At 36.6% G+C, this 118213-nt stretch overlaps 3 protein-coding genes across 4 annotated transcripts; all 3 read right to left on the reverse strand.

The window, feature by feature from the left end:
- Positions 1 to 4686: 4686 nt before the first annotated feature.
- On the reverse strand, positions 4687 to 71301 carry LOC306852456 (unconventional myosin-Id-like). Of its 2 annotated transcripts, XM_079389309.1 has the most exons (22): positions 70838 to 71301; positions 58587 to 58795; positions 56821 to 56914; positions 55321 to 55486; positions 54958 to 55011; positions 54554 to 54649; positions 53558 to 53674; positions 53257 to 53460; positions 52776 to 52921; positions 52550 to 52664; positions 52224 to 52394; positions 45217 to 45287; positions 44402 to 44476; positions 44163 to 44295; positions 43066 to 43232; positions 41887 to 42094; positions 34069 to 34292; positions 32918 to 33056; positions 32725 to 32829; positions 32489 to 32602; positions 25525 to 25679; positions 4687 to 7288 (listed from the first exon to the last, which is right to left on the reverse strand). In XM_079389309.1, exons 1-22 carry the CDS (start codon positions 70930 to 70932, stop codon positions 7132 to 7134), a joined length of 3015 nt encoding a protein of 1004 aa, XP_079245435.1. In that variant the 5' UTR covers positions 70933 to 71301; the 3' UTR covers positions 4687 to 7131. The 2 variants fall into 2 exon arrangements, with proteins under 2 accessions (XP_079245435.1, XP_079245436.1); XM_079389310.1 differs by lacking the exons at positions 4687 to 7288; positions 25525 to 25679; positions 32489 to 32602; ... (1 more) ...; positions 32918 to 33056; positions 34069 to 34292 and adding an exon at positions 35351 to 35387.
- A 1578-nt stretch (positions 71302 to 72879) lies between these two features.
- On the reverse strand, positions 72880 to 75821 carry LOC306852081 (uncharacterized protein). The gene is made up of 8 exons (XM_079388699.1): positions 75668 to 75821; positions 75260 to 75334; positions 75042 to 75107; positions 74892 to 74954; positions 74559 to 74628; positions 73843 to 74292; positions 73661 to 73756; positions 72880 to 73547 (listed from the first exon to the last, which is right to left on the reverse strand). The coding sequence occupies exons 2-8, from the start codon at positions 75332 to 75334 to the stop codon at positions 73144 to 73146; spliced, it is 1224 nt and encodes a 407-aa protein (XP_079244825.1). The 5' UTR covers positions 75668 to 75821; the 3' UTR covers positions 72880 to 73143.
- A 5279-nt stretch (positions 75822 to 81100) lies between these two features.
- Positions 81101 to 90458, reverse strand: LOC306852133 (pyruvate dehydrogenase (acetyl-transferring) kinase isozyme 2, mitochondrial-like). Its single transcript, XM_079388792.1, has 11 exons — positions 90207 to 90458; positions 88956 to 89097; positions 87808 to 87879; positions 87287 to 87471; positions 87117 to 87206; positions 86875 to 86952; positions 86598 to 86674; positions 86405 to 86503; positions 84101 to 84211; positions 83599 to 83712; positions 81101 to 82722 (listed from the first exon to the last, which is right to left on the reverse strand). The coding sequence occupies exons 1-11, from the start codon at positions 90322 to 90324 to the stop codon at positions 82579 to 82581; spliced, it is 1230 nt and encodes a 409-aa protein (XP_079244918.1). The 5' UTR covers positions 90325 to 90458; the 3' UTR covers positions 81101 to 82578.
- Between the last annotated feature and the right edge of the window lie 27755 nt (positions 90459 to 118213).

The following is a 118213-nucleotide window of genomic DNA, read 5'->3' on the forward strand; positions in this document are numbered from 1 at the left end:
TGAATAAACACACTAACGACACCAGTTGAAAAGATATTAGAAGCATAATAATACAGAAAGGGCAGCCTATACTTCCTAATTTATATAGCTGAAAAAAAATTTCATGTCCATGTTTCAAGAGGTAGCCGTTTGCATGGGGTTTCAAAGGGGGGTGGGGTGATTTGAGTTCAGGGCTCTCACAGCCTGGGGGAAAAAGCTGTTGAGCAGTCTGGTGGAGCGGGCTCTGATGCTCCGGTACCGTCTTCCTGATGGTAGGAGCTGGAAGAGACTGTGGGAAGGATGGGTGGAGTCCTTCACGATTCTGTTGGTTTTGCTAGAGCATCGTGTAAGGAAAATGTCCAGGATGGAGGGGAGAGGGGCATCGATGATCTTTGCAGCTGTGTTCACTGTCCGCTGGAGGGTCTTGTGGTCAGCAGCACTGCAGTTCCCGTACCAGACAGTGATGCAGCTGGTCAGCACACTCCCAATGGTGCCTCTGTAGAATGTGGTGAGGATGGGTGGAGGGAGACTTGATCTTTTCAGCCGGCGGAGAAAGTGTAGGCACTGTATGTTGTGCCTTTTTGGAGAGTGACATGGTGTTGGTGGTCCAGGTGAGATCCTCTGTGAGAGCCAGGTGGAGGGTGGAGGAAATTGCATCGTCCGTAGAGCGGTTTGGATGGTATGCAAACTGGAGCGGGTCGAGTGTGTTGGGGAGGGCTGGTTTTGATGTTGTGCATGACTAACCTCTCAAAGCACTTCATCATGATTGGAGTCAGTGCTATGGGACGGTAGTCATTGAGACAGGACACAGGTGATTTCTTTGGTACCGGTATGATTGTTGTGGATTTGAGACATGTGGGGACGACTGCCTGGCTCAGCGAGGTGTTGAAGATATCTGTTAGGACATCTGTCAGCTGTGCAGCACAGTCTCTTGGAACACGGCCAGGTATGTTGTCAGGTCCCGCAGCCTTGCGTGGGTTAATCCTAGATAGGGTCTTCCTTACGTCGGCTGGAGACAGACAGAGCGCCCGGTCGTTGGGAGGTGTGAGCAGTTTTTGTGCAGGTGTGTCATTCTGCATTTCAAACCGTGAATAAAAGTGGTTGAGTGCATCGGGGAGGGATGTGTCCTCATCACAGGCCTGTGGCGGGGGCTTATAGTCAGTGATGGTCTGAATGGCTTGCCACAGGCTCCGTGTGTCTCTGCTGTCTGTGAAGTGATTGTAGATTTTTTGAGCATATGACCGTTTTGCATTTTTGATGCCACAGGACAGATTGGCTCTTGCTGTTTTGAGGGCTGCTTTATCTCCTGATCTGAATGCTTCATCTCTGGTCTTTAGCAGCCCACGAACCTCTGCTGTCATCCATGGCTTCAGGTTTGCACGTGTGGTGATGGTTATGGTGACTGTCACATCATCAGTGCACTTTTTGATGTAAGCAGTCACAGCTTCAGTGTACTCATGCAGGTCTGTGTGGTTGTTGTAGGTGGCTGCCTCTTTAAACATGTTCCAGTCTGAGACCTGAAAGCAGTCCTGTAGTGCTGAGGTGGCATTGTCTGGCCATACTGTAATCTGCTTTTGAACCGGTTTGGCGAGTTTGAGAAGTGGTCTATATGCTGGGATTAGCATAACAGAGATGTGGTCTGAGTACCCGAGGTGGGGGCGGGGTACAGCCTTGCAAGCGTTCTTTACCGTTGTGTAAACAAAGTCCAGTGTGTTGTTTCCCCTTGTTGCAAAGTTCACATGTTGGTAGAACTTTGGCAAAACTGTCAAACTGTCAAAAAAAAAAAAGTTTGCGTGATTGAAGTCACCGGCTATGATGAAAAAGCCGTCTGGGTTATTTGTTTGTTGTTCGCTGATGGTGCTATACAGTTCACGAAGCGCATCTTTAGCGTTTGCACATGGGGGAATGTAAACCGCGACAATAACAATGGCCGTGATGGGGTGGATCTTTAATTATGTTTGTTTGTTTACTTGATCTAATATTTTATGGTTTTTAAAATGTTGTACATTTAAGTAGCAAACGAGAATCGCTAAAATAAATGCATATATTATGAGACAAATGTCTAATTAACAATTTTCAAGTTTTAAGATCATTAAAGCAACAGTTTTTAAATAACGAAAGAATATGTAAAATTATGGTATTTGGGGTAAAAAAGCGCCCCTGCTGTTCGGGCTAAACGCGCACAGTAATTAACAAGATAATTAATAGATGGCTTACTTATCCATTTGTTGACATGACATGGTTAGATTCAGATGGTAAATATCATATATTATGTTGTTATAAATATCATATATATTATGTATGTGTCCATATTAGAGATAATCACCATGTTTAGAATGAAACCATAATATTTAAAAAACATGATATTAATCATATCATATAATAAAATATATTTTGTTGTTACTAGTGTAAATATATTTTCAATTATTATTGGATCTTCAATACTTTCAGAATCTTTACTTAAAATCATTTTAATGTTTCTGTATTTTAAAATATATTTTTTATATTAATATATTTGAATGACAGTGTATTTATTGAACAAAAAATATTATTTTTTTAGAGCAGAAAACAGTACAAACTTTGCTAAAGTGATTGTTTTGAACAAGTATTAATTTAGACATTATTAAACAAAACATTATTTTAGCTGAAGTATTTGTATCACTACCGTGGGCCTTTTACCCCGTGTGTGGGGTAAAAGGCCCCTCTTTCCACTTCATACATTTATAAGATTTTTAAACAAAATGAACAACTTGAATGATTTATTTTCACACAAAATCTGTTGCTCCAGTAATGTTCAATACAACGTATATATGTTTTTCTGCAATTATACATTTTAGGCGCACTGAATAGCAATTTTTTTTCTTAAGGGGGGCCTTTAGCCCCGTTGTACCCTACACACTTTTCCCGTACTTATGATACGCATCTACCCCACAACCCTAATCCTACCCATCGCGTTGCATATACACGCCAAAGTCCATTTTTGCATATCAATACCACGAGTTATTCATTTTTATTTGGCGTACTATTTATACTCACTTTCATGAGATCGGGTTGGATATGGATTACATAATCAGATTCCAAAAATTAAGTACTTGTAATTAGAGTAAGTTACATTTTAAATACTCTTAATCAGACTAGAGTTACTTTTTTATTGATTTCATGATTATATTATTCACACAATATAAATAAATGAATAATTTATTGATTTCCTCTAATTCCTTTTTTTTATCTTTTAAATGTTCCTTTCTAAAATAGTCTACCGCTTATAGGCCTACACAGAAAGTCTTCCAGTTTTATGGACATTCACACAGAGATCAGTCATTATTCAGGTGATGACAGAGGATTTGACCAATGATTTACAAAAAAAAATCTGGTTTAAGAAGTTTCAACATTGCATCAACTATTGATGAACACATTCATTTTAATTTAAATTATCACCTCATTCACCTGGTATATTTACTTTAAAGGGGTGGTCAATCAGCAATTCTGTAAAAGACAATAGCCTATCTCCCTTTGCATTGAACTTTGAGCAACTTTGCAAATGTGTTTTATGCTCAAACAACACTAAAGTTAAAAAAAGTGAAATCATAATCGGTGACCCCTTTAAGTACCCCAGAGATTTTAAAATCAATATTTTAATAATTAGGTATCACATTTGCATGTTGATGGTTCTCTGACATTGGTTAATGGTCGTATGGCATACAGGTAAACATAAAATATTGAATCTTTTATGTGTGTGATTTATTTTAATTTTACATTTTTATGATTTAATTACTTGTTAGCCTTTCATTAAACTCATAAACCCCCTGCATTTCCTTTACGAACCCCAGTTTTGGAAACCTTGATGTAATGTTTAATGCACTTCATTTTGTTGACAATGAAAGGAATATATTTTCTCACTCTTTGTATTTTTACATCATTATGGTATACGATTATCCTGTTTAAATCAATGTGATAAACGAGTTGGTTCAAAAGTAATCTAAAAGTAGGCCTTATCAAAATGTAATCTGATTATATTAACTAAAATGTGTAATGCAGGCTAATAGTTTACGTTACTGATTACAAATTTTGCCACGTAATTTGGAATCAGCAACGGATTACAATTTGTAAGTAATCTACCCAGCTATGAATACAAATACACATCCAAAAAAAAAAAAGACAGACTAAGTGAGGAAAAACTGCACGATACATATGAATTATCTGAGGGAATCGACATGGCCGAATGCTGCATCCGCTGAAATAGCGAATATTGATTCTCGAGGGCCAAGCAGATTTATTACAGGCACGAAATGGTAGGCTATGTGAATGTCTTTATCTTATTTTGTAGTATCATTTTATTTTCCACACAATTAATAGCTTTGATGGGGTGCACCAGTGGCACCCGCCTGTAGCCTCGCCATTCATTCATGGTAATGTGTTCTGCATTTTAATCCAGTACAGTAATGAATTATAATTTTATAATTATAAATTAGGCTATAAAATCATACATAAGCTACATGTCTGCCATGAACTCAAGAACAAGCATTAAAATACCCATGTATGAGAATGAACATTGTGAACCATGATACCTCACCATTGCTGTAAGTGGATCTGCTGTAACCATGCCCACAACAGAAAAGATTGACAGGTTCAACTGACGTCATCAACTCACCCTGGAATAATAGAAGTGTGTGGCAAATCAATGAAATAATGACAGTATATCAGTGTGATGGAGCAAAAGCCTTGGAGCAGACACTTCAAGGGCATGTTTATTTTCAGGAGCAGATATTTGCTACAGCATTTATTTAATTAAAAAACAAAACAAAACAGTAAAAGGTTTCTAAGCAATATAACGGTTTAAAAGTATAGTTGTTTGGTTTCCATATAATAATTTTCATTACTAAATACACAGGTTATTGCATTAATATACATTTGAAAAAAGTTACTCTTAAAGAAAAACACTGTATAAACTGGATTTCCTTTTTGATTTGGTCCATCTTTTCAAAATTTAAAACATCATTTAAAATATATTAATTAAATAACAGAAGTATAAAAGTAGGCACATTATTTGATCGGATCAGACTAAATCTTTAATATTAACCAAGATGAATAGGTACAATTACAACAAAGAACGTAAAAGAATTTTACCTGGGAACTGGAATTATTCGGCACTTAAACAGAATCACTGGGGTTCACGACAAGAAAGAAAGAAATGACTTTATATTATATAATGATCACATATCATATGACGTTCTCTGCCAGAACAAAACAGACTGCTCTCTCCACAAAATGTGTTGGATCTTATGCAACTGAACAATCACATAACTCCTTTTATCAAGATAAAAGAGCATTCGCACACTGTCAGTATTTTTCTACTGAGGGCCAACAAATGTCTAATATACAATAGTGTTTGATTCAAGAAAAACAGACCTTGACAACTTTTAGAAATTGCTGTAAGTCCATTTATTGCAATTCCTTGTTTATAAGAACTGGTGAGCAGCAACTGGATCAGATCATCTGACTTTTATCCTCCTAAAGTACTATACACTATGTGCATTCTTTTACTGACACACTTTACAATCCAGGCTAATAGTCAAGAGAGAATACAGGGACTGGGAAAGAAGATGAGAGAGTGTGCACCTGTTTGAAGCAGACATGATCAGCGAAGAAAATTGGAGATTATGTGATCAGCGTTCAGTGATAGTCTGACTTGGACGGATCAGTAGCCGTGGCCCACAGCTCACTATAGAATGCACATTCCCATATTTTAATTCCACCCCGTGATGGGAGCTTAGTGATATTTTTGGCCACCAGAAGCGATCCTAATTAACTGATAAAAAATATCTCTTTCTAGAAGCCATGAACAAAACAATGAAACAATTATGGAAAAAAAGATTTATGAAAACACCTCAGGAACAAAGAACAGCAGTTTCAGCTTCAAACTGGGTCAGACATCTTGGGAGTTTCCTCTCAGAACTCTGTTGATTTTGTTCTATGAATCAATACTGCTCTCTTTCTCACTTATTTGAACACATTTACACACATAGATGTGCAAAGTTTGTAATATCAACCCTAGCTGTTTGCAGTGTTAATATTGACAAAATATTGAAATATGACTAGGTAGAACTAGCTGACAGAAGTAAAATTGGACCCTAATGGAACAATTGGTTGCCTGTCCTTTTTTGGTGACATGCATTTTTAGCTCATGTAAAATGGCGACTACTTTGAACTCAGTCATTGTAAACATGAGAGAGCGTCTTTTTAATGGCTTTATCATCACAGAAGTGGTTGAATCTTTTTTTTTTGGCTTTAAACCAGTGATGGTGAGTGAAGAACTAAAGGGACTACTATCGGCGACAAGGTCTATTATTTAAAAAATGGCAACAGAAAATAACATATCACCACCATCACCTCCTGCTCTGTGTCGCCCCGTCTGATTCTACTCTAAGATCAGGAAATATGTGAATAAATGACAGCTCTCATCCTACCTACATTATATATAGTGCATACAGTACATTATATAAGCTATATCCAATATGACGTTTTTGTATTCAAGATATGTGCTATAAATGACCAGCTATATGCAGAAAAAGAGAATGGTTTAAATTATGATAGTTTAACGCTCCTCTCGGAGCAGTTAATGAGTTTAAGGATATGATCAACACATCCCGCTCAAGAACATCCAAAACAATTCAGCAGCAACAGCAGGACTGCTTATGATCTGTGCAATACGTGGGGACACAAGCAGATCTATTCTTCATCCCACATGACGCAGTGATCAAAAACCAACTAAATCCCCTTTGAAGGAAAAACCTCAAAACACAAGTTAGATACTTTTAAAATCCTGCATATCCTGTTCCTAATAAATATTAAATTTATGATTGCTCTTCATTTGGTTTTAATGTTTAATAAATAAACAGCGCCGAGTTTGGTAAATCTTCTTTGAGGGTCTATATCACTACCTCCTTGTCATCTTGAGAATAATCTAAAGTGAAGTTTGGAATTTAGGAACAAACTTTTTTTTTTTTAATTAAATATTCTTTCTCGCCTGTATTCAGACAAATGTGGTATGGCTTCATTTCTGAGGTTCAACTCAAAGGTTTGGACTAGCACAAAATAGATACCCTGCTGTCAATGTCCTTTTAAAGGGGCCGTTTTGGGATCCCTGGTCTTCTAGTTGCCTGGCACTGAGAGAATGTATCCTGATCGGCTCTTGGTGAAGTCTGGCTGTGATTGGTTGATCTTGGTTTCCACAACGACAGTGCACTTCCTTCCATTCATACTGCAGTGAATGGGACTGATAATGTTCACCTGCAGCTTCCTCTTCTCACTAGAAACAGAAAGAGAGAGAGTCACTGAAATATTCCATATGCTCTTGTTTTTGTTTTGGTCGACAGAGCTCTGTGTGCTTGTTGCATCTGGTTGGTTTGTTCTGGGTGGATAGGCATTTTATGCCAGACTGTCTCGCTGAAGGGATCAATGAAGCACAAGAGTAATTGGCTGAGAGAGAGAGAGGTTGTGTTTTTAGAGGGGTAAATGGAAATATAAAAGTTCAGCTGTATCACACACACTTTGCAGTTGAAGTCAATAGATCCAACCGCTAAAAGCCTTGTTACACGCAGCAAACTTATTAGCTCCATTTATACATATATAGCCTCACATTATATCAGAAAGCTCTTTTGATGAAGCCATATTGAACATTAAATTATATTATAATATTCTGGGTTCAGTACACATTAGGCTCAATCGACACTTAAAGCATTGTGTTAAGCAAAGATGCGCTTCCACTTTTCACTTGTTTTCTTGAAAAAAAATAAATTAAAAAAAATCTGAGTTACAATGAGCCACTCAGAAGAGTGACCTTCACCAGGCAGCTTTCTAAATAAATCCTGCAGATGATAAACTCCCCGTTATAAAGCTCTGGCTCCATAAGTTACCGTACTAGCAGATTGCTGCGCCAGACGTTTCTATGGCAACCCAATGAACCCCGTCATGTGGTAGGGCTGCTCCAGTCAGTCAACAGATTGTCTCAACCAGCATCAATCTCTCCTATCATTCACAAAGGGTTGGAAAACCCTGGATTTACTCAGTGTATATAGTATACAACTCCCTCAGCTTCTTTTTGAGGCAGCAATGAAAGGTTAGTCGATGAATGGCTTGAGGTGTAGTTGAGTTTTGATTTTAGCAGCAGGGAAATGGAAAGGAATGAAAACTGTAGATTTCCCCATACTAAGTATCTCTCTGTGAGCCCGACTCTCTCACACAGTGCTGGGGAGCAGACAGCTCCGCATGGCCCACTGGAAAATCAATTCTTTCCAGCCCTCCTCTCCCCTGTGCCTGTGCCCTTCACGCCAACTGACTCGCCACCTTTGAGGCCTGCTGTGCTACCCAGAATAGAAGGAGTATCTAGTGCCAGACAGCATCATGACTGTGTCTGTATGTAGGCCTATCTGTATTCTCACACATAATTGTGCAATTCAACAGTTATGAACAGAAATTTTCTAGGATAAATAAAAATTACACTAACAGGCATTTTTGGCACTCCAATCACATTTAAAAGTATATATAATTGCATTATATAACAACATTTTAAACTATGTTTTTCATTATATAACAACATTTTAAACTAATGGCATTTCCAATGCATACGTTTCAAGAAAGTATTGCACAAAAATACGTTTGTTATATTTAAAAACGATATTTAAAGTGCATTATTTAAAACAAATGTTATGTATGTATATGTATCAAAAACATTTTATCTAAAATTAATATATACAGACATACAGTATATACATGCACACACAGTTAGAAAAAGACTATATATAATACCATAATATACAACACCTGTGGTTAATTGTTAGGGAGCTAATTTGTTCTGAAAACATCCAGCAACATGTATTTGTAGATGCCATCTGCTTTAATATTATATTTGAGGTATTCCCAAACTTTTTTTTTGTCATCCGAGCCCTATTACAATAAATATAATATATAATAAATATTATAATAAATGTTATTGTTTTCATTTAAACAATTATATTATAATCACAAATTCCCTAAGTTTTTATTTAATTAAATGAAATTCATAAATTGAAAGCATAATTTATGTGTCTAAATATATGGGACCACTTAAAAATAAAAAAGTCCATCAATATTGAGTTGGTTTATCTGGACTTTTAATGTTTTTCTTTTTGAGTATGTGTCATAAAAATAAACCCTATAGAGCAATTAAACTTAAATAAATATTTTCTCCTTCCCTCTTTCTCAGTGTGCACCTACATCAGAAAGTTACACCAGCAGGCCAAAAGCAGGATTTTCTTAACTGAGCCTCCATTGCCAGACCAGCAGATGCAGCTGAGGTTCAGAGAGCTAACAGTCTCTTATGATCACTATTCTGCATCTGTATTTATCTGCAAAGCAATTTGGCTGTAGTAGATTTAGTGGGTCAAGGAAAGAGGGAAAGTGGGAGGAGAGATGAATGAATGTGTGTCTGCAACACAGTCACACCCCACCTCCCAAAATAGAAGATATGCCCTTGGGCTAATGCGTCTTCACATCCTCAAAAAAAAAAAAAAAGCTAAAAAGTATTATGCTTGCTGTGCACTTCAGAGTAGAGAGGCAGCATCCCAGCATCCTTTGCTTTATATGCCCCACCCCGATAATCTGACTGCACTGCTTTCCTCACATGGTGTTATCACACATGGCGTTACCTCATGTGTGCAGGTCTCTCACCCTTACTCTCTCTCTTTCGCGCATACACACACACACGCACACGTGTACACACACACATGCACACGCGTACACACACACACACACTAACTTCCTCAGGCTGGAAGCACCTTTTTGAGGTTGCTATTATTAAATCTTGTCCTACAGTAAAGAGGGATAGGGAGCACAGCTTGTGATTGTGGAAATGATTTTTTAACCATGATCCCTAAATTCAAAATATGGACTACAACAAATCAAATTATACCACATTGATTAATGAACAATTAAGCTTTGCTACATTTGATTTTCATTGGCATTTAGTTCATTTTCAATGTGTGAAATCCATCCAAAAGGAGCATGACATTCATTGAAGCACCAGCACTGATGATGAAGAAGCCAAGTAGACAGATTACTGTATGAAATATAATTATTCAGCTTCCTCAAATCTGTCTTGCAGTAAAGCCCGCCTTCTAAAACTAATATTTATCAAACACAAGCAGAAGCTTTAGCTTCTAATATGTATCAGATCAGTGGCAGGGCTTCACTGTCTTTGCTCTTTTTCACAATTTTAAAGAGAGCTGTTAAGGAGGAGATTACAAAGTAGGTCATTTAGAAGCACAGGGAGAAAAGGCTTAACAAGAAGAAATATTGATCAAAGCTGGAGAACAGCGGGCATGAATACAAAAGAGGGAAGGAGGAGAAAGAGCGAGGAGGGGAAAAAGATAGAGGGATGAGCATGTAAGTGAAAATGAGAGTGCAAAAGAGGAAACAATGGCCGACAGAGAGACCAGGCCTGCAGGGGGGGGGGGGGGGGGGGGGGGGGGGGCAGTAATAATGCGTTTTTACGTGTTAACATCTAAATTAACTGGTTTCATTACAGTACGGAACAAATTATTACTGAATTCTTTTATGCATGAATTCTATAAATAGAAATAAATCTATGAATCATAAAAGTTAAAAAAATTTGAATAAAATGATCATTGACAACCTGTTTCTTAACAAAATATATTTTAAGAGTTTATTGTCAATAATAATAATATAGAAAGTAAAATGTATAATGTATATGTTATTATATTTAACATAATGTATATATTATATTTAAAACCTGTATATAATATACTGTAGCTAAGGGTCAAAGGTCAAAACAATCAAGATGATTTGAACATATTACACTCTGACAGGTTCAAATGTATTTTAACATGCATTAAAGGGTGATCGGATGCAAAATTCACTTTTCAAGTTTTTTGAACATAAATGTGTGTTGGAAGTGTGTGTACACATCCATCCTATAATGATAAAAATCCACCCAGTGTTTTTTTTTTAAATCGCTATTTTAAAATCCCCTTTCTCAAATCAGGCTGAGAGTCCTGTCTGAATGCCGTAGTTCTGTACAGACCGCTCTCACGATAGTTGATTGACAAGTCCGTCTTACCTTAGACCCACCCTGAGTGAGCTGAGCTGTCGACTCGGTGCAGGGGAAGACGAGATGTCTCTGATTAAGCGATCGAGGTGCTTTGTTGTTGGATGTAACAATGATTATTGCAGTCGTCATTTACTCCTGACATCTGATTAAAGGGGTCATATGATGCTTTTTTAAAGATCATTAATTTGTGTATTTGGTGTAACAGAATATGTTGACATGCTTTAATGTTCAAAAAACACATTATTTTTCAAATACTGTACATTATTGTAGGTCCTCTATTCCCCGGCTCTCTCAAAGGCGTCGTTTTCTACAAAGTCCCTCTTTCCGACAAGCGCAGTCTGCTCTGATTGGCCAACTGGCACACTGCATTGTGATTGGCCGAACACTGCAAGCACTCGACGGAAATGTAACGCCCCTTTCCATAATCGCGAGCTTCATCTTTCAAAATAAATGTAAAGACAGTTAATAATGTCCTTAGTTTTACCATCAGTTTAAGCCCGAAAGGGGAACAGTCGCGTGACAGGCACAGTGATGAAGCTTGTATGTGTTTGCACACAAGCCGCGGTTAAGAAAGCTGACTCCACTGTGATGTGACCCTGTCTCTCTCTTGGCGCCTTTCCACTGTGTGGTACTACTCGGCTTGACACGGTTCAGAATGGCACTACACGGCTCAGTTCAGCTCGGTTTGCGTTTCCACTGCAGTTTAGTACCGCTTTAGAGCGGCGGGATTCTTCACGTGTCATTATAGTTTTGCCCCCTCTACTGCCATGACTAATTCCACGTCGCTCCATCATGCTCTTGCTGGATCCGCTCCTCAGCTATCAATGAGAGGATCCCCTGTACTTCCTCAACAGACGAACGACACAGCCATTTTTTGGTTGTTTAAAAAAAGGTGTGCTCATTCAAAACAGTTGCGTTCGATCCTTCGCTGGGTGTGCCGATTTAAATCTAGCGGGAATATTGTGTCTCGCGCAGAAAGTTCAATGACGCAGGCAGTGACGACTTTCTCCAGTCAATCAGTGATCAGCAGAGTTTACATATCAGGTTTTGGTAACGGTACGGCTCGCTTGGAACCTCGGCCGAGGTGGTACTAAAAAAAAAGTGCCAGGTACCAAGTACTGTTCCCAGTGGAAAACCCCCCAAAAGTGAGCTGTACTGAACCGTACCGTGCTGTACCATGCAGTGGAAAAGCGCCATCTCTCTCTCTCTCTCTCTTTCTCTCTCTCTCACACACACACACACACGATACGCAAAACTCTGCATTTGAACAGTCAATAGCAAATACTTACACTAATAACAAAACATACTTACAGTCGTTGATTCAGAAGCGCCAGATTGTCATAGCAAAATCAGAATTACCTCCTCTCCTAGGTTCACGAAACGGTCGTCCATAAAATGCATTGCTGTTCTGTTGTAAGTAATCTTAATGATTCCTAAATGCATCTACTTTCGGAAAGGCCAAATAAAGTGCTTTTGCTTTCGCCTAGAAACACACAGTGTCGTCATGGCTTCATCAACACTACTGCGGTTACTGAAACTACGCCTTCTTTCTTTGCGTGAACATTTGGGCGGCATTACACAAATATTTCCACATCGTGACATAGACATGTGGGGGTGTGTTTGAATGAGCCATTTTAGGGGGGTGTGGCAGAGTCTTAACTCTGACATAGAATATCTCTGTGGTTTTGAGACTTCAGTCTTTGCAACTTCAGGGATCTTATCTATGCACAATCAGCTTGTAACACTCCAAAGAGAAAGGAAAACTTGACGTCGCATCATATGAACCCTTTAACATTACTTTCGCTTTGAAGTGAATGCACCGATCCCCAATCTGCCTAAATGCGTCTATGTTCGTGCGAATCATTCGTGATCCAGCCTCACATATATAAGAAGTTAGTATAAAGGTTTTTTATGAATCTTTGCAAATCACCTTTCCTAATAATGTACTAGTTAACCAGTTTCGCAGCTAAAGCAAACATTACTCCTTGTCACTCCGTGGAAGAGAGGGGTGGGGTGAGCAGAGCTCATTAGCATTTACAGCAACATGGGCTATAATGGCTTGTTAAAAACAGAGCTGATTTTGACAGATTTAAAAAGGTGTTTTTTACACTACCATTGAGAAATTTTAACCAAAGTACATTATAGACTTTTAATTAAGACCCTAAAGAATCATATCAACTTGTGCAAAATGGGCATCCGATGACCCCTTTAAAGAGTTATTATAAATTAATCAGCATTACTCTAATATGTAATGTAAGTAATTTTGAAGACTCACATCAGATCAAAGCAGGAAGCTGCTCGATATTTCCTATTGTACATCCCGATGATTTGAAGCTTAAATCATATTTTTAAACGCATCAAAGAGTTAATATAACTGAATCAGCATGACACTAATATGTAAGTAATTTTTTACTTACTTAAGTAAAGTAAAGTAAAAGTAAAGTAAAAGTAAAAAAAAAGTAAGTAATTTTGAAGACTCAGATCAGATCAAAGCAGGAAGTTGCTCCATACCTCCTGTGGTATATCTGCATGACATCTGCAGATCTACTCCTTGACTAAAGACAGACCTCAGTGTTCCCGTCAGGTTACCAGGAACTGAAATTACCGGCAGCACTAATATTAATAGCAGTATATTTGCAGACAGACAAACTTCCTCTTGAGAGTTCACAGGGATCAAAGTGGACCAGAGATTACCTGTGCTGAACGTTTAGAATGAATCGTATCTTTAATAGAATTGATTCTGATGAACAGCAGGTGTGGGTGCAGTATGGACCTAATAATTTGAACATCTTTCAGACTTTCTCTGCGAAGGGTGAGGTAAACCATTCACCGATTCACAGTACACAATCTGTTCTTCAGTGGTCACAATACAATGGGACAGATGCCCCATGAAAATCAGCACACTTTATACATCCGTCACCCATTGTTATCTGCCCTGTTGGCTACTGAGGAGACAATGTCACTTCCTGAAAGAAATCCCAAGAGAGCTGCAAAATCAAAATGACATTTTTTTGGGACAAGACTTTAAAACTCTTTTTAAAAATCCTGACTGGTATTGAGAGACACTTTATAAAAAATTGACATGTTGATATTACAGTGGGGAAAAAAAATATTTGAGCCCCTGCTGATTTTGTATGTTTGCTCACTGACAAAGAAATGATCAGTCTATAATTTTAATGGTAGGTTTATTTTAACAGTGAGAGACAGAATAGCAACAAAAAATGCAGGAAAACACATTTCAAAAAAGCTATCAATTGATTTGCATTTTAATGAGTCAAATAAGTATTTGACCCCTTCGCAAAACATGACTTAGTACTTGGTGGCAAAACCCTTGTTGGCAATCATAGAGGTCAGACGTTTCTTGTAGTTGGCCACCAGGTTTGCACACATCTCAGGAGGGATTTTTCCACACTCCTCTTTGCAGATCCTCTCCAAGTCATTAAGGTTTCGAGACTGACGTTTGGCAACTCGAACCTTCAGCTCCCTCCACAGATTTTCTATGGGATTAAGGTCTGGAGACTGGCTAGGCCACTCCAGGACCTTAATGTGCTTCTTCTTGAGCCACTTCTTTGTTGCCTTGGCCATGTGTTTTGGGTCATTGTCATGCTGGAATACCCATCCACGACCCATTTTCAATGCCCTGGTTGGCTTCAATGCCCAGTTGTCCTGTCCCCTTAGCAGAAAAACACCCCAAAGCATAATGTTTCCACCTCCGTGTTTGACAGTGGGGATGGTGTTCTTGGGGTCATAGGCAGCATTCCTCCTCCTCCAAATACGGCGAGTCGAGTTGATGCCAAAGAGCTGGATTTTGGTCTCATCTGACCACAACACTTTCACCCAGTTCTCCTCTGAATCATTCAGATGTTAATTGGCAAACTTCAGACGGGCCTGTACATGTGCTTTCTTGAGCAGGGGGACCTTGGGTGCTGCAGGATTTCAGTCCTTCACGGCGTAGTGTGTTACCAATTGTTTTCTTGGTGACTATGGTCCCAGCTGCCTTGAGATCATTGACAAGATCCTCCCATGTAGTTCTGGGCTGATTCCTCACCGTTCACATGATCATTGAAACTCCACAAGGCGAGGAGTTGCATGGAGCCCCAGACCGAGGGAGATTGACAGTTATTTTGTGTTTCTTCCATTTGCAAATAACTGCACCAACTGTTGTCACCTTCTCACCAAGCTGCGTTGCGATGGTCTTGTAGCCCATTCCAGCCTTGTGTAGGTCTACAATCTTGTCCTTGGACAGCTCTTTGGTCTTGGCCATGGTGGAGAGTTTGGAATCTGATTGATTGATTGATTGCTTCTGTGGACAGGTGTCTTTAATACAGATAAACTGATATTAGGCGCAATCCCTTTAACAGAGTGCTCCTAATCTCAGCTCCTTACCTGTATAAAAGACACCTGGGAGCCAGAAATCTTGCTGATTGATAGGGGGATCAAATACTTATTTCACTCTTTAAAATGCAAATCAATTTATAACTTTTTTGAAATGCGTTTTTCTGGATTTTTTGTTGTTGTTATTCTGTCTCTCACTGTTCAAATAAACCTTCCATTAAAATTATAGACTGATCATTTCTTTGTCAGTGGGCAAACGTACAAAATCAGCAGGGGATCAAATAATCCCCCCACTGTATATAATGGCCTAATAGTTGTAAATCAATAGTGTTAATGCAGATTTCTCAGAGCGTGGCAGGTAGCAAGGACAGCCTAGCATTTCATTTTCAGCAAGAGGCTGTTGCTGGAGTCAAGCATGACTTACCAAACCTCCAGATAATGCCATAAAGCTCCTTACTGTCATTCATCAGTGTCTGAACATCAAAGCACAGAGCAGAGCCTCAGCAGAGGATCACTGCAGGAGAGTCAATGTATGTAACAACTGAAAGAGTTTGGGTAATAAAAGACCAGAGATGTAAAGAAGAGCGGATAGACTGGGGGTATAAAAGAGTGGAATGGAGAGACTGAATAAGGATAGGCTATAAGTGATCTCAGATCTAACTCCAAACCCAAGTCAGAGAGTAACAAATGATTCACAAAGCTATTTCTCTGACTAGTGTATTCACATACACTACCATTCAAAAGTTTGGGGGTTCGGTAAGACAATGCTTTTGAAAAAAGCGCCTTATGCTGACCAAGGTTGCATCTATTTTATTAAAAATAATGAAAACAGTAATACGATGCATTACAACTAAAAACAGTAATATTATGAAACATTATTACAATTTAAAATAAATCTACATTTAAATTTATAATTTTTTTTATTGTATTATATTCCAAAATTTTGGTGTTACAAAACCCTTCGGAAATCATTGCAATATGCTGATTTTGTCCTCAATAAACATTTATTACTATTATTATTATTTTTTTATTAATGTGATAACAGTTGTGCTGTCTAATATTTTTGTGGAAACCAATATAACCACTTTTTAAGGATTCTCCAATAAACAAAGTTGGGAAAAACAGTTTTTTTTTTTAAATCAACTAGTTAATTAATTATTTCAACATGATTCAAGTTTGTAAATTATTGTAACTTTTGACCTAGCTGAATAAAAGTTTTTTTTTTTTTTTTTTTTTTTTTTTTTTTTTTTTTTTTAATAGCTTAGACAAAAATGACTATACATGACAAATATACACATTACTTGGAAAACATACAAATTTAAAATGCATTCTTCTCTGGAAAACTCAAGTATGGATGCTAAATCCTGCACTACATAGATTTTCAATCAAGCAAACTCTCTAGAAGGAAACTGTCCCTCCCTTAAACATCACCTCAAACAACTAATATGAGTAGACGCAACAAAAAACCTACTGTCTATTTAAACTGTCTATTAGTCTTGTCCAAAATTGTGCATGCTTTTAAATTCCAATTTAATACCAGAATTTGAAAATTCAGAAATTTTTAATTTGAATTGAATTAGAAATTCAACTTTATGTGTGTAATTAAAAAAAAAACTTTAAATACTATACAACATTATAACGTACAATATAATACTATATATTCAAGTGGCAAAAAATAACAATAATCACTGCATTATTGAGTGATACTGTAGCAGTAATAGAAATAGTAGTCATAATAGCAGCAGTAGAAATAGGAAGTGGAACTGTATTAGTAATAGTAACAATAATAGTAGCAATTACAAAGACAGAAACTGTAATTATGGTAGTGGTGGTAAAGACAGCAACATGCATAAATGTATAAGCACTGGATTATGTTCAGTTAGAAGAAATGAGAGGATTGTAAAGAAATTGAACGGGAGGTAAAATGGCTTGGAGACATTAGATACTGAGCAGGTGCCCAAGAGTCACACAGACGGAGAGAAGGGGGGTTGTACATGAGCCAGCGAAGCATCCTCCCATCATCACATCTCGGGCTGGTTGGAACGCAGAGAGTAAAAGAATGTAAGACACAAGGGCAGTGGGGGTGGAGCCGTGCGAGAGAGAGAGAGACGCGGCAATGCAGAGCTAGCACAGGAAAAAGTAGGTCAGATTCACTCCAATTCAAATGAACAAGCAAAATATCATACCATCCACCTACACTCCAACAGCCATATAAATCCCCCAACCTGTTCTTCAGCTAAGCCCTTCTCTACAGCAGTTCAGTTCAGGATGACTAAACACACCAAACACACCCAGCTCATAAATAAATAGCACTGAACAACAATGTACTGTACATATCGGATGTTTAAATTCTAATAACAAAGTAGCTGGTAGTACAAAAATAAAATGAGATAAATGTGAATACTGAATGAATTCTGTCACTAATAACTTATTTTGAAGAAACATTGTCCAACAGTGACCCCGGTGGTCAAGTTTCTTCCATGAGCTTGTGTTTTCGAATGCTGTGTTCATTCATGGAGCTGGTAATGCTGCATCGGTGCTAATTAATTGTTGTGATTGATTGCTATGTTGTGCCTGGCAGCATTTAGTGTTTAATTGCTTATGTCTGGAGTTGTTGTTGCACCACCTATTGGACTGGATGGTGAAATGCTGGACGAGGCACATGAGAATAATGGCGGTTGCTACAGCTTTACCATAATGACAATACCCAAACAAAATATAGTAATAATAAATTAAAGGTTACTGTACTATATAGGTATTTTATTATATATGTAGGTAATCTACTATATAGGTAATATACTATATATATATATTTTTTTTTTAAAACAATGTGAAAATGGTTAAAATAAACTTAATACATAGTATGTTAATATGCACAATCGTTCAAATGTTTGGAGTCAGTATGTTTTTTGTTTTTTTTTAGGAATTAAACTAATACTTAATTCAGGAAGGTCGCATTAAATTAATCAAAAGTGAGAGTAAAATCACATTTATAACGTGACAGAAGATTTCTATTTTAAATAAATGCATTATAAAGAGTTATTAAAGGTTTTAACGCATTATATAATTATTCATAATGTCTTGTTGTAAATAATTATAACCTCATTTTTATGATGCATAGTGTAACAATGAATTGATAGTGTTATAATGTATTAACTGTGGTTACAATTATTCATGAGATTGTACAATGCATTATAAGGTATATTACAAGGCATAATTAATGCATTAAAACTACTTTTATAATACAATATACATACAAGCCTTTAAGTAAAGTGTATCCTGTAAAAAGTAGCACAGTTTCCACAAAAATATTAAGCAGCAAAACTGTTTTCAACATTGATAATAATAATAATAATAATAATAAGAAGAAGAAATATTTCTTGTGTACCAAACAAGCTGATTTTTAAAGGATCATGTGACATTATTTAAAATATATTATAACAGAAAACAGCTATTTTTAATTGTAATAATAATATTTTCACCAAGCTACGGATTTTACTTTATTGTTGATTAAATGAATGCAGCCTCGGTGAACAAAAGAGTCTTCTTTCAAAACATTAAAAAATGTATCAACTCCTCACTTTTAAGCAGTAGAGTAAATACACAGAAATACTATAATAAATATTTATTTTCTATTGATAGTGTAGCATCAAGGTTCCATATTCCTTTAACCTGCAAACTGAGTAAAAATCAAAAGGAAAGTGGAACCTGAATTTATACTTAACTAATAAACAAATGCAGAGAGTAGACATGTGCATGTAAGCACATCAAAGATTTAGAATTACCGCTTTTTCGTTTCGCTCGGATAGGATGGAATGAGTTTTCCCTCTGCGGGCTACTGTAAGCGACTAATTTACATACGAATTTCAGTATAATCACTGCAACAGGCAATTCATAGCAGCCTTTACCTTGAAAGGGTAGGCAAATGGAGCTATTTAGAGAATCCTCGCTCTCTCTTTCACTCATTAGTATTCTAAACTGGCAGGCCAACAAATGGACTAAATATCAGACAGACATAGATCGTCTAGTTGCTATGGGAACTGCATCTGCAGCAGCGAGAGTGAGGTGAGGTGAGAAATACAGAGGAAAAAAGAAACAGATAGAATGAGAAAGAGAACTAGTGGAGCCTGAGAGAAATAATGGCGGACAAAACAGAATAAGTAAAAGAAAAATGAGAGAACTAGAGGGATAAATGAGAGGGGTCTAAACTTGACCATTTGGAGCCTGGAAAAGCGTTCAGCATGAAGGACGACCTTGCTGAAGGACACAATGATTGCAGCCAGCAACTCGACACAAAGTCGCTGGCAAACAGACTAATGAGGCCTGAAAAAACATTCACATTATTGTGTGCATTTGTAATCCAGCACATTAGGCACAGAGCAGCTTCTTGTCCCAGCTCTATGCTGTATCATGCCTGCTTCTCATTACACTGACGCTATAACACACACTTAAGCCAGCAAGCATCTTTGGAATTAGAAATTTGATCCCATCAATGGAGGAAATTCACTTATGCGTCTGCTCTAAACTCTACTCTTGATTTATAAAGAATGAACAGTGAAAAACAGTCTGGAAAAACACTATTATTATTGTTATATTTTGTGTTTTCTGTACTAACAATATGGTTAACCCTAAAAAGGTGTGAATACAAACATTTGAGACGCTGTGAGAAGAGGCAGTGAAAGTGGGAAAAAAATTATATATATATATATATATATATATATATATATATATATATTTATATAGCAAGCATGCATTTTAAAATGTAATTTATTCCTGTGATGACAGCTGGATTTTCAGCAGCCATTCCTCCAGTCTTCAGTGTCACGTGATCCTTCAGAAATCATTCTAAAATGCTGATCTAGAAAAAAACCAAGCCATTTTTCGGTATAGTTTAAATCAAAATATCTCTATTAATGAATTAAGTACATGTCTTCTGAAAACATTAAATAAAATCTAAATACACTACAGCATGTTAATATACATCATAGTTTAGATAAATAAGAAATAAAACTGGGGTGTGATTGTTACTTGCCACTAAAAGGGGTAGTATGAAAGTGGCCAGAACATCCCTATCCCATCATGCCCATAGCAATTAGGTATCAAACTCAGAAATAATGCTGGACCACTATGGGTATTGCTGTAAATTCCCTCTCTCTCACTCACACACACACAAACACGCACGTTCAGACTCTTTGTCTCCACTCGTTTGCAGCACTGCACATTAACAGCATTACAGAGAAGTGCAGTTTGGAATCTGGCCCAGTTTTGTTAGCGAGGGCATGAGGGTCATTCTGAAGCACTCTGGGTATTAAGCACACAGAAAGCTATCAAAGAGCAAGTTGGAATCAATAGAGATTAATGGCATGTGATTTTGCTTAGTTGAGAGAGTAAAAAAAGAGAGAAAAGATTGATCATCTGGATTTTTAGCAGCACAAGGAAGCAATAAAGCGAAGCCCTGAAGCCAAAAGAAAATCAAACCTGAAAGGTTGATTTAATATTAGTAAGTGATTACTGTCAACGAGTTTTTCAATGACCCATTGACCTTCTACATGCATGTCAATATATAATTACAGTCACAGGAAGATGCAAAGCCCCCCATTAGTTTGCCTGAAGCACAAGTCTTTGACCCCACATCCTTAACGCTATAATGATGTCAGAGGTTCAGAAATAACACTCACTCAGACTTCCAAACTCCTGCTTACTCTCCCAGGAGCTTTGAAACAGGATTTGAGTCAAAAAGGCACCATTCATTCCTTCAGAGAAGTGTTAAAAGGAGACAGACTTAATGAATTCCTGTAGAGAACTCTTTCATTTAATTTCACAGGGCCTTTTAGTTCAAGCCACAGTGATCAATAGAGACAAGGGTCCTCATTCAGATGAGACACTAGCTGAGCTGACACCAACACCTTTGTTTCGAGCCCAATTTAAACAGATTACACAAACACACTGGCGTTGGCATCTCACAGTGGAATTCCTCTTTTGAAAGCGTTACATAGGCTAATAATGGAGACTGGGGACTTTTCTTGCTGCAACAAAGTAGTCAACAGAACCTCAAGACTCGAAATAGTCTAGCTAATCCTGACCTGGGTCTTCACACGTTCTGTTTAGTGCATGAGTGAAGCGCTCCTTGATATCTGTGACAGCTTGAGTGACAGCTACAGTGATGCAGACAGATGTGTGTGAGTGTGTGCGCATGTTGGACTGGGTATGTGTGGGTGTGTATATGTCGGGCTGTAGTTTGAAATTCTTTGAATAATGCTTCAAGGCAGGAGGGGTGGCTGGAGCGCTGAGGTATTCCCTCTGTACAGAGAAAGAGGTGCAGTGCTTCCTGTGTGCTGTGCATGTCAACAAAGAAGAGCCCGGTTAAAAATAGAGCTGCAGTCACACAACCTTAAATATTTAATCTCCTACATCTCTACACTGGAAAAGAAAGAAGGGAAGTAGAGAAAAGTAGAGAAAGTAGGGAAGGATGAAAGAAATATTGAGCCTCCATAGACAGCATTTTAAAGGGATAGCTAAAAAATTGCAATTCTATTATTAATTACTTACCCTGATGTCATTCAAAATTTAGGCTGGGCTATATGGCCAAAATCATTAATAATCTAACATCAATAATGATCATTAATATTTTTTCCCCCATATTATAAAGACATCAATATTTATCATGATATTTATTTACCATTAATGCACAGCTCTATTCAAAATCTGCATGACGTTCTCTTTTTTTCTAAGGAATCCAACCAGAGTATTTATGAGAAATGTATTAGCTCTATTTTCCATGCAACTACTGTACAATGATTGGGGAAGCTTTTTCCCCCAAAATAATTCTCATTCATATGCATGAGGAATACATAAAAAATTCACAAATATTGAGAAATGCATACTGAATTTAGTTAAAAAATAAAACTATTAAAACATTTTTGTTATTTGAAATTAAGCTGAAATAAAAATAAAATATAATTATTAGATGGAAAACTTAGGACCAGTTTTACTAACACAAACCATCTTTTGGCATTAAAATAGTACTGTCAGGATTTACTAAAGATGCGCAGTGATGAATTAGCACTGAAAAGGTGTGGACACAGTTATTTTTGCAGCTGAACTTATTGAATATGCATTTTTAGGAGTTTCCCTTTCAAGACGCAAAATTTATGGGAGAAGAGTATTCAAATGAATCATTCAACACATTTTACTAACGTTGGTGCTGATCAAATTGCTGGCATTTGCACCATTATTTAACGGCCAAAAAAGCATGTCTTAAACTATTTTGCATTTGAAATGGCTGCAATTACTGTTGTGAGGTGAAGGCACCGCAGAGAACAGAAGGAAGAGGACTTTTCCACACATTATCAAACATATTATTTGCCAAGCCATGTTATTTTTAATTTGCTTCAGGAAATAAAAGATGACTTGGAACCCCCAACTAGGAGTCACACAATACCAACTCTATCAAAACCTCTTGCAACCTTAAATTTTTTAGCCTCCGGTTCTTTTCAACATACTGTGGCTTATTTACTTCTTTATTGTTTATTCGCATGTACACTAATTTGCGCTGCACTTGGTATATTGCGTTGGTCGATATGTAAATTAGATGTTCTGTCTGTGTTCTTTAATTTGTACATTGTTAGTAAATCACCCGCAGAAATTTCCACGCCCATCCCAGTTTTGGAATTGCACTCTTGCGCTAATTTGTCCAGTTTAGTAAAATTGTCCGTTAAACTGAAAAGTAGAAATGTTGCCAGTTTGAGCTAAAGCACTAAAATTACTGGAACAGGAAATAAACAGAAACTAAAACTGAACACTAAAACTAAAGCTGAAATATAAATAAATGTAATCTAAATAGTAATAAATAAAAATACTATTTTACTCAACATTTGTGGCTATCTACATTTATGATTATGATTTTCTATATTTATGCTGCCACAAACAGTGAGATATGATGAATGATGGTGTAGGATAAACACAAGGCAAGATTCAGAGAAAAATAAAAATGTTGAGAGAGAAAGTGGGCACTTAAGAGAAATAATCCTCTCTATTTATGTAGAGCCGAATGAGTTATCAAAGACTTTGTTGACAACATTCTTAATGCAGATAGGAGGGTTATGATTTTACTCGCATATGGCACAGACTGTGCCAGTCAGACTGATTTTCAATACATGGGATGTTCTTCCGATCTATTCATAGCACAGGAGAAACAGTTACGTCTGCAGTTTTCCCGTAAGGACACTCTGGCAGAAAAGTCAAACCAGTTCAGTGTCAAACCTCAGCAAAATGTGCCTAGAGATCCAAATTCACTTAACAGCAACATCATGCATAATTGTGATAGGGTCAGTTTAATTGAAAATGATTTAAACAGACTACAATTTAGTACTAACTCTCAAAAGCTGCTATGCAAGCTCTTTCCTAGGCGTCACTGTTGAAATCGCAATAGGACGTGAACTGAGAGAGGAAGGAACGGTCTTCTCTGCGGCAGCTAGTGCTCAGGCTGCTGTGCAGGACAGCAGAGGAGAGATAAAGGTTAAGTACAGATCTACAGGGAGAGGAAAGCAGCAGAATACAGCAGCCTCAGAGTCTGGCCTTTTGTTCGGCGAATGGATCATGCTGATGGATGGATCCAGAGAAAGCTTACGGCTGCAGGTCATTAGCAGCGAAATGTTAGTAAGGTGTTTTCTAAAAAACACTCTGCTCGGGGGATACAGGGGCTTTATTTACAGAAAAAGCAGAGAAGCATCCTTTTAAGGCAAGTAGTTTCCGTCACTGGCCTAGAACACAATACAATGCGTAATCGAATATTTGAAGGATTAAATACACATTGAGCATCGCCTCTGTATTTCGGAGCCACAAGTCTAATGCACATACATTTCGGACAAAGCTGACATAGTCACACTTCTAGATTGACAAAAAAAAACCAAAAAAACAATCAGACTAGAGGTTTGAAAAGTCAGCCATTTTAAAGGATAAAGTACTGTTTTAGTCTGACTAAAATCAAACTGCATGTAAATGGGGTCAGGTGTTTTTTTTTAAAGTAAGCCTTAATTGATTTTATTCAGCAGATTTGCATTAAATTGATCAAAAATTAGAGTAATAACATCTATAATATTACGAGGTATTTTCAGTTTTAAATGAATGCTGTTCTTTTGAAGATTCTGACATGCATCACAGTATCCATGAAATGCATCACAGTATCCACAAAAAAAAGCAGCACAACTGTTTTGATAATAAAAAGAAATATGTTTCTTGAGCTCTTCTGAATAATCATCTGACACTGAAGAGTGGAGTAAAGGCTGCTTAAAATTCAGCCTTTAAAATACAAATTCAAAAATAAAATTATATAATTACAGAAATTAATAAATGTAAAAAAATGGCTAAATAATGGCAAAATCAAAAAGATATGAAATTGAAAGTTCATTAACTGGATTACTGTGCATTTTTTTAAAGGTTGCAGCCCTCAAATGGTGTGTTTGAGTTTTAAATCATAATCGGCCATGTCAGCCAGGCTCATTTAGTTCTAAAAACAAACAGACACACAGACACACAAATTGGAAACTTTCATTCAGACTGCCCTCATCTTACCCGTATTTCTTGGCTTTCCTCTAATCTCAGTACACAGACAGACACACACTTTACATACCCTGAGATAACCTTCAGAGTCCATCTCATTTTTCTGATTCATAAGCCAAAATCACCAAACGGCCTGTTATAGTGTCTACCGCCCATCGATTTCAGGGAGTGTAACCTCTCAGCCATCACAGTATGACACACCAGGGCATAATTTAGCAAACATCAAGCAGAAAATATTGTATCTCCTCTCTGTTACCATGCTCAGCTCTAGTGCAATCATTTGGCTGATTCTAGTGAGCTTAAAGTAGCTCTCAAATCTAGAAGACTTAATTTCTCCCGCTTCATAAAAAGCCATAGGGGGTACCAATCCGACAGGGCTAAGCAGGCTGTTCTGTCCTTAAACGCCCTGAACTGGCACTGCAGACAAGAGAGTGGATGAATTATCATGGTTGGCACTCTTAGCCTTTTGTGCCCTGGCCCCGTCCCCAGAGTCCTGCTATCTCTCCCAAATTGCTCTCAGGAGCGCCCCCTGTCGGTGTCACCTTTTGAAGTGGCTGAGCAGGGTCCCAACCAGCTCTCCGATGCGGCTGTCCCCCGCTGGCACCATGCCCTGTAGGCACACGATTAGGTCCCGGTTGTCTTTGGTGTGGAAGACGACCAGCTGGTCTTTCCCAGGGGAAATGCTCACTCCGGTCACCTGAGACAGGAAGAAAGGGCGATGCGAGTTAAAACAGACACACAGCAGGCAAGCATGCACTAATAAGCTCTGCCATAATTTAGTTCTCATTATCATGAAGCTGCAAACAAGGGCCCTGGGTTTTGAAGGTGCACTCGCAGGAAACATTACACATCTGTTGGTACATTAAGGTGTGGGAACAAATCATAATTTACTGTGTTACAATAAACAAGGTGAGACACTACTTCCAGCGCAGATGAACTTCAGAACCAGTTGGTTTTAGTATAAATTTATATATTATTTATTAACATTTTAAATTACTGTAAATTTTTATATTTTCAGTTTTAATTTTACTTTAAGTTTTAGTAATTTTGTTTTGTACTTCTGTTTTTTTATTAATTAATATTAATAAAATATTAATATTATTAATATTCAGCTTTAATATATTTTTATTTCTGTTTAATTTTAGCAATTTTAGTATATCAACTGAAACTTTATTTTAGTTAGGAAATCTATTTTCCTATTTTTTTACATTTTTAATTTTTATTTGTTTAAATTTTTTATCTAATGTTTTATTTTATTTCAGCTTTATTTTAAATCAACAAAAACGTTTTAGTTTAGTTAACAATAAACAATAAATAAACATGGGGGTCATGATAACATGGATTATTAGATGTTTGATTGTGGTGGGTTGGTGTTTGGGACCTTGAGTTTTAATTCAACCAGGTGTCAAGAACAGACTGCATAGACCAATGAGGTTATATTATTTCTATTATATGCAAAAAATGCATTTAAAATGCCACGCAGACAAGCACTTCAATACACCTCAACTGTTTATATTTCTTTCAATATATAAATAAAATTTCATTTTCAAAATGGATGAATGAATAAGAATAATGAGAATAAAAAATAATAATAAATGTTGCAATTACACAAGAAAAACATAACACAGGCAAAGACAGAAAGGACCCCAACAAAGACTGGCTAGCAAGTCTCTTTAAAAAAAACACAGAAAAAAGAAAAGAAAAATCAATAAATAGTCAATGGAAATGGAAAAACAAATACAAGTAAACATTCATAATTCAAAAATGTATGATTTTTTATGTTTGAAAAGATTTCTGTAAAAAATTATTAGGCTGTTTGTTTAGTCTAAAGCATTCATTTTCATGGTCATCACTTGACAAATTCTTTCTTCAAAAATATCTGAAACTAACATAAATAAACATTACATTTCCAAGACCTCATTTTAAAACCAGACTTCCAGATATCTATATCTGACCCAAAAACAATAGCAAGCCTCCATACACAACTGCTCTTATCAAGATGAAACACTTGAAAATGTGATGCAGTTTCCTTGAGGTAAAATTTCTTTGTCTTTCATCCTCTTCATCTCTAGAGTTAGGGTTCAACAAACACAGTCTGGCTAGGGTAAAACAGCTAGGGGGAAATAAATCCCCCATGGATCAGTTTTCTTGGGCAAAAATCACTAACTGAATAGATTAAGAAACCAAGGACTCCACACCACACTGTCAATACCATTTATCTCATTTATCTTAAAATAAAGCTTGGCTGGATGGAAACCATCTCTATCATATCTAAGACCTTGGTGATGGTCTCACAGAATAAAAGATGCAGGATGCGACAGCTGGTGTGACCAAATTAGGACCAAATGATAATACAGTCATTACGAAAAGCACGATATGAGCAATTTGTCACTTATGAGTAAATATTTAAAGAACAGTTACGAAAGACAAATGTCAAACATGACACTGATGACCAGGCCAGAACAGGTTGTGATATCCTGATATGCACATAATGCTTGTGGAAATATGGATCAGGCACCCCTGGTCTCTCTAATCAGTAGGGAATGAGTCACATTACCACTGACTTCCTGTGTTTGGATGTGATTGAAAGAATTGTATTGCTCCTGCCCTTTAGTCAAAGATTCATTATGTAAGAATCATGTAGTGGGATTTTGTGAACTATTAGGCAGTGATTCCCAACCTGGGGTAGGGAGCATCAGAGTAAAGGGTGGGCATGTTGCACTGCCAAAGTTCAAATGGCAGTGCAACATGATTTTCCTAGAGCAGATGCGTTTACGCGCTGGTGAATCTCAGTCACGCGAGTACTAAACAACACTGTGAAATCCACTGTGAAGCGCTTGAATTCAGCAAAGAACACAAATGATATTTTCAAGCCAGATAAAACACTGTGCGCAACAATACAGTCAGAAGGCTCTTCAATCTACAAATCGCCATCATTGTCCATGGATTCACTGTAGTAACACTAATGGTACCATGGTATTATGTCAGAAATGTGGGATATTTATATAGAATTGTATTATATTATTAATGTATATGCATTAAACATATTAAAGGAGTAATGGAATATAATTACAGTATTTTTGTGATTAAGCTACAGCGTTTGTGCATACCAAATGTATTTAGAACACTGTTTTTCATACAAATACGTATAATGAGGTTGTTTCAATTTTTACAGATGTTATAGTTTTTGATAATGAGCACAAATTTCTGAATCCTAACTTAAGCCTCTACTACTGTTAACTAAAATGGGCATTTCTAAGAAAAAAAATCAATGCATATATATGGGGGGGGGGGGGGGGGGTTGTTGGGGTGCTCAGATTGGGAACCACTGCAATAAGGTACATATATTCTTCCCTTTCTATAGTAATACTGGGCAATTTTATTATCATTTCTTATTATCTTGCCAAGATAAATGAACCAAACAAACAGCATTCAGGAAAATAAAGCAAAAATAAAGAGATCTATGAAGAGAAAATAGAGACTTCAACAGAAGAGAAGGGATGAAAACAAAGAAAGCCTACAGAAGTGTGAAGACACACACAAGCCCAAGCAGAAGGAACACACAGAGGAGGCAAATTTGTGCACATGCCGGAACAATACTAGACATCAGCTGATCTCCCCTCCTGCTCCGTCACCATGACAACCCCATCCCCTGGGATGTTGGCATGACAACGGTGGAGAAGGAGAAGGAGGAGGAGCGTAGCTGAGTTGCAGAGTGGATTGTTTGGGGGGGGGAAGAGATTAACATGGTGTTTATTTATTTATTTTTGGGATAATATCTCAGTAATGTTTTTCTAGGACACGGTTTCTGCCCAACCATTTAATAATGCAATCAGTGTCCTTGATATCCTTTTGTCTTTGAGGTGTTAGCTGTCACATAAATCATTTTATCCATTTCCCTGACCTGTGCATTCTGTGACACTGGAGCAATAAATAAATGTGAGGGGCAGGAGAGGTTCAGCTGAGCATTGACCTTTCCCAAACAAGAGATGTTAACTGTTCTTTTCCAGCATTCAGAAAGCAATCAGAGATTTACTTACATAGGCTATATCATATTCAACCCACTGGACATAGCAATAAAACCCTTTAATGTTTCTGTTGGATTAAGAAATTAAACCATAAAACTGGTGATAAATTTCATTTTGAGTCACTTTCATAACTTACCTCTCCCTCTACTAGATTTAAATTAGAATAATCGTTAGGACGTTTTTTTTTTTTACTTGAATAAAATGAAAACTAAAAGACTTTCAAATCACATGAGCCAATATTTTGTTTACAACAGAACATAGATAACATAACAAATGTTTAAACTGAGAAATTTTTAAATTTTATGTAAAATGAGCTCATTTCAAATTTGATGCCTGCTACAGGTCTCAAAATAGTTGGGACGGGGGCATGTTTACCATGGTGTAGCATCTCCTCTTCTTTTCTAAATTGTTTGAAGATTTCTGAGCATCGAGGTTATGAGTTTCTGGAGTTTTGGTGTTGGAATTTGGTCCCAATCTTGCCTTGTAATTTTCATTTAATGATGCGCCAAATGTTCTCTATAGGTGAAAGATCTGGACTGCAGGCAGGCCAATTCAGCATCCGGACTCTTCTACTACAAAGCCATGCTGTTGTAATAGCTGCAGTATGTGGTTTTGCATTGTCCTGCTGAAATACACGTCGTCTGGAGGGGAGCATATGTTGCTCTAAAACCTTTATGTACCTTTCAGCATTCATAGTGCCTTCCAAAATATGCAAGCTGCCCATACCATATGCATTTATGCACCCCCATACCATAAGAGATCCTGGCTTTTGAACTGAACGCTGATGACACGCTGGAAGGTCTCCCTCCTCTTTAGCTCGGAGGACATGGCATCTGTGATTTCCAACAAGAATGTCAAATTTGGACTCGCCTGACCATAGAAGACTTTTCCACTTTGAAACAGTCCATTTTAAATGAGCCTTGGCCCACAGGACACCACGACGCTTCTGGACCATGTTCACATATGGCTTCCTTTTTGCATGATAGAGCTTAAGTTGGCATCTGCAGATGGCACGGTGAATTGTGTTTACCGACAGTGGTTTCTGGAAGTATTTCTGGGCCCATTTAGTAATGTCAATGACAGAATCATGCCGATGAGTGATGCAGTGTCGTCTGACGCTTTCAGCCTCTGCCCATCTTTACTTCTGAGAGACTCTGCTTCTCTAAGACATCCCTTCAATAGCTAATCGTGTTACAGACTAGGGCTGCATAATTAATCGAATTTCTAATCGAGATTAAGATTATGGATGCCACGATTACATAATCGTTCAAAGCCACGATTACAAAAATAAATAAACAATTAAAAATGCCCACTTGCATTATTCTGTGTGCTTAAGAGGTGTTTGCAGCTCGGGGTTTTACAAACTCAAACACACTGGATAAAAGACATTAAGCGTAGAGTTCTCCAGTACAAATCACGTCTCTTTAATTTAAACTAGTTTAAAGCCAAATAAATCGCTGATGCAGAAAGCAGCAGAAACAGTGCAACAACGATCCAGTTAGATGACGTTTCAATCCACAAATCACCCACATTTACCATAGTTTTACTGTAGTAACACTAACGGTAACAATGGTACGGTGGCAGAAATGTAGGATATTCATATTGAGTATTATTATATTATTAATATACTAAATATGTTAAAGGAGTAATGGAATATAATTACATTATTTTGTTAATTATTCTATCAGTTGATGTGGATTTGTTATTGACAATGTCTTTAGGCTACTGTTTTTCAATGCAAACACCATAGAAACCATATCGTTAGGCTACTTTTTTACCATGGTAATGAGGTGCTGTACTTTTGGTTATGTATAAAAGATGAGGCTGTTACAGTTTTCACAATGGTACCATCAAATTTACATCTGCATCCCAACTCAAGCTCCTGCTACTCTGAACTCAAGCTCCTGTTCTAATGTGCATTTTTAAGAGACAAAACTTGTAATATTACATGTTCAGTGCTACCAAATCAGGTGCTGGTGCCACTGCTCTCAAATGTTAGTCTGGAGCCCTGATAATACTGTAACATGTTACTGTAATTTGAAATTTCATCTGTTTAATTGTAAATGAAATATACAGTATATAGCTTTAGTAAACCATTTTTCTTTTTCTTTTAGCAATTTTAGTATTATTATAACATGCATAATTTTACCTTTTTTGTTTGTTTAAAGAAGAAACCAAACCAATGTATAGTTGACATTTGAGGCTCAATGCCTCAAATGTCAGCCTTTTTTAAAATATAAAAATTTCAGCCTTTTTTAAAATATATATTTTATATAAAAATATGGCATGCAGCTCCAAACAATGGCATAAATCAGTTCAAAATAATCGTTATTAATAATCGCAATTACAATCTCAAGGGAATAATCGACAATTATGATTTTTGTCAATCGTGCAGCCCTATTACAGACCTGATGTCAATTAACTTAATTAGCTGCTAGATATTCTCCCAACTGAATCTTTTCAAAATGTCTTGCTTTTTCAGCCCTTTGTTGCCCCCGTGTTTTTTGAGACCTGTAGCAGGCATCAAATTTTAAATGAGCTCATTAAGTAGATAAAAGTGTAAAATTTGTTTTAGAACATAGAGAACAATTGTTATGTTCTCTATGTTCTATTGTGAATAAAATATTAGCTCATGTGATTTGAAAGTCTTTTAGTTTTCATTTTAAAAAACATTTTTTTTAAAACCTAACATTTCTGGAATTCGGGTTGTATGAACTTTGCCTTAATAAACTCTTAATTACTGCTTATTAATAGTTAGTAAGTTAGTTGTTAAGTTTAGGTATTGGGTAAAATTAAGGATATAGAATATGATCATTCAGAATATGTGCTTTATCAGTACTAATAAACAGTCAATATCTTAATAATAGCCATGCTAATAAGCAACTAGTTAATAGCCCTACACTAAAGTGTTACCTTAATTATTTACATAAAAAACAACCTACAGTGCAGTTCAAAAGTAAGATATTTTTGTGAAAGAATACTTCTATGCTGCAAGGATGCAATGTTTTAATCAAAAGTGACAGTAAAGACTTACATTTTAGTATGAGTATGAGTAGAAAGTAAAAAAAAAAAAAAAATGTGAGCCGTTTCAAGCAAAATGGAAGCTATGTTATGTAAAGTGGCCATGAATGAAAAGACTAGATGTTCTACCAGCTTTAGCACAGGATGAAATGTTTCAGGTTTACAGATTAAAATAGACTTTATAAACCCCGGAAGGATATAAAAAGAATACAGTTTGATTTAACTATAAGGAAAATATGTAAAATTGTAAGCTGTTACAATACTACAATCTGAATAATCAACAAATAAATTCTTGATCGCAACCATTCTTAAAATTCAGTTGTGACTTCTAGAATTAAAGAATGTGATTGTCACTCTCTTTAAACATCAAACTGCATTTGCACTCCAAATATGACTGACAATTATATTCTGCTGCTGTGTAAATGCAACTTATGATATCAAAAAGGTAGATATTTACATTATAGAGTGGGATGCTCTTCATGGGCTTGTACTGCTTAACGGGGTCCATTTTGTAGAGGTGGCGATCAGTGATGAGCAATGCTCGATCCTCTGCTTTATTGAAGCGATTGATCTGTTGAGACAATGATATTGCATAGGTTAACATTACATGCAAAGCAAACATCTGATACTGCAGCAATGATTCCCATAACTGTCAGTCAGAGAGGACTCAACCGAATATAATGAAGGACATACTTTGCGGACATTGCAGGAGAAGAGGACTCTCATGAACTTATCTTTCCTCTGCAGATCACTGGAAACAATAGTAAAGGAAGATGCTGTCCCAGGACTGTCCTTTTTCTAAGAATAGAAAAAAAAATGTTGTGTCAAACAATGTAAACTAAATGTATTATCATTTATTGTAAACCAGATGGTTTTAAACACTAACCAGGTAGTTGCCCTCCCAGGATCTCTGCAGGCCAAGATCTGCTCTCTGTCCCTTCAGACACTCTAATGTGGCCACTTTAGCCCTGATCTGCACCATCTCCTCTGGAGACAGATCTTTAATAATCGTCCAGGCCCACCATCTAAAATATATTTAAATAAATATCATAAACACAAAGCCATTGCCTGCGACATGAATTGTAATGTACACAGTAGCTTAAAAACTCAACATAAATATACTGAAACCACATTGGAAATATGGAATTTAAATTTTTGAATTAAACCTAAAAATGAGCAGAAAGTTTTCTGGTTTTAAAAAGTGTAAACAAAAAAGCGTCATCCAAAAACATGAGTAAAAAAGTACCCCCTGAGAATACCCATTGAAATATTACAAATATTTGCATGTTCACGACTCTGACATAAGTTTTCACACAACATGCATATAAACTAAAATATTTAAATATATAATATCTTGTTTTTAGCAGTGTTTTGAGTGCATTTTGTTTATTTTTATTGTTTTAAATTTGTTATTTATTTTAATTTGACATTTTCGTGATTTAATTATTTATTAGCTTTTCATGCAGTTTTTGCAAAAGGGGGCAAACCAAATGAAATCCATGTTAACTTCAGGTTCAAGCTGTTATGCTGATAATATAATTTGTATTGAAAAAATGCTTTTTTAAATGCCATAAAATACCAAAAAAGCTAATACATTAGCTGGGTGACTAGAACACAGCAACACCAGTAATATTAATTTGACTTTTGGGTTGTTTTCTACATCGTTTTCAGGGTCAGAGCTGTGTTAAGGCTCTTGTGAATACATCTCCAACAAGACTTTGATCCAAAGATCAATTAGTGCTTCAGGCAGCAACAATAGCCTTGTTGAACGCAAGAGAGCCATTCCTTATTTAAAGACCCAAGAAATACACAAGCCTATAGCAAAAAAATAACATTTACTTGTCCAACAATGATAAAGAGCTGGAAACACGGGAGTGAGTCAGAGCCATTACATTGTTATGGTAACATTAGGCCAGACTGTGTCCCCTGCCATACGGCTGACGTTAATGGAGCACAGCTGGAGTCATACAGGACTACCCCATGAGTCACACAGAGCACCAGTGAGCCTGTCCACTTCCTGTCTTCTGTAACTCTGACCTGTTATAGATGTTCCTCAGTGCCTCCTCAAACTTGCGCAAAACCTTGGGCGGTGTGGGCCACTTCACATGTTTGCCATGATCCTTCATGCCACGCACGTTTTTGAAGCGTCGGTTGACCTCGCGGATGTACGACTTAACCTTGTATCTTCTGTATGCCCGGATGATGATGAGGGCGGCACGCATGCGGCGGTAATGCATTCTGGCCAGTGTCCCACGCCATACCTATGTGAAAGAGTGACAGAAAGAGAGTGTGAAAGATCATAATATTGTAACCTAATCTAAATATCACAATATGGACTCTCTCAAGACAAATTAAACTATTTTTTACTCAGAAATGGCTTTTTACATTTTTGCCAAATAACATTTTTTGAATAAATCTTAATTCTATTTGACTAAAATACTGCTATTTGGACTACAATAAATATATATGACATTCATTTTTTTTAACTACTATTAAAATTTTAGACATAAGACAAAAAAAAAGTACAAAGTAAAAAAAATGTACGATAACCTGATCAAATCAATTTTTTAGCTGTAGCTGAATGCGGTAACCATTTTTCTTGCATCCAGATTCATAATTTAATTTCAAGTATTTCTGTTACTTCAAGTCTAAATATAGCAATTTTATGATGTTTATTTGTGTATGAGAATACCCCTGGTAGAGATACAGTATACCATGATGCCATATATACTGTAACACATCTGCTCCTGTGTGGAATATAGCTAGGAATATAGCTAATGATACATTTAATCTGATCTGTGGCACCCAAAGTGCATTTCCAAGGGTGTAAGGCTTGTCTTAGACATCAATAATAGATAATAATGGACCTCTGGGGAGCTGTTTGAGTGGCTCAGTACTCAGTAAAAATCCCTACCATATGTTGAACCCACTTTACATTGAGGTGGGAAGAAGTGAAAGGAGCCTTATGTCTGGCAAATTTGGCATCATAAACATGGTTAAACTTCATGTACTGTAGTCTTAATGTACTGTAAATATTATGAGAATGCTGATTTTGTTGGCCTGAAGTGTCACCACAGATGCCTCATGCATGCATTACACTGTGCTCAGTTTAAAATAAAAGGTTTTTAAATAAAATACAAATCAGCACCATAGTGTGGGCGAGTCTCCCTTCATGGTCTCTAGTCTTTGCCTGTGTGCTAGCACTGACCTCAAGGAAGAACTTGCCTTTGAGTTGCTGTGCTACTGTGACTGAACTGAGTGAAGATACAGCAAGGCTCCACATTCATACTCAGCAAATCTGCTACCAGAGTACATCACCCAACCGATGTGATGTACATGATGTACACTTGTCATTTCTAAACACAAACCAATCAATCAGTCTGAAAGAAATGTAGCGCAATTCAGAGAATAACTTATTGATATTATTGATTAGGCATCAATTATAATGTACTCTCGAGTGCATAATGGTAATTAGCTTTGCTAAATAGAGGTTGAAGGGTCAGTTTCAAATCCTTACAATGCTGCATGTTTCCCAGATTTGCATTTTGGGTTTAAAACCGTTTGAAATGTGCTTTTACTACTATTATCAACAATTATAATTTCTGGTTCTAAAGTGGGTAGAAATGAAGCTGATGATAATTTGCTATTTTAATGTCAAAATTTACATATTACATAATAAAGAAAATGTTTATTGCATAACCCATTGTTTTTGTCAGGCTAAACATCTGAACAGATATTTTTAGACTGTTTCTGTTCAAGAGGGTGAAAACGATTCTGAATTAATTTTTGACTACAAGACATGTACAGTGAGTAAATGCATGTAAATTTAAATGAGTTGCAGAAACAACACCCTTTATACACTGTGTGTAATGCACACTTAGTCATGGATTTTTAAGGGTTAACTATAATATTTATAATTTCAGAACAGACAACTCTCAACATGTCAAATTAACAAATAATTGTTTATTAACAAATAATTACCTATTTAAGCCTGTTTCCGCTACTTAATAAAACATTTTTTTTCTCAGAATTATGATATAAACTCGTAATTGCAAGTTATAAAGTCCAGCTCTGAGGAGAAAAAAAAAAAGTTTATAACTCACAATTCTGACTTTATAACTCGCAATTGCAAGTTTATATCAATTGCACGAGTTTATATCACGCAATTCTGAGAAAGAAAATCTAAATTGCAAGTTTATATCTTACAATTCTGAGAAAATGTCAGAATTGCAAGATGTAAAGTCGAAATTGCAAGAAAAAAGTCTGAACTTTTAGATAAAAATTTGCAATTACCTTTTTAAAAAAAAAATTATTCAGTGGCAGAAACAGGCTTCCATAAATACCCATTATTACAAATATTCCTAACAAAAAATCTACTTAATTTCAATCACAACCAATATAGCAGAATGTCTGAGTGAAATTAGCCTGAGCTGTTCAAATTGTGTTTATGACGTGGAGACCAGGAGATTCCACTAGAGAAAAAGGAGGCAGCATCAGAGATAATCCAAGGAGTTATGGACAGTTTCAGAAAGGTAAGAGAGTCTGTGTTCTCTTGACAAGGCCAGACAGTGAATGGCAGTGTGCATGTGTGCTTTGTAGGGGTGTTGATGAGTGCTGACAAGGGACATGTGTGTGTTAATAGAACTCTGGAAAAGGTGAGGTCTGAGTCAGTGAGGAGCGGGAGCCTGGCATGACTCTTGAACTCCTCCTATTTGCATTACTCATGTCTTATTTAAATGGGACCAACAACTGTTTGTTTCCTCAAGTTGCTCCAAAAAGTTTTTTTTTTTCTTTTGTGTTCAATAGAAGAAAGATACTCACACAGGTTTGGAACAACTTCAGTGAACTTGAGTGAAAGGGTGAGTGAAAAAAAGCAAAAAATGCTGAGACTTCTCACACTGAAAAGACCTTTGATAGGTTGTTACGGCCCTTTATTTTTGAAAAGTGTGTTCTTTGACTTTCAACAAAAGTTTATTACATTGATTAAAGGGATGTATAAACAAGATAAAGTAAGAGTGATGACTAATGGAAATATTTTGGAAGCATTTTAAATATTGAGAGAAACAAGACAAGGGGATCCATTATCTGCTTTATCTTAGAACTTTAATACAAATAAAATGTCTTAAAGTTGAGGAAGACACGGTGATATTATTAAGTTTTAGCTTATAGCATAAAAGCTTATCCATATATAAATACATGTTCATTTAGAGAGTTGATGCTGACTGCACATTCGCACTGTCCATGCTAATGACATTGGAAATGCTTAAAACAGTGGGGCGGACAGACGGTCTGTGTTTGTTTTTAGAGAGGATAGTGGTAGTAGACAACACCCGGGGGAATGTGGGTAAATCAGGCCAATAACAGGACCTCAACTCACCCCACCCCCCTCCCCAGTCATCTCATCTGATCAGCGTTTAACAAACCCAGCACAATACTACCTCTTCGCAGCGATTTCCATACTCAAAGCCAAACTGGAGAAAACTAAGACAAATAAGTCTCATGTAATAAATAAAGCATAAATCTTTCAAGTCCTTTCTAATTTTCTTTTCAGTGCTGCCAAAAAAAAAAAAAGATTAAAAAGACAGAGTGTGACAGGATAAGATCTACGTATTTTAATGACTGTAACTGCTGTGCAAACAGCTTCTTTATCGAGGTGAAATGTAAAAATGAATAAAAAAGATGCTGTTTGAATCTCTCACCCTGCAGAAAACTGGACAAAGAAATTCTAGCAGAATCTATTCAGATGTGTCATCAGGTGTCAAAAGGCAATTACAGATGGCTGACAAATGTGAACTGACTTATCATTTATCAGAGAGGCAGGCAGGCAAATCCCACAATCCCTCAACACACACAATTTCACACACTGGCAGGACAGAATCACAGTCAGGGTATGTGACAGAGTTAAACGCATACACAAAAGATCCTAACCACAGACAACCCCATTAGATGGTGGGGGAGGAAGACACAAAAGGAGCCATTTTCATAAATCAATACCATGTGCTTGGCAAACCATTGACTTGGTGATGGAAGCCTCCATCTTCTCTGTGTCCTCTGGCAGATTGTTGGACTAGTGTGAGTGTGTGTGTGTCTGGGGTAGATGTTGGGGTGCTGCCACTTTCTCAGCCAAATAACAGCAAGGCTCCTTTTGCAGCTGTCACTATCTTTACATTTGACTGTTGCAATACTTCTCAAAATGTTTATATTTTCTGAATAAAATGCAAGTGGTGCGAAATTAGGGTGCTGCTATGCATTTGCTTATATGTTAGCACGTTTGCAGCATGTTGTTATGTGCGTGGTTTCGAAGGTTTTCTAGGTGATTGCTAGGTGGCTGCTTACTGGCTTAAGACAATACTTAATTTGAGTTAAGTTAAAGTTAAATAAAGAATTTTTCTTTTTCCATCTGGGAAACGTTTTACTTCACTTTACTCCACAACATAATATCATAGTTTTTACTCCACTACATTTTATAAAACATAGTTTCTCACTATTCTGAAATCAAGAAATCAATATTCAAATTTGTGAATGAACTATTTGCACTCAATGATTCATTTGCAAATTTGACTAATCCGCTTACGGCTGTTCTCGAGTCAACAACTGATTCAATGAATCAGAGTGTATGTCCTTTTAAAAATTCAGACAAAATATTGCTACTCTCAGTCCTAAAGTACTGAAAGATATTTTGATATATTCCTTTATTATTTGGCCAGATGAATGACTTTGAGAACATCTGAAACGGCTCTTTTCAAGGACAGAATGGTAAAGCACCTTCATTAGATGCAGTACATTTACATTTCCCACTTTGCCAGTGATGGCGTGTCCCCATTAACTGTTGTCTCCTGAGCCGTCAGGATGGGGATATTGCAATCGTACATCAAAAACCAGGCGTACATAAAAAAAAACCTATATGGCAAGTATAAAATGGGGAAAAAAGCCCCAGTTGACCATGCTGAGTAAAAGATGCTTAATTGCTCTGTAAAATAGTGTTCACTTACCACTGCAATCCTACAAAGCAAAAGGAAGATGCTGCTGCAGAATAGATCTGAGCAAAAACAATCAACCCTATAGGAGGCATAAGGGATTTATGGGAGAAAATATAGGAGATTTATACAGTCTGACATCTCTGTGCATTGAGCGTTTGTTTGCCTCAGCAAATGCAATAAAATCCACATTGTGTTTGGAAAGTAGTATTAAATCTGTTCAGAAATTAGTGATATGGGATTTAACTCAGTCCATAAAATAAACAGAGAGCATATCTCAAAACAGAAACCACAACTAACATGGCCAATCGATGTGGATGCTGAGGCTTGAACGTATTAAATATTAATTAAAAGGGAGGAAATTCATGAATAATGTAGTCACTCGATGTTTGTGTTTTGTACAGCTGATCCGATTTGCTTCAAAATCGCCTCCATTCAAAGCCACATCTAGCTGATGAACTGAACAGAGGGTCATACAATGAGAAACAGCACGGCATCTTGCATCTGCCCAAAGGAGCTAGCTGGCAGAGCAGAGGATCCTGGGTATTTTCATCACCTACGGGAGAAGCACTAAAGCGTAACGGCTTAGAAATGGCAGTGGAGTGAGGGGGCGGAGGAAGGCAATGGCACAGAAAAATGACTGGGAATCTGTGAAGGAGTGGTGGGGTGAGACAGACAGGAAATCAGTGAGGAGAAAGTGGGAGGTGAAGAATAACTGAGCATTGATTGGGGATTGGTGGTTCTTTTGGTTTACGAGCTTGAGAAAGATGAAAGATAAATGGATCCCCATGAGCTATGCACTGAGAAATGAGAGACAAAGAATAAGAGGCAGCAGAACTCAAAGGCCTACAAACAAGGAGATTCATAGAAACCAGCAGTAGCATTTTTAAATTGGCATCACTGGGAAACTTTGGCACAAATGTTGGAACCGCTGGCAAAACTGGCAGACTTGGCACAAGTCAAACCAGTCTGCCATATGCTGATAAAGGGATTGTGCGTGAAAGAAAGATGATCCAAACCTTGGTTTCAGTGTTTAGGGCCAACCAAGCTGGTTTTTGTGCAAAATAACACATTAGCGCCTGTCACTCACAAAAGATTGACAAGTGATATCAGCTCTGCTGGGACACTCGGTTATTGCCTGGAGGTGTACAATGTGGTTAATACACTGACAACATTCCCACAAATATGTTTTTTTTTCCCCTTAGGGAACCCAAGATGAACCTGTGTCAGGATGACACCTTTATCCAGCTCTGAATCTATACGAAAGATCAAACAATCAATCTCTGATTCAGTAAAAGCACAGATTTAACACTTTGATACGTGTCTGCTCATAAATGTAGCAGTCTGGTGAGACTATGAGACAGAAACTATGAGCCTAGAACTGAGAGTTTGATATTGAACACAAGTGTGGTGGAAAACCATGTCAGTTTGTGTTTAAAAGCATCTCGATAACGGGTACTCTCTGATAACATCTTTTGAAATAGCGAATAAGATCTTGCAACGGGGGAGTGGTAAAAAAAAACACTCCATGCGCAGACAGTAGCTGACAGAATAGATGCTTTGATTTCCAATATCCGTCAGTCACTGAAGACAGTAAAGCGAGAGTAGGGAATTTACACTAAGATCCCACAATCATTTTGTGTGACAGTGAAATGACACTGGCAGTCAATAAATCTGCCATTCAAAGTATTCCCATACTCCTGAGGAAAAATAAAGGTAGAAAAGTTCCTTTAAAAATGCCACAAAGTACTGTGTGTTGTGTATTTACACAGACAAAATAAGAAAATGGTGTGAGGTGGTGGGATTTGGGTGCCATATTGTTCTATTTTTGCCTTGTTGTTCAGTCTGCTGTGGTGTGAGGTATGTTGTTGAAAAGTAATGGTGTCAATGAATCACAGGAACATAGGGTAGTGCGGATATGGCACTTTGCTGCCTCTAAAGCTGATTAAGTAAGTGCATGAGTGTGTGCCATAATGAAGTCTCAAGAAATTCCTTATCAGATTAAATTTTTTGAAAACCAGCCAAATACCAAATGATATATGATGAATGTCTTATGAAAAATTGGATGTCGTCCCATTGATTTTTGTGTGGAATTTCACAAACTACTGTTCAAAAGATTGGGGTCAGTAAGATTTTAAATACATTCAGCAAGCTGTATGAAATTGATCTAAAGTGTAAGAAAATACATTTAAAATGTTATAAAATATTTATATTTTAAATAAATAAAATAGAAAACTGCTATTTTAAATTGTAATAATATTTCACAATATTACAGTTTTATTGTATTTTAATCCAATAAATGCAGGTTTGGTGAGCATAAAAACATTTCAATCTTCAACATTTTCTTTCAAAAACATTTTAAAAATCTTACTGACCCCAAGCTCTTGAATGGTAGTGTATAATGAGGTTTGATAAGGTTAGCTGAGGTTAGTCTTGAGGTCTAAGAATGTTATTATGACTCATAGGAGCAAGCATGAAGAGTCTTGCACTTCGTGGGAGGTTATTCGATTTTCAAATGCATATCTAATTTATATGGTGCCCAAAAAGTATATTTGGACCCTTAAGTCAGAACTAAAAATGTTTGCATGTCATTGCATTAGGTAACACAATATTAAACAAGTGATAGTAAAGCTAAGTAACTTTACTTTTATGAGCTTTTTTTGTCAATTAAAAGGTGTATGATGTAAATACCTCTTTTTGCAAAATACTTCACTTTAAAAGTATTATTTTCTTGTAAAATAAATGACACTGGTCTCATATATTTGTTAACCATGCAAGAAAATTAATTTGTCCAAATAGACACTGTATATACAGTATTTATACAAGTATACAGCAAGCCTAAGCTACACATAGCAAGTCTGTTGTATTGAGCTCGAACCTTCTGCAGAAAGAGGACGATCCTCTTCACCATCTCTGCTCTTTGCTCTTCCAGGCTGAAGATGGTTCGAGGGGTGCGAATGAACACTTTGGTCTTGCCGTAGGCCACGTCGTGTTCGAACCCACAACCCTGCAATAGACGTTTCACTGCCTCCTTATCAGATGGCAGGTCGTGATTGGGCCAGGTGAACTCGGAGATCATCTTATACCTAAAAAATGAAAAGGAAAGAAGAATGTTTCAAGGATGGAGCAAATACCTCAACATATAATTTTTTTATAAACATATAGATTTATTAAATATATATTTATAAGTGTGATTCGTCCAATCAGAATATAGAGTCCGAACTATCCGTTTCATAACACGCATTATATAACATGAGTGCTTATTTAAGAGAGATGTGAGGCCGGACCCTTTGGATCAAATCCTCATTTGTCCAATCTCTCCTCTAAGTAGTACATTATATTCCATGCACATCTGCAACCGTGACAGAGACACAAATCACTCCTGTGAGTGCTGTTAACACTGCATTATCAATTAGATAAATTTCAGTCTAACTTCCTCTGAGCGACAGACTTTTTGTCAACTCAGGTGTTGAATCTCATCAACTCATCTGATTTGTGGCAAGTGTGTTTCTGAGTTTTTTTAGGGGACTATTTGTTTTGAGCAATATACAGAGGTCTCAGAGACTTAGGAGACTTCATCTTAAAGAAAACTGAGAACTTAATCCTTTAGCTCAAGGATTCTGGTCCCTATATATATCAAGAATCACTGTATACTGAATGATAAAGTACAATGTATGCTCTCAAGGCTATTTAAAAAGACTCAGCTTGCACGTCATTGTTACATAAAACCCTTCAGCAATTATGACACTTCGTGAAGAAGGTACTCCAGAGGATGACAGCTTTCACACCAACAGACGTTGCATAAGATCTTCACAATCTGATTGATCAATCTGTAGTTTCAGATGTCACTAGCAACCAAAGACGCAACAGTCTCACACAAGCTGTTACAAGAGCACTGAGTTGCAATTCATGAGCTGAAACCATACACTAATATCAAATCATGCAGAACATCAAATTAAAAGACTATTGAAACATAAAATAAACAAATAAATTATTTAGAAATGCTTTGAAATCGAAACACGTTGCGCATACAAATGGAAAAACATAGGAAGTTCACCTCTGAAGGAACCGTGGGTAGGTTTGTCGGTTAGCAAAACCAGCTCGTCGCACCCGGAGGTTTTCCAGGAGGCCCAGGTACTCCACTTGGTGCTTGCAGCGCTCGTGTTCAAACAGAAGCGGTGACTTAACATCATTTGGCTTTATGCAACGCACATAGTATGGCTCCTATATAAACCAACAGAGGGTGATTGTGAGTAATCGCATCTATAGAGTGCCCCAGACTTTTTTAACGACTTTAGTTCCAGAATGATTTCTCATAGAGACTTTTAAAAAATCTTTGTAAAAGAGATTTTAAAATGACCACACCAACCAGCTACGAGGATAGTCGCATTAAAAAGTTTAAATTTAAGTAAAAAAGTATTTGAAAATTAGACAAAAAGACAAACGTACAAGGCTGGGTACTTAACAGCTTTAGTGGAGACAAAAACTACAATCCCTTTGCAAATTATATAATAAAATTAGTTGAAATAATGCTGATGGCTTCAACATAAGTATATGCCATTGATTACCAAACACAGTAGTTCTGTCTTTAAAGGGTTAGTTCTCCCCAAAAATGAAAATTCTGTCATTAATTACTCACCCTCATGTCGCTCTCAGATTTTATCAAAAATATCTTAATTTGTGTTCCGAAGATGAACAAAAGTCTTATGGGTTTGGAATGACATGAGGGTGAGTAATTAATGACAAAATTTTCATTTTTGGGTGAACTAACTCTTTAAATGCTTATAATCTATCGTTAAAAAAATATTCTCCTATGAAGAAAATAAATGGGATTTTTCTTCTGGAACTTGACTGTTGCACTATTAAATAGCGCTCTGGAATACTTGACTCAACTGGACATTCACAGCCTACATTTTTATATTGATAGATAAACTAGACCATTTTCCCAGGTACCTCAATTTCCTACATAGCTTTGCCGTCTATTTTTTCTCACATTAAAAAATAAACTGAAATCAATATTTAATGTCCACATGAGTATTTATTTGGTAAGTTGAGTTGTAAAAAGCACAATAATATGCATTCATTGGTCATTATCTCAAAAACTCTTTATATTTCAATATATCAGATATGGAAAAATGCTTCAAACACACCCACCTTGCTGGCCAAGTTCTCCACTAGAGCTATCATGGAGTTTTTGAAGAGAGTGGCAGCAGTCAGGGGTCGTTTGGTGACCTCTGTGATGCTCAGCTTGCCCTCTGGCCACATGGCCTTCAGCACAAGGTTTGAGCTGTGAAACACAGAAGGAGAAGGACATATATAAGTCACGGGTGTTGTGTGACATCTGGCAGGTATGCAAATAAGACTGGAGGGATGTAGTTTATGGTAATACTGACCTGTTGTAAAGTAACCTCTTGAAGTCCTGAAACAAGGTGTCCTTGTTCTTGTCAATAAAGCCCACAACAGAATAACTGAAACAAAACACACAACCACAAGGACTGAATTACACAAATATAAACAGAAAGTCTGCACATGGCAACTTTCAAAATTAAAGGTGAATTGTGCAATTTCTTTTCCTATCTCATTATCTGAAACCACACAGAAACACAATGTTTACATTTTTCAGGGAATGAAACTATGGCTTACTTTTATAAGATAAGATAAAGTATTTTATCATCATCAAAAATAATAATAATAATAATAATAATACTACACTTCACTTAATCTTGATCTACATATGAGTGTTATAGTAAATGCTCAAGCTTCCTTGGAAACAAGCAGTATTATAACTGACACAGCAAGAGCTCTAGCTCCTTAATGGAGAATATAATTTTAGTTATCCTTCTACACATTTCTCTCTTTGTCACATACACACAAAGGAGCCTGAACATCAACAAGGCTTTCAATGTGGTGTCACATCACACCTACGCCCTCAGAACTGTAGGAAATAACTGACAGCCTGCAATCTGGCAAACCGATCAAGTGAGAATATGAAACTGCATTCGGAATAAACTTGTTTTGATAACTGGGATTTATATCATTCAGAGTGACTAATACGCTTGCGTCATTCAAATGTTTATTTACCCAATCTGTGCCCAAGGGAAGAACTAGATCTCTTTCCACTTAGTTAAGCCTTCTGTGGGTTACTAAGGGTGCTTTTTAATTACAGCATTTAGGGCTTATGGTCCAAAACAGCAGAAAGTGCACTTACACCACATCTCCAGCATAATGGCGGATGCGGAAGTCTCGGTCAAATTCCAGGTTTTTGTCTGTGTGGGAAAGCTGTTGAGACAGAGAAGGGAAATTAGAGATTTTTAATACAAAACTCCTAATAACACATCAACTGCTAATTTTTGCAGTAAACAAGCCTGCAAAAGTGCAGTAGCATCAGAGAAAGAGCGAGGCAGCTCAAAGACTGGGAGGGAGCATCTAAGTAACTCTTATCTGCGACTATGAAAGATAGATGAGATGCGCACTTCTATCCAGCATAAGACGGCAGTGCTAAAAAAGCTGTGCTGAAAGAAGTTCAGTGAAAGACTATGAAAGAGACCGTGCGCTTTAAACTACACTATGTAGTGTTGAGTGCCAAGTGTGCCTACTTTAATTATAATTATAAAAAGGATATTTCTGACTCAAATTCTGATTTCCTTCTGCTGCATTTGAAGCTGTAAAATGTACACCTGTGGTCACATGGTTTATATTAATGTATCAAATTGCTATGCAACCAGTAGCCTACACATAGCGTTTTATTAATATTTTACCTGCTGGGAGAATTGTTATAATTTGATTAATAAAAGCAAATATTTACTGAACAGTAGTGTCTTTTTCCCTTATTGCTTATGCCGTATTGCTATTTCTTCCTAATCTTTAAGAGCGAGACATGTCAAATTTACAAAAAAAAGACCAAATGTTTTTCAAATTCCCTTCTAATTTGCAACGGTGCATAAACTTGCTCTAAGGCCCTGTTATCAGTGCCCGATCACTGTCTTCCTAGAGGAGTCTCTGTATGCTGGGTGAGGGCAGCTAGTGCAGTTATATAAGACTCACTGTCATTCATAAAATACAGCAGTGACATCAAAGGCAAGCAGCCTCAGCTCTCAATAAGATACAGAGTGCTGCTGATCCACTGCATGAACAGGGACGCCCGTTTCTGCGGATTAAAGCAGAACAGAACAATGACACTCCGTATCGCTCTAGCCACAAGCCTTCACAAGCCCACACGCTGGATTAATTAAAGGATTGACTATCAGTAAATTTTAGTGAGCTTTTGTGTGGCAATCTCTATTGTGGTAAACGCCAGCATCTCTATTCTGTGTCGGGTGCCACTTTACAGGTCTCTGTTTGGTTTGTGCATGCGCTGACTCACTCGGCTCATTTTAACTGCAATACAGATAAAACGGCCCTCTAAAGGAATGGATGAGAAGCTACTATCTCTACCAGAGAGGACAAACTCTGAACACTTCACCCGAAGTGGAATAGCAATCAGAATCAATTTGAATGGATGGCTGAAGCGGTGTTGAAAAAAACTCAATCATTTACTCATTTAAAATTGCAATGGAGATTCATATTTGATGTGGGACATCTGAGGACTGCATTTCCCAAGAGTTTAAGGTCTTTATGGGTTCTACCCAGACCAGGCTCCAAACACTCACTGGGTCACTTAAAAAACACGATATATCTCAATTAGTCATGCCCGGAAACACGCACGCACATACAACAACACAATGTGTGAATAAAATGAGGTCTCTTTAGTGTAATCATCGACTAAACGGAGCCACACTGCATATGCCATTTTACTAAGTAGAGCACAGATGACTGAAAGTCAAAATGGAGATGAGTCACAGCAGGATCTGAAAAGTGTCTAAACAAACAAAAAAAAGTGATGGTGAGAAAGAACAAGTTCACACCTTTAAACCTTAAGCATCCTTTATAGACAGAAGTGGACATTTAACAGCGTTAATACAGTAAAGGTAATACAGTAATAATACAGTCTCATTTATAATAACCATTAACATTGTAAAAATGTCAATAAGGGCATTTACATTATCATATTATTGCGTATGTCTGTATATAAGAAAATCAGCTAATTCTAAAAACCCGACAACACAAGAAAATAGTTGCATGATTGCCATGTAACTGTAAAACATCCATTACATATAAAAGAAAAAGAAATTGGTCAATTAAAAAAAAAACAAAAAAAACACTTTCATTATCACAGATACTGTGTTTGATTTTGATTTCTTTGCTTTGGGAAAAAGCTATTAGAATTATTTTAATGTTTCAAATTGATATAGTAGAATGATTTGGATCATATGACACTGAAGACTGGTGTAATGGCCGCTCAAAATTCAGCTTTGCCAAACAAAGGAACATATAATAAGTTAAAAAGCACAAGACCTACTGGCAGCCTTAATATTTTTAAGATGCAAATGATGTTTATTAGGTTTAACTAAGCAAAATCCCAGTCTTCCCCTGTACATCCTGGAACCAGCTTAAGTAGGATTGAACTAATGACCTTCCACTTAACAGCCTCAAGCTTTAAATCACAACAAAAAGAAGAAAACAGATGAGATTTAGCCACCAATATTAAATGTTGTTGCACTAAAGCATTTTTGGCATGTTTACAACTTTTATTTGTAAAATCTGGATTTAAACTCACATCATCTACACAGTTTGGGTCCACCTGTCCTGATCTGTAGGCCATAGTAACAAACTACAAGCACTCCAATTCTACCCGGTCCTGATTTACAGGTTTAAAAAAAAAAGTGTGATTGTACAGACACATTTAATCCTGGAACCTGCTGGTCGCACAGATGCCTCCCCACCCTCCTACTCCAAGCTCTATTCTCACCCCCCAGGACCACACCATCCTGTCTAACACCTGTGCTTCTCAATACAGAGTGTTGGTTAAGCCAAACAAACACAGTAATGGCAATTGCACCTGCCAACAAAGCCCAAAATCTGCCATTCACACATCGACACAGCCAACGGTAGCCAGGTATCTAAATCACTGTGGACTCTAGAAATCTAGATCAGACAAGAGGCCAATATAACAGTAAACTGTGAAAACATTTATTTGAGTTTATAACAAAAAACAGAAAGAAAAATAGGACTCATCAAATGTGATTCACAAAACCTTATTGTTGAATTTAAATCAGTTCAGGAACTGAGGAACAATGACTGGAAAGAACAAAAAAGAAACTGAGGAATTCAAGATCTCTTCATAAAGTTTCAAAGTTTTTAAATACTCGAAAATACACAAGGCATAAATCATAGATATGGGTTGAAAAGATAGATTCGTCATGCAAATTGGATGCACTTTGAAAGGTCAGCTGCAAGCAAGGTCAAAGTTGAAATCAATTGACCAGCACAGCAGGGTAAAGCTGAAGCAGAGTTCAATGCACTGGCCAACGCTAACATGAGTCATGTGGAAAGAACTTCAAGAAAAACAACCTAGCTAATGCTAAACTTAAAAAGCTGTGTCCAAAATCCAGGTCCATTGACGTGTCAATGCATGTCGCACAGGGAATTCATCCACCAATTATCCGATATCATACGTGCTAAACGTGTGTCGGTGCTTCACACGTCACCACAAAAACAACGCAATTACTTCCACTACGATAGAAACAAGTCCTGATCTCTTCCTAATGAACAGTTCTGCAGAAGAGCAGGCCACAGAGGCTACCGGAGCTCTTCTCCAGTAGCACAAACCAACAGCTAATTGGCTGGTTGCTTCGGCCTACACAAGCCTGATCTGATAATGAGCCTGCCCTCGCCTTCAAACAACCAGACATCCATGCACTCCCACGGCAGCATCCGCTCACACGGCCACACCTGTAATCAGCACGTGATGAAGAGAGGGAAAACAAGGGATGGGGGAGTTGGGATCAAAGAGAAGACCAGGAGAAAGGAGCGAAGCCCCTGACGCTTACCTTCAGACAGCGCTTGTGTCAGCAAATAACAGTAATTAAAAGCTGATGGGAAAAGAAAAAATTTTATAACACATCTGGAAGGATCAAAGTCATTTTAAGGGTGCGATGAAAAAGTGGGAAACACAGAGAACACCAAGAGCCTGCGAGGCAAATGAAGGAAGACGTAAACAAGCTGATAAAGCACAGAAGGTGAAAGTGCCTGTAAATGAAGCACATTATTGAGATGGATATGGCAGCTTGACGCTAGATCTGCCATTACATCTGATATTTTTATCTTAGATAAAGCATATAACGTATATATAGACCGAGGCAAACTCTTTATTTAAGCAATTAGATATGAAAGTGAGGCTCCTGACATCAAAGCACTGTTTTACACCTAAAGTTTTTGCTTTTTGACATTAAAGAGGGCAAATAGTTTTGTCTAGGGGAATGAAATCATCTCCAGCATGAGAACCAAAGCATAAAATCTAACCACGACCACGACTCCAGCAACATTTGGTCTTTAAACTGTGTACATAGTGTAGAGATAATTGATTAATCCTTGATCAGTAAATATAATGGTAATACCTCAGACGATTATCAGTAATTATTAACCCAGATTTTTTTTAAAGATTTGAAAAAAAAAAAAAAAACACCTTATTTGATACTGTAGCAGTGTTCTGTATTGTTTCTGTCTGCATGAATAAAACAGCTATAGGCCAGTGGAAATGGCTCAAATGCATGCAGAACATACAACAACCATTTGTAATTACAATTAACATCATTAAAATTTGGAAAGTGATTGAATTTATATGACTGTTGTATTTCACTGATGTTTCCATTTAAAACGTCCTCAGGATTAAAACCTGTTAATTTGTACTACCATTCAAAAGTTTGGGGTCAGTACAAATTTCAGATTCAGATTTAGTTCAGATTTCTGAAGGATCATGTGACACTGAAGACTAGAGTAATGGCTGCTAAAAATTCAGCTTTGCCAAAACATGAATACATTACATTTCAAAATATATTGAAATAGAAAACAATTATTTTAAATTGGAATACTATTTCGCAATTTTCATATATTTTTGCTCAAAAAATGCAGCCTTGTGTGCATAAGAGACTTATTTAAAAATTAATCTTACCAAACCCAAACCTTTTTTTAACGCAAGTATAGTAGTATTTTTTAACGGTAGTATTTTTCATAACATTTGTTTTGCACACAGTGAGTTCACATATAACTTATTCTACACTAATCAATACCTGTCCATGATTTTAAGTTAAATAAAAATTTTAAAGATCTTTACTGAATATTTTTTAAATAAATGAGCAGAAAGTGTTACAATTCATTGCTCTCCCTCACTCAAAATTAAACATCTATGCTCTACAATGTATCTATAATCACCAGAATTTTAAAGCAGATATTCACAAATCATACAGAACATTTGAATTTAAAAGTCCAAAAAAAAACTAATTTATGAAATAATGAACCATTTTTATCTCTTACTTCGCTGAAACTGTGTACGGTGCAGATTATGGCAGAGCAAGTTCCATGTTTCCCATCAGGCCCAACTACAGAGAAACAACTCCAGTTCACAGAGCATACATTTCATACTTGAAATCAACCAAGGGTAAAATTTTCCCTCTTAAATCGAGACTGCAGAGGAAAAGAGCAAAGTGAAGAGGGTAAACATCCTGAGTGTGGGGGGGGGGGGGTGGAATGCAACAGACTTGGCCACAGATTTTTAACAAGCAGCTCTTAATTATGTTGTTAAAGTGGCCTGCACAGTTCGTGTCTCCCACCATAAACAAGCCTGGAAACATCTTAGGGGTGGCTGAAAGTGTCACAGCCTGGATCTAATATGTGTGATAAACACACCTGAATATATTAGAAAGATTTCCTTATCCATTTCCCCCTACTGACCAATCAATTTCTCTTTCATATACTCATTTTGCATGTCAAATTTTGCGAGAGTAGCCATTATATAAATAGATTAGCCATATCTAAAACATACTGAAATGGATACACATATGCAGATGTTTGTGCTCACGCACAGCAGGAGAAAGGCACATCATCTATCTAGCTAACAGGCCTGAGATTCCTCCACAGAGAGGAGTAATCCCCTGCATTACAAATGAGCTCTGAAGGACACTTATTATTCCTGCATCCAGGGAGACTTTTGATTATTCACACAGCCTGACGTGGGGGAATTATCAGGGGGCAGGCGATGCCTGCTCACTTCTCCTTCCCCCTTTTGATGAAAATGCAGCATGTGTGAGCTGAGGACACATTCTGAGAGCATTCTGATAAAGTTGTACCTAAACTCACCCTTTTGCTGGGTCTGTGCCCAGGGCAATGTACGAAGGGCCGATTAGTGTCTAAAGATCCCGTCTGTCTAGAGCTCTGCAAGGTGGGTTATGTTTACATTTTGATTCGTTCACTGCCTTTTTCTATCTTTATCTCAGCCCGTCTCCATCCATAACTCTCCTACTCCCTCTCACTTTCTGACACTTTGCCAAGGCTGTGAGACATCAGTCTTACTAGCTTCCATTGGTTGCCAGTGACATCACCATAGGCTCAGCAGTTAGAAATACTGGAGAATTTTTCACTGGACATTATTGCCTCCTTGTGTTGGTTCAGGGTAATGCATAAAATTCAACTCAGCATTCTATCATACTATTTCTAATTCTATAGTATGTAAACTGTGAAAAAAAAGGAAATTCCTGAATGACCTACTAGATTTGCAAAAATGCTCATTATTCAACAAAGACACTGGGTACTGTGTAGACCATAGTTTAAAAGTTTGGGGTCAGATCTTTTTTTGAAAGGAATAACTTTTATATGGCATTAAATTGATCAAAAGCGAAAGTGAATACAATAAATTTCATAATGCTACAAAATATTTCTATTTAATTCTTTTGTACTTTCTATTCATTAAGAATCCTGAAAAAAAAACATTAAATCATTTGCTATTGAAAGATGGAGCGGTCCCAGCGATAAAAGATGCCGGTCATGATTCGGAACCGCTGGCAATGTGTAAAACTGCATCAAATTTCTGTGTTTTGTTGGCAATCGGCACACACATGCTCATGACTCTTTAGCTCCACCCACGGCATGCCTCCAGGAGCTCCACTGTTTTCGGAGACAATCGTAAAGCTATATCTTATTTCTGATAAAACTAAAGACTCTTCAGAGATATGAAAGATGCAATACTACTCTATAGGTACTCACGGTTAACATGAGATTGGGCAGAACTATGTGTTATGTCCCCATTAAGTAGACTAATTAATTGGCATGTGTTTTCAATACCTTCCGGCTGGTGAAGTGGGCATGCTTTGCCAGTTTTCCATTGAGAGCCTGTAGGAACATCTCATCCGTCACCTTCCCCACATTCATGCATGCCTCATCCAGGACTGCAAAAATACCCTTATGCTGCTGTTCCACCAGATCCACGATGATCTGATTGTTGAAGTAGTCAATCTGTTTCAACAAACACACAAAAACAAAATCACAACAAAGTTTATTTAGTTATTGCATTAAAGCCACAGAGATCCATGCAAAATGAGTTTCTCTTTGTATAATATAAACAGAAAAGATATGAGAAGTTTGAGAAGAAACAATCAAATAAAACCCACATGTTTCCAGGGGATGCCCTCTCTCTGATACTCTTCCTGCTCTTGTTTCAACACCAACTGAATGAAGAGCTGCTGTAGTTTCTCATTACAGTAGTTTATACAGAATTGCTCAAAGCTGGATAAAACAAGGAAGAAATTGGAGAGACACTATAATTATACTAAACGGAGGAGAATAATATAGCCAATTAAGATCTTCATTTATGTACGGTACAGCATATGCTCTAACCTGTTATTCTGAAAGATCTCAAAGCCATAGATGTCCAAGACTCCAATGACTGTGTTCTTCCCATGAACCCTGGCATCATAATTTTTTACCTCAATGATATCATTGATTCTTCCCACAATCCAACAGAAAAGCCGCTCATAAATGGCCTGTGAAGCAAATAAAGAGTAAAAGTCAACCGGTGGATGAAGAAACACACTTTTTACTTTTTATAAAAAAAATAATAATTATTTTTTATATGAGTAGTAAAATAAACAAGAGTAGCCTACAACAAAAATACAAAAAGGCAGAAAATAACGTGTGCAAAATCAACTATATCACTATCATTATAGTGGATCAAATCTATCATGTATATTTAGGGTCTATAGAAGTTTTCATTCAGATGCTGGCATGTAGCTCATATGAAAATCTTCAGTTCAGCAGTTACCTCAATTTTGTTTACCACAGTCTCCTAAAATAAGTCTCCCAGAGCCCCAATTCATACCTTGGCCAAAGCATCACGGCCATAACTGGCCTCTTGATGAGTGTGCTGTTTGTCAATGACATCGCGGCCGGTGGCCACAGTGCGATAGAGTAGAGCCTTTTCTACATTCTCGTCTTTGGTGGACATCAAATCCCCCAGAACCGACACTAGCTTAGAGTTCTCAATGAGAGTCACATCTCCATCACTTCCAAACTTCAGATTCCCCTGGAAAGATCAAATAATTCATCAACCAATGAGTTTGAGCTACAGCAACTGGCTGCAGTTAGTAATACTTTTTAAACAAGCATAAAAAATACTAAACCAGATGCAAGATGGTAGCGAGGATCTTGTAGACTGTCTGAATCTCCTCTGTAGTGAATCCAATGACCTTCATGGCATCAGTGACAGCTTTAAAATCAGCACTGTCATTTATAGAGGACTGCAAGGTTGAAAAGACAATCTGAGTGAGTTACGGTCACAAAAAAAAAAGCTGTCAGATCCTAATACATTAAATAAAGTTAAAACATCCTGACATTGCTTCTGACTAATTCAGCTTCAGGGATAACAGCCTGGTTGGTAAACTGGCTAAAAGCCCTTCATTTAGTCAAGGTAAATCAATGCTTTGAAATGGGAGGTCATTAAACCTACTATTACATTCACATCTAATTTAGAGCCGAGCAATTAAAAGCTGAAAATTGCTGACACAGCAACTCAATCCTTAGACTTCCTAAAACAAGAGCACAACACTCAAAACGCTAATTATTCTGGCATGCATATGGCTAAAAGCTCATGCAGAGAAGCACTGATTCCATACAGCAGGAACCTTTTGCAGCCACAGTAGTGCTGGACAGAGTGTGAAGTTTAGCCAGCATGTGCACCTATAAAAGACTTGGGAACTGGTATGAAATTTTCTAAACGTTCCAGGCTGTTTGTTTTAGACCTCTGTGAGCTCAACAATCCGGCCTGTTCCATGACGACACCTTGTTTGTTGCTCTAAATTTGTTTTTGTTCTCGCTCATTAAACTCCCAGCAGAAGCAATGGAACACTGCTAAGTCATCTCACCTCTTGACTCAACAGGCTAAAGATATGAGGCAATTGAAAATAGGTTTTAATATGCACCAGTGGCTACTGTACCTATAAACAACTATAATCAAATTCCCTGCACAATTATGTGTGATTGCCCCAGAATGGTTTTATTTTCCCGAGATGGCCTTGAGATCCTTTTTGATCTCTGTAACAACCCAAACAGATGTTTCATATGTTACACAAACCTACCCACCCACAATAGTCTCTTTTCAATTGTACATGGTGCAATACCTTTATATGGCCTCCAACTTTGATGTAGGTGTATGCTGTGGGGTCTCTCTGAATGTGCAGGGACCGCAGCTGAGCATCTGGAGCTCCTTTCACCATCTGAAAAATACATTTAAAAACACTTTTGACTTTCCCTACAGGATCATTTCTCCTGTGTTGATATGGAGAAGCATGTAAATTATAGTCTTGATAATAATGGTTTGCAGAGCATTAACAAGCAGATGGAATCGTTCTGATGTTTTGCACATGTTTTGAAGAGAATTTTGTGAGAGCAATAAAAGTGAGAAATGATTAGGCGTTGAAGACTCTCAGTCATAAACACAGGTTTGGTGGGATTTGTCTGGTGTCTGGAACGGCTGGCAAAACAAAAACAGCTTTTTAATGTCTGCGGTGAGTTCTTCACTCACCTGGTAGAAAGAGTGGAAACTCCTCTCTCCTTCCTGCTGAAAAATGACTCGGGACTAAGGAAGAATTTTTTTTAAAAGTGTTAACGCTAAAGATCATATGAATTTATAATAAACATTAAACATAAATATTTCACAGCTTCTCAAGCACTTATTATATGAACAAACAAGACTAAATTGAGTGTTGAATGCAAAATGCAAAAAAGTATTAAACTTATTATTAACAATCAAAATTTAAGACAATTTGTAACAATACTGTAATTTGTAACATTACTATCATAATATTTCATTATAAAAATTCGGTTTAATTTTGATTAATAAGTTGCATCTAAACTGCATTATTTTATCCTCTTTAGCGCCACCTACCTTCTCAAGCAGGTAGTTGTTGATATGGCCGCCAATGGGGTCTCCCTTAAAATCAAAGTTGATATCCATGTACTTGCCGAACCGACTGGAGTTATCATTGCGGTTGGTCTTGGCATTCCCAAAAGCCTCCAGGACGCAGTTGGACTTCAGCAGCATGTTTTTTACCCTGTATAAACACACACTCTTTTCATTTCTACTGCATTTATTAGCCACTTGTGCATCAGTTCACTACTACAGCTAAATGAGTGTCAGTTTTAATATGAGGCTGATGGATCTGATTGCTTCTGACATTTGGTATTGGAGTAAATACACAAATCTGTCTCTATGAAGCCTTTACGAGCAAGTATACATGGCTATATCTGGCTATTTTTGTGTATATAGTGTCACCGTGTGGTATCCCAGCATGGTGGTTAGAGTGTTTCAGTGGATGATTTATGAGGCCTGCTGCACGGGTCAGACCACAGAATGCTCAGCATTGGTTCTCCTGCCGAAAAGCCATGCATGACCTACACTGCACATTGGAGGAAGTTGCCCCACTCAGTGCCTGACAAGCTGAAGAGGTCCTAACCCTACTGTTACAAGCCTGTCAGGCATTAAGCGGGACACTTTCCTCCATTTTGTGACCCAAATACCTACAGCATCCTGTAAAATTCCACATTGCTTTGGACTTTTAGCACAGTGTTGCTTTAAGTATCCTAACAGCAACGTCAAAGTTAATTATTTTTCATTATCTTTCAATGGACAGTATAGACTACAAAACTCCAATCAGTGCTGGATGCCTCTGTGTTTGGCATAATTTTAGATGTACTTCCTTGAAAATATTTTCGACTGATCAATGCCCAGTTTCCATAGAGCATTAACCTTTAGCAAGCAGAGAAAATAAACCATATCTTCTGGGTGCAATAACACTGATATGAGATGAGCACAAAGCACTATTCTATGGATAACAGTTGCAAAGCATGATTTTATTGTTATTACTATTACTGCATAGTTAAGACAAAAGAATAAAGCTATGTAGCACGTTGCACAAGAGTGATACATAAAGATAACATGCCCTATATATTCCTCTATACTGGGTGTTATATTTCTCAAGCTACATAGTTAAAAGAAAGATCAAGCAAAAAGCATAGTGGACTTTCCTATCATTTATTTATCAGGCTCGACTTGGATCCATCATATTTCAATTAACGTGACCCAGCACTATTTTAATCTCTGCCCTACATTTCACTTCTATCTCTCCCCATGAGGAAATAAATGTATAATTCATTCACTCGCTACCATGAGAAATTTCACTTTGAAAATTATGCTTTCTCTAAGTTGTAACTAAGCAGTGATTCATGTGATTATGAACAGCTTTTACATAAACAGAATAAAATACTGAAATGCTCAGTGGTTGTTGATTATAACATTAAGGAGGCATGCTATGCAGCATGGTCTTTATATGACTCATCATTGCAGCAGTGAGGAGAGAGGAACAGAAAGGCTTTTTGTTGTACGTACCTCTCCACCTCTGCTCTTTGGCTGGGATTGGTGATAGCAGCAATATATTGCATAATATATTTACTCGCCTCTGTTTTTCCAGCTCCGCTCTCCCCTGCAAAAGAAACAAACAATGACTAATACTTACATATATGAGTATATAATAGGATTTAATAAACTGAAGTAACTAATTATAGCCATTACAATCTACAATGGAATTCAAAAATCTGAGACTACTAGTAAAAATGCTTCTATTTTGCATCTTTCTAAAAACTAATTGACTAATTTATACTAATTTACTAAATTAATTAATTACTAATTTAATAAATATTTATTTTTCTAATTGATTTTTTTTCTTACACTACTAATAAAACTAACATACCAATTTGAGTACTAAAGGCTTCTATTTTAAATAAATGGTTCTCTTATCTCTTTTGAACTTATCATAAAGCAGAGAATACATACAATGGTTTCCACAAAAATATTAAGCAGCACAACTGTTTTCAACATTGATAATAATAAGGAATGTTTCCTGAGCACCAAATCAGCATATCAGAATGATTTCAGAAGAATCATTAGAAACTAAAGTAAAAAGACTGTAAAAATGGCTAATGACAATTCAGATTTTGTACAGGTTCAGTTTAATAAATTAAATTATAATTCATTATATTAATTTAATTAAATTACATTAAAACAATATTGTAATAATTAAATTATTAAAAAATTGTAATAATATTTCATAATTACTTTTTTTTTTTTTTTTTTACTGTATTTCGATTAAACAAATGCAGCCTTGGTCATAGTAAGAGACTTACTTAAAAATAATAATAATAATAATATCTTACTAACCCCAAATTTTTTGAACAGTAGTGTAATTAGATTACAATTATAAGCCTAACATGAAATAATAATTATTATAAGTATCAAATATACATTTTACATTTCCCTGGGGCTAAGAACAAGTCTAGAGGGAAAAGTGTATGGAAAAAAAAAAAAGCCGAAATCCAAAGCTAAAGAGTTGTTTAGTAAGACCCTAACCTATTTATTGTATCAGATAGTATTATACAACCACAGAGGCACTCATGGAATTTATTGGTTAAACAAAGCCACAAAATTATTTTCTAACTCTATATTATACATAGCTCTAAAAAAATAAACATGTTTCTCTGTTTGCCACAAGGTGGCACTCCATATACCAAATATTTTTGCAGTGTAGTCATAACCTGTGGTCACTCACTGGATAATAATCAATGTTTTCATACAGAGGCAACATCTGAGTGGTCACCAGATTATTTCCCTTGAGCTATGTGCCCCACCTCAGAATAGTTCCACAGCATCCCAGACGGAAAACAAACACTGTCTCAAAGAGAGATTTTTGTAGAAATTGTGAAACAACCATATTGTCGTTAATCTTTTTCACACAATGGGGATGTCTTGAGAAAACAATTTGCTCATGCACTGAACTCTACTGAGAGTTCCTACCCAAGCAGTCCTCTGTGACTGGGAAACCACACACCACGTCAATGCCGAGCTATTCTCATCTGACCACAGATCTAATCACATGATTCCCAGTCATACTGCAGCCCCACAAGAAGACCCTGAAAGCCTGTATTCCAGTAAGTCTGTTATTTGATCAAATAAAAGGAAGACAACAGGCTGTTTTTAATATTATTTAAGGATGAAGTAATGCACTTTTCTCCTAAAAATGTAGTATTACTTCAGTGGCTGCTCCACAGATTCACCCATGAGCTCAATGGTGAGTTACATCACATTCAGACATAGTCTACCTGAGATAACAATGCAAGTGTCTTTGTTCCTTCTCTTCATGGCTTTGTACGCAGCATCGGCGATGGCAAAAAGATGTGGCGGTCGCTCATACAACTCTCTGCCTTTGTACTGCTCGATGATGTCCCGTCCGTAAATGTTCATGGAACGGTAAGGGTTAACCGACACCACCACTTCTCCGATGTAGCTGTAGATACGACCCTTTTCGAACCTGCAGCACAAAGACGAGCATATCATTGATTTGCTGTGTTCACATTCATGCATATTATGGAATATTTATTTAAGCATGATTCTGACCGCTCTGTTTGGTTTGTGGTCAATGTGGCTTGTATAATCATATTTCAGAGCTTTATGTAAAGAAAGGGCACCTTAATGAATTATCTCTGTCAGGAATCAAAAGCAAATAAATAGCGCAGGAGAGTCAAGGTCATGTTTCATGAGCTGTATAATCTGTTTGCACAATAATTAATCCTGCTGAATAGACCAACCTGAATTTATAGGCTTGTTAGCCCTGAACCAGCATAGCAAAGGTGTTGACTAGTCATTCAGACAAACCAACGACTATTACATCTCCATACCCAACTCCTTGGTCACATATAGCCAGAAGTTGACGTTCGCCTGCTATGAAAAAGCTAGCTGTTCTGTGCTCCATCCTCAGGGGAACCTCACTTCCTTGTTCTTCCGAGCAGACCTGGGTCATGCCTAGAATAAGGCATCCTTTCTTCTCAACCTGTGGGTTTGCCAAGCCTCCCTCAGCTCCATCCTGCCCCAGTCAGTGTGCTTAGAAGTTTGAGGCATGACCTCATAGTCTTATACTGAACTATATTATTGAGTGGTACTGAAGCTCTGAATGGATCTTGGTCTTTTTATTTTCAGGATTCCTTTTAATTAATTAAGTTTAAACATGTAGAACAGTTAGACTCAGTAGTATTAAGAACTGCTGCAATCCTCAGGGAGTACCTTACTTACGCCCTACAGAGCAGAAATGTACCATACAACAAGATTCACACAAACAAGTCACAGAAACAGGCCTCAATTCCCTAAGGTCTTCTCACAAATACATCGGGGATTCATAGAATTAGCAGGGTTACATTAAACTAAATGTGTGTACTTTAAACCCACCCAATTGAAATCAACCAAAAATGAACATTTTGCCACTATAAAGTTGTTGTAATGTTTATATAATACTTCAAATAAATGTTGTTCTTTTGAACCTTCTATTAATCAGAGAATCCTGATCAAATCAGATTAAGCAACATCGAAGAATTGTTTCTTGAGCACCAATCAGCATATGAGAATGATTTCTGAAGGATCATGTGACAATAAAGACTGGAGTAACGGCTGCTGAAAATTCAGCTTTGAAATCACAGGAATAAATTACATTTGAAAATAATACTAAATAGTACTAATATGTCACAATATTACTATTTTACTGCATTTTGATTAAACAGTTTTGGTAAACAAGAGAAAAAAATCTTACCAACGTTCTGGTCTGAACACTAGTGTAATTACATTAAACTAATAATCATATCAAATCATCTCACCCAAAAATAAAACTTTTGCCACCCTCATGTCTTTTTAAAACCAGTATGACTTTTTTTTTTATTCTGTGGAACACATTTAGGAGAATGTCCAAGCTACTTTTTCCATACAACAAAAAACAGCGACTTAAATTTAATTATGTTTCTAACTTAAAGCTATATGGGTTTTGGAGACTTGAAAAACAGCTCACAGGGTAAACTGACTATTTTTATGGTGATTTTTTTTTTTACAGCCCATGGACAACATCCACTTTTATTATAGGCAAAATAACTTTCTCCTTTTGTGAAAAAGACAACAATACGAATTTGGAATAACATGAAATTCTGGAAATTTGATTTGATAATGTAACAAGTTTTAGCTTGAATCAAACAAATTCAGCAAGCAGGGTGGCATGGTAGTGATGCTTGTGCCTTTGGTGGCAACAGCCTGTCAGGCCAGCCCTGGAGCAGCCTGCATGAAAAGGCTCTTTTGTGCCAGCCAGCAGAGTAGGATGCTGTGGTGTACCCGCACCATTGTTCTTCTGTCAATGTGAGGTCTGTGTGTAAGGAGCACAGGCCAGGCCTCCACACCCCAACACAGCAGGCTGGCTCTACTCACCCACATCAGCCCCTCAGGGAGCACAACGTCAGCTAATGACAATGACAGAGGAATCATTTTGATAAAGTAACTTTATTGTTTTATTTTTTAAATAAAATATTACGTAATTTTTCAACAGATAGAGAATTTAAAATTGCAAGACAATATCATACATTTTTTATCCTTTTTTATTAGTGCTGTCAAACTATTAATCGCGATTAATCACATCCAAAATAAAAGTTTTTGTTTACATATTATATGTTTGTGTACTGTGTTTATTTATTATGTATATATAAATACATGCACATGCAGTATATATTTTGAAAATATTTGCATGTATATGCATTTATATATTTATATTATTACATTTTATATATCTAAAAAAACTTAATATATAAATATAGCAATATATACATGCATGTGTTTGTATTTATATATACATAATAAATATACACAATTACACACTCATATATTATGTAAACAAAACTTTTATTTTGGATGCGATTAATCGTTTGACAGCACTAATTTTTATATAATCTAAGGCCCAATTAAAATAGTGTAACAAAGCAGACATAATATAGCATTTTACAAGCATTTTCCATCCTCTACTGATCTTTATCAGGAATGTGAGTTCTGAAAGTTATAGTATGTTTTCATAATACAATGAACTTTTTTTATCTGTAAAGATCAAGGAAACTTTTTCCACATTATACGAGTTATCAAAGGCCATGAATGAAACTGATACCAAAAAATCTACATTTTTCAAAAAGTCTATTATAAGAGTCATCATTCAATGTTTAGAAAACACAAAATGATACACTACCAATGAAAAGATGGGATCTGTACTTTTTTAAAGTATTTTTTGTTTGTTTTTGAAAGAAGTCTGTCAGGCTCATCAAGGCAGCATTTATTTCACTAAAAAAAATGTTAGGATGTTGCGGACAAATTTGCACTACTTAAATTGTTTGTGGAAACCATGATCACTGATTTTCATTTTTATTTTATTCTAAATATACATTTTTGTAATGTACATTACAATGTAAAAGTCTCTACTTTTACTTTCCCAGTTAAAAGCATCCTTGCTGAATTAAAAAAAAAAAAAAATGGTAGTGCATTTTACTGTATTTGTAAATAAAGTGGCTCATTTCTTATATAAAAATCAAATTCTAGGAAAGGCCCACTCATGGCATGCTTTTGTCCTTTATACCACCATTCGGTCCCATCCTCATTCACTAGTCAATGTGTGCCCTCACAAAAGTGCCATTTCAGCATAAACATTGTTATGTATTGTAATTTGCAGAAACAAGAAATGTGACATCACAGTCTGTCATTAAACCCTCTATCAAAGTCATAGCCAAAACATATTGTTGTGATCGCGTTCATTAATATTACAGCACACGGTACACACTACTGAATCCACCATCTGTCCTCTCATCACAACTTGGCCAGTCAGAAATCCACTGTGATTCTCAGAACCTGTCAGCAAATCTTGCTGATTCCATCACGTTTCACTTTCTTCTAACTCTTAACCCTTTAAGTTCGCCCTAGTCCCAGAGGACAGCTGCCCACAGAAATCTGCTGTGCGTGTAACAGAATCCCAGCATGTCGTGGGGTGTGTGGGGGAAAACACAGAATCGTCATCTCCCATCTGCCTCTGTGATCAGATTATCAACATCTGATAAGAAGCCCACACTGAATCTGCTCTTTCAGAAATCTAGAAGCAGCTACACAGCTCTAGTTTAACCATATTTACCAAATCTATCAGATTTCCCCTAAACAGCAGTGTTGAAAATGTGAAAAAGTCATTTGTGGCTTCATTTTGAATCATATGAAAATCCCTGAATTGGCAGGTCAACGTAAAGAGACAAATACGAAGGGTTTTGAAAGAGAAGGGCTTTAAGGAAGAACATGAAAGAAGATCAGTAAGTTTCAGTGTTTGTTTGTTGTTTGCCAATTCAATGAATGTCAATGGTGGCAAATGTTGTTTTGCACACCACTGAATTTTGTAATATGGACAACAACAAGTAAAGAAAGGAATTCATACAAGATTGATATGAGGTGAGTAGTTGATAACAACGATTTCTGGGCCAACTATTTCTTTAATTTCTCCATACCTCTTACTTTAAAAAATTGAACTTATTCAAGCAAGTTAAAGAGTTTGCAGTCAGAGCTACACCCTTCACCACATAAAGACCAACCTTTAAAACACTAGGGTCATCTGAAGTCCCAGACAATAAGAGCTTGACACCATTTTTAGAAAGGGATCACTTGCCAGGCTGAGGATAACTACTGGTTTCAGGCTTGTTTGGGTGGGTCTCTTGCGGTTATTTGCTTGTGGTTGACCGGGATGGGGTGTAGCCTGTAAATTCCCTCGGACTAGTTGCAAGTAAGAGTAAAAAGTGAGAGTAGTGAAAATTAACTGAACTGGACAGCAGCACAGGATAAATAAACGAGAAAGAGAATTACAGACAAAGAAATGGAGTAAAAGACATCAACATGCAAGGCCTGCACACTAAAGCACTGACTTATAAGATGGTCCAACTCCTAGATAGCAAATCAAAGCCTGTGTATTCACAACTCCAGCAATGAAAGGATAATCTGTCCCTGATCCCTGTTTATCCCCGCATACAATTTACCACCAAGCAATCAGTCCACAGCTTAACACAGAGCATGCAGGGTATGATCTGATAGCGAATTGTCCTCTGGACTGTCTATCATGCAGAGACAGTTCAGCCCAGAAGAATTTTTGGAGATCTCAGTTATGCCTCAGATGTTTCTCCTAAAAGTCTTTAGTATAAATAAAGAGACAATTGTCGAAAAATTGACATCTGATGAGAAATGTTGGACATCATTGAAATTAATTTGGACATCACAATATTTAGAATGAATAATTGATATTCATTTTTAAACTTGCATTTAAGTGTTGTTTTTAAAGACTTCAGGAGAGAATAAGATGGCATCAAAGGTAATATAGATGCAAAAATAAAATAAATTATTATGCACTATTATAAATCCAATATATGCCTTATTCTATATGAGACACCTGTCGTTCTTCTGGCCTGTTAATTTAATCTTAGAAGGTTCACGTCACCCCCACCACAACAAATCTTCTCCCACATTTGAACTGAGTTTCTGTGCAATTTGTACATTTGTTTGCTGTTAAACACCAGCTGCTTCTGTACTGCTGACAAGCCTTAAAATCTTAACACACACATCCTTCAACAGCAAAAAAACAAAACAATTTTTCTGGAAAGCTCTTCATGCCCACTGGACTCAATTTGACTCAGTCTTGTCAAGCTAACCTCCTTTACAAACATACTACTGTGCGTAAAGCCTGAATGGGGAAAATGTGTGTCCCACTTGGCAAAACTTCAAGCCATGTCTTAAATGTGCAGCTTTCACGCTAACTTTCATTAGCTTTGACTACTCGGGAAATGAGAGCCAGGTGTAAATGTCAGAGCATGCCAACATGCTGAAGTTTTTGTTATTTTGGCCCACTCCCTTCATTGTCTCCCTGAGATCACAGGTACCTTTTGTTCTCCCGTCAGGATGAGGGAAAGAAAAAGGAAAACTGAGGCGTGTTTTGACGATTGTGTTTCAGAGGTCAACGGTAAAGTGACTATACATGGCCTTGAGCCAATCTCTAACTCAACTCAGCTCTTAGCACATGGTTCTGATCCCAATATGATGTCACTGAGCAGTAGCGGATGAGATGACGGCCAACTCAAGAAGAAAAAAGCAGACAAAAAGACACGACCGGCCAAACAGAGTCAGACATTACTCAGCAAGCTATTTCAAGAAGCCATCAGGGTAAAAAGAGGGCAGGGATGGAAAGTACAAAAACAGACATTAGACCAGAAAGAGAGAAAGTACAGTTAATGAGGTAATTGGCTGAAAACTAAAGGATAGGGAGAAGCAGAGTGGAAATTAGTGTGAATGTTACTGACACCTGGCTGTAACACGGTTCAGGACAGACATGCTTGAAAATGTGTTGAACCACTAGAGGAAAAAGTGCATTGAAATAAATGACACATCTATCATTGTGTTCCATTTAAATGTTATTAGCTAGAACAGATCACATATAATCTCATTAATGTGTCTATGTAATGTAATCAAACCACATCAACGGTTGGAGAGAGGAAGTGGGTTTCCAGCAGTGGCAAATACACAATTTGGGAATTATTTAGGAGTCGCTTATGCGCATACGGAAAAACAGACTAATGAAATTGGGGCTAGGATGTAGCCTCTTGTAAACATGAAACAGAAAGGGGTTGTTATGAAGTGGCTGAGGGGTCAGTCAAGACTATAAAATAAATCAAGGCCATAAACCCTAAAGACAGTGAATGTGAGCGAGAGAGCTCATCTAACATGCTTAGTGGTATCAGTGACCGCCAGCCAAGGCACACAGTCCACAAATGAGACGTCTGTGGAGCTTGAAGCTTATTCTGGGGGAAAAAAGGCCAAAAAAGCAACAGCCTTGTTTATGTAAGGCCGGTGATACGTTTCAGATTACAGGGGGTTGAATGGAAATTCTTGAGGGCAGACAGGCCCTTTTCTTTGCTGGTGAGTGAGAGAAAATCAGGCTGTTTTTTGAAGCCATCAAACTTTAAAGCAGTCTTTTAAGGGCCAAATTTGATCCTTTGACCGTGAATGGGTGGCGTCAGAATTAAAGTTCAAACAGCTGATGAAAACATCACAGTAATCCACAACAATTAACAGCATGTGAAGCAAAAAGCTATGTGTTTATAAGAAACAAATAATTTTTTAAAGGCGTTTTAATTTCGCTTCAAGCTATATTATAGATAGAGAACTGGTATTTTAGCAGGATGCAATGTCAAACGTCTTAAAGATGGATTTATTACAAATACACAGCTTTTCATTACACAAGATGTTAACTGATGGGCTGGATTTCTTGTTGATTATACTGTGATGTCTTTATCAGCTGATTGGACTCTCCTTTCTGACGGCACCCATTCACTGCAGAAGAGCCACTGGTGAGCAAGTGATGTCATGCTAAATTTCTCCAAATCTGTTCTAATAAAAGAACAGAAAGTAAGCCCAAGGGTGTGTTCTCAGCACATTTAATTTTTTTCATATCTTAGGAAATAACAAGGTTCAGTAGGAGAGTGATTAGAAGAGATAAGATCTGAGATGTTATTCTAAACAAAAATAGGGAACATTCCTCCAAAGCAACAGGGATAGAGCTGAACCCTAAAGTAAATTACCAAAACAAAAACATTAAATAAAATAAAATAAAAAATAAAATAAAATAAAATAGAACCAATTCAGTAGTTTTAAAAATACAAGTTGTAGAAGAATGGTCTGAATCATAACATTCAAAAATGCAGTGGCAAGTTTTGCTGATTTGACAAATATTATTGCAACATAATCTTGGAAAACAGGATATTTCAATTTTTCACTATTCAAGTAGACAGAAGCATATGTAGCTGTATTGCATATCAATACGATTTTTGCAACCGAAAAGATAAAAATCACATCTACTGGGAGTACTGTCTGTGATTTTATTGATAAAAAAAGATCTGACCACACAAGAATCCATAGCTGCAAGCAAGCATGGAACACAAATCAGGACAAGATGTACCATGCATTTGGTCAAGAATCAAGATCTATTATAAAATCACAGGACAAATCCTTTGGGCTTGTAACATTTATATAGAAAGTATTTTTGCAGTGGCATTCTTTCTTCATCTCTCACACTGTGGACCTTTAAAAATAAGCAGTGCTGGTCAAAGTACCTAAATATACACATAAGGCACTAACCATAAAAAGATTTATCAAATTTATCAGTTTTCCTTACAGGCCAAATCATATCTCTGCTGCTCCATCTATCCTTACAGGATAGGGAAATAAAACCTTTGACCTTGTTTCTGGCTCTGAGCAGTACACCTGAGCTCTGTAAGGACTTTGATCCCTGTGCAGTTCGCTGTGCAGGATGGGAAACGGGTTGCCATGTGTCACAGCTTGACTCCACGTGGCCCTGCTGTTAAGGCAACAATTGAGCTTTTATACTGTTGATATGGGAGAGGCTTAGGCTTATTCGGCCAACAGCTTCAACTGAAATCCTCAAGATATAACTACGACAGGAAGATCAAATTTAAACACCACTATTACAAATGTGTCTTTGTGATCTTCCCCATAAGGACTTATAAAAAGTTAATTTCATTCAAAGAGGCCAGAATTCATTTTCTTGCCAGAGTTTATGTTTAACCAACAAACCATCCAGTTTATTGGCTATTTGTCCAGTGGCGCCATACTGTAAATATGAAACAGAAAGAAGCATATGGGCTCAATTTTCACGATTTCCTGTAGTGCTCTTTAAACCTAACCTTAGGCCCCTACATACGTTTATCATCTGGCTGATTTTGCTCAACAAAGACCCTGATAAAAAGCTGTGAGGAAATGGCACAGATTTACTGCTTTAAAAGTTTCCCTCATTCCATTCTATGACCACACAACACAGCACGTCAATTTTTAAGCAATCATTTGCACTAGATGTGTAATTATTCTTAGAAAAAGGAGAGAAATTGACCCCCGTGACTATAAACCAGAAAAACAGATGACTAGCTAGATATATTGAAACTGTGGTTCTCGACTGCTTTTGCTTCAAGATGCAGATTTTACATTTTACTTCCAGTGGCAAAAGTTAACAATAAAGTCCTTAAAATTAAATATGAAATTAATATCGCCATGAACTCCACAGCAATATGCAGAATTATTCATATGCTTATTTAGCAAGAAGTGTATTGTTATAAGTGGGACCAGAAAGAAACAAAATACCCAAATATTATCATTTTACCAAGAGAGAGATATATATACTGTATACACTGTACCCAAATATTTTGGGGTCAGGAATATTTTAAAGAAATTAATACTTTTATTTGGGAAGGATGCATTAAACTGGACAAAACGGACAGTGAAGACTCTAAAAAAAGGTTGAATGAAAGATTGAATATTGAATGAAGGACAAATGGACAAATTAATTATGTCCTTTTATACTTTCTATTAATCAAAGATTCCTGAAAAATGCATGGTTTTCACAAAAACATTAAGCATCACAACTGATTTCCACACTGATAATAATAAGAAAATTTACTTGAGCACAAAATCATCATAGAACGATTTTGAAAATGGATCATGTAATCCTGAAGACTGGAGTAATGGCTGCTGAAAAGAAAACTGTAATAATATCACAACATAACGGTTTCATGATACCTTTGTGCACATAAGTGACTTCTTTCAACGACATTAAAAATTGGTACTGAACAGAATGTTTAAACAGTAGCGTGTATATATATACAAAATATGAGGGTTCTCCTCTCCTCTCTTTCAAAGGTATAAGCCTAATATATTCTGCCACCTGAAATATGCATAATTATGGTTAGCTGCATTTAATTATTTGCATTCAGCATTGTTTCTCTCCCTGCTCTCTGTGACCAGCATGACACGCAAGTTGAGAACCACTGCAAGATACAATAATACACATTCAATTAATTGGTCTTTTCTTCCGTTTCTCACTTTTAGAACACCCAACACAATGAGTTTGGAACAATCAAGCCCATTACACTACCTGCAAGTGGCTTAAAGAACAGTGAGGGTCAAAGGTTACATCTCTAGTACAGGAAAATGTCAATAGGAAGAGCAGTGAGGCCTCATAAGTTGCCAATACTCTCCTCCTGAGCCCTTTCTTCCTGTCACTTCTAGCCACTACACAAGAGTGAAAGGTTAAACTCATCATCTAAGCAAAGTGAAAGACTATCAAGGAAAGATTTAACTATAAAGTACATAAAGTATATAGCTAGTACCACAAGCTCGAACTATGAAAATTACTAGTTTTTGAAGACTTTTTTAGACTTGACTTTCGTCTGAATGACACATGAAAGCTGGAAGGCTCTGCCACGGCATACTGATTATCAGCTATTTCATCTGCAGTATCAGAGCCAGTGTCTGGAAGAATTTGGAACATGGTCTCGGGCAGAACTTGTAATTGTTTTTGGAAATGTGCAGAGGATTGCCAAAAATTCCCCAAGATCCTAGGGGTAGACAAAACAACACTGCCATATAAAGTCAAGCCCTCAGCGCACATCAAATTAAGCTGTTATTTCAGAATGCCCACACAAACTCTTGCTTAAAAAAATGACGTTGTGTAAACACAGTCATGGGCTGAGTTCAAATCACGCTACAATGTACAGTATGCGTCAGCGGTCCTGACACTTGTTTAACTTTGACACCCCACTGTAAAGAGCTTAAACACTCACAACTAAACAAACTGACAACTTGCTTTAAATCTTTTACTTTAACATTCTGTCATAGCTTTGCAAATAAAGGCTGCATTTCAATTTTGTTATATTTAGGAGATTCTTTGGCAGAGCAAACCCTGGCTGACTGTAAACCAAGCTTATTTTACTGGATAAAATGTACATATTATCCAAACGATTTTAACCAAAGTTTTGCTTTGACATCACATATGGTCTTCCTGAATTCAAAGCAAACGGCCTTCAAAAGGCATCATATAAAAAGTGACTTCAAGTTCAGCAGCACTCTTCTTTATCATTCCAGAGGGCACAGGATGTGATCTGGCATCACATAGCTGCTACTCTTCCAGCTGAAGCCCCAGACACAGATGTGGAGACTGAAGAAGCAGGAAGCTGGCCTGGTCACACCCTCTGCAAATAACAAACTGCACACGCCATCTCCCAGCCAGGGAGAAAATCAGGCCATGGCTGAGAGGTGGGAAAAACAGACACCCTGTGCTTTTTGAGTCAGTGGAACCAGTAAGCATCTCCTGTTGCTAATTAATGGCCAAGTTGTTTATCTGCATCAATATGGTGTTTGGTGTTATATCAGATTTTTAAAGAAATTAATTTTATTCAGCAAGGCTGCATTTAGAATATTTCAGCAAAGACATTTAGAATATTGCAAAAGATTTATATTTCAAATAAATTCTTTTGAACTTTTTATCCATCAAAGAATCCTGAAAAATGGTTTAGAAAAATTACGGTTTCTAAAAATAAATATTAAACAGCACAACTATTTTCAACATTGATAATAATACCAAATGTTTCTTAAGCATCAAATATTAGGATGATTTCTAAAGGATCATGTCATGTGACACTAAAGACCAGAGTAATGGCTGCTGAAAGCTTTGCTATCACGGGAATTAATTATATTTTTAAATATATTATAGAAAATTGTAATACTATTTTCCAATATTAAAACAGAGAAGCTCAATTGATTTTATGGCATTGTTATATTAACCATAAACAAAAAGTTCTGAATTCTCAAACTACATTGACCTTCATTTTATCAGAGACATCAAGTCATTTATTTACAGTGTGCTGATGAGGAAATGTGATCCACATCGCCAAAATCATAAAACACAATAGCAGGATATCCACTGCAAACTTGTTTGAACAATAAGGCCAATCAGAGGGGAGTGTTACCATGGTCAACACACCTCTGAGCCTGTCATACAGCACTCTGGTTCAGCAGGTGCAGCCAGATGTATGAAGCTATAGACACAACAAACACAACAATGCCGTGAATTCCTTTAATGTTGACAAGAGATGTGTAATTCATTGTTCCCTTGACCTGAAAAACGTAAGGCTAGTTTACTCCAGATGTATTATGTATGATCTAAAATATGAGTCAATTACTATGTTTCATTCTTCAAGATGTTTTGAATAACTCCTCCACCTGACCACAGTATAGATCCAAGCTAATAAAGCATTATGCAATGAGGATGATTCAGATTTGTAGCCTATTATTAGTTACTAGCTCACAGTATGAGTTCAGTTCAGAAAAATAAACATTATGTAACTAGGTGTAACACTAACTTGCATCACCTCTTGATGTGTGTGTGTGTGTGTGTGTAGATAGATAGATAGATAGATAGATAGATAGATAGATAGATAGATAGATAGATAGATAGATAGATAGTTTAATCATAGTTTAGGCAGAATTGAAGAAGAGGGGGGTTTTTTCTTCTTATTCTTCTTAATATAATTCAGATTCGACTTCAAAATCCAAAGCAAAAATACAGAATACAAGTACCATTATGATACCTGTCCCGTACCAAAGCACAAGGCAAGTTATCCCAGTAGGTGAATTATCTTACCTGAGTTTGAGGTTGGCCATAAACTCTTCCAAAGACACATTGTCCAGAAGAACAAAGTCCGCCTTGCCGAACTCCAAACTTTCGTGTTCTGCCATATTAACGCGTTAGTAATATAAGAATGCAAAAACGTAAAGCTAACTGTTGAATATCCTACGAATACACAAGTCAATTCGACAACATCAAACAGAAGGGATAATGCATCTCCATGAATTTGTTTACATTTGCCTAGCGCACTATTCGTCGGCTTCTTTTCATGTTATTGTTAAAGGAATATAGCAACAAGCATTGTTTGTTAACTATAAGTTGTCGTCTTCTCAAAGATCGAAATGCCTAAAGCTACACACTCTTTGGTCGCCTGAAAACTTCACACAACTTTACGAGCCTCCCGGTGTTTGAGTGATAGTCCGCTACATCGAGCGTCGCGCCTCTCATCCCTTTTTCCACGAGCTACACTCGTCTCGACTAAACACACTGTGGCTTCAGTATCCTGCCCGTCTCGCGCAAGCCCCTCCCCCGAGGGCGCGAGCTAAAGCTTACCTCTAAACATAAATGATAAACTTACAAAGGTGGACACATTTAGCGTCGGGTCGACAGTATTCACATCTACTTAAACCTAGTAGCATACTTATTTTTATTACGTAATCCAATTAAATTCAAGCTAGTCGTGAATAGTGAATCGCTGAAACTCAAATCAAAAATCATAGCGAAAATGTGCATTTCTTATCAGTAGCCTAATAGTGGAAGCAACGTGTCGCTTTTTGGATGGTGACTACTAGCAAAGGAATAAGTACTGTAAATAATATGTACACTTTGGAAATTCACAAGTGAAAAAAGAGTAACCTCACTGGATTGCTAATTCACAATTTAAAAAAATATATGTTCTTGTAACATACATCACATACTAGCATAGTCTAAGAAAGGAGTAAACGTTAAATGATTTGACATAGGCCTAGTTAGCATTATAATATCAGTAATTTGAAGGAGATGGTCACATCTGAATTGAGCATAGTTAGCATTCTTTTTAGACTACTATTAGTCATCATCAGTGAGTTTCTGAATATCCATGGAATGTCCGTCTGTCCTCTGGCCATATAAGGAAATGGATACCATCCCATTTGAGTGAACTGTATTACTGTAGTGCAGCAAATACAACAAATATGAAAATAGAACTACCCAAAACCAAATGTACAGGTAAGCACAATAGTGGTGGAATTTATTTATTTATTTATTTATTTTTTGTCTGCTAAAACATTAATAAAAAACAATATTTGGTTTCTTTCATGATTTTGGGCTGGCACGTGCTGTCAACGTGTCTGTAGTGACCTTAAGACACAAGAAGGTGTTTAAGTTTAATGAGAAGATGGCTTCAGGTTTCTCTGTTCAGCTATCTGTGGCCAAGTGACATCCTCCCTGAGAACACAACAGGATGACTCTGCTGCCCCCACCTGTGTCTCTAGGAGACTGGGACAATATTATTCCTAAAAGTTATAATAGTTTAGCATAATAGTTATCTACTACATAATAATAATAGTGTAAAAGAAAACAATATTTGTTAAAAATATTTACAAACAATATTTGTTAAGAAATAAAATTATATATATATATATATATATATATATATATATATTTAAATCTAATTAAACAATATTGTATTACATATTATTGCCATTATTACTATACAATATTTTAATTATATATATATATATATATATATATATATATATATATATATATATATATATATATATATAATATTATAAAATCAATATTTGTTGAACAATATTGCTTACAAATACAAAATGCTAATTTAAATATAATTACAAATTGTACATATATACAAGACAAAGTGCTTCATGGCATTTTTTATAGAAGAAAACAGCATTTTCATTTGAAATATATCTTTCAGCAAGGGAACAAATATTGTTTTCTTTTACACTAGTATTATAATATATATATATATATATATATATATATATATATATATATATATATATATATATATATATATATATATATATAATAATGACAAAAAGTTGCTGTTTAGTCTTAAATTCAGAAGTTTTATGGCACAGTAATTTTTATAGAAAAAAATCACTTAGAAAATGTTAAGGGTATTTGCATTTAAAATAAATCTCTCAGCAAGACACATGTTTAAAAATAAAGCAATGAATTAACAGAACTAGCAGAACATGGTTTACCATTGTATATTATATGTAAATCAAACTGACTAGATGGTACTATTAAATTGGTCTCTAAAATTAAACTATAAATGTTCAGAATTTTGCCTCAGATGATTTTACATTTCCTTAGATTTTTCTCACCATAAGCAATGAACCCCCAAAAACTATGGTGTTGGATGCATTATTGGCCCAAGAGCGGCCACGGTTATGGGTCACATAAACCGTAGCACCCTTGCGCAGAGTCGTCATGTACGTAGACAGATTTCCAACCGAGCTGGAGGCCTGAACATTGCTATGGGACACAGCCACCCAGTAATTATTTACAACCAGCCATAGATCAGTTGCCCCACTGCCCCCAGTCTGTGTGGAAAAGAAGAACTGATAAACGCCAGAAACCGGAGCTCTGAATATCCCGGTGCGAGTGCTGAAAGCCCCTCCTTGATTCACATACACTTTCCTGTACATAATCCTGTTTACTTTTCCTGAGATGCTGGCCGGGTAGGTGACAAAAAAATGGACGTTTGCTTTCACTACACACCACAAGGAAAGGAAATGCTGCATTATTTTCCTTAAAAGGCAGATCATTTTAATAATGCAAACTGAATTTTCATAGTGTGACTGATGAGAAGGAGAAATGACTCACCTCTACTTTTGTTTTTCTTACACATCCAGGTGATTTTGTCTCTGCTGATGCAAGACTCAGATTTTCTGCACTTTCCACAGACAAGTGTGTTAATATCTGAAAGGATGGTGTGCAGTCAATACCTTATATATAAATAGACTATCCTCAAATTTTTCTGAAAATATATGTGCATCGTATCTTACCTGCACAATATGCCATATGGCAAGCTGTCGGTTTGACAAACTTGTAGACGTAGTAGTTTCCCCTACATGCTTTCACTTGAATGGGATGAGATTTGAACAAACAGCAGTTGTTTTTCCAGTTTCCACACACCTTTCGGGTGACCACTCCGTCTCGTATCCGGGGATGACCACCGACGAGCCAAAGCGGAGCGTGCGTGCCACACATTTCTTTCTTCACGCACCTCTCAGGCATCTGGATGGGTTTCCCACGGTAGAAGAGACGGTACCAACCCTTCCACTGGACACGACGGTCACAAGCAACATTCTTGGTGGTGTAGTTTGTGGCTCTCCAGGGTTGGTCCAGCGCGATATAGTGATTGCAGGGGTCAGAGGGTTGGTCACTCTCATCCTCACCAGAGCCTTCATCTCCATCTCCATCCTGGGTGAGGGTATACAGCAAATGGCTGCTGCCTATCAAAGACAGACATAAATAGCCCTTTTTTGCATACATTAAAAAAAAAAAATACTGGATATGCACTGGATAGTATTAATGAATTAGCTTTGTCCAAACTCTTCAAATGAATTAACTGATAAACATTTTCAATCGTTTACCTATTGAACAATTTTATAATAGTAAATAACTGTAATCATTTTAAATGTAATTATAACATTTAATAATAATAATAATAATAAATACATTTAAAGCATACAGGAATTCTTTTTTTATTTTAACTTACCTGTTTGTAGTGATGTCAAATTCATCTCCACATCTGTATCAATAGGCTTTTGTGAACAGTTTGGTAATGCCTGCAACAAAACAATCGTAGTTTCTGAAGAAAATTGTTTGTCTCACAATATAATACATTTAGATAGACTGGGCCATATTTTGACTTTGAGATAATGGCACAATTAATCTGCATATATATTCATTATACATTTAATTTTTAACAACAGCATGCTTAAATCTTTTTGTATGTCCAATATGATTTAGCGGGTCTGATTAGAATTTCTTTCTTTTTTTCTTTCTTTCTTACTAGCAAAGCATCTTTCATTATCAGCTTTCATTTTACCTGGCTCAAGGCTTCTTGCTTTTGTTTCATTACTGCTTGTTCATGTTTCAAGCTTTCCATCTCCTAATTAAATACAGAGGAAAAAATACAACATTCATATTAGAAACTGAAATGACTAGCACTCAAAAGCATTTTTAAATTCACCACTACCTTATACACAACAGCAAGTTGCTCCTGCAAAGGCTGATCAACCATATTCCAAGCTCTAAATGTATACTGGAAAACAGTACAACGAAATATTGTTATTTTATATTAAGTTATTTGCACAATTACTGTACAAATGTAACTATAGTTGTAATGTAAAAATATTTTAAAATGTTGGTCTTATTTTCTTATAAGATTATTATATTAACCAAATCAATGCTTACTGAAATATCTCTGTTCGCAGTGTCGGCTGCACAGACAACCAGCATGGTAAACACTTGAACACATAAGGAAAGCATCTAAAGTTGAGAGTAAAAAAAAAAAAACTTCATTAGACTTTGTATTATCTATCTATCTATCTATCTATCTATCTATCTATCTATCTATCTATCTATCTATCTATCTATCTATCTATCTATCTATCTATCTATCTATCTATCTATCTATCTATCTATCTATCTATCTATCTATCTATATAATGGATTTACTCTTTGGTCCTTAATCAAAAAGACAAACTCTTGAGATTTTCAGATACTGTAGGTTACTGATGCTTACTGTAAGTGATTTGATTTTATACGTGATCTTTTTATTTATTTATTTAATTTTAGAAATTATAAACATTTTAAGCTTACCTTTTCACAAAGAGCAGATCTCTATGCGTTATGCAAGTCAGCTGTATCGAATAGAGTTTATATACTGCACCAGATTATGGGTGGACACTACTGCCATGCAAAAGGAAGTTGCTGGTTTGACTTTCACACCAATGTTTTCTTACATGAGACTGGTGACACTCTTCACAAATAAGGTGCTAACATGCACATGAAAAATAGCCACAAGCAGGTTTTGAGCTCATGAGGTCAGCAAAAAAAATTGGCACAAAAATGTATTTGCATATATGCGCAGGCAAAATACCACTGAAATAAGCTGCACGAGTCAAACTAGACTGTCAATGTAAAACAAAAATAAAAATAAACAAACAAAAAGAAGATAAAGTGTTGAATGCAAAGAAGGTCAAGGCTAGGTCAGTATTTTGTATTTTGAACTTTTGGAAAAGTTAATTAGCTTTTTATGACTGACCAGGTTTTAGTTATGAATTATCAAGCCAAACATTACTTACACTCACATTGCAATTTAACAAGTTATTTGACAGTTAGAATTATGCCTTTGCAAGTATCATTCAGAAACCACATGTCAAGACAATGGTTAGAGCAAAAAACTATTCTTGCATTATCAGCAGAATAGTGACAAGGAAAAGTACTCCTTTTTGCACAAACATGCATTATGTTTAACATATTATCTTAAATAACACTTTAAATCTATTCTGCGTTGCTGTCTGATGTTCACAAATGAATATTAGATTACTATGAGATTACTTTCACATTTAAAAACCGGGTTCAAAATCACCAGCTGGGAGAAATACGCCCATAGAGGAAGATTTAACGAGTAATAATAAAGCATATATGATAGTGAGTAGGAAATAGCTCCAAGGAAAATATGCACAGTGAGCCAAAGATGCGCTTGCTTTGACTAATAGAAATGACTGTCAGTGTCTGGGGGAAGGATGCAGTAATATCTTGAAATAATAATAAGTATCTGCAACACCAAAAGCCACCACTAGGTGGTGACTTCTAACCTTTTAAAAACATTGGGGTTTGACTATTTTGCTGAACAGGAAATTGTAAATTACAAATCTGGGGCCCGTTTCATAAAACAAGTTTACCTTATTTTGAACCAAATCAATTGACAATAAGTCAAACTAACTTAAATAAACCTGGCTTATTTGAAAAACTTGTTTTATGAAACAGGCCCCTGGTAGAGATAATGCATAACCATGTAGCATAAATATCCACTTTGATATCATTAAAAATATTCTGGTGAATTTATCTAACTGTGGAAGGATCACAGACAAGTGAAAAATTACATTATTGTCTTGCTAAGAATTTTTTTTTTCTGTTGTATTTTATTTATTTTTTCCATTTTATGTATATATGCATATATATATATATATATATATATATATATATATATATATATATATATATATATATAATGGGAGTGATGAGTTTCACTGGTAACTCATTAAGTGAACCACTCAGAAAAATAGAATCCACTCATACAGCAGTTCTCTAATATACAAAAGCTAACTAAATGTTACATATTAGCATCTTAAAGGTAGATATTAGTAACTTAAAATTACATATTAGTGGCTAAAGTGTACATATAAATACCTCCTGAAAGGATACCACCCTAGTGACAGTTTTGTACGTTTTATTTTGAGAGTGTAGAGTTCTTTTAAATAAACACAATCCACTCTTATCTCATCTGGGCATATTAATGGTATAGAGTATGCAGTCAACAGAACATTGTGCTTTCGTTCTCATTCCTTAACTGTAAAAATCATGCCACACTTCGTTTGGTGATGTATTAAAGCATTTGGCAGTAACTTCAACTGTCACTGTCAACAGAGCAATGAGCAGTCGATTGTGTGATTAGATAAGACCAGGACAGTCAGTACAATAGTCCAGCCAGGAAAACAATGTTCATGTTTTGATGTGAAGCACAGGCCTCAGCCTTTTTACATAAGCAGGAGACATCAGTAAACAGCCCTGGGGAGTGACAGGCATGCCAGAATGAGACCAGCCGCCTGGACAAACCGATTACAGCCTGTTGTGAACTGTGATATGTTTGCATACATTACTCACCCCTACCCCACCCGACGCCCCCTCCATCTCCACTCACCCGCAGACAAACACGTACACTCCATCCTTTATGGCCTGCTTTGAGGGCTGTACTTTTCCTATCGAGGTTCCTGGAATTGCATATGGTTGCTCAGTGCTGTTCTCGCACATCTCTGTAGATTCTTGCACATGAGGGTTCAGTCTTTAACAGCTGCTCTATGGAGGGAAGCCATCTGTTTGAGTTTCTTTTTAATGCTAAGATACTCATGCAGTCTTGTGCACCTGTGTGGGTATATAAAGCAAAAAAAGCAATTAAAGAAAAGCTGTGGGCACAAATATTCGCAGGCAATATTGGTCACATGCATTTTCAAATAGTTTACATTAGTATTAGAAAATGAAAATTGTCTTTTTTTACTCACCTTCATGTTGTTCCAAAGCAGTTTGACTTTCTCTTTAAAAGAAGAAAATTTGAGTAACGTTTGAGACATTTTTCAAAATATCTTCTTTTGGTTTACAGAGGAAAGAAAGTAATATACTGTAGGCTTAGAATGACATGAAGGTGAGCAAAGGCCTGTTCACACCAAAAAATATAACTATATTAGCACCCACAACAATAGACAATAGGTTCTGTTTATTATTTTATAGTTTTAGCATATTATATCAAGTACTTTAAAGTATAGTTTCTGACTGGCTGTTTTTATTGTTCATCAGCTGGGAAAAAATTGCTATGAAATTTATTCTAATAATATCTTTCCTCTGTGGCATCATTGTTGTAGCTTTGGTGTGGACAGAATTCTGACAAAAAGTCAAAACTATGAGACACTCAAGCCATAATATTTGAAAGTATGAGACAAAATTCAAAATGATGACATCAAAAGTCATTATTATGACATAATGACATAAAATGTCATTATTAGGACATAAAAAAGAAAAGTGGGAAAGTATGAAATGTCTTAATTATGACAAAAGTCCAAATTATAAGATACAAAGTTACATAACAAAAAGTAAAAAGTCATGAGCTAAACATAATTAATAGAAGATGAAAATTATGAGATAAAAGTTATAATAATTATGACAGTAGAAAATAGGAAAAACAGAAAATCTGAAAAAGTTGAACATTTTTACTTGTCATAATTATGCTTTTTTGTCTTAATGGAGTTTTTCATAATTGTGTGTGTGTGTGTGTGTGTGTGTGTGACAGAAAGGGGCATCCACACTTAAGGGTACATACTAAGTACCTAAAATAGTATGAGTTATATCTCAGTGATAAGCTGTAGTATCCTTATTTCTGTAAATTATTATTATTATTATTATTTGAAAGTAAAACAAAAAAACAAAAAACAAAACCTTAATTTATGAGCAGGAGCCGTCCATAATTGCTTAAAAATGACAAATAATTAAATAAAGGAAAGGTTATCACGTTGATTTAATGTTTATCTAGGCCTGAAACATTTCAGAGACTCCAGTACGTAAACAAGCTATCCATCTAACCTTACATGGAGTGCCACTTACAGCAGCATGTGATTTATGGTATGGGATATATTGTAAGAGGAGCACTTGTTTATCAAGCAGTTCTTGAGAAGGTTAATCCATCAAAAACACAGTAGTCCCTGCGGACACAAAATTATCCTGATGTTATTTTCACATTCAGCAGAAAGTAATTTTGTTCTATCACTGCACATCTGACCTCTATTTTGGATTTTTATGCAGGACAGATTTGCTATGTTCATTGTTTTGACCAGGCTTGTTGTTCCATTCATGCCTCTCATTGTTGCCCATTGACCTCACTTTCCATGTAATCTCTGACTGTAAGTGTTGTGTTGTTTACTATGAAATGTAACCTTTGCCTTATTGGGCAAAGCACCAATGTATAGAATCTCGATCCACCCCTGTCAGTCATCTTTGCTCTCTGTACAATTCAGACTTTCTCTAAAAAAAAAAAAAAAAAAAAAAAAAAAAAAATTCTTTGAAAATCTACTCATCCTCGAGTCATCCAACATGTCTTCATTGGGACAGATTTAAAGATATTTAGCATTACATCACTTGCCCCCTCAATGGATCCTTTGCAGTGAATGGGTGCCATCAGAATGAGAGTCCAAACAGCTCACAGAAACATTACAATGAATAATCCATAAGTAATTGGCACGACTCCAGTTCATCATTAACATCTTGAAAAGTGAAAAGCAGATCCATTATTAAGGAGGAATAATGAAACAAATTCATTATTATGGAGATTTAACTTTAAACCATTCCTTTTGGCCAAAATACCAGTTCATAATCCATAACAATGTTTCCTCAATTGAAAAGGTCCATCCCGTTCATCAAAATCCACCAACATAATTGTTTGTCTGTGCATATTTCTGTGCATATTTTCCCCCTGATTTCAGACAAGACAACGTTTGCACTGGAGAAAGCTATATTATGTATAAAGGACTCATATTTTTGGTATTGATGGATACAAACATGTAGCTTTTCGCTTCACAAGATGTTAATTGATGGACTGAAATTGTGTTAATTACTTGTTAATTATTGTGATGGTGTTATCAGCTGTTCCCGACTCTCATTCTGACGGCACCCATTCGCTGCAGAAGATCCATTGGTGCAAATTATGTAATGCTACATTTTCAGCAGTTGAGCTATTCCTTCAAAGGGGTCATATGATGCGATTTCAAGTTTCCCTTTCTCTTTGGAGTGTTACAAGCTGTTTGTGCATAGATAACATCCCTGAAGTTGCAAAGACTAAAGTCTCAAAACCAAAGAAATATTCTTTTTAAAAGTTAAGACTCGACCACACCCCCCTAAAATGCCTTGTTTAAACACGCCCCCACATGTCTACATCACAGTGTGGGACGATTTGCATAACACCGCTCAAATGTATATGCAATGAAAGAAGGCGGAACTATTATTCTCGCTGTAGTATTGTTGCTTCCCCCTGCGCCATGTCCTGGAGACGCTGTTTTGTTGTGAAAGAGAAAGTAGTTTGTTTGGGCTTCCAAAAGAGGCCACAACTAGAAATCAGTGGTTAAGATGTGTTTACAACACTGTTCCAGAACAGTACAACCCAAACATTAGAGTGTGTGCAGCGCATTTTACGGAGGACTGTTTCCTGAACCTGGGAGTAGCCTGCCAGCTATGCACAAAGGCTGTTTCTATAAAGTGGTGCAATTCCAACTTTGCAAAGACAGTCTGGCGCTTCTGACTCACAGGCTTTAAGTACATTTTCTTATTTAAAGAATTTGCCACTGACGATTCAAACGCGAGTTTTGAGCAGTGTAGAGTAGTGCTTGTTGTTTCACCGATCACAAATGCAGACATGGTAATGCGTAAAAAGACAGTATAAGTCATTATAATCAGTAATTATGTCCCCACTGGATGCAACACATGCCTCGTTTATAATGGGTTTTATTGTTTTTGTGTAGTCATGCCGGGACAGCCAATCACAACGCACTGAATAGCTGGCCAATCACAGCACGCCTCGCTTCTCAGAACAATGAGCTTTGTAAAAATCGACGCGTTTCAGAAAGCATAGAGGAGCAACAATAATGTACAGTATGTGGAAAATAATGTTTTTTTAACCTTAAACTGCATAAAAACATCGCATTACACCAAATACACAAAATAATAATCTTTCTAGCAACGTCATATGACCCCTAAAAGATTCCACTTCAGTGTAAAATTTCCCACAAAAATTATGTTTATTTCCATTCTATACACATCATTTGTGATTTTCAAGATGAAAAATGTATTACAAAAATAAAGTTTAGATTTTCAAGGTTTAACACAACAAAACAAAAATATAAATACACAAAATATGGTCCTTACATGTAAGGTTGTATGGTACAAGTTCAAAGCAGATGGTTGATTTAATACAGTAGGCATGCTCTCAACGGAGAAGGCTTAAAATTAGAAGCTCTGATTTCATGCTATATAATATTCGCAGAGAGAACTAGTGGCCAAAGGCCCACAAAACTGAAAAGGCAACAGCTGAGCAAAGGTCTTCGAGTTGACGTCGAGAAACTAACTTCAGTCAATGAGGTATCTAAAGTGCTTCAGCATGTTTAAGAATAAATTGCACAAAACACTGTTTGAAATGCTCAGTGCTGAAGTTCTAAGTGTTTCAAGTTTAAATCAATGAGATTATTGGTATATTCTAGTTCTAACTGGTTCTTTCTTAAACTCTTAAACATCAGGGACCACATTGACATATTTGGCCACACACTAATACAGCCTCCAATGATCTTTCTCTTCTGGCCATTCTGAATAGGAATACTCCAACAGCGGCAATCAGTCACTTAATTACAAGTGTTTTTTTTGCTTGAATGCAGTGCAACATGCTCTTCTAGTAGACTTTTACAAAAATTATCCACCACAGGTTGCATATTGGTTTTTATCACCCCGTCTTGGCCCTTTATCTCTGAATTCATGTGTTCCTGGGCAGGCACAGGCCTGTTGTTCCAGGCTGGTTCCAGTAGTCTAGCTGATCCTTTCCTCTAAAACAGTGAGCATGACCTCCGTCTGGCTCACTTCACACTGGAACTTCCACTTAACAGTCTTCCAATAAAGGAAGAGCTGTTCAGTGCAGATTAACCTGGCACTCTGTCCCACTTCATATGAGTTAGTACTGTTTAAGGTAACACTGTGACAAAGCCTAGTTTCTCAAACCTTAAAAAAAGCTAATTATATAGTTATGGTGCAGAGGAAACCAATCACATGCGACATCTACACTATTGCTGAGAGACTACGTAGCTTCACAGTGAGTGGTGAGTTGGGACTCGGCCATGTGGACATTATGTCCATCGCCATTCACTCATCTCAGTCAGTCATAAAACTGTCCTTTATCCTTCCTGGAGGCTTCATGCTTCTTTTCACTTGGCCAGTCTGAACACGGCCAGGTCCAGAGGCTCTCGACTGGGGACACACCAGTCATCTGCCCCCTGCGTGACTTCATAGTTCCGTCGAGCTGTCTTATTAAACACTGGGAGTCTCTCGACTGAGTCAGTGGATAAAGCCTGAGGAGAAAACACATGATGTAATCTCTTACAACAAAACGCAAAGTATTCTCTGATTTACAAGAAGTTTCCAGTGTTTTTAAATGTAAAAAATGTGTTCAGAAGACTTTCAAAGAATAGATCTAATGCTATATTTAATTTGTGAGAGGAATGGAAACGAGTCTGTAAGGGGCGGAAGCTTTCAGTGGATTGTACTGTTTAACAACATTTGACTGTTTAGCTGATGAATCGTCTTTCTGAAAATATATTTTAGTAGACAAGAACTCTAGCAGTGTTGAAAGTTGTGAAAATTACATGATTGTAGACCTTAAGTTTAACCCTCTGAGCCTTGTTTTCATCTGTGTAAAATTCAGTATGGCATATAACCTGACTAAGGTCTATAGTTCCAAATTCTGGCAATAGTGTCATTCCAAACATGCCAATGGGACAAAACAACATTGGACCCCACTTATTTCTACTGCATGGGCAAAATTCTTCCAAATATCTTCCCACAAAAGAAAGAAAGTCATGCAGGTTTGGAACAACATAACATTTTCTGGAAAAAATAAAAATAACTGAAATTTCCATTTAAATTTTTGGGTGAAATATACCTTTAGGTAGTGTTTAAGGCAAATTCACACCGCACAGACAAACGCCAACAAACTAGTCTGTTGGAGTTTGTTGGATCAGTGTGTTACCCCTGTTGGCGTTGGTTGGAGTTTGTTTTCACCTGACTGAACATGCTTATAGATATAGAGTAGGTCGGTGTCTGTTGGGGCAGTGTGAACATGACATTATTTTTCATAAGATTCTAAATCCAGCAGCCAAGTGAGCCAACTTGAGCCAACTTGTTTGTTGGTGTTTGTCTGTTTGGTGTGAATTGGCCTTTAAATGTACCTTCAGGTGAATGACTGCATCAGTGCCGTGGCCCTCCATAGAGTACAGCTGAAGATCACCCTGGAAGTACTTGGCATAGAGTCGAGAAATGGGCAACCCATAACCAAACCCGGCCTGTGGACAAAAGTTGGCTAATATTATAAAGAGGCAGTGTTATAAGTATCACTGAGATTACTACTGAACTATTATAGTTTTTATTCATATTTTGTACTTTATTTTTATATTTTCAGTCATTATTTTAATTGTATTTAAAGTTATAGTAATTTTGATATGTTTGTCACTTTTATTAGTTTTTGTTTTATATATATTGTAAACTAGCTCAACTAAAAAAAGAAAAGAAAAAGGTTTTCTATATTTATTTCAGTTGTTGCATATTTTATTTCAAGTAACAATAATGTTTTCATGCTTCTAGTTTTAATTACCTATAATAAAAGTGACACTTTTTAATATATGTACCATGCAAACCCATTTGTATTTAATGTGTAATGCAGTGAAGTCTCACCAGGGGAGCCCTATGTTTATCATCCATCTGGGGTTTTGGTGCCGTGGAGTACATGTAACTGAAGAGATTCTCCATCTTCCTGAAGGGAACTCCACCACCTCGGTCACTCGTCTAGAAAGACAAAGATGGCATTATTAGAATAAAAAGTGGGGTAAAAAAATTTAAATAATGAGAAAGACAGAATTAGGGCACAAAAAGAAAAAAACTGGGTTAACTGTGAGGGGGCGAGATGCCAGACCAACAGACAAACATTGGCAATGACTTTCACCCCTGATAACGAATGGTTAGCATGTACCGGACTCAAATCAGCATAGTCAAGGTGACCAAACAACAAGGCCAGACTGGTACTGTGTTATGCAACAGCAGGTGTTTCACTGATGGGAAAATGACTGATGGCTCTAGTTACATCAGACTACAATCACATGAAAATGTTATGTGTTTAACAACCATAAGGTTAAAAAAGATAATTAAGTAATAACAATAAAAAATAATAATAATAATAATAATTTCAGACCAATAAAATTTCAGACCAATAAAAATATCATATTTAACCAAAGTAGTATTTTCTTACAATTTTCAGCTTATTTTAAGGATCTTTTGTTACAGTTAAGCACAATACATTCAATCTATGACTGCAACAAAATTAAAATCTCATCATTGTAATCGAAAGTATATTTTTACATTTCAGATATTTATTTATATCATTAGTATGTAAGCATACTTTAATTTATACAGATTTAGATAAAAAAATAGTTTGAAGTATATTTGCCATTTAATAGTATTAATAATTACAATTAAATATGATGCGATTTCAAGTTTTCCTTTGTCTTTGGAGTGTTACAAGCTGTTCGTGCATATATGTGACCCTGGACCACAAAACCAGTCATAAGGGTCAATTTTCCGAAATTGAGATTTATACATTATCTGAAAGCTGAATAAATAAGCTTTCAATTGATGTATGGTTTAGGATAGAACAATATTTGGCCGAGATACAACTATTTGAAAATCTGTAATGTGAGGGTGCAAAAAAATCTAAATATTGAGAAAATCGCCTTTAAAGTTGTCAAAATTAAGTTCTTAGCAATGCATATTACTAATAAAATTTTAAGCTTTGATATATTTACAGTAGGAAATTTACAAAATATCTTCATGGAACATGAGCTTTACTTAATATCCTAATGATTTTTGGCATAAAAGAAAAATCAATCATTTTGACCCATACAGTGTATTTTTGGCGATTGCTACAAATATACCCCAGCGACTTAATAATAATAATAATAATAATAATAATTTGTTACATTTATATAGCGCTTTTCTAGGCACTCAAAGCGCTTTACATAGTAAGGGGGATATCTCCTCTTCCACCACCAGTGTGCAGCATCCACCTGGATGATGCGACGGCAGCCATAGTGCGCCAGAACGCCCACCACACACCAGCTTATTGGTGGAGAGGAGACAGTGATGAAGCCAATCAGTAGATATGGGGATGGTTAGGAAGCCATGATGGTCAAAGGCTAATGGGCAAATTTGTCTAGGATGCCGGGGTTACACCCCTACTCTTTTTCGAAGGACATCCTGGGATTGTTTATGACCACAGAGAGTCAGGACCTCGGTTTAACGTCTCATCCGAAGGACTTAAGACTGGTTTTGTGCTCCAGGGTCACAAATAAGAGCCGTAAAGTCGCAAAGATCGAAGTCACAAACCTAAAGAGATATTCTTTATAAAAGTTAAGACTCGTTCACACCTTCTTAAAATGCCTCATTTAAACACGCCCCCACATATCTACCTCAGTGTTGGAAAATTTGCAGAACACCGCCCAAATGTTTAACGAAATAATACATTTTATCCTCGCTGTAGTATTATTGCTGCCGCCATGGAAGCTGATATTCCAAATATGGTGGAGGGGGTAATATTTCCATCACACGCTTGAGGTATTCGGCCAATCACAACGCACTGAATAGCTGGCCAATCAGAGCACACCGCACTTTGCAAAGCAACAATGAGCTTTGTAAAAATCTACATGTTCCAGAAAGGCGGAGCAGAGAAGAGCAACAATAAGGTACGTTGTGTGGAAAATAATGTGTTTTTTGAACCTTAAACCACGCAAACACATTGCATTATACCAAATACACAAAATAATGTTATGTTTCACATCGTCATATGACCCCTTTAAAAAAATTTACTGAAAAATGTGCATAACTGCCATGAAAAAGTCTAAAATTTTGTTTTAAATAATCTGTTTACAGCATACTTCAATAATGCTTCTTGGAACAAATCATTTTAGTTTTTCAAATTAAAATCACCTTGATAGTGAGGTCCTCTCCTCCTATGGCCACCATAACTTGAATGGGTGGAAGATTACTGCCTTCGTTATGGTTCTCAATGGTTGCCCTCATTGCATTCTGAGGAAAGAAGCACATCGTCATGACAACATTAAGCTTGCCTTAAATAAACAGCATTGTTTCAGGACAGAACATGAGATGGGCTACAGCTCACCTTGAACAGTTCAAATAGCATATGGTACAGATGGGAAGGCACGTACACTATGCTAATAGGCTGGTTCCTGTTATCAGCTGTAAATAGAAGAACACAGTCACAGTTTAAATATTGCCTATAGCTGCTAAAACATTTTCATTGCTAAGCTCTGAACAATTATGCATAAAAAAAGAGAACCAATAGATGGAATAGGTTTAGTATCAGGTATCTTACTCAGCCTATATATTGTAATTTTATGCTATTTAACATGAACATAATGATATTCTGTTGTTCTTACTGTTCAGTTCCTGAAGCACCAGGTCAGGTGAGCTGAGGTAGTACTGATCACACAGCATCCTGGCACTTTCATATGCATCTATATAAAAAATGGGATGACAAAATATTTTTTAGAAACATAAAGGAGTGTATATGTATTCACTAAACAAATGGGTCAGTGATTTTGAGCAGCACAATTGCAACAAACACCCACATGTCTGCTGTTTCATCAGATTGATAGTAGATAGAGTTTGCATAACATACCTTTAACAACTTCTGCCACCTGGCAATGAGGGTCTATACTGCCAATGGTATTGGGGTGAACTGGATTTGTAGCACCATCAAAAACAAGAGCTGAAAAATCAGATAAAACAACATAAATACGAGCAATTTAGGAAGTAAGAATTATTATTTGGTCTGAATATTGTGCTTACTGTGCTGGTTAATGAGCATTCTGATTGATATCCGGCTCAGGTAGAAACGGTCCAGGAAATACTGAATATTCTGATTAGTGACTGGATCTTGACCAAATACTTCTTTATATTCAATCACACCCTGGGCCATAGTTGGTACAACATCATTGTGCCTGTTGCGGATGTTGACCAGAGCATTTACAAACCTGTGTGCATATTCAAGATTGTTAAAATGTGCAATGAACAATGAAGAACATATCTGACCCCAAAATCAAGAAAAAAAAAAACTATTTTATATGTTACGTTATCTTCATGACAATAATATACGTCAACCCCTTCAATTCTCAATTTTGCAATACTAATGAGAATTTTTGTAGGAAAATGTGCTTAATTGCCATGAAAATAATGGCAAACGATAATGGAAAAAAAATCTTAATGACTAAAACACTGTGCTAAATATAATTTCTCGTTTTTCGTTTGATTTTGCGGTCAAATGTAGGATGTTTTTTTTCATGAAAGTTACCCATTTAATTTCTACTTACTCTTCCAATACACCTTGGTCATCTGGACTTTTCTCCAGGAATTCCAAGATATCCATCAAACTCTGTATATACCTTAAGAGACAAACAAAATAATCAGGAATGAATTTGTCAAGAAATGTAATAATATTAAAACAAAATTAGGTCCCACTTTATATTAGGTGGCCTTAACTACTATGTACTTACATTGAAATTAATAATTTAATACAATGCACTTATTGTATACATACATGTTTTTACATTGCACATATATTTAAAAATACCTATATGTAATTACATCTCTAATTAATTTCTGTAATTACATTTATAATTACACTGTTGACCCATCCCTTACACCTTAACCCACCCTTAAACCTACCCATACCACCAAACCTGTCCCTAACCTTAAACATATCCCACCTCAATAGCAGCAAAAGTGTTTTGAAATAAAACATGACCACAATAAGTACAAGGTACTTGTTTTTTGATGTAAGTACATAGTAGTTAAGGCCAACTAACATAAAGTTTGGCCCAAAATTAAATCAAAATCAAATAATGAATTTATAGAGAATTTGTTTATCTAATGTTTTCAGAACAGACTGTCAGATTATTTTGTGCAAATGTCTCTCAAACTTTAAACATGTTCTGACATAAAGTAAATATATATATATATATATATACATACACTGCAAATTTGAGATCTTGGTTGAGATAAATAGATAAATGGATGCATTTACAAGAACACTGACCCAAATATCTGTGGAAAGTCAACCGATAAACAGTTGTATACCATGCATATTAATGGAAAACTGTTTTGTTTTGGCTATGCCCAAATTTCCAAGTTTCCACTTCCTAAAAGGCAACAACTAAGGGTTAGTATGAAGCCTTAAAGCACAAGGGTGGAAGTAGGACAAAGTTCACAGCAGAATATCCCTCCTTGAAGAAGTGCAGCTCCCACCTTGACTCTGAATATAGGGCAAAGTTCACACCCTGAGAAAATTCAGAGTTTGGCCATGTCTCAAGTAGACTGTGGTGTTAGCCTGTCATACTAAATATAAACACCACGCACGTCTCTGGCCATCTAATCGCCGTTTAAACAATATGTAAACAATACAACAAATCTGGTCAAAGCAGGCCAGATTATGAATGCAGTAAAATGTTGTATAACTCACCAGCTTTGAACCATTTGTACAGAAGGTGTGGTAAGTAATCTTTTGGGGAGTAAGTTGATCTCTTTCATGATGTTTGACAGACGCACTGGCAGCTCTTGTCTCAGGAAAACAAAAGACGTTTTCTCACATGCGTTGGTGGAACCTGTTAGAAAGCAACATGTAACAAATAAATATAGAGCACGGTGGTAAACACACATGCAACACACGTGTTTTAACTATTAATTAGTATAATGGTATGGGTTTGGGACTAAAATGCTTGCACGTTGCTCATAAACAATGCAATTAAAACACAGTGGAATACCGATGTATGAACACCGCAGTGATTGTAAACAGAGCCAACAGCGGTTAAATGATGCAACACTACGCGCCTATTAACAGTGGGATGGGAACTCCGAGTCATTTCCCACGAATCGGTTCTTTTGAACAGTTCTTTAAAATAACCAGTTCAGAAAGGCCATTGGAGCAATGCGTCATCACATTATTCTCTGACGTGCTGTAAAAAGTTCAGCTAAAACATTATGTTGGAAATTATTGGCTTTGTCGATTAAATTGCATTAATAAGGATGTTTAATGTAATTTTGTGTCCCAGTTCAGTTGCAGCCATCAGCTCCTAAAACACAGAAATAATTAAAACAATGCTACAATTTCTTTACATCTCCAGCATTAAATGTATTTCTAAATCGATTAAATAAAAATAACAAAATAACATATAATCACGACGAAAAACTAATTCCAGTACGTTTTATTTTGGGCTTTTCTGCTGTTTGGCTTTTCAAGTAATTTGGTAGTCCTTGGTTACTCCTAATTTCTCTTACTATCCGTTTAGTTCAAATTCAAATTCAAATTATTGAGTTGTTAATCCAGACCGATGTATTGTTCAATAAGATTCGTAAACAAATCCAGACTGATTCTGTGAGCCGGTTCAGCGAATTTACTGAAAAGATCCGATTCAAAGAACACATTGTTCCCGAATCGGACACAGCTACACGTAGCTGGTAAAGCAGTAAATAATTTCTGCATCAAGCAGATTAAAATAACGCATGCAATGCAGCTACATAGCCATGCACGTTATCAGAAACGAACTACAGTGCAAAATAATAATAGTTGCATTAATACAACTGTCTGTTCTGCAGCGGACTACACACCACCACTTTCATTATAAACAGTGTTTAGATGAGGCTATTCCTGATCAGTCTAGGATTGCATACGATTTCATAAACGAGCAAATAACACAGTAGAAAGAGCACTTACCAAAATCCAAAAACTGTTTCATAGAGAGTGGAGAAGGTGAAAATTTAGAGAAGTGTTCAATGTGATGAGGCGCACTGGCCAAAGCAGCATTCTTCATTATAAACCTGACGAACTTCATTTCGGTGACTGGGTCGAAACCGAGATATACCAGATATATCAGCTGCAGAGATTCAGTTTTTCAATAGCCACGGTGAGGTGTAGGCTATATGATGTTCTAAGAGGCAGCTGTTCTTCCAAGAACACTCAACAGCCAATCAGAGCCAGAGGTTCCTATTACTAATACAGATCCGTCCAATAGCATGTGGAGGCGGGGCCATATGCTGCTCATCATGGCCCATAAACACGTGTGCATTGACCACTGTGTGGTTTGTGTCCTGAAAGAGTACATCTGTTCTTCCCATCCTAAACTGTGATGAAAATCATTAAAGCTAAATCAATATCAGAATGTTAAGGATTGTGTTAATAATAACGTAGACTACCTATTAAATTTACATCACTATACAAAATATCTAGTAAAATTTAAAACTGGTGTTTAATTTCTTCCTTCTTTAGGGTAAATAAGTGCAAAAGTTACAACCTGCTGTAATAAATTAATAACACTTTTGTCAAGTGATTCGAATTTGATTAAAATAACTTGAATTACATTAAATAATTTAGAATTAAGTTAACCTTAAAATAAATCTATGGGGGGGGTTGTTAGCCTATATCATAATGATAAAAATATTTTGCAGTTTGACTTTAGAAATACAGCATGAGCTCTTTTGAACTTTATTTTACCCCATTGATCTTTTTCAGGACATATGGGGACAAATCCATTATGTGCAAAAGTTCCCTGTCCAAAGATTTATTTTTTTTTAATGGTCGATTTCAATAACTGTTTTTAATGGTTCACTTCAATAACTGTCTGGTTCAGCTCAGCTACCAAATCTGACCTCAGAAGACTACAGAGGGTGGTCCGGACTGCTGAGCGAATCATTGGTACAACCCTCCCCACTCTCCAAGAACTGTACTCATCCAGAGTGAGCAAAAGGGCTGGTAAAATCACTCTGGACCCCTCACATCCAGCACACTCCCTCTTTGAACTGTTACCGTCTGGTCGACGCTATAGAGCTCTGAGCACCAGAACGACCAGACACAGGAACAGTTTCTTCCCTCAGGCAATCCATCTCATGAACACTTGACAATAAAACGCAGAACACACAACTCTATTATTTATTCACCACACTTGCTCACTTTTTTATTTATCTAATTTTTTCATTTCAAATTTGCACATATCAGACCTGTTGTACACACATAATTATCTACATTATATATTGTGTTTTTGCTGTTTTGTACATTTGGATATTTGTATTATTCTTTATTATCTGTGTCCTGTCCTGTTGCTGTCTTTCTGTTGCACTGTGAAGCTTCTGTCACTAAAACAAATTCCTCGTATGTGTAAACATACTTGGCGAATAAAGCTCATTCTAATTCTGATTCTGATTCAGATTCAATTTGTGGTTGAGGACATTATGTTGTATGAGAGACTAACATGCCAAATCCATTCTTGCATAGACTCGATAAGAGACAAGTCAGTCATGTATATTTCACTCTCTCCTTCCAGCCAGCAGTCAGCTGAGTAAGTCAGAGATATGTTTATTTTTAAGGGTTATGTGCTTAGATGTATGACAAATGTCAATCCTTAAATGTGCATCTTTAAAAATTAATTAACTGCGATTGGTCAGCAGATTTGCATGTGAATTCAGTATAATTATGAACTAGTGGCTCTCATCAAATGATTTCTCACAATGGAGGCCTAGATAAATCAATAACGTAGTGGCTCTTTTCATGATTAAATCATAACATTTCCCATATGTTCACATTTACAGCTCCACGCTATTGAACAACTGCGCCACCTTGTGGCCAGCTTTAGTTTTTTTCAATTCTCCACCATCGTTAATAGGGGATTACATCTGTTATTTTAGAGCATTACATTTTAGTGTTTGTGGTGGTTTTAATTTTATAGTATGAAAACACTTTATGTGGCCTTAAACACAGTTTATTTGGCCCTATAGTTTTGAAACGCATGGTTATTCTGTACTGTGTTAAATAAAAGAATCAGACAAGTTGTAGTTAATTTCCTCGCCGTAAACTCATCTAAACTCCAAAAGTGTTCTGTCTATGCAGAAGTGATTGCATAGCCATTAAGATCTGAGTGTGCGGGGAGAAGAAAATATGCCCAGAGGAAATTTCTTTTGATCAGACACGGGCCATTGATGTGCTGTTTTGTACCTTCATTGAATGGAGCCAAATGTCATGGTCGCTCACAGGCCATTCCTTTTCAGTGACTGTTTTCCTACCAAGCAATATTTGAAAACAGAATTCACAATAAATCCATTAAAATTCTTCACAAATTCAGATTTTATATTCAAAAGCATCTATATTTTAATAGCTAGAGAATTTCTATGACAACTACTATAATTCTAAAGTTTTTAACTTTCAGATGTTTTCCATTAAAAAAAGTTAGAATACTTTGGCATGTACTCTCACTGACCCCTGCCATGAATAAATGCAACAAATTCTCTGATTGGTTCTCTGCACCTTGCAGCCTGTTCTCATTTTGGATTGACTCACACAGGGTTATGTGAATGTTGCAGAAAAAAAAAGCAGAGAGAGGAACAGGTTTTTTAGGCCCAGGATGCAATATGCATAATTCCCAATACAGAGTATGCAAAACAAGGTGTATCAAATAAGTAGGATGTCACAATACACAGTATTCATGAAGGCAAACAATGCAGATGACCGTGGCGAGGATCTGAAATGTATAACCACACTCTAAAATGACAAAACTGCCACTGGGGTGGTACCCTTTCGAAAATATTATGCACACTTTAGGTATTAATATATGTGCTTTTAAAATACTAATACGTACATTAAGGTAAATGTACTATTGCGGGGCAAATAAGTAGTTACTTTGCTCGAGATTTAAAAAAATGGACATGTATTTACAGTGGTGTGAAAAATTGTTGGCCCCCTTCCTGATTTTTTATTTTTTTGCATGTTTGTCACACTTTAATGTTTCAGATCATCAAACAAATTTAAATATTAACCAAAGATGACACAAGTAAACACAACATGCAGTTTTTGAATGAAGTTTTTTATTATGAAGGGAAAACAAAATCCAAACCCACATGGCCCTGTGTGAAAAAGAGCTTGCCCCCTAAACCTAATAACTGGTTGGGCCACCCTTAGCAGCAGCAACTGCAATCAAGCGTTTGCAATAACTTGCGATGAGTCTGTTACAGCGCTGTGGAGGAATTTTGGCCCACTCATCTTGGCAGAATTGTTGTAATTCAGCCACATTGGAGGGTTTTCGAGGATGAACCACCTTTTTAAGGTCATGCCACAGCATCTCAATAGGATTCAGGTCAGGACTTTGGCTAGGCCACTCCAAAGTCTTCATTTTGTTTTTCTTCAGCCTTTCAGAGGTGGATTTGCTGGTGTGTTTTGGATCATTGTCCTGCTGCAGAACCCAAGTTCGCTTCAGCTTGAGGTCACGAACAGATGGCCGGACATTGTCCTTCAGGATTTTTTGGTAGACAGCTCAATTCATGGTTCCATTTATCACAGCAAGTCTTCCAGGTCCTGAAGCAGCAAAACAGCCCCAGACCATCACACTACCACCACCATATTTTACTGTTGGTATGATGTTCTTTTTCTGAAATGCTGTGTTACTTTTACGCTAGATGTAATGGGACACACACCTTCCAAAAAGTTCAACTTTTGTCTCGTCAGTCCACAGAGTATTTTCCCAAAAGTCTTGGGGATCATCAAGATGTTTTCTGGCAAACCTGAGACGAGCCTTTATGTTCTTTTTGCTCAGCAGTGGTTTTCGTCTTGGAACTCTGCAATGCAGGCCATTTTTGCCCAGTCTCTTTCTTATGGTGGAGTCATGAACACTGACCTTAACTGAGGCAAGTGAGGCCTGCAGTTCTTTAGATGTTGTTGTGGGGTCTTTTGTGACCTCTTGGATGAGTCGTCGCTGCGCTCTATTAGCGACAATTTTGGCCAGCCGGCCACTCCTGGGAAGGTTCACCGCTGTTCCATGTTTTCGCCATTTGTGGATAATGGCTCTCACTGTGGTTTGCTGGAGTCCCAAAGCTTTAGAAATGGCTTTAGAACCTTTTCCAGACTGATAGATCTCAATTACTTTCTTTCTCAATTTTTCCTGATCTTTTGGTCTACTTCACTTTGTCAGGCAGGTCCTATTTAAGTGATTTCTTGATTGCGAACAGGTGTGGCAGTAATCAGGCCTGGGTGTGGCTAGAGAAACTGAACTCAGGTGTGATGAACCACAGTTATGTTTTAAAAGGGGGGGGGGGACACTTTTTCACACCACTGTATATAACACAGAGGCAACATCACATTCATACTGTTGTACTGAATATGTGGCACAATAAATCACAGTTATGCAGCACTCATGCCTGTGTGATATTACTTGTCTTTACAGCATTTTTCAGTAATGTTTTTTGTAGCAATTTTGTAATTGCTGAAATTTTCAGCAATTTCTATTTTTGTAGAAATTGTAAACAATTTCTTTAATAATGTTTTTCTTTGTGTAAAAGGCATACAGCTTCGTGTATTAATGTAGCGTGGGGTTTAATTAAATCATGATAATATTTTTGAAGGGAAAATATACTATTTTAATGTCTTTTATTATTTTTACTGAAACAAAAATATATAGGGATATAATTATAAAGCAATAATAAATAATATATTTCCATATATGAGAAACTAGTGCTTGTAGATTTTCTGAAATTCTGTAATGGACTGTATATGGCTATTTACTTATATATATATTCTTTGCATAAGGGTAGCCACACAGCACAGGAGTCTCTAGGACCCAAAACAACCAGGAAGTAAAGCCCATCTGAACAGGACATGAGGGTTATGTAGTGCTGTGTCGGAGATGTTTTATATTGAATCTTCAGCAGTGGCGCTCAAACGCTCTCTGATTCCTCACTGAGAGCATCTGAACCAACAACAGCAGTGGAGAGCAGCGAGCATCAGCCTCATACAATTAACCAGCACTTCTGGGGTGCCTGGCCCTTCACTGAAGACATGTCAGCAGAAGACGCGTCTATTACACATCGTGAGTGCTCTTTCCCTTATTTTTCATTAAATATAATGTTTTGCTGTGTATGGTCGGAGTATTGCAGTGCGCGTTACATCATTACAGGCTCTACAGTGGCAAACAGCGCACAGCCATGTTTTACTGAGTGCTTCACAAATGTCCGTGTAAATTCAACGCAAAGCGACACGGGAAGCGTTGCATGTCCAATATGCATTTTACATAACTATATTAACCTAACTGTCTTTAGGATCGCTTCGTTGTGTAGATGCAATAAATACAGGCAGTTTTTGAAACAAAAGAAGACGCTTGCGGTTTTACATCAGCATTGCTCAGTCAAATGCAACAAAATCTGCGCTGGAACGGATATGATCTTTACGAAACCACAAATGATAAAGATTAAACGACCCTGGGAATTATATTTAATGACTTGTTTCAGGCGGTCAGCGAGATTTATAACCCGACTCATTTATAGAATAGAATAAATAACCAGTCTATAGGGAGAAATAATAGTGGATGGTGTGGTTTGTCCCGTACAACACTATAAATAACTTTTTCCTTACTGTAGAGCACCCATTCATGAAGGATGATTTTCAAGATGACATTTAAAAACTTCGTTTTGAAATTTAACGAAGGAATGGTTAACCTTATGATAAATTGCAATTGGTATATATCGGAAAATGTGGGGAAATATGAAACTTTAGCTATGAAGCAATAAATCGTTTGCATCATAAGTAGGCTCGCTATGTTGTGTAATGAGACAACAACAGTCCCTGCACAACCGCATTATAGTGAGCTGATGTGGCGAGTGATAGGTAGGCTAATCCCACTTAACAATGTAATTGTTTCAAAGCACTGAATTGTTCAAGACTGGCAGGCTTTGATTCTTGAGCGACTGTTGTTATATGGTGATGAAATACAGTTAGATTAGATTTTTCTTTAGTTTTGTGTAGGTCGTGTGTAATGTGGTTTAGCAGAGTCATTATTAGTAATAATGCACTGGACAGCTCCAGGTGCTGAACCGCTTTTAAAGAGTGTAGTCGCTCATTTGTGGATAATAAATGTAAGATTGACTTCGATAAACAGGAATGACATGCTCAGAACTGGTAGAGCTTTATTTTAAACAGGAATGACATATGTACAAAATTGATTTATTTTTAATTATTTTCTTTATTTCAATTTCAATGGACAAATAATGCTAAAATGCTCCAGTTAAAGACTGCATGTTAAAACTATTTATTAATGGTGAAAATGATATATTTGAGAGATAGACAAGACATTTGTATGAGCAATTTAACAAAACAAAACTATGCACACAGTGTTGAATATGCCACGAAACAATGCTTCTGAACAAGCTTTGTTTTTGAAAAGCTTGAGTTCCGCTTCTGACAGGCATTATGTTTTCTCGATGTAGGGTGGCTGACTACATCATGTTTTAGGAATTCCTTAAAAGGAAATAAAAAAAATAAAAAAACAGTGGACTGCCCTATATCTTTTAATTTTTCTCCATTAGCCATGGACTTTTGACTTGATTATTGTGCAATTAATTAGCAGCACCGCCTTTTTTTTGGTGGGAGACTGTCTGCAGGAGCTAATTTAAGGGTCTGGCGTTGGGAGGTGAATCACGTTAGCCTCTCAGCTATTCCCAGTCACAAAGCACTTCTCATGTTGCTCATTGTTGCAACATGTAATTATGATTTATGCTGCTTTGAACTGGCTTTTGTCAGAGCTGTGAAAAGATACATTGTTTTGTCCTCTACACTCTGCATTTCCTTTATTTTTTATTCACCTATAAGAAAATAGCCAGTTGTGAGCAGGTCATGAAGTGTGTAAGGAACGGATCAGTTTGAGGGAGAAGTCGGCTGAATTTCTGAAGAGGGTCATTTGTAAGTGGCAAGAGACGAGCCTTGCCACCCGTGTCTCCTCTAGAAATACTCTCATACCTGACTGTGAAGTCCTTTACCTATTCTTGTTCATACAAGCAAGTGGCGTAATTTGTTATTGAGCTAAATAACAACAAAAAGCTAGCTAGAAGAACATTTTCGAGCTGCGTATTTTAGATAAGCCAGGAAATTTGTGGCTTTCATCTTGCATAAATCTTTTATCTTTTTTAATCCAAATGTCTAAAAGTGCAGTCACAGTCCCATAGGTAGGTCTTGATTGTCTTCTGTTGTACTCCTTTGATAACAAAACAGCTTAACCTTGAGTGCTAACCAGACATGATGTGATAAAATCACTGCCATTTTAATACGTTTTTGTCCCAGCTGATCATGACAAGCAATGAGAGACAGGACATTTTTTCATCTCTACTGATTGCAACATGGCCCTTGTTTTGGTATTAAAGTATTGGTATTAAGTATTATTTCCATTGATTTTTCCCATTGGGATTTTTAAAAAGTCTTCATTAAATCGTTACAAGCCATGAGCCAAACCAATCAATCCTGTGAACCATTGTGAATAACATAATTAAAAACAGTGGCATTAAATTAAATTAAAAATGTTAAATTATCTATTTAAAGTTGTTGACTGTAGAAACAGTATAATTTCAGTTTATTGTAAAATATGCATATGTATGTTCAAATATTTAAGTGTTATTACGTATTAGGTCATTTGTGGTGTTTCATTGGAGTGGGCAGAGCTCTCTGATTGGTGAAAGTTTCTTTACAGCATCATGGGTAATGTAGTTTTTCACCACTGTTATACATGATTATTTAAAGCATAAGTTGATATAATGCGAACTGATGGCTTCAACAAAAGCAAACACCATTGATTAACAACCTCAGAGCTCTCAGTAGGTCTATCTTTAAAGGTTTTTAAGTTATTGTTAAAAAAAATCCCTATGGAGAAAATGAATGCCATTTTTATTTCTGGAACCTGACTGTTGCATTCATATCTGCTGCATCACACTTGTTAGCTCTGCCCACTGTGAAATTGGTCCATAATCTTGCTGCTCCTCATAATTCTACATTAAAGTCCCCCTGCAGTCACTAATTTTATCTCATAAAACTTATCTTTAATAATCAAAATACTTATTGAACTGTTTTCTGCCATTAACATGTAATTCCTTTCTGTCTTAAAATGGCTTGAGTATAACTGTACACCCTTACCTTACAACCTTATTTAGTATACACGTAATCATGAATATGCACACAATCACACCAGCTCATATATCTGCTCCCACCCACAAGTTGATGAGATTGGTTACGTATATGTGACCAAAGAAAATGGGTTGTTTCAAACCACTGTTTTGAGACTGTCTTTGATTCACTGGAAAAAATTGCTCAGCAGTGGTTTCTATCAGGACCACTATCGTCAATGATAGACACTTAGCATACAGTTTGGTTTGGCAGTATGGATCTGTTCTGGGCAAAATCTCCCTGCCCATCCATGCAGCCTGTCATGAAAGAGCAGGGAGAGCAGCAATAATAACCCCCCAAGGGTTAACAGAACAGAACCAAGCAGATATCATTAATGTACTTAATTACATTTAGTGTAAGACATTCAAGATTAGGGAATCTGACTCAACAGGAATGTTAGAAGACAAATCCTGACTGTGGCGAAAGGAGGAGTTGGGGATGGAGGAGGATAATCTGCTCCCGAGCAAACAAGCTGCTGAATAATACTGGATAGTGCTTATAGATTCAAGATTCAAGATTCAAGATTTTTATTTGTCACATACACAATTATACAGAGTATAACCAGCAGTGAAATGTAGGTCAGGTCCGCTCCAAGGACAGTGCAATTATAAAGTATACAAATAATAAGAAAAAGAAAAGTAAAAAATAAATAAATAAAATAAAGATAAAAATATAAATATAAATATAAATGTGCAGGTCAGTATGTTGTTGACTTAGATAATAATAGGAGGAATGTGCAAAATGTTGTAGAGGGTATGTAAATAGCAGCAATATGAGGTAGAAAAAATTCTGAAGCTTATTGATATAGTGATATTTATGTGTCATGTGATGTTATGACACAGCGTTAGAGTTTAGGAGCCTGATGGCCTGGGGGAAGAAGCTCCTCCTAAGTCTCTCAGTTTTTGCCATCAGGATACGGAAGCGCTTACCAGATGGAAGCAAAGTGAATAGATGGTTGCCAGGGTGATTAGAGTCCTTGATGATTTTGACAGCTCTATTTTTGCAGCGTTTGAGGTAGATGTCTTGCAGAGAGGGGAGAGCAGACCCTGAGATGCGCTCAGCTAAGCGCACAACTCTCTGTAGTGCTTTGCAGTCCTGATTGGAGCTGTTTCCATACCACACTGAGATGCACTGAGTCAATACACTTTCTATGGTCCCTGAATAGAAAGTTTTCAGGATTGCTGGTGAGACCCTGAATTTCCTCAGCTGTCGCAGATGGTACAGTCTTTGCCTGGCTTTCTTAACCTGTGTTTGGATGTGTGTAGTCCAAGTCAGGTTCTCGGAGATGTTTACACCGAGGTACTTGAAGTTGCTCACCCTCTCCACAGGGGTGCCACTGATCATAAGAGGAGTGTAGGGTTGCTGCTGTCTCTTCCTAAAGTCCATGATCAGCTCTTTAGTCTTGCTCATATTCAGAGAGACTGAATGTGATTATATAGGAATGCCACGATAGGTATCGTATCCCTATAGGTAGATGTGATCAACTGAGAGTCAGCTGATGCAAGCTTGACTCACGTGACCTGCCAGAACTAACGCTACTCTTAATTTATCTTTAAGCTTATTAAAAACACCAGACAGACATGTAAACAACATTAAAAGCTTGATTTTTACCACAGCAGGTCTTTAAATATGAAATATCTTCTTATTGACCGTAAATGTGTCACATCTTATAGCAATTTTGAGTTAAGTAATGTGAGGAAAATAGCTTGTCGCTGGAAACTTGTCATGGTTTGGATTTGCAGTAATTGAATTTATTTTTATATCATGAGTTTTGTACTTCAAACAGGTTAATTAGTTGTCACCCACTTGAAGAAATAAATACATTTTGATTGAAGGGATCACTTATAATTATGTTTTGAACTAAAAGGTGGTTTTGATATGTACAGAATTAAAATTGGAACGTTTCTCGTTTAAGATCTTTTCTAGTGGGATTCAGCTCACTAAGCCATGAGCAATACAGAGCTAAGCACTTCGGCATGCGCACTTGTAATACACTTATAAAGTACTTCAGCACCCCATGGACAGATAATCATTATTCATGGCCAAACTAGTATGATTTCATTACTTTCTCCAGTTCTTTCATACCTCCCATGCATAATTTAGGGAGACATTTATGTAAGGTACTTGCAGCCTGGCAAACTTTTGCTTGTGGGCCATAGCAACTCACAACAAGCTCTCCATAAGGATGGAATATTCATGAACGCCCGGGCAGGTCGTGCAGACCGATGTGAGAGCTGGAGAGATACGGTGAGATTAAAACTGAAATAGAATGAGTCGTTGAGTCCAAGGTGATGTGCTGCTTTTTCTCCATCCTTCAACTTTTGAGAGATCTCACAAAGCTGTCAGAGAATTCAGTACCTTCTTCCTGTTTTTGTTCATGTTCCTTTTTTAAAACAGCCTCACAAAGACACAACCTTCTACAGAAGTATTGCCTGAATCGTGTGTTTTCTTTTTAGGTTTTAAGTTTCAGGGTTTAAAGGATTAGTTCACTTTTAAAAAAAACTTTTGCTGATAATTTACTCACCCCCATGTCATCCAAGATGTCCATGTCTTTCTTTCTTCAGTCGAAAAGAAATTAAGGTTTTTGATGAAAACATTTCTCCATATAATGGACTTCATTGGGACCCAAACGGTTCAAGATACAAATGACAGTTTCAGTGCAGCTTCAAAGGGCTTTAAACGATACCAGACGATGAATAAGGGTCTTATCTAGCGAAACGATCGGTCATTTCAAAAATAAATAAAAAAGTTTAAGTTTTATAAGCACAAATGCTCGCCTTGCTCTGTTCTGTGATGCGCGTTCGTGACGTCACGTAATACGCAATGACGTTGAAAAGGTCACGGTTGACTTAGGCAGAAGTACCGAGTCAGTGTTTACAAATGTGCGGAAGGAGGACCATATACACATATTCAAATGTCTTTGTGTCAGTTTATCGTTTAAAATGCCCATTTCGTGTGCGTATCCTGGGTGTTTTAATATTAATAAGCCTACTGACTTGGTTACTTCCGCCTACCTCAACCGTGACCTTTTCCACGTAATTGCGTATTACGTGACGTCACGAACGCGCATCACAGAACAGAGCAAGGCGAGCATTTGTGCATATAAAACTTAAACTTTTTTATTTATTTTTTAAATGACCGATCGTTTCGCTAGATAAGACCCTTATTCATCGTCTGGTATCGTTTAAAGCCCTTTGAAGCTGCACTGAAACTGTCATTTGGACCTTGAACCGTTTGGGTCCCAATGAAGTCCATTATATTGAGAAATGTTTTCATCAAAAACCTTAATTTCTTTTCGACTGAAGAAAGAAAGACATGGACATATTGGATGACATGGGGGTGAGTAAATTATCAGCAAAAGTTTTTTTAAAAGTGAACTAATCCTTTAAGTTTAGTTAATCCAGTTCACCTTTCTTAAGCCTTTCTTTGGCAGTTCTGTATTATCCATTAGCATACGCTTACAGTATTTTTGAAATATGGTTTGTTTGTAAGCATGTTATGGCCGATAATATCACCATGCAGGAGTTAAAAATTTATATTATTTTATTTAAGTACATTTGTTTAAGTAAAAACTGAACTGATAAGGCATTAAAACACTTTAATGTACAATAAATTAACACATTTCAAAATGTTCTTAAATTTTTCAAAGATTGTATTTAACAATTTTTTTTACATTCTAAGTGAGTGTTTGTTGATGGAGAAACAGGGAAATGTGCATGCACAACTAAAAATTCAATATCGGCCAATACCGATAAAGCAGTTCACTAATATCGGCTAATATGCTACCAATATATCATGCATCCTCAAAGTTAGTTAATGTTCCTTATAAAAGTTGCTATAATCATATAATAATATAAATTTTTATATTGTAGATACTTATCTCTATTGGCTGAGAGTCTGAGTGAGGGGTGTCTGTGTCTGTGACTTAAACAAAACCCTTGAAAAACCCAGTTAAATGCTCTAATTTTCCAGCATTGAAAAGAATGTTTATGAATGAATGCGTTTTCATTGGGCAAGAACAGTAATAAAAGTTTATTTCAAAGAATAAAACTTTATTTTTTTTCTGGCACATACGTTGCTACTTACCATATTTGTGACCAGGCCAGAGAAAATATTAGCAGGGCCAGTAGAAATCTGAACTGACCCGATCAGGCCTGCCGAAAAAGTATTTTAGTCAAGAGTTAGGCAGATTTTTTTTTGCAGTTTGAAGCCTTTTTGACAAAACTGATTGATTGCCGGATTGTCAAATGCCCAGCTGCTTGGCAGGAAGCAGTTTTTTTCTCATTTGTGAGTACTTCAACATATCAGAGTCAAGCACATGGAGCGATTTTTCAAAGATGACATCTCCATCCTGCCCCCATCCTTATGCCGTTCCTGCAATTTGCATTCATCACCGTGTCACGATAATGCTGTGTCCACACACTCTGAATGCAGGTCAATAGCAAGGTTACAGTCATCTGACTGAAGCCTGACCAAATGTTCCTCCACCATGCTGTTGCTTTATAGGTAATTTATCACGTAGGACCAGTCAAAGGACATTCAGAGTACTTGAGAATGACCTCTGGACGTGGTTGGGTGGATAGACAGATGCCCTTTTGGGGCAGTCGTGGGCTAATGGATAGATAGTCGAACTTGTAACCCGAAGGTTGCGGATTCGAATCTCAGGTCCGGCAGGAATTGTAGGTGGGGGGAGTGAATAACAGAGCACAAATTCTGAGTATGGGTCACCAAATGTCACTTCACTTTGTATTCTCCCTTTCAAAATTCTGACGCTTTTGCGGCTATATTAACTCCCCCTCTCTTTCCATTCCATTCGCCGTGTTTTGTTATCTGCCTACCCATTTTGTCTTTCTCTGATAGTCCTTGATTGTTGTGCTCTGTCATTTTCCCTCCACATCCCCGCTGTGTATTTGCGTTTATCTCACATAACTGGAATCAGAGGTGATGACCTTCATTCTCCTCTATGCAGTACAATCTCTCTCTGGGAATTGCTGGCCATAAGCAAGCTAAAGGAACCGCTTTCTCCTATTTGCTTTCTTATCTGAATCTGGCTTAGAATGTTATGAATAACATACCACAGATAAAAACTAAATATTTATATGAAGAAAAAACAACATATTTTTATAATCAGGGTTATCTAGACTATTAGGTCTTAAACCCTTTATAATTAGGCTGGTTTACGTTCAAATGACTGGTTATTTTAAACAGATTAACAAAATGGAACAAAACTGTCTGAACATAGTTTTAAAATATCTTTTAAAAGTTTGGGGTAAAATAGTAATGTTGTAAAATATTTTTGCAATTTAAAATAACCATTTTCTATTTAAATATATTGCAAAATATAATGTATTCCTGTGATGGCAAAGCTGAATTTTAGCAGCCATTACTCCAGTCTTCAGTGTCACATGATCCTTCAGAAATCATTATAATATGATGATTTGGTGCTCAAATAATTATTAATGCTGAAAACATGATTATTTATATTTTAGGATTCTTTGATAAAGGTCAAAAGACCTGCAATAATTTAAATATTTTTGTAACAATTTAAAAGTCTTTTGTCACTTTTAATCAATTTAAAGGGATCACCCAAAAATGAAAATTCCGTAATTAATTAGTCGCCCTCATGTTGTTCCAAACCCGTAAGACCTCCGTTCATCTTCGGAACACAAATTAAGATATTTTTGATGGAATCTGAGAGCTCTCTGACCCTCCCATAGACAGAAAGGGTCCTTACATGATCAAGGTCCAGAAACATAGCAAGGAGATTGGTAAAATAATTCATGTGACATCAGTGGTTCAACCGTAATTTTATAAAGCTACGAGAATACTTTTTGTGCGCAAAAAAAAAAAGAAAAGATTTTATTCAACAATTCGTCTCCTCAGCATCACCCTGGCACCATTTTGGAGAGTATCCACTGAATGTAAAACAGCGTATGCTGTTCTGTGTCAGCTGCTTCACGTGGATTTCGTTCAGATCAAAGCGTAAGCAATGTAGAAAACGTATCCGCGTGGCACAGCTGACACAGAACAGCATACGCTGTTAACGTTCAGTGAATACTCTGAATACAGTGAATACTTTTTTTCTTCTTTTGTGCACAAAAAGTATTCTCGTAGCTTCGTAAAATTACGGTTGAATCACTGATGTCACATGGATTATTTTACCAATCTCCTTGCTACGTTTCTGGACCTTGATTGTGTAAAGACACTTGCTGTCTATGGGAGGGTCAGAGAGCTCTCAGATTCCATCAAAAATATCTTAATTTGTGTTCCGAAGATGAACGGAGGTCTTACGGGTTTGGAACGACATGAGGGTGAGTAATTAATGACAGAATTTTCATTTTGGGGTGAACTAACCCTTTACTATGTCCTTGCTGAGTAAAAGTATTAATTTCTGTATTAATTACTGATCCCAAACTTTTGAACAATAATGTATATTCATTTGTATGTGTATATAAACCAAAAGTAAAAATATATGGGTAGTTGACAAATAAAAATTGGACTGTGTCCTATGGTGTGACATAGCAAAAATGTAGAAAAAAAAATTAACACACAAATAACATGAGAAAAATGTATCTTCCTTCTTAGAGCTACAAATAGCATGATAGAGGTTTATCTTCAATCTTACGTTTTTTGTTGTTGTTGTTGTTGTTTTTTTACATTTTTCTGTCACACCATAGGACACATTGATTCGTCAACTACCCATATAGTGTACAACGGGGCTAAAGGCCCACCTTAAGGGAAGTCGTGGCCTAATGGTTAGAGAGTCGGACTCGTAATCCAAAGGTTGCGGGTTCGAGTCTCGGGCCGGCAGGAATTGTAGGTGGGGGGAGTGAATGTCCAGCGCTCTCTCCACCCTCAATACCACGACTGAGGTGCCCTTGAGCAAGGCACCGAACCCCCAACTGCTCCCCGGGCGCCGCAGCATAAATGGCTGCCCACTGCTCCGGGTGTGTGTTCACGGTGTGTGTGTGTTCACGGTGTGTGTGTGTTCACTGCTGTGTGTGTGCACGTTGGATGGGTTAAATGCAGAGCACGAATTCCGAGTATGGGTCACCATACTTGGCTGTATGTAACTTCACTTAAGAAAAAATGTGCTATTCACTGCACCTAAAATGTATAATTGCAGAAAAAATGTATACATTTTATTGAACATTAATGGAGCAACAGATTTTGTGTCAAAATAAATCATTAAAGTTGTTTATTTTGTTTAAAAATCTTAAATAATAAATAAATAAATCTTAATAAATGTATGAGGTGGCCCACCAGCATGGGGTAAAAGGCGCACGGTATTGATACAAATACTTCAGCTAAAAATAATGTTTTTTTAAATAATGTCTAAGCAAAGTTTGTACTATTTTCTGCTTATTTTGAAAAATAAAATAATTACTTTTTAATAAATATACTGTCATTAAAATATGTTAATAGAAAAAATATATTTTAAAATACAGAAACAAAATCATTTTAATAAGTAAAGATTCTGAAAGTATTGAAGGCGATCCAATAATTGAATATATATTTTCAGTAGTAACAACAAATGATTTTTTCTTATATGATATGAATAATATCATGTTTTTAAATATGATGGTTTAATTCTAAACATGGTGATTATATTTAATATGGACACCCAACATAATATTTGATATTTAACATCTGAATCTAACCATATCATGTCAACAAATGTGACCCAAATATAGGATAATATATATATAACAATTTGAAAATCTGGAATCTGAGGGTGCAAAAAAATGCAAATACGGAGAAAATCGCCTTTAAGTTTGTCCAAATGAAGAAAAATCGATAATTTTGACCCATACAATGTATTTTTGGCTATTGCCACAAATATACCCCAGAGACTTTAGACTGGTTTTGTGGTCCAGGGTCACAAATGGAAAAGTCAGCCATCTATTAATTATCATGTTAATTACTGTGCGCCTTTAGCCCCAACAGTAGGGCCACTTTTTACCCAAAGTACCATACTTTTACATATTCTTTCATTATTTAAAAACTGTTGCTTTATTTATCTTAAACAAAACTGAAAATCTTAAAGCAGATCTTTGTCTCAAAATATATGCTTTAATTTTAGCGATTCTCATTTGCTACTTAAATCTACCACATTTTAAAAACCATAAAATATTAGATCAAGAAACCACAGAATGAACTTTGCCCTGCTGTGCACGATCACGTCAAAGATCAGACAAATCTGCACGTGCATCTTGAAAAGCGGATGTTTTGGAAAGTGCTACGCCACGTTTTTGTGCCATCTAGTGGTTTAGATGAAAATAATATCAAAGGCGCCTTTTACCCCCGGGCACCTTTAGCCCGTTGTACCCTATATATTTTAAATATATACTTTCTACTTCAAAAACGTGACACATAAATGGTGGATTTGACATAAAAAAGCTGTTTTGACGTAGAACTTCTGAGAAAGATTTTACCATGTTAACAGTCCAGCAAATTGTTAGCATGCTAAAGCACAGAATGCTAAAACATTCTCTGAGAAGTTACATCTCTAAATTTATTTCATTTAAATTATAGTTTGTATTACATTTTATATTTAAAATTTGTTGATATTATTTATTGAATATTTCAATTCTTTGTTTTAACTTTAATATTTTTAGTGTTTGTGTCTTAAAATGGATTAATTGTGACTAGTCCGCCATCTTGACCCATTCCAGGCCTTTATGTATGCTTTTGTGCTGCATCGCAGGAGGTATGGATTGTGTTTGTTGCCTGCATGACCTTTAAAATGCATTCAGACATATTTCTACCCAATGCTTTTAAGGTTCAACAGTTTCTTTAGAAGCAGTTGCTAAGTGTTACCGAGTTTCTTAGCATTGTTGCCCTCAATAATGCCATGTTGTGGTTGTGATGTCGTATATGCAAACCAAGCTTCTGATTTTCCAATTATCAGTAAGTACGCCTGGCTAATGGGTTGCCTGTGTGAAAGTGATATTGCTCTGGGAAGTGATGGCTTCAGTAGCCCACACAAAGCACAAGGCCTTACTATGGAGGCGTAACGCAATATATCCATGTATCTATAAACGAGAAAGTGTGAGAAGAGCAGGTGGGGGAGAAGGGAGAGAGCAGGTTTATGAGACACATATTAGGTTGAAAAATGAATCCAGGAAGGAAGTAACGAGATACGAGGAGAGAGAAAATCGACAGAAGTAGAATGAGATGAAATTACGAGGAAGAGAGACGCAGGATGACAGTGAAAGCACGTGTTTGTTAGACATCGCTCTGGAAATATTCTCATCGAGTTTCTCTCTCAAGGAAAACCAGGTTATCCACTTGCATTGCTCTTGCTGCCGGACTGCTATAATTCCCCCAGGTAGCCCTAAAAATAACAGAATCCATTTTCCACAGCGTTTCCTCTGTCTTTCTCACTAGCCCTCTGGCAGTGCACATTGTTGACAGAGATGTTATCAGGGGAATGAAGGATATTGCAACCACCAGCACACAGAATTGTCACAAATAAACTAGCAGAGTTATTAGCAACCCAGGCTCATTTGAAAAATATGTGCATATGCTGACATTTCTAAAAAATGCTATTACATTGCTTCTTGCACAATTCATGACACTTTTAAAATGAAATGTCCATTGAGTGACACTAAAAGCATGATCATTTTATCCAAAACAGAACGTGAATCTGGCCATTTTTTATTGCCTTGAATGTTGTTCTTATCACAGTTCGGAAATTAAATGTCTGGTGAGTGGCGCTGAAAGGTTAATGCTTTATAGCATTTAAAGGCCGATTCACATTGCATTGACAAACACAGATCAATGCTGACAATCACCAGAATGCAGTATGTTTTATTAATGTCTTTTTAGACATTAATTTTAGGCCTGACTAATGCCAACAAAAGCCGATAGGGGTAACACCCTGATCTAAATAACCTAACAAACATGTCTACTGCCATTTATCTGCATCTGTCTGTGTTAACAAGACCAAACCTGAGAAAAAACACATTTGCTGAAGCAGCCATGTCTTTTAGCTCTTTTATTGTGACTAGTGTTATACAGGATTTGTACCTGAATGCTCTGTAAAGCAAGTACAGTGTTGTACCGGGTGAGCAACCGAGCAAGTTTACCACATCAGAAAAGTCATACATATGGAGCTGGTTATGTGGTATAAATGTCAAAATATATTAGTTTCAAGTCATGCTCTATGATAATTAATATATTGAGGTCATAGCATAGTATTGTGTGTGGAACTAGGTGAAAAAAACCTTTATTAATCAATGATCTGCTCCCAGTCATCATTTATGGAATAAAAGGAATAAAAGATGTTGGTGTTTTAATGCCTGTAGTGTTCATTTCAGCTGGAAATTGCAGTGGGTTGTATTTATAAGTATGTTTTTACAAAAATAACAAGATACCTTTTCTGAAAATTGTGATATTGTTTTTAAATTGTTGGTAGATATTAGCAGATGGCCGATAAAGAGGTGGAAAGGAATAGATGTCTCCAGGCGGTGTCTGTTAAGGCCATTGCACACTGAGTCTGAAATTTTCGCATTCGTTTTTCCGTTTTTTTCATATTCCCCATCCTTTCCTATTAAAATGCATGTTACGGATGCGAAAACGCAAAAAATCGAACCTGATCCGAATTTTTTTTGACGGACAAAAGTTTCGGAGGCAGTGTGTAAACATGATTGACACAACGTGAGGCCGTATTTATTTTTTAACGTGTGAAAATTTTGGACGAAAATTTCAGACTCAGTACCTTTAGAGTCATTGTAATGGATATACTGTAGAAGAGGAACAACATGGTGCTTGAGTAAAAAAGTGGATGCTTTGTATGTTGCAATCATTTCAAAACATTCTGATGGTGTAGGGCAGAAAGAATTTTAGGCAACTACATAAGAAGTGATCAAAAAACACACATGAGTCTTTTTGGAACTGGAGCTCGAGCGAGTTGTTTGAACATTGTCTGAGCAAAGTCTCAACTCACAGTCTGATGCATTTTGCACACAAAACTGGAAAGCAAGTGGCAAGCTGTATTCTGACTGGAAGACTTTACACATTTTTGTTGTTTTCAATTATTTTGTGTCATTTTTATTATTATTTTTGATTGTGTGAACTGTTAAAGTTGCAATGAAACATATTGTGATGTATATCCAAGTGTAATATATTATTGAAAAAGAAAATATCTAGGGTGAGGACTAAATTATTGGAGATCCAGTTTAATTGAAGGAAGATCCAAACATTTAGATTAAAAATTACAAGATAAAAAAAAAACATGCACATAGAAGAATCATTCAAATGAAGATATATTTTCCTGTTTTGACAACTTTAAGGCATGAAAAGAGCATAAATAATGCAGTATTGCTTTTTTTACTTCCTGAGGCTAAGGCTACAAAACAAATTGTCCACCTTCTATGGCTAGCATTATATGCTTGTTATGAACCCCTCATCCTGACACTAACTAAACACACCTGCCTAAAATTTTCAAGCAATCCTGAAGACTTCATGTAGTGATAGCTACCCATCTCGAAGACTTTAGGTATCTCTGAAAACTTAAACTGTCTCTGAGTGTAGGCACTCAGGTTCTTTGAGTAGCTGTAGATCTTCTGGGTACTTTTCCACTACTGTCCTATCTGAACTGTTTTTTTTTTGTTTGTTTGTTTTTGCCTACTTTTGTATATAGTAGGGAAGTAGGCATGTTTCAGATAAATTTGCCCCTAAATGACACTTAAAAATTAATTGTGGTTGGTGTCTTTACATTACATACAGCATTTTTTTGTTTGTTTGTTTTATGCTCTGTTAGAGGAAGTGGGGTCTCATTTGGTTTACATTTAATGAAAATTGCATAACAACAAACATTACAGTTATGCATCAGCTCGATTCACCAAAGTGTTATTTTGACATTTTCTTTTGATAAAATAGCGTCTGGTGTTAGCATATGAATGCTGCTATATATATATCGTTATCTATATATGCGTTTATGTATATGTGGGTGTTTGTTTGTTTGCATGCACACGTGAAACGGCCGTCACACTTTTTTTCACATTTTTATGCCGTTTTCTGTGCGAGGGAATTGGAGAGCAACCATCATGATGTTGCCACTCACACTTCTCCAATCACTGCGTGAGTTTCATCTTCTCCACTCCTTGCTTCTGATCTTCATGTTTCTTGGAGTGTTGCATGCCCAGCCATCCCCGGGCCCCCTCCTTCACATTCCTCCTTTCTCTCAGAGAGTAAAAATAAAAACCACAGAGCAGATGCTGATCACCCCGTCTCTCCACATGCGTGTGTGTGACGTCAGAACCCGCCTGCCTGTCTCTGATTGTCTCGGAGGCATTCATTGCGATGTGTTCCTCTCCGCAGGGTTCACTGGTGTGGGTGTGAGACTACAACATCTTTTTTGTAACACCCAGTTCATAGCTGTTTAATCAGAGACAATTGTTTATTTCTTACCTTACTTCATCCTCTTCTTCTCTCCGTCTCTATACTCTCTGAAGCTTGATTTTTAGTGTGAATGTTTTGGAGACATTCACTGGAAGTGTTAAATGTCCTTGCCAAGGACAACTTTAGATCTTTCATTTTGGTAATGCAGTAATACATCAACACATAGAGCTGAAAAGCTGACACACACATATATGAAGAGAGTGCATTCTGCATGAGCAAGCCAATGATTTTCATCTATCTATCTATATCTATCTGTCTATCTATCTGTCTGTCTGTCTGTCTGTCTGTCTGTCTGTCTGTCTGTCTATTAAATCTTAAAATTACAGCAAATTAAAATTCAACTAAACTAAAAAGTTTTCTTTGCTTTCCTAGATAAAAATGAGTAATACATTTCTTTGAATTTCAATATAGTTTAATTCACCCATTCATCTTGCGAGTGTACATGATTTTTCAAAAGCACTATTCTTGTCTTTAGGGGTAAAACTTTTTAATGAGGAACAAATTACTGAGTGGATCATTAGTGGCTTATGTAAAATTTTCTCTTTTCGAGGTATTGCTGAACTTTTAATACCGGGGGATGGGTAGATTTGTAGTGACATACCAAAGATGGAAGGAAGATAGAGGCTAACAGTTAAATAGGAAATAAGCTGAAGAAGAAGAAGAGCTGGAGGTAGAAAGGTCAAGATGTCAGTAGATGAATAGACAGAGTGTGAGTAAAAGCTAAACCTGGGAATAGGATGACTAGAAGCAGGATAGCGAAGAGAGAAAAAGGAGAGCTATATAGAGAGCTGTAAAATTTTGTTTAACCTTTTTTTCTTTCTTCCCCACCATCCATCTTCAGTTCCACCTACATATGCAGCACCCACACCTGCTGTGCCTCGCTTTCACACCGCTCACCTTCTCTATTAATTTCTCTGCCCTGAAAGCATCACACATGCATTCGTTTGTCTACTTAAAAGCCCAACATAACAGCCTCGCCGGTTTAGATTGTTTACATACACCCTACATAACATCATCTTTCAACATACTGTATCACATTGACTTCCACAAACCTCTTTAAGGCATCATATGTTTCTACATGAGACTACCACAAACTAGCTTGGCTATGAACACCAAAAAGAGCACATTAGACTGTAGTTTGCAGTTGTGACTGTTGTAAAATCGACACCTCCCTTACTCCCACTCCGTGGTAAAAATACACGTGTAGATGCTCTGATTTGCCCACGAGGCTCAACCACAGTCCCTCTGCAACGCCCACTCAGTTGTGTTGCTGCTCGTGCCAACTTGTGCCAGCCCAATCTTCACTCCAAACGGAGGCGTTTTGCTATCAACACAGTCAATACAATAGCCCAATGCATAGTGAGTTACTCGCAGGGAGCCTCGTTCTTCCCTCAGATGCATGAAAAATGATATTACAGTAAGATAAATTTCTGACTGTAAAAAGTTTTGCTTTCAAGTTAGCCTTTCTAAAGTCACTAAGTTACTAAAAACTGTGAGAAAAAACAAAATTATGACTAGGTATTTTCTGAGATAATGTCATAAAATTATAAATGTAACTACCCTAGTGAAAAATAAATATACTAAAATGTATTTCAAATACATTTATTTAATCCTACATATACTACATATACATTTATATGTTTATGTATTTAATAAAAAATACCCTGCAATTGTGCTTTTAGGTATACTTAAAGTCTGGTAAATTGGAACAACTAATTTTGCACTAAATGCACTTTAATTGTGCAGAAGTAGTGCTAAAGTCCAACTAAAGATATAGTTAAGTATGTTTGATTGTGGTAAAGTGCAAGTATTGCAAGTGTACTTTAGGTCACTTTAAATGTCTTGTTTTATAAAGACCAATATTTTTCAAAGATCATACAATCCTCATCATTAGTGATATCAAAACACATTTAGGCTTAATGTGTATTGTGCACAAGTGATAGACCGAATAAAGTTTAATTACAGTTTTTATATAGTTTTTATATAAGTAAGCCTCGAGCGATATGTCAGTAAATATGTTAATAGATTTGACGTATACTTAAGATCGTAATGATCATAAATGTATTTTAAATATATTACTTTTTACTAGGGTAATCAGGGCTCAGTAATAAAAATGGCCCCCCACAACACTGTTTCTATCACTTTAATGCACATTTTTATTTATGCTAAACTTCAGAAAGCGTTAAGAATTTCCAATCAGGTTTCTTCAGCACAAATTTGCATCAGAATACTTTAATGGAAACCCAGTATAATTTGTATGCATATACATCATTTGTATTTGCATGCCTTGCAAACATAGATATTTGGTTTACTTTGATGTTTTGAGTGTTAAAGATTACAGAATCCTGCTAATTTACATATTGCCGAAGATAACATTATCTAGCTGGCTAAAATAGATGAGGTTTGTTAATATTAAGAAAATTATCTGTGATATGAATATTAATAATATAATAATAATAATGTTGAGCAGTTAAATTATAGCTGTGTTATTTCTAGCTATTAAATGCCAATTACATTACTTGTTGGACACTATATGGACAAAAGTATGGGACACCTGATCGTTACAGAAACAGGGACACTGCATTGTAAATACATAGACATTACTGTGGCATTCATTCCCCTTTTGCACTTACAAAATCTTCCATTCTTCTGGGAAAGCTTTCCATAAGAAGTGTTTTTGTTGGAATTCTTGCAAATTCTTCCAGTAGAGCATTTGTGAGGTAAAGCACTGATAGGACGAGAAGGCCTAGCCCACAATCTCCATTCCATTTCATCCCAAAAATGTCCAGTGGGGTTTGAGATCAAGTGGGCCAGTGGGCCCAGTCAAGTTCATCCCCCCCAAACTCATCCAACCAGATCTTGCTCAGCACACTGGGGAACAGTCATGATGGAATGGAAAAGGCCTTCCCAAACTGTTCACATAAAGTTGTAGGCATTGTCCAAAATGTCTTGGTAAGCTGAATCATTAAGATTTCACTCTGTTCACTGTAAGAGGCATAAAAGAGCACCATACCATTATTCCTCATCCACCAAACTTTAGAGTTGGTACAGTGCAGTCAGGTAGGTAAAGTTCTCCCGGCATCCGTCAAACACAGACTCGCCCATCAGACTGCAAACAGAGAGGTTTGATTCATCACTCCACAAAACACGTTTCTGGAGTCCAGTGGCATCGTGCTTTACACCACTCCATCCCACGATTGGCACTGTACTTGGTGATGTGATGCTTGCATGCAGCTGCTCAGCCATGGGAACCCATTCCATGAAGCTCCTGCTGCACATGTTTGTGCTGCTATTAATGTCAGTAGAACTCTTTGGCTATAGAATCAGCAGAGCATTGGCGACTTTTGCGCACCATGTGCCTCCGCACTCAGTGACCCTGCTCTGTGACTTATCATGGTCTTCTGCTTCATGGCTGAGTTACTGCTGTTCCTAAACGCTTGCATATTTCCAATAATACCACTTACAGTTGACCAAGGGATATCTAGCAGGGATGAAATTTCACAAACTGGCTTATTGCAAAGGTGGCATCCCAGTACCACGCTTGAACTCGCTGAGCTCTTCAGTAGAGCTAGTTTTTTCACAAATGTTTGTAAATGCAGACTGCATGGCTATTTTATACACCTGAGGTAATGGGTCTGATGGAAACCCTTGAATTTAATAAATTAGAGCTGTGTCCCAATACATTTGTCCAGATTGTTCATATATATATATATATATATATATATATATATATATATATATATATATATATATATATATATATATAAAAAATATATATGGGAAAAAAAATATATATTTTTTTTTTTCATTGTGCTTTAACCAAATGTGATCTACTCGCTGGTCATTACTAGCTGTGTTTCATTGTTCATTTTATTTTTGAAATATGCGCCAAACAATGAAAGATGCTTTGTTTGGCACATGCATTGTGTTTTTGGATTTAAAATACGTTATTTTGCTCTTTTATTGCCATCCCATCACGTATATCCCATTACATTTGTTCACGCTTGTGTTATGGCTGTTTCTCTCAGTAAAGTGTGGGATGCATAGAGGTGTGAGGCATATGAATTCTTGCTTGTGTGTGTGTGTGTGTATGTATGTGAGGACACACCTGTGGAACCACAGTGGTCATTTTTTTATCACAGGCAGTCACACTTCACTTGCAACCCTGCTAATCGTCCGCCAAGTGAGGGACCACAAACCATGCCAGAAACACACATACACACCCCACTGAAATAACAGGTGTGTGTGTCTGTTTGTGTGTGTGCGCCATGATATCTGCATTATAGCAGCCAGATTCCCCATGACAAAATGGGCTTGAGTCCGATACGACTGTGTCCTGCTGTCTGTAATTGCATGCGGCTTGTGGTAAATGTTTAGGATGCCAGCCAATTTCATGAGCAAGTGTGACTGAGCGAAATTATGCAATAGTACTGTCAGCAGAAGAGTGCTGGATGCTGGCGTTCCTAAATTTTGGATGGTTTGACAGATTATTAAATAATTCAGAGGTTGTATGTTACGATCTCTCTTGAAACGATTAGCATCATTTCAACAAAATGTGATGCCCACCACATCATTAAGGCAAATTATGTTAATTTCAATCTCATAATCATTTGAGTGAATTTATAATGAGCACATTTGCAGTCTAAAGGGTTGCTTTTGCAAACAAGACACAATGAAGGAGAAATGTACATACTGTATCTTAACTCCCCAAATTTTGTATTTATATAAAAATTCAGGTATTAATGAATTAATTGCCTATGCGTCTCGGATTGCAGTGGTGTGACATAATTCAGAACAGAGCTTTAAAGAAATATTTTTTGTCATTTAATAATGATGAGCTGCGAATGAGGTGCTGAAAATATCTCTGTAGAAATATGTGTGTGTGTGTGTCCATGTCTGTGCCAGTGCCATCTAGGCCCCAGGTAACAAATGACTTCCTGTGGTAATTGCTCTAATGAAGAAGGGAGGAGAGCTGTGGAATTCTTAATAGGTGTGCGCAGAGTGTAAGTGTTCACAAAATTAGGTGCAGAGGAGAGCAAGACAATAGGTGAGATGGAGTAAGATGGGAAGATAGATGTCTGGTGAGCTAGCCATGCAAAGAGTGTCCCGTTTGTCTGTTTTCTCCTGCATCTTGCCAGGGTTTTGAGCCCTAACAAATTGTCAAAGCCGTGTTATAATCCCTGTGCTTAAATTCTTGTTTTCACTGAGACTGGGATGGCTGTATGTTTGTGTCAGAGCAGCACGCTTGTCAATAGGATGCAGGCACATGACGCACCTGATTGATTTAGGGGCCACCAGTGGCAGGAATAAAATCATTTTAACAACGTAGTAGTTTATTTTATATGTATAAGACATGTTAGTCCAGTGATAGTTGTAACAAAGAGACACAGATTGAAATTCTGGTTGAAAAATTCTATTCTATTCTATTCTATTCTATTCTAAAGGGGTTCCTAAACTTTTTGGTTAGCAAAATATATACGTGAAGTACCCACTGAGATTAAAAGTTTATATTTTAATAATTCAGTGATACATTTGCATGTTCACATTCTCTCATGTTGATAGTAGTGGTAATAATAGTAGTAGTAATAGTGATAACTATTAATAATAATTAGTAGTAGTAGATAGAAATATATTACTGTTGTTGCACAGTAAAAAACATAATATTAGATCTTTATAATAATGAAATATGCTACATGATTCAGTGCATCAGACTATACAGTTATTTGACTTGACATTAATTTTACAGTCAATCTCTGGAAAGTCTTATTATTATTACTAAATTATGTTAAGTTATATTATATTATATTATATAATATTATATTATATTATATTTATTATATGAAATTAGTTTATATTTCGTAATTATAATAAAATATTTATATTGATTTTTTTATTTATAAAAGTATTTATATTTAATAAAAAAAATTGTGCATTGCATATATATATTTATTCATCAAGCAAATTTGCAGCTGAACTTGCGAGCCAATGAATGCCATTTTTATTGTATGAAAAAGAGCCAAATTGACATTTTCATAACAATTCCTCCTTTAGAATTTCACAGGGAATGACCAAGTTTACACATTTCTGGCCGCTGAGCTTTAGCCAAACAATTTTTAACTACGATAATCAAGCCGCTTCATTATTAGAGAAATAAATATATGTGCATGACCTTTCAAGTTGTTTGCAATAACAAAGATATCACAAGAGATAAGTGCATTGTGCTGCATCTCCTTATCAGCACAGAGAGAACCCTGGGTGAGAACACACTTGTATTAATGTAGTGGGTTGGAATGTCTCTAAAGTGATATTCTTCCACCTACACACATTCACACCTTCATCAGAACAGCAATCTCTCCCCTCATGGCCATGCTGCTTAGCCATGCCTGAGCAAATATATTTGTGTGAGTGGGTGTTTTTCTGGATTACCCTGAAGGATGAAGAGAAAGAGAGAGAGTAGAACCGAGAGAACACCCAGGAAGAGGTCCAAGGCTTCTTTGTACATTTTTGTGCATTGGTACGCAAGTGATCAAAAATAGCTCACTATGTAAGGAGCATCTGACTCATTTTGTGTGCAGTAAAATCTCCTCACACCTCCGTGCTTTATCAGATGGCAAACCTGATGCTGCATGCATATCCATATCATCTTACGAAACAGTTTACAGCTAAACATTTTTTCTGCTTACTCCATGTTATCTATCCATGTTTGTGTCCTGCCTCACTGAGGCAATGCTGTCTGATGTGAATGAGTGTTGGTAATAGCAGTGGAGCGATTCGTCATGGTGTGAACAGTGGGCTCATGGGGACTCGAAGAGCACGAAGGGAACACACAGGGGAGTAATAAAGCTACACTTTTACAAAAATGGCTGTCCAGCAACATGCATTTAAAACAAGCACATATCTTTCAGCATTGAGTGTATTTCTGTGGTTTTATTTTGACCCTGTAGCTTGGTTAATAAAAATTTAAAATGATAACAATTTATGAACACTGTTAAATGAAGTCTATAGCCTTTTGTCATGAATATGAAGGTTTTTTATGTCTGTTTATGACAACTGTCATTAAGTGTCATTCGCTCAGTTATGCAGTTTTTAATGCAAAGATGACATTGTTGGAGATGTCTTTGTTATGGGCTAGGGTTAGGGTTAGGGGTAGGGTTAGGTCAAATAATGTCATCTTTGCATTAAAAATGACATAACTAAGCGAATGACACTTAATGACAGTTGTCATAAACATGCATAAAACCTCCTTCATATTCATGACATGTGTCATGTCATGATTATGAAGGTGTCATGTCAGTCTTATGCACACCCTTTCAAGTAAAGTGTTACCTAAATAAATCAGCTTTGCCCATTAA

This window comes from Barbus barbus, assembly GCF_936440315.1.
Source record: "Barbus barbus genome assembly, chromosome: 32".
Lineage (NCBI taxonomy): Eukaryota > Metazoa > Chordata > Actinopteri > Cypriniformes > Cyprinidae > Barbus > Barbus barbus.

Bases quoted from the DNA above. Each gene is read 5' to 3' on its own strand.
- LOC306852456 (XM_079389309.1), bottom strand. From the start codon at position 70,932: ATGGCAGAACACGAAAGTTTGGAGTTCGGCAAGGCGGACTTTGTTCTT. The intron at 53,675-54,553 runs GTATTGCACCAT...TCAACCTTGCAG, and splicing joins AAGTTGGAGGCCATATAAAG to TCCTCTATAAATGACAGTGC. The intron at 52,665-52,775 runs GTTAGAGCATAT...TGTTTTATCCAG, and splicing joins GAGATCTTTCAGAATAACAG to CTTTGAGCAATTCTGTATAA.
- LOC306852081 (XM_079388699.1), bottom strand. From the start codon at position 75,334: ATGCTTTCCTTATGTGTTCAAGTGTTTACCATGCTGGTTGTCTGTGCA. The intron at 74,629-74,891 runs GTAAAATGAAAG...GTTTTGTTGCAG, and splicing joins AGCAAGAAGCCTTGAGCCAG to GCATTACCAAACTGTTCACA. The intron at 73,757-73,842 runs GTAAGATACGAT...CCATCCTTTCAG, and splicing joins CCATATGGCATATTGTGCAG to ATATTAACACACTTGTCTGT.
- LOC306852133 (XM_079388792.1), bottom strand. From the start codon at position 90,324: ATGAAGTTCGTCAGGTTTATAATGAAGAATGCTGCTTTGGCCAGTGCG. The intron at 87,880-88,955 runs GTGAGTTATACA...TTGTCTCTTAAG, and splicing joins GTACAAATGGTTCAAAGCTG to GTATATACAGAGTTTGATGG. The intron at 82,723-83,598 runs GTACATTTAAAG...TTTTCTCCTCAG, and splicing joins ATGCAGTCATTCACCTGAAG to GCTTTATCCACTGACTCAGT.